The sequence below is a fragment of the Stegostoma tigrinum genome, chromosome 19 (genome assembly GCF_030684315.1).
Source record: "Stegostoma tigrinum isolate sSteTig4 chromosome 19, sSteTig4.hap1, whole genome shotgun sequence".
NCBI lineage: Eukaryota > Metazoa > Chordata > Chondrichthyes > Orectolobiformes > Stegostomatidae > Stegostoma > Stegostoma tigrinum.
In genome coordinates, this window is record NC_081372.1 from 35,795,368 (window position 1) to 35,920,695 (window position 125,328).

The window sequence follows — 125,328 nt, forward strand, 5'->3', positions numbered from 1 at the left end:
CGCTCAGGGGACTGGTGAATGGGTTGGGAACTCAGCAAATTAACATCCCGATTAAGTCTGGCCAGAAAGCTCATGGACAGCCTTCTTCCACTGTCAGGCCAGAAAACTCATGGACAGCCTTCTTCCACTGTCTGGCCAGAAAACTCATGGACTTCAGTGGGTAAATTAAGAGCATTTCTGTTACGACTCTAACTGAGTCTTGCCCTGTGTGACCACAAAGTTGTATTTTGTAACCTTAACAATATGTTGCAGTTTCAAGAAACTTTTTTTATATATGACAGCCCATGAACAGGAGCTATATCCAATAACGTTTAGCAATATCTGTTTCTAGTATTGCTGTCCACATTTTTTTTTCTCTATTCATTTATGGGAGGTGGGCTTCACTATCTGGCCAGCAGTTCTTGCACATCCCTAGTTGCCCTTGAGAAGGTGGTGGTGAGCTGCCTTTTTGAACTGCTGCAGTCCTCCTGTTGAGGGTTGACCCACAATGCTATTAGGGAGGGAATTCCAGGATTTTGACCCAGTGACAGTGAAGGAACGGCAATATATTTCCAAGTCAGGGTGCTGCTTGGCTTGGAGGGGAACTTGAAGGTGATGATCTTCCCATCTATTTGCTGCTCTTGTCCTTCTAGATCAATGTGTTCCATAGGTTTGGAAGGTGCTGTCTGAATCTTTGGTGAATTTCTGCAGTGCATCTTGTAGGTATTACATACTACTGCAACTGAGCATTGGTGATGGATGCTTAGGGATGTAGTGCCAATCAAGTGGACTGCTTTGACCTGGATGGTGTCAAGCTTCTTGAGTGTTGTTGGGGCTGCACTCATTCAGGCAAGTGAGGAGTAATCCATTACACACCTGACTTGTGCCTTGTAGATGGTGGACAGGCTTGGAGGAGTCAGGAGGTGAGTTGCTGGCTGCAGTATTCTTAGCTTCTGGCCTACTCCGGTAGCCACTGCAATTATGTGGTGAGTCCAGTTGAATTTCTGGTCAATGATAACACCCAGGATGTTGATAGTGTGGGATTCAGTGATGGCAACACCATTGAATGTCAAGGGATAGTGGTTAGATTGTCTCTCATTAGTGAGGGTCATGCATCTGTGTGGTATGAATGTCACTTGCCACTTCTCAGCCCTTGTCCAGATGTTGTTGCATTTGAACATGGACTGTTTCAGTAGCCGAGGAGGCACAAATGGTGCTAAACATTGTGTAATAATTGGCAAACATCCCCACTTTTGACCTTATAATGGAGGGAAGGTCATTGAAGCAGCAGCTGAAGATGGTCTAGGACACTACCTTGAGGAACTCCTCCAGTGATGTCCTAGAGCTGAGATGATTGACAGCCAGCAACCACGACAATCTTCCTATATGCCAGGTATGACTCCAACACCAGATACCCATTGATTCCAGTTTTGCTAGGATGCCTTGATGTCGCTCACCTCCCCTCTGGAATTCAGCTCTCTTGTCCATATTTGAACCAAGGTTGGAATGAGGTCAGGAGCTAATTGGCCCTGGTGGAACTCAAACTCTGTTTCTGAGCAGGTGCTGCTTGATAGCACTCTTGATGACACATGCCATCAATACTGATGATTAGGAGTAGACTGATAGGATGGTAGTTGGCCAGGTTGGCTTTTGTGTACTGGACATACCTGGACAATTTTCCGCATTGTCGGTTGGATACCAGTGTTGTAGCTGTACTGGAACAGCTTGTCTAGGAGAGTGGCAAGTTCTGGAACACAATTCATCAGTACTATTGCCGGCATGTTTTCGGGGCCTGTAGCCTTTGCAGTATCCAGTGTCTCCGACCGTTTCTTGATATCACGTGGAGTGAATCAAATTCACATGGCATTTTGGTTTTCAGATAGAGCAATGAAATTCTTATTGCAGTTTATGACCAGAGAAGAGAGACCATTTAGGCAGTATAGATGGTGAATTTCCAGATAAATTGGTAAAAGTACATAGAAAGAGTTGCCATTACAGAAACTCAGTTTAATTCAGTCACTGTGGTTGGAATACCAAATTGATAACTTCACCAGATCGCAAAAGCTGAAAAATATTTGTGTGGGCATGGGGTCAGCATTGTAATGCAGCGAATTATGGTAGTCAACTTTGGTGGAGTTAGATCCTGAATACAACTACGTGATAATTGACCAAATAATCTCTTTCAGTTATGATGCCTGATGGGTGACAGTTGTTGGTGACAATGAATTCTACCTTTGAAATGTTAATTATATTAATAATACCCATTGTTATTGTTTTCCAGAAGTAGAAGGTGTTTCTGTTAATTAATGACATCATTAACAAGTTCAGGAAACCACGATGTGAAAGCATTTTTTTTTCTCCTTATTCATTTACAAGATGTGGGCATCACTGGCTAGGCCAGCATTTATTGCCCATGAAATATGATCACTGTTTCAAAATAAAAGATTGTTGACTTAAGACAGACTATTGTTTTTCATTGTACAGGGTTATGAGTTAGTTCTGAAGACTTTGAATGTTTTATGGCAGTGATATATTCTTGAAAATTTATGGAGGATAGGTGAGAATGTAGAGGACTCGATCCGCCATGATCTTATTGAATAGTGGAGCAAGCACAAAGGGCTGAGTGGCCTATTCCTTTTCCTATTTCATACTTAATTAATTCATCATCTAATAAATTACAGATTCTGAGTGGGTTAATACTCCACCCAGCATTATGAGCCTCAGCATCATTCTGGATTTTACCTTGCAACATTATTCTTTATAATAGTTGCACAATTGTAATATTTTATTATCTCTGTCACCATTACTCTTCCAGTCTTACAGTCATGCAGCATGGAAACAGAGCCTTCTGTCCAACCAGTCCATGCTAATCATAATCCCAAACTAAACTAATCCTACCTGCCTGTGCTTAGCCCACATCTCTCTGAATATTTTTTATTCAAGTACATTTATTTAAATGTCTTTTAAACGTTGTAGCTGTACCCACATCCACCGCTTTCTCTGGAAGTTCATTCCACACCTGAACCACTCTCTTTGCAAAATAATTGCCCTTATGTCCTTATTAAATCTTTCTCATGTTAAAAAATATGTCCCCTACTCTTGAAATCCGTTACCCTAGGGAAAAGACACCTGTCATTCACCTTATCTATACCCCTCATTTTATGAATATCTATAAGGGCACTTCTCAACCTCCCATGCTCCAGTGAAAAGAGTCCCAGCCTTTAAAGTTCCTGAGAAGATTTGTAGCTCAGGTTGTGGATGAGGTTGTAGACTTGCTCGCTGAGCCGATGTGTTTTATTGCAGACATTTCGTCACCCTGTTAGGTAACATTGCGAGTGCACCTCCTGTGAAGCATTGGTGTTCTGGGAAATTATACACTCTTGGTTTTAGTTAAATGCAGAATTTACTCCAGGTGCGTCTGCAGCTATCATATTCCAATGGATTAACAAGGTTTGTTACAATTGTAACTTTTTTTTGTATTTTTGATTGCAATCTACAATGAGAAAAGAACTGTTTTAAAAGCCAAGGATGGTTATAGGACTACTTAACTGTTTCACCTGTCAGTCAATGTAAGTGTTTACACAGCTGTTGGCTCAAGCTGTGGAGGAAGCTGTTACAGATGAGCTGGAGCCAGGGTGCTGATACAAATGGAGATTTGCTTACCAATAAGTAACTAATTGATTTGCGAAATGGTAACCAGGACTACTTGATACCAACAGTATAGTGGGTTTAACAAGTAGACAAAAAGAATGGTTTGGGAGATTGTACCTGAAAATTTATCTGTTTGGCGAGAGCAACATTGTGTCCAAGTTCCTATACAATCATATTATTCATAAGAGATAGTGGGAACTGCAGATGTTGGAAAATCTGAGTCAACAAGGTGTAGAGCTGGAATGACACAGCAGGCCAAGCAGCATCAAAGGAGCAGGAAGGCTGACGTTTTGGGCCTAGACCTTTCTTCTGAAAAAGGGTCTAGGCCCGAAACGTCAGCTTGCCTGCTTCTCTGATGCTGCTTGGCCTGCTGTGTTCATCTAGCTCTACATATTAGTCATAAGCTTGATAAATCCCCAATGAATCAGTACCGTCAATGAGCATCATTGATGTGTGCTTGGTTCAAAATCTCAAGGCATTCAGGGTGAGTGATGTAAAGGTATGTGGAAGTAATTCTTCTGAGGCTGGAAACTACATGATAAACAGCATTTATTTCCTTGTCATAGTAATGTGAATGTGATTTATGTAGTGTAATTAATTTTTCTGAATTCCTTACAGCTTTATTAGTGACTCCAACCAGTTGACAGTCTTAATAGGGGTGCAAGTCAGGAGGCAGCCCCACAACAAAATAATTTTCCTCTAAAAAATCAACTGGTAATTCACAATCCTTGTAAATTACCACCACATCTCTACTTGCTCTTTTCTCTGAAAGTTCTCAAACTGTTGTATATTTCCTGATTGGTATCTATTTTCTGAAACAATCTGTCTTTAAATCCCTCCAATCAAGTTTCTGTCCCACCACAGTAACAAGACAGCTCTTAGGACAGTCACAATTTGTATCATATGTGACTGAAACACAGGTAAATGATCCCTTCTCCTCCTTCCCAAATTTGCTGCAGACTTTGACAGTTGATGACACCATCCTCCTCCAACACTGATCAGCTGCATGGGATTTCCCTCAGTGTTCACATTTCTATTTCTCAATCGTAGCCAGAAAATCACTTGTTTACAACGGTTTCACTTACTGCTCCTGTACCCTGATCTGCAGTGGCAGCCAAGCATCAGTACTTGGACTCCCTTCTGTTATACATCTACAGGCTGGTTCTGGCTCATGGCATCCAAAGATAGAGCAGTAGTTGTCGCATATAAGCTGATGACAGCGAGATCTACCAGACCACCAATTCCCTCCGCTCTTCCGCTATTGCTCTCCAGAATGAATTAATGGATGAGCAGAAATTGGGACTAATTAAACATTGAGAATATGGAAGTTGTAATTTCTAGGCCCCATGCCAATCCAGCTACTAATTCAATGTTTCTCCCTGACAACAGTATGGAGATTAAGCAAGTCTATGTAACTATATCTGGCCCTGAATGTGCTGCCAAGTACATTTCTTTTCCCATCGCAAAGACTTGATTTCCAACTTCCTATCATCTTATGAGTACGTCCTTTCTCAGTTCATTAGTTTCTGAAATTCACCTTCATGTCTTTGTTACTCTAAAGTTGACTACACTAATACAATCATAGCAAGGTGTCTTACGTTACACTCTTTGTAAAATTGTGGTCTTTAACTCTGCTACCTGTGTTAAGCAGGTCTTGATTTAAAATTCTCTGATTTTCAAATCCTTCCACGGTCTCATCCATCCCTACTTTCATAATATCCTCCAACTCCACAATCTTCGATAATGGTTCCACTGTGTTGAGTAGTCTTCACTTTCAGGCAACTAGAGATCTGGAATTCCCTGAGATAAGGTATGGAGTTGGATGAGCACAGCAGGCCAAACAGCATCAGAGGAGCAGGAAGGCTGACATTTCGGGCCGAGACCCTTCTTCAGAAATGGGGGAGAGGAAGGGGGTTCTGAAATAAATAGAGAGGGGGGGAGGCGGGTAGAAGATGGGTAGAGGAGAAGATAGGTGGAGAGGAGACAAACAGGTTAAAGAGGTGGGGATGGAGCCAGTGAAGGTGAGTGTAGGTGGTGAGTTAGGGAGGAGATAGGTCAGTCCAGGGAGGATGGACAGGTCAAGAGGGCAGGATGATGCTAGGAGGTAGGAGATGGGGGTGGGGCTTGAGATGGGAGGAGGGGATAGTTGGGAGGATGGACGGGTTAGGGAGGTGGGGACAAGCTGGGCTGGTTTTGGGATGTGGTAGGAGGAAGGGAGATTTTGAAGTTTGTGAAGTTCACATTGATACTATTGGGCTGCAGGGTTCTCAAGCGGAATATGGGGTGCTGTTCCTCAACCTTCGGGTGGCATTGAGAAGGCACTGCGGGAAGCCCAGGATGGACATGTTGTCTGAGGAATGAGAAGGGAAGTTGAAGTGGGTCACGACTGGGAGGTGCAGTTTTTTAGTGTGAACCGAGCGTGGGTGTTCTGCAAAGCGGTCCCCAAGTCGGTTTTCCCCAATGTAGAGGAGGTTGCAACAGAAACAGCGGATACAGTATACCACATTAGTAGATGTGCAGATGAACATCTGCTTGATGTGGAAAGTCTTCTTGTGGCTTAGGATAGGGGTGAGGGGGGAGGTGTAGGGGCAGGTGTAGCACTTCCTGTGGTTGCAGGGAAAAGTGCCAGCTGTGGTGGGGCTGGAGGGGAGTGGGGAGTGGACAAGGGAATCCTGGAGAGAGTGGTCCCTCTGGAAGGCAGATATGAGTGGGGAGGGAAAAATGTCTTTGGTGGAGGGGTCGGATTGCAGATGGCAGAAGTGTTGGAGGATGATGCGTTGGATCTGGAGGTTGGTGGGGTACGTGAGGATGAGGAGGTCCTGTTTTGGTTGTTATTGCGGGGAGGGGGTGTGAGGGATGAGTTGCGGGAAATGCAGGTGACACGGTCAAGGGCGTTCTCGACCACTGCGGGGTCAGTTGCGGTCTTGAAAAATGAGGACATCTGAGATGTCGGGGAGTGGAATACCTCATCCTGGGAGGCGAAGGAATTGGGAATAAGGGATGGCATTTTTGCAGGAAGGTGGGGGTAGGAGGTGTATTCTAGGTAATACCCACTTGTATTCCTCCCACATCTTACGTCCAACTACTTTTCTATGCTTCTTAAAAGCCATCTCTTTAGTCAAGCTTTTGTCATATCATCTATTATCTGTGGCTGGCTGTTAAATGTCATTTCTGGCGTTCGGGTGAAACATCTTAGAGCATTTTCATACACGAAAGGCACGCTATATAAGGTTATTCGCCTAGAAAAGGACATCTGCGTGCCTATCCCTGAAAATTACGTTTCTAGAAACTGGCCCCTGTCAGGAAAGAATAATACATGCGTTTGGATTCAATTTCGTGTCCTTCTCTGTTTCTATAGGGCAATGTCATTATTTCATTGACATAGAAGCCAAATGTTAAGCATTGCCCCACATAAAGATGGCGCCATTCATTATCGGGCTCGATGATGAAATATTTAATATTGAGGCTTTATTAATTATCATCCCTTTACTGCTTTTTGTTCCGGCCAAGCCCAAATCAAAACTCAATCGCAGAGTAAATATAAGCACGCACAGTATTAATCATGGCATGAGGACCAGTTTAGGATTACGCCTGGCTCTTGTTTTGCTCTTGTTATTTACGTGAAACAGTGAGGTAACTTCCGAGCATGATAGCAACAGTCAGGAATCGAAACTTGTAAACCCGGTTCCTGGTTTGTTCGCTTCTCAATGCAACCGAAACTATCGCCAAAGGAGTCAACTAATTCACACTGCAGATCCATCTGTAGAAGATGTATTGTTTTGTCTTTAAAGAGATTGGTTCAGCATCCGGTTGCTCATGAAGTTTCAGGAATCGACCGCGGTAGGTGACAATGCCGTCGCTTGTGTCTGACCAAGCCTTTCCTTATGATGAGAACAACAGGAAGTTTACAGAATTATTGTGCTTTATCCATCAAATTAAGATCAGCCTTATGACTTTGAGTTTAAATTATTCTTGTGCATTTAAACCTTAAATTTAAACACCTAAAACGCAAATGATTGTGATTGACGTTCTGCCATCGGTAATAGATGATGAATGTTGTGTACTGTTAGGTGTTGATTGACACGTCTGTGTATTGAAAGGTTTGAAAAATCACGTGAAATCTAGTCTTTCTGTTGTGTGACCTACATTGAAAGAAACTTGATCAGAATTCTTCGATCAGATTTCCCTTTGTTTAAGCAAGTTCTTTTTAAATCACCTGCTGCAACTCGCGTGTAATAACGTCTGGCATGTGACTAATATCGATTTCATTTTTGAGGCTTATGTGTTAGAAAAATAAAACGCACGTGGGCGGACCTTTCTTATCATAAGGATGATCGGTCTTCAGTGTAAGATTCTCAGCAAGGACTGATACCATCAGGTGATGATTTATCTTACCAAAACTGTTGCGACTCGAAAATAACCTTAGCAGTCAATAAAGATAGAATAATGATTCGCAGGGGGTTGTTACACATGGGAACACGATGTTCGGCTTGTTATGGGGTTGTACACGTCAACTTAGTTATGGAGCTGTCCTGGCGTAGCAACTTCTCTTTAAGGAAATGTTTTCTTTCCCTTAGTGGAAAACCCTCTAGAATGCTTAATCTGAATAATGTGTGTATATTCATATGAACCTGGAGAGGTCCTTCAACGATTAAACTTGTTCCGCCATTAATTTCAACCGCATTTATCCGCCCTTGTATTCTTTGATACCTTCCTTTAGGGTGGAAATGCAAATCACATTCTTAAAATTTCAGTGTACCTAACATCTTTTTGTCTATGGTGGTAGTGCTGATGGGGGTATCCATATGTTCACTGACTGAGAATGAGCAGGAGGCTTCCTGATTCCTGGTTCATATTTTGATTTGATCAGGGCTTCAACACCTGAAGAAAGGTGCTTCTGTATCTTCTGCTTCTTTTAAGTACCTTAGTTTGTGTACCTATCAACTTTCTCAACTCAGCTATGCAAACCAAATTTATCCAACTTATCCTTATAATTTAGTTTTTAAACTGTAATGTAATTCTGGTGAATTTGCGCAGTATTCTTTCTTAGACCATTGTATGTTTCATTGAGTCTGGTGCTCAAAACACGCTGGTGTTCTCCAGTGGTGTCTGTTGAAGGCTATATACGATTGAAACATTATTTCCTAACTTCTGAACTGCAATCCCCTTGAGATAAAGACCAATTTATCATAGACTTTTTCTATAATTTTGTACATTTCTATGTGCTTTTAATGATGGACTGCAAAGTGAATTTGCTTCTCCACAGTTTTACCTTCGAGAAATTAGTCTTGTTTGTCTTTGTTGCAAAGTTCTCATAATTCTCTATTATGAAATCTATTGACCACAGTTTTGCCTACTCATTGCTTCAGGTGCTACAATGTAAATTTCTACACAATTCTACACAATTTATCACATATCTTAATTTAGTGTAACTTTGAAATACAACTCTATTACTACATCAAGTTATCAATAAATGTGATGAAAAGTTAAAGCTCCATCTTTGGAAAATGTGATAAATGGCATTTTTTTCCAATCAAACTCAAACATTAAATTAATTCTCTCTTTTTTTCCACTTTCAAAAACAATCACTTGCCCATGCTAGAAGACTGTCTCCAAATTCATGCACACTGACTGCAGCAGTTAGGAGCAGTTTCTCCTTGTTTACTCTCCCTAAATTCTTACTCATTTTGCAGACATCCCTATCAAATTTCCTTTTGACCTATGCTGCCCTCATGAAAACAAACCCATGTTACCCACAAAGCTTTATCTCTCAACCTTATAACTATTACAGTGGATCTCTTCTGGATTCTCTGCAAAAGCTTTTACACTCTTCTTAAAATGTAATGCCCAGAAATGGACCCAATACTATATATAGCTGGGGCTAACTTAATGTGTAACATAGGGTTAATATAACTTGCTGGCTTTTGTACACTTCCTGTATTTAGACACTTCTTGATTCTTTGTTTTTTTTAAACTAATACCTTTACAGATTTGTGCATGGATACTCTCAGGTTTCTCCGTTCTAGCATTCCCTTTTGAAAATAGTGGCATTTAGCCCGCACTTACCCTGTTCACATTTGCTTTCAAAATGTGTCACTTTATACATTTTCCCAATTTTGTGTTATGTCTGAGGAATATCCTGCACTAGATAAAATACTGACTGTTGACACTAGACGTAAGAGTTTTGGGAACAACTTAATTTAATGAAGGGAACATTATGTAAGAGATGGAGACTGGTATGCATCCAGAATTTGTTCACTTATACAAAATAACAGAGAGCAAGTTGGCAGCTTGCCTTCCATTACTCACAAGTATTTGATGGAATAATAAAGTAGCTGAGATTTATCTCTGTTTTGTACTATTGCACAAAATTAAGATATACTATCAGTGGCTTTTCATAAATAATCACTAATGAGTATGATGGTCTACCTATGAAATTCCATGGCACTGGTCATGGGTTGTGTAAAACCCATTTCCATGTAGTATAGTATAGGCAAAGTGCCTCCACATCTACTATCTGTAGGCACATTCACATAGAAAAAGTGATTGCTTCCATAGCATTGCTTCCCCTTGGCAGTCCTGTACAATAGTCAAGATTCACCAGTGCAGACAGACCCACGTGCTTAGTGAATTGTTGTAGGTTCCTCTGTTCAAACAACATGAAGGGTTTAGGTAGAGTAAGGAAAAACTGTTCCTAACTGCTGCAATGTGCATGAATATGTATGTATAAATTGGAGGTTTTCTTATTTTTACCTGTAACAATTTGAAATATGTGGGTGCATTTGGGGGTCAGTTTTGGGTCACAACCTTTACATTGTTTTATTGCTGCTAATGCATCTAATAAATTTCTCTACAATAATTATACTTAGTATTTCATTAGCTGATGAATGTTTTGGTTTGGCCTGAGAATGTACTGTACAAATGTGTTTCATTGGATTCTTAGAGCGAGGTTTCTCGAATTGTAGGTTGTGACTCCCATTGAGGTCATGAGCTCAAAGGAAGCAGTAGTTTCCTTGGATGAGGTGTTAAGCCCTGCAACGTTTATAGTTTACTTAATAGATGTTTGAGAGCTTATTGCTGATGCACACATACACACAAAGATAGATTTTTAAAAATTGTAGCATAAACATTTCCGCCCAAGCTTAATCTCATTTATTCTTCCTTCCTGCACCACACCCCTGCCACTCAGCAGATGAAGCCAAGCCGACTGTTTCCTCCCCTCTGCCATTCAAGAACACTCAAACTTTGATTTCAGGGTCACTCAAACTTTTGGGCATTAAACTGACAAAATATTGGAAAGTACCATTCTATACCATGTTAAAGGTAATACAGTAATTTTTTTGTAATCGAATGATATGACTTGTGTTGTGTGTTAGTCATGTCAAGTAGCTGAATACGTAATATTCATTTCCTGATTTGAAATTGCTGTGTTCAATGTATTATAACGTATTGTTTTGAACATTGTTTGTTTATTTTGCCTTAACAATTTATCTTAACGAATCATCATTCACCAATGTGGTCTTAAATATGTTTTATCCAGAAATCTGTCTCACTGCTGACTGTAAATCTGCTGAATTCAAGTATTTTGCAGCATTATGTAGAATTGGAGTGCCAGTGCAGTCATGAATTTGACGAGCTGTTTCAATTTCATTTTTGTTAGCAATAGTGGTGCTATGTATGCACACATACTGTTGTGAAAATAGAGCCAGTGTAGCCTAGCTAATGGTATCTAACCTATGGAATGTTAGGCTGTTTCCTTGTGACCCAATTGTTATCCAGCTGTGCATGATGAAAGTCACTTAAGATATAATTAAAATGGACAAGTTGGATATGAAGAACCTGTCTCCATGCTGAACATCTGTATGATTCTAGAAATCATTCACATTCTTTTTGAATTCTAGTCCCCCTCCTTTACTTCTACCTATTTTGTTTTTATCTTGGTTTCTTCACCTCTCCATTTTGTGTCTCTAAATTCTCACACTTAATCTCTCCCCTCATTTCTGTCTATTACTCCATCTTCACTGATGCTCCCTTATCCTTCAATCCTACCCCCTCTTTCCAGTTCATTCACTTTGTTTTTGTTTCGTAAATTTTTAGATGTACATGTTTCATTTGTATATAATGCTTGTCTAATTTCTGTCTCTAAGCTGTAATTAGGAGTGAGGTAGGAGCTTGGATGATTATGAGAGTCTTGGCTGGGTGAAACTGTAGCAATGATCAATGTTCCAGACAGGCTGAAAGACCCTCCTGGCAACTACTGGCTGTAGCTGTAGCTACCGGCTGTTTGCAGAGGCATTTCCTACACCTTTTTCCCCCACAATGATACCCCACTGGCCACAAAAGACTTTTATGGAGAAGGAATGCCCATTGTAAGAACAGCCTCTCCCTCACTACCCAGGATATTTTGATGTTGTTTACAAGCTTTGAAGCATTTTCTGGGTCCTACTGTGAGAGCTCATTTAGCATTCACAACTGGAAAGTGAACTTACTCTGGGGATAATCACGTTGAGCAATTTTTTCCTTTGTTTCTCTCCCCGCTCTGGACTATAGACTTCTCCCCGCCCGTGGACACTATCACTTGGACCTGAAGGTGGATATGGAAGCCTGTGGGGGAAATTGTGCCCCATGTCGAGTGGTGAAAGGGAGAAAAATGTGACAAAGGAAAGAGAGGGAAGAAAGGAAAGAAAAACAAACCAGCTCTTTTGCATAAATTAATGGTAGTTTGGTCACACTCAATTTTAAGATGTTTATGGTTTCTGTACAGACAATCAGAATAGAATATATCCCCAGAAACCTGCCTCATTCATCAACTTCACAAACTAGATAAACCATCTGGTAAATACACTTCTCAACTAGCTAAGACAGAATGCATGACCAATAATGAATAAACTTCTAAAAAAACTTTGAAGTACTTAGCCATTATCTTATCAAATAACATAGCAGGCATAATGGGCTAATGATGGGCCAAATGGCCTACTTCTGCTCCTGATTTCTATGTTGTCATGCTCATATTACATTAGGCCTCACACATGCTCAATGTGTGTAAACTAGATTTTGTGATTTTGTAAGACTTCTTGACCCTTGAGAAGCCATGTAATAAATAAAGAAGTTCGCAAATCAACTGTCAGTCAACATTAGTTCATGTTTGAAACAAAAAATCACCCATTAATTTGTTCAGATTTCTGATTCTTAGGGGAGCGTCTCTTGATTTATGGCCTGATGGAGTTGGTATGTCTGTGGGCAGTATTTTACTGTGGCAATAGATGAAGATCAAGAAACAATTTCTACAAATTATTCAATGAGTTAACACTGCAACAATTTAGATGTCGTTGCTCAGGAGTCAATCAGAAGTGTTTCAGGCTTTTTTGGTTGCTGAAAGTAGCCGCATAATGTATATCCACATGCCATTGGAGGATCATATGCTTGTGCCATGGTGTGGTTAATGATGCGAACAGGCATTTTCTGAAAAATGGCAAAATATGTTATTTAAACAAAAGTTATCCAGAACTGTCATGTCAGCTCATGAGTAAAATATTGTTTGCATGAGACACTGATCAGTTGGATTTTTAGACCTTTGCACGGCCAGGAATGAAGTATGTGTGTGCAATTTCTTGCTGCTGGATTGGGCAGTATGTTTCTGGCTCCCTGCTGGTCCTGGCTATTTTCTTGTTGGCAGGATCAGGGTGGAGTAGTGATGCATATTACATGCAGATGACCAATTTTCCTAATTAAAAGTTTGTTGTAATGGAAGGTCTATCTATATATATATATAAAAAATTTAATTCGTGGAATTTGAAATGAATTATACACATAAGAGGTGTCGGTTACTTCTGTGAAGCATATTTAAATAGCCTTGCATTCTTTTGAGAATAGCAAAGTCAGAATCTTGGCAATCATCATAATCAGTCTTTTATTGTTTGGAGGTCATTGAAAAGTAAAGTCAGCATGTGTGTGTGTGTGAGAGATACTTATAATTTTTATCCGCTAGTTTTCTGTGCCTTTATCTCTGAGTGACATCTGTGCCACTTAGTTTAAGATTTACCTCCTTTGCATCTGCTGTGTAGTCTATTTGTAGTGGGTCATCTCCAAAACTTAGTCTCCCTTGTGTTTTCTGTTGTCTATTCCAAGGTCCAGAAAAAAGCTAACGGGGTGTAGCTGTGGTGTTCATCCAATAGATACCTTGCAAATGGTGGATATGAATATGGGACACAGTACATCACACAAAAGTTTGGGTTACTGTCACTGATAAATGGATAAAAGACCAGATGATGAAGTGCAATGTAAGTGAAGGCTGGATGCTACTCACCATTGAGTATGTGTGAGGCCTAATGTAATATGAGCATGACAACATACAAATCAGGAGCAGAAGTAGGCCATTTGGCCCATCGTTAGCCCATTAAGCCTGCTATACTATTTGATAAGATAATGGCGAAGCCACTTGCGGTCTCAGCTTCACTTTCTGTCTAAACCTGTACCCTTGGACCTCCTTGTCAATTAAGAATTTGTCTAACTCAGCCTCCACCTAATGATCATGAACTCTATAAGGAATTGTGCTTTTTTGGGATTCCAAAAATGACATGAGCACATGAAAGTTGTGTACAAGAGAAAGTACAATTTCCTTGTGGTCCTTACAGTGAGTACAGTGAGTACACTGACTTAAAACATGGTATGTGTTTGTATTGTATCTAAGTCATTCCTGATCTATCAAACAGTTACATGAAATGATATTGGATTGGGAAGACACAATAAAATCTTTCAAGTAAAGAAATTAATTTCAGCATGTCGTATCTCAATCTATATCTCTATCGAGAGATAAAGATCTGGCATGGGACATTTATGTCAGTGATTCAGACATTAGTTGGTTCTTATTAATGTCTCCATGCTCCAAGTGAAGTTACTAATCTAAGATGAGATTTTTAAATTGAATTAGTTTTTAAAATGTGTTCCTAATACTAACGGTTGTATTAAATCATTCATTACGATACCTAATTGTTGTCAAACTCCACTGTGCACATTGCTTGGTTATTAGAATGAATCAACAATAGTTTGTTATGAGATCCAACATCCCCCATGGTGAGAAATTATGTCACAGCAGCTACTGTGCTGTGCAGTAAAGATGATTTCTGTTGAAAAGAAAGTTTATGTTGTAAGCTGGTGCTCAAATTAGATGCTTTGGGGCCAATATAGGAAACAAACTGATAATTCGACAGATTGAGGCTTGCAAGATGTAATATCTCCGTTAGTCTCGGAAAAACGAGTAGGAACTGATAGCTAGCTGGGATTGGAAACAGGGTGTTGGGCATGCAGAATATCATTGGTGGAATCCTGAAGGAATGGTCTCCACTAGTGGTTGGGAGGAGATTTAAGACGGTGTAATGCTCAAAGAATAGGGTAGGAATGGCAGGTGTGAGGTTTCCTTATGAAGTCCAAAGGGACTCCTGGTATTCCTACCCTACAATGGAACTCGCAGAATACACTTTGCTTTCTGTGTTTAGACTGCTACATTTGTTGGGCTGCACACCCTCGTGCTACCAGATTGGCTGGTGAAGAATCCACAATGGCTTCCCATGAAGAAGGAACAAAAACAAAAGTTGCTGGAAAAGCTCAGCAGGTCTGGCAGGATCTGTGAAGAAAAAATCAGAGTTAGCATTTCTGTTGCAGTGATCCTACCTCAAATTCTGAGTTCCCAGTTTCGAGGAAGAGTCACTAGATCCGAAAAATTAACTCTGATTTTTTCTTCACAGAAGCCACTTAGTTGTAGCAATTGCTACAAAGTCTCGAAATGAAACTGGATGGATCACCTGGCAAAGACAATGGCTGAAACAGTCCTGTCGACCCTGCAAAGTCCTCCTCACTAACATATGGGGATGAGTGCAAAAATTGGGAGAGCTGCCTCACAGACTAGTCAAGCAACAAGCTGACATAGTTAACAAAGTATGAAGCTGGATGAAAACAGCAGGCCCAGCAGCATCTCAGGAGCACAAAAGCTGACGTTTCGGGCCTAGACCCTTCATCAGAGAGGGGGATGGGGTGAGGGTTCTGGAATAAATAGGGAGAGAGGGGGAGGCGGACCGAAGATGGAGAGAAAAGAAGATAGGCAGAGAGGAGAGTATAGGTGGGGAGGTAGGGAGGGGATAGGTCAGTCCAGGGAAGACAGACAGGTCAAGGAGGTGGGATGAGGTTAGTTGGTAGGAAATGGAGATGCGGCTTGGGGTGGGAGGAAGAACAGGTTAGGGAAGCAGAGACAGTCTGGACTGGTTTTGTGATGCAGTGGGGGGAGGGGACGAGCTGGGCTGGTTTTGTGATGCAGTGGGGGGAGGGGAAGCACTGGGCTGGTTTTGCAATGCAGTGGGGGAAGGGGAGATTTTGAAGCTTGTGAAGTCCACATTGATACCATTGGGCTGCAGGGTTCCCAAGCGGAATACGAGTTGCTGTTCCTGCAACCCTCGGGTGGCATCATTGTGGCACTGCTGGAGGCCCATGATGGACATGTCATCTGAGGAATGGGAGGGGGAGTTAAAATGGTTCGTGACTGGGAGGTGCAGTTGTTTTTTGCGAACCGAGCGGAGGTGTTCTGCAAAGCAGACCCCAAGTCTCTGCTTGGTTTCCCCAATGTAGAGGAAGCCACACGGGGTACAATGGATACAGTATACCACATTGGCAGATGTGCAGGTGAACCTCTGCTTAATATGGAAACTCATCTTGGTGCCTGGGATGGGGGTGAGGGAGGAGGTGTGGGGGCAAGTTTAGCACTCCCTGCGGTTGCAGGGGAAGGTGCCGGGTGTGGTGGGGTTGGAGGGGAGTGTGGTTCGGACAAGAGAGTCACGGAGAGAGTGGTCTCTCCGGAAGGCAGACAAGGGTGGGGGTGGAAAAATGTCTTGGGTAGTCGGGCCAGATTGTAGATGGCGGAAGTGTCGGAGGATGATGCGTTGTATCTGGAGGTTGGTGGTTTGGTGTGTGAGGACGAGGGGGATCCTATGGGGGCGGTTGTGGCGGGGGCAGGATGTGAGGGATATGTTGCGGGAAATGCGGCAGACGTGGTCAAGGGCGTTCTCGACCGCTGCGGGGGGAGAGTTGTGGTCCTTGAAGAACATGGACATCTGGGATGTGCGGGAGTGGAAAACCTGACATAGTCATACTCACAGAATCATACCTTACAGACCATGTACCAGACACCACCATTGCTATCCCTGGATATGTCTTGTCCCACTGGCAGGACAGATCCAGTGGAGGTGGTGGCACAGTGATATATAGTTGGGAGGATGTTGGTCTAGGAGTCCTCAACATTTACTCCGGACCCCATGAAGTCTCTTGAAGAAACATGGACAGGGAAACTTCCTACTGATCACCTCCCTCAGCTGATGAATCAGTATTCCTCCATGTTGACCAACACTTAGAGGAAGCACTGAGGATGGCAAGGGCACAAAATGTACTCTGGGTGGGGGACTTCAATACCCACTACCAAGAGTGGCTCGGCAGCAGTACTACTGATCGAGCTGGTCGGACCTAAATGCCGTAGCTATTAGACTGGATCTGCAGCTGGTAATGAGGGAACCAACAAGAGGGAAAAACATATTTGACCTCATCCTTACTAATCTGCCTGCTGCAGTTGCATCTGTCCATAACAGTATTGGTAAGTGTGACAACTGCACAGTCCTTGTGGAGACGAAGTCCCGCCTTCACATTGAGAATAACCTCCATCGTGTTGTGTGGCACTATCCCCGTGCTAAATGGGACAGACTTCACACAGACCTAGCAACTCAAGACGGGGCATCCATGAGGTGCTGTGGGCCATCAACAGCAGCGAAATTGTACTCCAGTGCAATCTGTAATCTCATGGCCCAGCATATCCCACACTGAACCATTACCGTCAAGCCAGGGGGTCAACTCTGGTTCAATGGAGAGTGCAGGAGGACATGCCAGGAGCAGCACCAGGCATACCTGAAGGTGAGCTATCAACCTGAAGAAGCCACCAACCAGGACTACTTGCATGCCAAACAGCAAAAGCAGCAAGTGATAGACAGAACTAAGTGATCCCACAACCAATGAGTCAGATCTAAGCTCTGCAGTCCTGCCAAATCCAGTTGTGAACAGTGGTAGACAATTAAGCAACTTGCTGGAGGAGGAGGCACCACAAATATTCCCATCCACAAGGATGTTAGAGCACAGCACATCAGTGCAAAAGATAAGGCTGAAGCATTCGCAGCTATCTTCAACCAGAAGTGCCAAGTGGATGATCCATCTCGGCCTCCTCCAGTGGTCCCCAGATACCAGTCATCAGTCAATTCGATTCACTCTATGTGATATCTAGAAACACTGGATACCGCAAAGGCTACAGGGCCTGGCAATGTTCCAGCAATAGTACTGAAGATGTGTGCTCCAGAACTTGCCGCTCCCCTAGCCAAGCTGTTCCAGTACAGTTACAACGCTGGTATCTACCCGACAATGTGAAAAATTGCTCAAGTATGTCCTGTACACACAAAACAGGACAAACCCAACCCGGCCAATTACTGCCCCACCAGTCTACTCTCAATTATCAGTAAAGTGATGGAAGATGTCATCAATAGTGCTATCAAACAGAACCTGCTCAGCGACACCAAGTTTGGGTTCTGCCAGGGCCACTCAGCTCCTGACCCTATTACAGCTTTGGTTTAAACATGGACAAAAGAGCTGAATTCCAGAGGTGAGGTGAGAGTGACAGCCCTTGATTTCAAGGCTAAATTCAACCGAGTGTGGCATCAAGGAGCCCCAGCAAAACTGGAATCAATGGGTGTCAAGGGGCAAACTCATCGGTCGTTGGATCCATACCTGACATATAGGAAGATGATTGTGGTTGTTGGCTGTCAATCATCGCAGCTCCAGGACATCTCTGCAGGCGTTCCTCAGGGTAGTGTCCTAGACCCAACCATGTTCAGCTGCTTCATCAATGACCTTCCTTCCATCATAGGGTCAGAGGTGGGGATGTTCGCCAATTATTGCATAATGTTCAGCACCATTTGTGACTCCTCAGACACTGATGCAGTCCATGTTCTCATCCAGCAAGGTCTGGACAATATCCAGGCTTGGGCTGACAAGTGGCAAGTAATATTTGTGCCACACAAATGCCACGCTATGACCCTCACCGATGAGAGATAATGTAACCACTGCCCCTTGACATTCAATGGTGTTACCATCAATGAATCCCCCACTGTCAACATCCTGGGGGCTACCATTGACTGGAAACTCAACTAGACTGACCACATTAAGACAGTGGCTACAAAAGCAGGCCAGAAGCTGGGAAAAATGCTGCTAGCAACTCAACTACTGACCCCTGAAAGCCTGTCTGCCATTGACAAGGCACAAGTCAGAAGCATGATGGAATACTCCCCACTTGCCTGGATGAGTGCAGCCCCAACAACTCTCAACAAGCTTGACATTATCCAGGACAAAGCAGCCTGCTTGATTGGCATTACATTGAGAAGCATTCACTCCCTCCACCACCGATGCTCAGTAGCAGCAATGTGAACTATCTATAAGATGCACTGCAAAAATTTGCCAAAGATCCTCAGACAGCACCTTCCACATCAGAGTTCATCTAGAAGTTCAAGGACCTCTGACATATGGGAGCCCAACCACCTCCAAGTTGCCCTCCAAGTCATACACCATCCTGATTTGGAAATATATCGTCATTCCTTCGCTATCGCTGGGTCAAAATCCTGGAATTCCCTCCTTAGTAGTCAACCCACAGCAGGAGGACTGCAGCAGTTCAAGAAGGCAGCTCCCATCACCTTCTCAAGGGCAACTCAGGATGGGAAAGAAATGCTGGCCATCCAGTGATGCCCATATCCAACAGATGAATAGAGAGTAATTTCACATCAATTTCAGTTGATTTCCCGACAATGGATTTGAGAAGAAAGCCATATATTAACTTTTTGCAAAAGCAAAATACTGCAGATGCTGGGAATCTGAAATAAAAACAGAGATTGCTGGATTTGCTCAGGAGATCATGCTGCATCTTTGAGCTGAGAGATAGGGTTGATGACCCTTCATCAGAAATTATCTTACAATTGTTCTAGCATGTGTCAATTTTAAAAGAAGATGAGATAGAATGCTGTTAAAAATAAAGAACAGACAAGTTTGAATATTTCAGTGTAAACTCCACCAATGATCGAGCAAGTGAAAACTATTACAGGTCACAAACTATGGACTGCAGTTGTTGCCAAGTAGTAGATAAAGAATTGTGAAATACACCAATACATTACATCAACAGTAAGAAATGAAAAACCCAAAGTGTATGCATGCGTGAACCAATTAGGAAATAATACATATTGAATATGTGTACCTACAGTAATATTGTGTTAGTTTTGTGATTGTCAAGTGAACTTTGATTTGTAGAAGGGTTACTGTGGAGAATACATCCATCAATACTGTTTGTAGTTAACTTCCATGCTTAGTATAAATTTTAAACCATGCAAGTTGACTCAGATTGATCAATGCGTTACACCGAGACATGGACCAGTGGATAGTTGTCATCTGTTTTATTGAATTAAAACTGATACAATGTGTGTACATACTCTTCCTGTCTATAAAAGAACAGGGCCATGTGTATTAATGTATGTAGCATCCAGTGCATGCATGTGCACCAAAATGTGAGCCCAACTCATGATTGTTTAGTCTAATCTGTTGCACACTTCACCCAAATGTTGCTCAATTGCAGAATCACATTTAATGTTGGACACTATGTTGCAAACTGGCAATGGCCCTGTCATTACTGATCAAGAGTGCACTTGCGAAACCAGTCAGCAGTATCCTCTCATGCAGTGTGAACATTGATTTTCCCATAAAAGTGGTATTCTTGCAAATTGTCCTGATGACTGCAAGACCAACAGCTTGAACAACAAATGCCTTTTTGCAACAATTGTTTTTATTATTCATTAATGGGAAGTGGCTATCAGTGTCTTAGCCGACATTTATTGTACATGCATAATTGTCCTGGAGAAAGTAGCAGTGAGCTGTTGCTGTCAGTCGTATGTAGGAGCAGCAAGAGTGCTGTTCGGGAGGGATTTCCATTCTTTTGACATGGTGACAGTGAGGGAACAACGAAATAGTTCCAATTCAGAAGTGAAGGTATTTCTTCTCTCTCAAAGTTATAAGTCTTTGTCATGCTTTTCCTCAAAAAACAGTGGGAAGTAGCGGTAGATAAATAGATGAAAAGCGCAGGGTTGAAAGGTTTTGGGGGCGGGCAGGAATGTAGTTTATTTAAATTGGCCGTGATGTGATTGAATAGTGGAATGGCCTTGCATGACTAAGTGGTGTACTTCTGCACCTAATTCATATATTTGTGTGTATTGTGAGGGAAGGGAGAAAATTTATAATAGCATGATGATTTAAAGAAGAGGATTAGATATGAGACAGCTTTGTCAGAATGAGTGCAGTGTGTCAATGAATGTGGTGCAGTGTATTGATATAGCTATTGTATAGTGCCTGTGATTGCAAGCACTGAAGTGTAGGTGCGAGGCTTGCAGCAGTGCTAAATGTCAGATGCTGAGTGGAACTGTGTGAATGTTATATCTGAGCCCTAATTGACAGCGATTGTTGGTATAAGAATGTGAAAATTGTTCAGCAGGACCTGAGGTTGCTGATGTAGTTGGTCATATATGAAATTTGAAAATACTTTCACTAACTTTGTTTATGTGAGAACTTTTTCTGGCTCTGCATCCACATCTTCAGGGCCTGTATCCTGGAGCTGACCTTCATGAATATCCTATTGCACCACCTTCTGAAAATTTGGAGGATTTTCTGGCTCCCTGTGGATATAGCCTGTCTCCCTCTTCGAACAGCCTCTGGTCTGGCTTGGAGAATCTTGGACCCTCATTTCTACGATGTTGTGCTATTGTTGAGAGTTTCATGGGGCAGAATCAGTTGCAGAATGACTTTTAGATTCTGCTACAGGAATAATATATTACCCTTTTAACAGATGCAGGCTGCTTCAAGCAATGCCAGCAAGCTTTATGTAGTGTAAGCCTCTTATGAGTTTGGACCACGTGCTGAGCCGTGCTGCCTCTCAACAGCATACTTAGAGATGGCTACACGATCCAATCATATTAGCTAGCAGACAGCACAAAATTGATGTAATGCTTCCATTGGAATCAGTGGGCAGGATTAATCTTGCATGTGACCAGTTTTAAGATGTTGTTGAAATTTGCCTCCACCTATTTGAACGGAAAAAAAAACCCAGATTAACTTATGAAAGGGGAAAATGGTGGAAGGAAAGTATGGTGGATGCTGAAATTCTAAAATGAAAGAAAAGGATATTGCTGGAAATTCTCAGCAATTCAGGCTGCATTTATTCAGAGAAAAACAGAGCTGATATTCTGAGTTGAATATGACTCTTCAGAACTGGCCAGAGCTGAGAAAAGATTAAATTGTGAACAGAACAGCTTTGAATATGTCTGTGCTGTTACAGAGAAACTTCATGTGTGTAGATCAGGGTACTGAGCATGAACCTTGGGACCTGGTGTGAAGAGCTGTCCAAGAAACATTGTGTCTCTAAGAGTTACCTGTAATTCTGAGTAGATTCAAGATGTGAAGGATGGAACTTCAGTTGGAATGCAGGCAGTATATTAGATTAGATTAGATTAGATTCCCTACAGTGTGGAAACAGGTCCTTTGGCCCAACAAGTCCACTCCGCCCCTTAAAGCATCCCACCCAGACCCATCCCCCTATAACCCACACGCCCCGGAATACTACGGGCAATTTAGCATGGCCAATCCACCTAGTCTGCACATCTTTGGACTGTGGGAGGAAACTGGAGCACCCGGAGGAAACCCACACAGGCATAGGGAGAATGTGCAAACTCCGCACAGACCTGAGGAAGGAGATTTGTAAATAATATATTGCTTAGTATAGTTACCTCTAATCTATTGAATAAAAATATAAGGTCCACTGCATTCTGCATTTTGAATTCAATGCCAGAGGTTATATGTTGTTGGTTTGCCCTGCTGCACAAAATCTGAGTTGTTTGCTCTGACCTTGTCCAAGAGCGGTATACTAAAATAAAAAGTACTTTGCCTTTCCAGCTTCAAATAATATCAGGATAAGTAAAAATTAGTATTGAGATATAACAAATAATTTAATGAATGAGGCTGGATCGTCAATTCAAAGGTAATAGTCGCGAGTCTAATAGTTTATTATATACCCTTGTCTACCCGTGGCTATTGAGTACCAATCCACATGATCAGGAAGGTTTCGGCTTCTCCTCCATGCTGAATAAGTTGGTAGTCATTGAGTTGGTATGGTTTATGGCAATGACCTTGGGCTGTGGGACATTCACTGGTGCTTTCATTACTGCACACGAGAAAATTGGACATTTGAAGCCTGCCACACACTAGGCTGGATTTTTCTTCAGATGAAGGAGTAACATTGGAATTGGACTTCTGATCCATTCCCATGTAATATTGCCCAGCAGAGCCATTCCCTGATCCAGGGTCATTTCTCATACAAAGCAAAGTCTCTGGATATTCCACGGCTAAGAAGGAGCTCACCACTAGTCCCACAGGAAATGCAATTGGACCATATTGCAGAATGAGAATGCAGTCGTATGTATTGTGACTGCTATGAAAGCCAGAACTGCAATACTGGTGGGCAAATTTTGGGAAAGAGATGACTACTGTAGATGTTCTTTCACTACTGAATGACCTTAGGGTCATTTTATTGCTGCCTCTCAAGTTCCATTAATTTCCCTACACTCGTCCACATAAGTGACCAGAGCATGCATTGATCGGGTGGGTTTGGGTGTGGAAATACATACAAAAATGGAAACTTGGAGCAGATATGAAGCCATGAGCCAGCTCTGCCATTTGATTGATTCATGGCTGACTTAATTATGCCACAACTGCACTTTCCTGTGCAATAGCTAAAGCCTTTGACTTCTTTTTAAGTCAAGAAGTTACCTAATTCAGCCTTAAAATTGTTGTGTGACCCTGCTGCCTGGGAAGAAAATGCCACAGCCTTGAAACCTGAGGTAAACATTTCTCCTAATCTCAGTCTTAACTTGGAGATTACTTATATTTGAACTGAAACCCCTAATTCTAGTCTTTCTGACAAGGGGAAACATCCTTTCAGCATTTATCCTGTCTGTTCTCCTCAGGATATTGTATGTTTCAATTAAATTACCTTTCATTCTTTTAAACTCCAATGAATACAGTCACAACCTTTCCTTATAAGATCACTCTTTCATCTCAGGAATGAGTTGAGTGAACATTCTCTGAACTGGTTCTAATGCTGTCAAATACTTTCACAAGTAAGGAGACCCAATTGTGCACTATGCTCATCAATATCCTATGGAAGCATACCAGTAACTTCACCACCTACAGCCAGTAGTAATTTTGAATCAGGTCAGAATCCATTTCTGAATGTAATGCATGTCCTGTAGTATGTTCTCTCTCTAACATTTAGTGTGCTTTCAATCAATGATCGATAACTTCATGTCATTGTAAAATTGTAAAAATACAAATATGATTTTAAAATGTTCTTCTAATATTTACAATCACTAGTATGATTTTAAAAGAAACACTTCCCTTGTTTCTTCTTGTTGTTGCAGGACTTGCACATACCTCGTTTAGAACCCAGGGACAGAAGTTTGACTATTCAGCAGACTGTTGGGAAATAAGCAGCACGTAGCCTTCTCAAGGGAGAATGAAAAGAGGGGAAGATCTATTCAAAGTGCTTGATTTGCAGCTACTTTGTTCTCAATGTTTCGATAAAATAAATGAAAGTACCATTGTCCTTAAAAATGTGAACCACAAATGCCAAAATCTCCAGCTTGTTGCTAGGAAACAACAGGACAAAAATGGCAGCTGGAGACTTATCCGCAGACGACCAGCTTTCATTAATCCTGTGCGCTATCAAGTGTGTTCCTTCTACAGGGAAGGCTCAGGTTGCAGGAGGATGCAGAATCGCTGCACGTTTGCCTGGAGTGAAGAAGAAGCCTGTGTGTGGAACTATGAAAGAAACAACCAAATTGAACGAAACAAACTGAAGAAGTTAGTGGCAGAAAGAACAAACAATGGGAGTCCATGTTCAGGCACAGCTAATAAACAACAAACTGTTGAGGAAGAAATTGTTAATGAATTTGAAGGACAGTTTGTTGAATTGTGTGCAATATGTTTTTACAGTGTCCCTCAGCAGATCGCCTATCAAAATATTCATCGATTTTGTACATTCACCTCTCAGCATGGATGGAGTCCGTTATTGGTGCATATCCTTGATGATAACAATGGCATGAAACAATACTATGAAATTAGACCAGTCACATCTCCAAATAACCTACAATGCTGCAAAAATGTTCTGCAGGGGCTATTATGTTATGGTTTTAACAATTGCAATTTTGCTCATAGTGAAGTTGAACTGATGGTATGGAAATCAGAGGTAGAACGAGGTTTGAAGCGTTCAACTTTGCTTCAATTATCTCAGCAACAAAACTGGAATGGAAAACCAGGAGCTGAAAGGGTGGCAGAAAGCAATGTTCACTTTTATTGTCGAGTCTGTCTCGTCACCTTTTCTTCACAGGATGGGTTTGAGAATCATTGTACGTCCGTAGAACATGCTCAGATGGTCTTGAAAGACACCACAGTTGTGTGGAACCACCGAAAGCCACCTCTTAAAGCCAAGAAATATCAGTTATGTTCAAGGTGATTTTAATTTTGGTTATTTACCATATTAACCCAGCAGAAAATAAATATTAATTATTTGAACAATATTCACTGTTTCTGGAATGTTGTTAGTGATTTATCCTCTTCAGAAAGAGTCATGTAATATTGAAAATTGTCCTGCAATGGGAAATAATAAAATTGAATCTGAAAATCTAGAAGATTTCACAATGGTGACCCACTGAAATTCCAACAGAAGAACAGCACAATCCCATAAAATGATAGAGATGGGGCAAAGACCCAATTGTGCCATTTACAGGAGATTTATCTCCTCCTTATTAGGAAAATGTTTTTAGTGGGTTTGGGCCAAGGGCAGAGGCACATTCCAAGTTCCCGCTTGGTTGGCTCACTTTTAATCCAGATATTCTTTGGATGCTGGTATATGGAATGAGCAAAGGTTGAGCAACCTCTGACAAAGTGGGCCATATCCACGGCATTGAGACAAATCTCTGAAAAAAGAGGTGCGTTTATCTCAAAGCTGGGGTGGTGTGTCTAAATGACCTTTTCCTCACGGGCTGGTAAGTGTAAAGTATTCTTGGCCAATGTACATCCTGAAGATCTTGTAATGTTTGGATGTGACTGCATGTTGTGAGGAATTTTAGGGCCTCATTTCATAATGTCAGTAACCAAAACTTGGTTTTGAGCTGATTAATTTACTTGATTTTTCAAAACATAGTGCTCATTCTAGCGCATTAATATCAAACACGACTTAGAATTATTTTGTAGTATAGCTCCTTAATAGATTCCTGACAAGTTTCCTTTTCTGTTTATTATGAATTTTTGCTTCTAAAATCAGTTCACAGTTTGAGAAAGCATTGCGCACAGACATTTCCCTGACCGTAAATTTGTTTATTTCTCTTTCCTGAGGTTGATTGCTTAATTTCCATGAGTTGCTTTAATTTTTGAGCATTTTAAGCAATAACATTTCACACACATGTAAATATCCGTAATTTCAGCATTGCCCCTCCTGTCTGTACATCCAACATTCCTTGATCAATAGAGTGAACAGATGACCTACTTTGAGCTGCAGGCAGAAGATTTGAGCCATGGGTAGAATGCAGTCAAAAAGAGATGATCTTCTCCTTTTCCATTCCTGTAGGGAAATTCTCCTGTTTTCAGAATCTCAATTTGTCGCGTTCACTTGAAACCAAGAACCTACTGCTGGATCAAGGCATTCCTAGATCAACTTGTTTTATTAGCAGGCAGACAAAGTGTCATTCCTAACAAAACCTCCTATTTTCTGAGGAAATGAAATACCCAGTGATTTAAATATGAAGCCAGTTCTGATGTTGCTGTTTACCAGTGCAAGGCATCTTGGGAATTTTCTCTGCCTTTGCTTGACTTAAAGAGTATGCTTGTTGCTTTATTTTAAAGGGTAGACATCTGTGAATTTGGGGAGAATTGTATCCATGCTCACTCTCACGAAGAACTTGAAGAATGGCTGATGCGGTCAGAGGTTGCTCAGAAACGGAAGCGATCAGCAAAACACCAGGGGCTGTTACCTTATCAGGACAGAATAATGGAGGAATACAGGAACTGTAGGAATGAAATACTGATTGTAAGATGTTTTCTTTCATCAATGGCCACTTGTGTCTCTTCTCAATGGTATTCAGTCTAATCTCATGCATTCAACTTTGTTTAATATAAGCCTGTCATTGCACTTGCTTTAATATTGTTTATTGATTTACAGATGTCAGAAAAAGTTGATGATGTTGCGATTTCATGTGATTTTGCCTTAAAAATAACCCATTATCAGAGAAGATCTAAACTGAAGTGGAACTTCCACATAGAATCACAGGTAGATATTTGCTTCTTTTTCAAATATTGTCATGTGTATATGAAATGAAAGATTCCCACACAGACTGGCCCAGCTAGACAATTTGAGATGCAACACTTTTATAGGATGCATGCATTACGTAGCAGTACTATGACTCAGTTTTGTTTACATCTTTTGCAATTAATAATACAATAGACTCTTAAGTGAGGGGAATGACATCTACATATCATGTTAAATAAACATTCTTTATTTGTTTGCAAAAATAACCATGAAAGTTATTTTAATTAACTACTGGGTAAACTTAAATGTTCACTTTTATCCGCATGCACAAGATTTAAGTATAAAACAATACAATGAATGTGATTACACTGGTTTGAACTTTTCCATTTCTCACACCTTTTTTGTTATGTCTAGGAAAGATTTGATGCCACTTTATTACACACAGTGCAATCAACATGCCAAATGTGTGTACATATATAAATTTTGACGTAAAACTTCATTTAGAAGGGTCTTATCAACAATAGGGCTTTATGATTGAACTTAGTTTAATGTGTGTGTGTAGTCCAACAATGTAGGGAGGTAGAAATGTAGCAAACAGGAGGAAAAGTACCAAGAAGTTATGATATTTATGAAAACTAGAAGGGTAAGTTTTATAGTGAAAATCATGCGCAGGATTTTCTCGGCAGATTTTTGGAGCCTGTTATCAGGCTCAAATGGACATCAGCGGTTTGACAACAGGAAGCAGTCATTTATCTGTCAGTGTCTCCATATTAGACAGTTGACAGGCAACCACTCAGCTCCTAATTTCATTACAGCCTTGCCTCAAAAATGGACAAAAGAGCTGATTTCCAGAGAAGAGGTGAGAGTGACAGCCCTTGACATCAAGGCAGCGCATGACTGAGTTTAGCATCAAGGTGCCCTGGCAAATCTAGAATCAATAGGAATCCAGGGGTAAACTCCCTGGTGGTTAGAGTCATACTGGACCCATAGGAAGATGGTTGTGGTTGTTTGAGTTCAGTCATCTCAGCTCCAGGACATCTCTGCAGGAGTTCCTCAGGGTAGTGTCCTAGGACCAACCATCTTCAGCTGCTTCATCAATGACCTTTCCTCCATCATAAGGTCAGAATTGGAGAAGTTCGCCAATGATTGCAAAATGTTCAGCACCATTCGTGACTCAGATACTGAAGCAGTCCATGTTCAAATGCAGCAAGATCTGGACAATATTTCAGGCTTGGGCTGATAAGTGGCAAGTAACATTCACGTCACATGTATGCCAGCTTATAGCCATCACCAATAAGAGACAATCTAACCACTGATCCTTTACGTTCAATGGTGTTACCATCACTGAATCCCCCACTGTCAACATCCTGGGGTTTATCATTGACCAGAAACACAACTAAACTCACCGCACAAACACATTGGCAACAACAGCAAGTCAGAGGCTTGGAATACAGCAGTGAGTAACATAGCTCCTGACTCCCCACACCCTGTCCACCATCTACAAGGCACAAGTCAAAAGTGTAATTGAATACTTTTCACTTGCCTGAATGAGTGCAGCCCTAACAGTGTTCAAAAACCATCCAGAACAAAGTGGCCCACTTGATTGGCACTACATCCACATGTATCCATACCCTCAACCACTGATGTTCAGTAGCAGCAGAGTGTACAACATACAAGGTGCACTGCAGAAATCCACCAAAGATATTCAGACAGCACATTCCAAACCTATGACCACAGCCAACTAGAAGGACAAGAGCAGCAGATAGATGGGAACACCACCATCTTAAAGTTCCCTTCCATGCCAGCCACTGTCCTGACTTGGAAATATATTGCTGTTCCTTCACTGTTGCTAGGCCAGAATTCTGGAATATCCTCCCTAAGGGCATTATGGGTCAACCCACTGCAGGTGGACTGCAGCGGTTCAAGAGGCAGCTCACCACCAGCACCTCAAGGGCAACTAGAGATGGGCAGTAAATACTGGCCAGCTAGTGATGCCCACACCACATAAATGAATAAATAAAAATGTTCTCAGTTTTGCTTTATTCATTCATAGGGTATAAGCGTCACTGGCTATGCTAGCATTGTTACCCAGTGGCGGTTAAGCGTCGTGTTGGCCTAGATTCACTTGCAAGCCAAATCAGGTGAGGATGGAAGATTTTCTTCCAGAAAGGGCATTTGTGAACTAGACGGGTTTGAAACAATAATTGATGGTTGTACTTTGGGCTGGCTTTTTATTACAGTTTTTATTGAATTTAAATCACCATCTGCCGTGGTGGGATTTGAATCCATGTCTCCAGAACATTCGACCGGAGTTCTAGATTACTAGTTCAGTGACATTACCATGATACCACTACCTGGAAGTCTATTGTCTTAAAATGTAAGTACCCACTCACAGTTAGTTACCTTTTACTGCAGCCTGGTGCTCCCTTGAAACCGGAAGGGCAGTGATTGATCTTGTAGAGTTAGGAGCCTGGATACTGCCTGAATTGGATGGGAATCTATCTACATGCCAGTTAAGGAGGTGCCTTGGTCACAGGTTCATGGAATGAGTAATGATTTTAGGGATGGATCTGGGATCTGGAACAGTTCTGACTTCTGTTCCCTGTTCCCAGGGTGAAAGTTCAGCCCTATAGAAAGAAGAAATTTCAGAATTAATAATCTCTCTATACCATAAATGTAAACTAAATTGTTGAAAAAGCAGACATACTTGTCACAGCTTTTTGTCTTGTACTCATGCATCAAACTGGCATGTGTCTCATTTCAAAGAGAACAACAAATGTACTGCATGAGAAAGAGTGCTGATTGGCTGGCAGATTGACTCTGATCATTCAAGGTGCTGCCATAGAGAATTGATTGGGGGACAATTGTCCTCCATACTATTGTTTAATTCGAAAAAGGCACAGTGCCTGGAAATGATCCTTTTCCCTGCAGATGAATAAATGTTGCTTCCAGGAAGCATAAGAGGGCCACCTTGCAAGCCATATTGATAATCTTAAGTTGCTTGTTGGTGTAATATCAGCGGCCTGTTTTTGAGACTAGAGTCAACTTGCCAACTTGTCAGAGATAATGGGAACTGCAGATGCTGGAGAATCCGAGATAAGAAAGTGTGGGGCTGAATGAACACAGCAGGCCAAGCAACACCCCAGGAGCGCAAAAGCTGATGTTTCGCGCCAAGATCCTTCATCAGAAAAGGGGGATGGGGTGAGGATTCTGAAATAAATAGGGAGAGAGGGGAGGCGGACTGAAGATGGATAGGAGAGAAGATAGGTGGAGAGGAGAACAGGTCAAGGGGGCGGGATGAGGTTAGTAGGTAGGAAGTGGAGATGCGGCTTGAGATGGGAGGAGGGGATAGTTGAGAGGAAGAACACGTTAGGGAGGCGGGGGCGAGCTGGGCTGGTTTTGGGATGCAGTGGGAGGAGGGGAGATTTTGAAGTTGGTGGGATCGAATTGTAGATGGCGGAAGTGTCGGAGGATGATGCGTTGTATCCGGAGGTTGGTGGGCTGGTATGGGAGGATGAGGGGGATTCTCTTTTGGTGGTTATTGCAGGGGCGGGGTGTGAGAGATGAGGTGCGGGAAATGCGGGAACACGGTCGAGGGCATTCCCGGCCACTGCAGGGGTGAAGTTGCAGTCCTTGAAGAATGAGGACTTCTGGGATGTATGGGAGTGAAATGCCTTGTCCTGGGAGCAGATGCGGCGGAGGCGAAGAAATTGGGAATAGGGGATGGAATTTTTGCAGGAAGGTGGGTGGGAGGAGGTGTATTTCAGGGAGCTGTGGGAGTCAGTGGGTTGAAATGGACATCAGTTTGTAGGTGGTGACCTGAGATGGAGACAGAGAAGCCCAGGAAGATGAGGGATGTGTTGGAGATGGCCCAGGTGAACTTAAGGTTGGGGTGGAAGGTGTTGGTGAAGTGGATGAATTGTTCGAGCTCCTCTTGGGAGCACGAGGTGGCGCCGATACAGTCATCAATCTAACGGAGGCACCTTTTACTCACACAATGTGAATTGTGCTTCCTTTGAAATTTATTCTATCTTAGATGATTGCAGTTGAAAAGTTTCAACAGTGTGTCTCCTTTTCAGCACTTGTGCTCTACATTAAATTGTACTCAGCAACTGTTTATAAACTGAATTTTTAAAATGACCTATAAGATATATTAGAATCTATTAGTTTAATCAAACCAAATTGGGAATCCTTGACTGATAAAATATGATACAACTAATGAAAAATAATATCCAGAAGATATTGAATTGGATCCAATCTGGTAGATTCCTCATATGAACTTTTTTAGTCACGCTACACTTTGGACTGTCACGAACATTGACATTTCTATTTGCATTGCAAACATGGGTGAGCACATAGGTCAAAGTCTGAAACATTGTGAAGTTCATTATCCTAATATTATAGCACCTAAGTGATGTGCGGGATTCATACAGAACCAAGCAAACAAACAGGATAAAATCGAGTGAAAGACTCCGACTGTTGTGAAACATAATCAGAAATTGCTGGAAAAACTCAGCATGTCTGGCAGCACCAGTAACCCTTCTTCAGAACTGGTTGTAACTAGGAAAAGGTTGGTATATATACAGAAGATAGGGTGGAGGGAGGGGCAAGGAGTATACAAGAGCTGGAGATGGAGCCCAGAGAGAGAGAGAAAAACAAGAATGGGTAAATGTCAGTTCAAGAGAATAAATGGCTGCTAATGGGGACTATTAGTGGCTGATACTAGGTGGTTCGTCGTAGCAGCTCATGTGATGACAAGGCCTGGTGTGAGAGTTTGGAGTAAGGACATGGGAGAATGTGCTCAGGCCCTAAAATTATTGAACTCGATATTGAGTCCAGAAGGCTGCAGGGTTCCAAAGGGGAAAATGAGTTGCATTCTTTCAGTTTGCGATGAGCTTTGCTGGAGGGCTGCAGTAAGCCTGAGAAAGAGATGTTGGTCAGGGAACCAGAAGCTCAGGGTCACTTTTGTGGACTGAACGTAGGCGTTCTGCAAAGCAATCATCCAGTCTGCGTTTCATCTCCCCAGTGTAAAGGAGGCTACTTGGTGAACAGTGAATACAGTGGACTAGATAGAGTGAAGTGCAGATAAATCACTGCTTCACCTGGAAGGTATGTCTGGGGCCTTGGATAGTGAGAAGGGAAGAAATAAATGGGCAGGTATTACACTACTGTAAATGCATGGGAAGGTGCTGTAGGGCTGTGGGAAGTGAACGAGGAGTGGACTAGGGTGTCCCAGAGGAAATGGTCCCCGCAGCAGGCTGACAAGAGAGGCGGGGGGTGGTGGAATATATATCTGGAGGTGGCCAAAATGTTGGCTGTTGATCCTCTAGATGTAAATACTGGTGGGATGGTAGGTGAAGACAAGGGGGAACCTACTGCTATTGTGGGTGGTAAGAGAGGGGGTGAAGACTGAAGTGCAGGAGATGGGTTGGCTATGGCTGAGGGCATTGTTAACCATAATGATAAGGAATCCTCAGTTGAGTGAGAAGGTGGATATTTCAGAGAACCATTCGTTGAAGTTGGCAACATCAGAACCAATGTGACAGAGACAGAGAACTGGGAGACTGGGATAGAGTCTTTATAGGAAGCAGAGTCTAAGGATATATAGTCAGGGTAACTGTGGGAGTCGGTGGGTTTGTAGTGGATATCAGAGGCCAGCCTATCCCCAGAAATGGAAATAGAAATGTTGAGGAACAAGAGAGAAGTCAGATCAAGATTCAGTGAAGGGGAGAGCGGGTGAAAATTGGAAATGAAATTGATACATTTTTCCAATCCTGGACAAGGGAGGGAAGCTGCATCGATGATGTGATTAGTGTACTGGAGAGAGATTTGTGAGTGGGAGTCCGTGTAGGACTGGAACAAGGAATGTTCTACATATTCGAAAAAGAAACAAGTATAACTGAGGTCTGTGGGAGAAGTTGTTCAAAATTAAGACGAGCTTGGCCAAGTGAAGATGGGTTGTGGTGGATGGGGATGGTTCAGGCCGTTTTCCAGGCAGAAGAAAGGGCCCTGAAACCATCCTGATGGGAGATGGATGTACAAACGGATTGCACATCCAGCTGAAACCCATGAACTGGAAATTCTGAAACTGTAAAGTGTCAGAGAAATCACAGATGTTAGTGGGAAGGGACTGGAGAAGTGAAGAAAAGGATGCACTCTTGTGCTCACTCCAGTTGCATCATTCAAGATCGTGAAATGGTTTTCACTTCAATCAGTGTAGTTAGGAATTATCACTGATCCAAGTGAAAATTGTTCTTGAAATTATGCTCGCTCTGAGACTGGGGCTTTTGTGGCGCAGTGGTCATGTTCCTGCTCCTGAAACAGAAGGCAGGTGTTCCAGTCCCACCTGGTCTGGAGGTGTATTGTAGTATGTCCGAACAGATTGATTTAAAAGATCAAAAACTGTGTAGTTCTTGTGGAGCAGTGGTAGAGTGTCTCTCGGATCCAGTTAGGGCAAAGATGAAGAGGAATTTTTTCCCTCAGAGGGGAGTGCATTTGTGGACATCTTTACCATAGAGGCTAGGTCATTAAGTATATTCAAGATCCTGATTTAACTCCCAAAGTGTGGAATAACATCTGGGAGCAGATTGATTAGGAAAGTACGTTGCTTTGAGAGTGTTCTATGTTGTTGAATTCCTGTTCCAGCACTACTGCATGTTAGCGAATGCAAAGTTAGCCATGAACCTAAACAACAGCAGAATGTTTTAAAATGTAATTTTGTTAATACAGCTGAAAATTTGTTTATAACTGATTTATACAAAAACAACTACGTAAAATCTAAATTAATATAGCTGAAAATTAGTTTGTAACAAAAAGCATTTTTCCACACCTGGATCTAAAAATGACTAAAAGTAACTTTTAAAAATATACATTTTCTACTTGTTTTGGGATATAGTAGTCAGTTTCTTAGTAATGTCTTTTTTTAAAAATCATGGTATTTCTTTCGGAGCATCGTATTAGTTTCCTAGCAACCAAAATCTCCAGTTTAATGTTTGGAGCATTTTTCAAGTTTTAAGAATATTTTGGGAACATTTTCAAAGATATGCAGGCAAGTGCGATCAGTGGACTCTCCCAGCGATGACTAGGAGAGTCCCCATTTTTTATTGTTGAAATTCATTCACAGAATTGTCCATTGTATTGATAGTATTCACAGGTGTATTGTATTCCTATGATGTTTTACGAAAGTAACCATCATCCAGGGAAAGTAAATGATGTAGATTCGCTATACTTGACAACTTAGGATAGGTTTGATCTACAGACAGATTGGTTGCAGTGATTCAAGGCTGTAGTTACAGAGAAACAGACAAGCTTACACTTGAATGCTGAAAATTGAAAACCCATTGTAGCTGTTAATCATGTTCTCACCCCTGTCTCCAGCTCATTATCACAGTCATGCTTGAAAGTGATGTCAGAAGAGGTGAAATGCCTAGCCAACATTTTTATTAAAAGGAAAATATTGCGGGACCTGGAAATCTGAAATAAAAGTAAAAAATGCTGGAGAGACTCAGCCGGTCTGACAACATCTATGGAGATAGATAGAGTCGATGTTTTGAGTCTGAAGAAGAATTATATCAGAATTCAAAATGATTTGTTAATCTTCAGCTCCACTTTCCTCTCTTTCTCAGTAATGCTTGATTCTCATAATGATTTAAAATCTGTGTGTCTCAACCTTGAATATACTGAATGACTCAGTCTCTACAGCCCTCTGTGGTAAAGAATTCCAGAGACTCACTACCCTCTGAGAGACAATGTTCCTCCTTATCTCTGTCCCAGTTGGATGGCTGCTTACTATAAGGTTTATCTTTTGGTCCTGGACTCTCTCGCAGGGAAAACAATCTCTCTGCATCTACCCTGTCAAGGACTGCAAAAACTGATCTGTTTCAATAAGGTCGCCAGTCATCTTTGAGCTCTCGATGAATCCAGGCTAAGCCTACAATCTCTCTTCATGAGAAATTCTCTCCATGCCTGGTATCAACCTAGAGAACTTCCTCTGCTTCCAATGGCAGTATATCGTTTCTTAGATAAGGGACCAAAACTGTTCTCAGTAATGTAGGTGTGGTCAAACTAGTGCTGGTACAGTTTTTGCGAGACTTCCCGGTCTTTGTATTCCATTCCCTTTAAACTATAGGGTCAACATTCCATTTACTTTCCCAATTACTTGCTGAACACAGGTACCACCTTTTCATGGTTTATACAAGTGCCAAACTTTCTCCATTTTTTTCTCCATTTAAAATGTATTCACCTCCTGTATTCTTCCTGCTAAAATGCACAGCCTCACATTTACCCACATTATATTTCATTTGCCAAATGTTTGCTGACTCACCAAACCTGTATCTCTCCCTCTACAGACTCTTTATGTTATCATTTGCCTTCCCACTTATTCTTGTGTCTCCTGCAAACTTGATGATATCAAGATATTTCTACATGGACAGGACTTTGCTTTCTACTTTGCTGAGAATAAGTCTTTGACTGGCAGTTTAATTTAGTACAGTTTTGATCATTGGGCCAGGTTTCTAACTCTGGAATTCCTCCTCCTAGATTTCTTGCCTCTCAATCTCTCTAACCTCCTCTAAAATTATCTGTAAAACTCTGAAATACTCTTTCAATTCTGTAACCTAGGATCCCTGTACGTAAGATGGCAGCAAAATGGCAACATTACAAACTTTTCACTGCACTCATTTGGGTGTATGTGACTACAAAGGCTATTCTATTCTATGGATGTAATATTCCACTCGTAGAGTGACAGGAATAGTGGTGAGCATGATGAGTTAATTGATAGAGAGTCTCAAAGTCAGTTTCCCACCATTGAGTTAAACATTAGCAATTAAGATCCAGGAATTATGTTTATCTTCCCAATTAACTTCTGCACAGTTAAGATGCTTGCTTCAGAAACTTGACTGTACATACTATTGTGTACCTTTTTGTCTTGACCTTCTGCCTCTTGTCTGGGTGGGTATTTAGTTTTGATGCCCCAAGCAAAACCTTCTCAGTACTCATGCAGTTGGCACGTCCAAGGTGCCCAATTGGAACTCAGTCGAAAAACAGCAATGAGCCAGCTTCTTCTTCACAGTAGCACTTCAGTGCAGAAGCTCAAGCAGGAGCTTTTGTCTCAGAGTGGCAACTCAATATACATGGGAAAAAGGCAGCCTGTGGCTGGGAGGGACATCTGAATGCAGGACTGAAGCAGCTGCAATGGGAAATGGTGAGGGTACATGTTGGTAAATGTCATGGTGCTGTATCAATGCCAGGCACGATACATGTGTCTACAGCTTACGTGACAAACTCACTGCAAGCACATGAAGACCATGGCAACATGTAGAGTGAAAGGGGAAGCATACTTAGTTGGCTAAGGATGGATAGAAGGTATAAAAGGGTGGAATCTGATAGGGCAGGGAAGAGCATTCAAGGGCCTTGAAGGAGACATCAAGGTAGTTCGTAGTCACTGTGGCCTTGAGCTGGGAGGGGCACAGGGCTCATAGAGGCAGTGACACCTTGCTAGTATGAGGCCTTAGTGGGTGAAATGGGGTCATTAATCATGACATAAAGGAGCTCAATTAAAAAGGGGCAGATAAAAGGTCACTGGGTAAACATGGATCGTGACGCAGTGGGACGACTGAAGAATGGAGGAGTTATCGTGGATCAAAGGGGTACCCACACCTCGTGAAAGTATAAAGCTGACCATTTCAATCCTAAAACTGTCCATGTCCAGATGCAGAAAGACCTAGTCAACATCCAGGTTTAGCCTGATAAATGGCACCTAATATTCATACCACACAAGTGTCAGGCAATGACCGCCTTCAACAAGAGAGAATCTAACCTGCATCTGTTGACATTCTTTCCACTTAGCTGCAGTCAGAATGGGATCATTCCAAGCCTCTGATTGGCTGAGGTGGATGTCCATCCCTACGAGCAAGTCCTGCCTCAGAGAGCTGCTGACCAATCCAATTACCAAAAGCTGTCTTATCTGAGCACTGCCACCAGGAGGTGCAGCAGTCTCTCAAGGAGACATTTGGCAATGGAGTACAGCCTGAAAGACTCCTGGTTAAAGGAAATGTTGGTGGGGTGGGGGTTGGTGCTGATGTGACAGGTCAGGATAAGGGACAATCTGGGAAGGTATTCATAATTTTTGGGAGGGGACTTTGATGAACAGGAAGTACACCTCCTCCCAGCCAGTCCACCAGACTGACAGGTCTTGCTTGGGTCCTGGGGAGACCTGGCAAAGGCCTCCACTGCCAAAAGTAAACACCCAATGACAGTGGAAGGAGGCCTCAAGTGGCTAGTAATTACTCCTGAAGGACCACAATTGGCCCATGTGCATATGCAGAGCTTGTCACCTCCCCTGCCCTGGGTAAAATACTGATGGAAGCAGGGTGTGGGGACAAGGTGGAGGGGCAGCTGATGAGCATGGCACCATTAGCATGCTACCCAATTTTATGCACTCCTCATGCTTGCCAACCTATTAGCAAGGGAAGCACCTTTTGATCATTTGTTCCTTTTTGTTGTATTGAGATGAAAGAGCATCAGTGCTGTTAAATAAAAACCTTTCCCATTGTTTGTCATTCATTTATTGTTATCTAACAGCCCCAAAGCAGGTTGAACACTGATAAATGTAGCAGTATATTTTCCTATCTTTGGTCTAGCAATGTGACAGTCTTAAGTTCAAAGGAGGTACTATATTTCAGAAACTGATCTTTTCTGTGAGATCTCTGAATGAAGCTGGTAATTTTTGTTGAACAGTAGCCTTGTCTGAATGACCTGAAATGTTATCTCGTAGGCTGTCCTTATTTTGTTCCTTATTCTCTGTTTTGCCCTTTATATGTTGGAAAAATGTTGATACACTTATGTCTGACTTGGATGAAGAATTTCACTAATTCTACCTTATTGTTGTATATAGAAACCATTGTTGTTTGTTGCACTGCTGAAGAGAGCCCCGGGTGCCGTGTTCTCATTAGAAGGAAAAGATTTACCAAAGAAGTGTTCTATTGCTGAAGGCATCAAATTCCGGTCATCAGAAACTTCGTATCATATTGGGGTCTCATTCGAAGCTGTGAACTTAGGAATTTATGACCAGTGGGTTATTTTTGATTTTGGAAGCCGTCCTGTCCTTGTCAGGAAGATTTACATCAGTGAAATGAACGATTTCCAAACTCCTGAAAACTCAAACAATGGCATCCAATTTGTTGATCTGGAGAGGTGGCACAGTGGCAATCGGAGAATTGTGCCTTGCATGGAGAGAACTGAGAATGAACTTCTGGTGATGCAGAAATACAAATCACCTGCTTTATCATTGGAATATAAAGTCAAAGATATGGCAAGCATTCAGATAACACGTGTGAATTACAGAGAAAGAATGCATAATTTTTTGTATCAAGAGGAAAAAGCTGAAGAAGATGTAGTTGCAAGGTAACATATCTGATGAGAAAAATTTTCAAGCAGTATCAACAAAAAAAATGTCTTGCTCAAGCCCAAAATCAGTAAGGAGAGAATTAGCCAATTTGGATCTAAATGGAGGAACAGTCAGCTCCTGAAGATGGTGGTGTTCTATAAGATGATAATGGCATCTATTTTATTAGCCTTTGCAAGCCCTGCAAGATTGTAGACTTTATCTGTTAGACTTACTTGAATATATGCTAGAGCAGCTCTAATGTTTCTGTTCTTTTCCAATTTAATCTATTTCTGACCATCGGATTTACATTTATTATTGGCTGGCACACCTTAATGTTTGTTCCAGTTAGTGTAGGAATTTGTTTACATCTCCCCCATATTGTAAAACACTTTGCATTCTATTTCTTCTGTCAGCAAGCACATCTGCTTTGCATATAAGATGAAGCCCATCTGATTAGTATGCATCTATCTCCTGTTCCAAAGGCTGTCTCATTGTCTGGGGAACTGAAACCCTAATTCAAAAAATAGAAATTGCTGGAGAAACTCAGCAGTTCTGTGGAGAGAAAGCAGAGTTAATGTTTCAGATTCAGAGACCTTTCTTCAGATTTTTGTTTTTGATTTCCAGCGTCTGCTGTTTTTTGCTTTATGAAGCCCTGATTCATCAGACCACAGCTATTCTGCTGAAATTCCATGTACCTCTCTTCAGTAGGGCGCTGCATGAGCACTTACTTAAGAAAGATAAGGTGCTAAACTTTTCAGACATGAGAAACTGTGGGTTTTGAAGTTTCTTCGGAGCTTCACGAATTTTCCCCTTTTAACTGATAGCTGACTACAGAACTCACCCAAAGCCTAATAAACTAGCTGCTCTGTTACTGTACTATTTCAGAATTTTATGGCCCAGCATGTAACAGACAGACATTTTGCCCTCCCATAAAAAGGGATATCTCCTCAGAGAGCCAGACAAGAGATAGACATTCCATGAACCAGGAGATCACCCTGCCAATCTCAATCAGGACCCAGTGCAGTTTTGGAAAGTCAAATAAACCATCGATGGGATATTATTGAATTCCAATGAGAAATTCAAGAAAGCAGCCTAGACTCCTGATAAATCAACACATTATTTGACAAAACAAATTGGATGGGGCTAGGGTGGAATGCCGCGGGAAGAAAGGTTCTGACATCATCCCCAAAACTGGGCCATTGCAGTAACTTCCAGCTAAGCCAGAATTCCACCGATAATGCCTTTCGCGATCACCACACTCCTTCCTCCACTACCAGTCACTACCCAATCCTTCTACTGATCTCTAACCCCTTCATCTACCAGCCATTGCCCGTCCCAGGACCTATCTGAGGCCACTTCTGATGACTAAGTGCCAAAAATTGATATCCTTTTCTCTGGCGAGCTGCCTGTGTATTCTAGGCAGATACCCGCAGCTCACCAGTTCAATTAAAAAAATTCCTGAGAGCTATAATTATTTTGTACACCCAGTTTAGAATAAAGCACTGTTTGCATTGCACATCTGTGCTAGATTGTATAAGTACTTATAGTAAACAGTAAAGACTAGTGCACTAATCATAATTCTCAAATTTCTCCCTGTTAGGCTTAGTCTAACAGCAACCGTTTTTATCACTGACATGTTGGAAGATGTATTTGAAGGATTAATGATTGCACATGACGGAGAATTATTTGCCATTTTCCCACCCCCTACTGCTTTAACTGATTCAAATGAAGGCTTCCTGTTCAAGAGGGCGGTTAGTACTGTGTTGTTAGCACCAAGTCCGTCTTCACACAATGTTGTTTATGAGGCTGCCATCATTCGTGAAGCTACCACTGAAAATCGCATTGTTCTGAAGCTGTCACTGCGTTGCCACACTGAGCTCGCTTTCCACAAAGGAAGCCATCACAATGTAGAGATTCAGTTCCAATTAGACCGGCTTCCTTTCGGCTTCAGGCACCAAGCTGTGGATAAACTTCCAAATGAGCAGATTATTTTTCCAGATATTGTCAACTGCTCCATTCCTCAGTTTACTGATCCTATTCTGACTGGAAACCAGAAGCAACGAGCTGCTGTTGCCTTCATAGCTGGAAAAACATCTGCGGGAAAGTCAGTGCCTCCTCTTCTAATTTATGGGCCATTTGGAACTGGAAAGACTTTTACCTTGGCAACAGCTGCTTTGGAAATAGTGAAGAAACCAAATACTAGATTACTGTTATGCACTGACACTAACAGGTGAGTAGTATTCAGTGTTTACTAAAGAACAATTTGGGAATTCTTTCATTAAGGAAACATTTCGCAACAGCAACTAAGAATTTTGAATTAACATCAGACTCAATATTCTCGGTAATTTTAAAGTCTCAGTTAGTGATATTTCATTCTTTAAAACTAAAAGGCAAACTCACCATAGTCCTACTCAGTCACTGGAGAAGGATGACTGGTGGTGAGTTTAACCTGAGTGTCACCATGCCTAAGGTGAGGGGTAATGGTGAGTAGGCAGGACCTTCATGGTGACCTCAGGCAATGTGGGAATTGAATCTGCACTATTGGCTTTGCAAACCAGCTGTTGAGCCAAATGGGCTAACAATACAGAGTAATTTTTGTATATGGATTGTAAATATGTAAAGGAGCTCGGTAAACTGAAGGGGTCCATTTTAGGGCTACCATCAGTAGGCAGCGGGGTTATCGGGAAATCTGAGATACTTGGCTAAACTGCATTACTTAGAGATTGATCAGTTAGTGCTTGCTTTTGAATCATTTGGTGTGGGGCAGCCCCGACACTGGGAAGTCTGCACCATCCCATAGCTGTGCAGGAACTGGTCCCATATTTACAGGGCAGCTGGCCCTCTATTAGTGTTGGGTATTTTCTTGCAGGATTTGTTTTTACCAATGCTGTCCAGGTTAAATCTCTAACAACTGAATTTCTCTTGTTCAAACACAAAATAATGCTTCATGATTAAGGAGTAAATTCCTCTGCTGTTAAACAAGATCATTTAGTGGTATCAACATGTTCAACTGAACTCTGAGATATCACAATCTAACCAACGCACCATCCTGGTGGATTCAGTAAGGGCTACAGCCTGTCCACTTGCTTTAGTACTGCCTCCTCCTGATCATGTGTGGCATGATATCCATCTGTTTTAGGCATCTTGAGCATGAGGATTAAGAAGAACTGGGTGGATGACTCCTACTTTGCTGCTTCCTTTCCCTTTCTTGAAGGCAGATTCTGAAATGTTTCGCTTTTAGAGACTCCAATCTGCCATGCACTTCAATTGTGCAAAGCCCCTTTAGATTTTGAACCAAATACTTCTGAATTTTTTGGCTGAGGCTCAACCCCCCAGAGTACCAGCTAAGGAGGTTCATTTTACTGACGCTTTATAGACAATAGACAATGGACAATAGGTGCAGGAGTAGGCCATTCAGCCCTTCGAGCCAGCACCACCATTCATTATGATCACGGCTGATCATCCACCATCAGTATCCTGTTCCTGCCTTTCCCCATAACCCTTGATGCGATTTTCTCCATGTAACATTCTAGTGCCCTGTGACCGAGTTGCCTGGAAGTCCAAAGTACTCACACAATTACTTCTGGAAGCCACATAAAAATTGCCAGACTTCATTGAAGTTTCTGAAGGCAGAGGAGAAATGTTGTGTTTCACTGAATTCAGGAGGCAGAATTAAGTCATGTTAAATTGCAGTAAAATTATTTTCAAATATGCAAGTCATCATATCAAGTACCTTGCTGCCATGAATGAGTGAGATTCCCATTTTGTTATTTTTCCCTTGCCGACTTAATTGGTTATGGAAATTTCCTGCTATAGCATACTGACATAGTGTCCTGTGCAATTCTCTGTCTATGCCTGCCATCTTGCCCATTCTAATATACCTCACAAAATCCAGCTGACATGAGAATTTCATTCTGTCGTCAGTTGATATATTATTGCACCTCTATCCCTAATTGTTAAGATGAGAATTCATGTGGTGCTAAAGCACTTCCTTCTACATTTATTTGTGAGAGAAGTCAATCAATTTCACAGCACAAAAAGTTGAGAACTGTTAGCTATTGCAAACTTATATTTTTAAACTTTAACGTAGAAATTATATAGGGCAGAAATTGATGATCTGTTTAGTAATCTCCACCAATTTTGAACTTGTGTCCATATTTAATGATTAAGTAGAATGATACTTCTAATTCTCGACTTTAAAACTATATCTTTCAATTGTCTTTTAAATCTTGTAAAAACACAAAACTGCATAACACCTGTCACTGCATTAACATCAATATAGCCCTTCACCAAGTAGATGTGTAAATTTAAAAGTATTTTAAGATCCTAAATAAACTGCTTCAGCCTAATTAATGAGTTCACTATTGTTTGACCTGTCATTTCAGTGCTGCAGATCTGTATGTCAAGGATTATTTTCATTTCCATGTGGATGCTGGAAATCTTCAAGGAAGACCACTTCGAATGAAATACGCGAAGCAAAACCCCATTCATACTGATCCCATCACAAAACAATATTGTTTAATTTTGAATAATTCATTTGTTTTGCCTGACAGAAGTACTTTGGAATCATACCGTATAGTCATCACCACTTGCATGGAGGCAAAATTGTTTTCTGAACTCAAATTGCCCGTTGGCTTTTTTACACACGTCCTGATTGATGAAGCAGCTCAGATGTTGGAATGTGATGCATTGATTCCCCTGGCCCTAGCTAGCAATGAAACACGAATCGTGCTTGCAGGAGATCACATGCAAATGACACCCAAACTTTTCTCCATCAAAAGTAGTGAGATGGCAGACTACACCTTGCTCAATCGTCTGTTCCAGTTTTATCAGAAGGAAAAACATGACAAAGCAGCTAAAAGCCGCATAATCTTCAGGGAAAACTATAGATCGGTGAAGGAGATCATTCACTTTGTGTCAACGCACTTTTATCCACTAAAGGCTGATACCATTCAAGCAAGTGGAAACATTCTACCTCATCCTCAGTTCTACCCTTTGATATTTTGCCATGTTCCTGGGATCAGCAGTTTCAACTCTTCCAAATTATCCTGGTATAATGAGACTGAAATTCTCCAAGTTGTTGACAATGTGGAGTCAGTTCTGAAGAACTGGCCTGTGGAATGGGGACAACTGGACCAAAGCTCAGTGTGTGTTGTGTCTTCTGAAGGATTTCAGGTAATGCATTTTAGGATATATACTGAACCGTTTAACAACTTGAAAATGACTAATTAGCTTTGAAAGAAGAGATTTTAGGAACAGATTTTTGTTTATTCCTAACTGCCCAAGGAACTATGACAACAGTTATATCTTTGTATGACAAACAGGACCAACTTCCTTGTGTGTAACTGTTGGTGAGGTGTACAGCACACTCTGTGCACTTATCTTAAACTACAAAATCAAGACCAATGTTTCTGGCCGGGAAAATATTGTAATAGACTCAAAAAATGATTTTTGCTGGACTTTGAACATGTCATGGAAAGAGAGATATTAGAATTGACCTTGACTTTAGGTTTGGTTCAGCGATGTTAAATATCCTTGAATCAAGAATAATAAAAATCAAAGACCGACCCCCAGCCTCCAACCTCATTGTTCCCGAACCCCGCACCGCCCGTTTCTATCTCCTTTCCAAAATCCACAAACCCACCTGTGCTGGTTGACCCATTGTCTCTGCCTGCTCCTGCCCCACTGAACTCATCTCCACCTATCTGGTCTCCATTTTCTCCCCCTTGGTCCAGGAACTCCCTATCTATGTCCGTGACACCACTCATGCCCTCCACCTCCTCCAGACTTCCAATTCCCCGGTTCCCAACACCTCATTTTCACCATGGATGTCCAGTCCCTATACACCTGCATTCCCCATGCAGATGGCCTAAGGCCCTCCACTTCTTCCTGTCCCGCAGGCCCGACCAGTCCCCCTCCACTGACACCATCATCCACCTCGCCGAACTCGCCCTCACCCTCACCCTCACCCTCACCAACTTCTCTTTCAATTCCTCCCACTTCCTACAGACAATGGGGTTGGCCATGGGTACCTGCATGGGCCCAAGCTACGCTTATGTGGAACAATCCCTTTTCTGCACCTAGACTGGCCCTAACCTCCACTTCTTCCTCCATTACATTCATGACTATATCAGCGCCGCCTCATGCTCCCAAGAGGAGCTCGAACAGTTCATCCACTTCACCAACACTTTCCACCCCGACCTCAAGTTCACCTGGACAATCCCCAACACATCCCTCACCTTCCTGGACATCACTGTCTCCATCTCAGGCAACCACCTGGAAACCAATATCCATTTCAAGCCCACCGACTCCCACAGCTACCTAGAATACACCTCCTCCCACCCACCATCCTGCAAAAATTCCATCCACTATTCCCAATTCCTTTGCCTCCACCGCATCTGCTCCCAGGATGAGGCATTCCACTCCCGTACATCTCAGATGCCTTCGTTCTTCAAGAACCGCAACTTCCCCCCCGCAGTAGTCGAGAACACCCTCGACCGTGTCTCCCGCATTTCCCACAACTCATCCCTCACATTCCGTCCCAGCAATAACTGCCAAAAGAGAATCCTCCTTGTCCTCACATACCACCCCACCATCCTTCGGATCCAATGCATCATCATTCGACACTTGCGCCATCTGCAATCCGACCCCACCACCAAAGACATTTTTCCATCCCCACCCTTGTCTGCCTTCCGGAGGGACCACTCTCTCCTTGACTCGCTTGTCTGCTCCACACTCCCCTCCAACCCAACCACACCCGGCACTTTCCCCTGCAACCGCAGGAAGTGCTACACTTGCCCCCATACCTCCTCCCTCACCCCCATCCCAGGCCCCAAGAAGACTTTCCACAGATGTTCACCTGCACATCTGCTAATGTGGTATACTGCATCCGCTGTACCTGTTGTGGCCTCCTGTACATTGGGGAAACCAAGCGGAGGCTTGGGGTCCGCTTTGCAGAGCACCTTCGCTTGATTTGCAATAAACAACTACACCTCCCAGTCACGAACCATTTCAACTCCCCCTCCCACTCCTTAGACGACATGTCCATCCTGGGCCTCCTGCAGTGCCACAATGATGCCACCCGAAGGTTGCAGGAACAGCAACTCATATTCTGCTTGGGAACCCTGCAGCCCAATGGTATCAATGTGGATTTCACAAGCTTCAAAATCTCCCCTCCCCCCACTGCATCCCAAAATCAGCCCAGCTCCTCCCCGCCTGCCTAACCTGTTCTTCCTCTCACCTATCCCCTCCTCCCACCTGAAGCCGCACCTCCATTTCCTACCTACTAACCTCATCCTGCCCTCTTGACCTGCCCGTCCTCCCTGGACTGACGTATCCCCTCCCTACCTCCCCATCTACACTCACCTCTACTGGCTTCATCCCCACCCCTTTAACTTGTCTGTCTCCTCTCCACCTATATTCTTCTCTATTCATCTTCAATCTGCCTCCTCCTCTCTCTCTATTTATTTCAGAACCCTCTCTCCCTCCCCCTTTTCTGATGAAGGGTCTGGGCCCAAAACGTCAGCTTTTGTGCTCCTAAGATGCTGCTGGCCTGCTGTGTTCATCCAGCTCCACAGTTTGTTATCTCGGATTCTCCAGCATCTGCAGTTCCCATTATCTCTGAAAACATTAATATTTACCCCAAATATTTCTGAGCCTTATATTCTGAGAAGAGTACATCTTCTGTCTTTTTCACAAAACCAAAGTAAGGCTTTTTCTGAGCCTTACTGCAGTGATCCCCATGGCCTGTTTCCAAACTCTGTGCAAATTAGTGCCATATAGTCCTACTTTTATGCTTATAAGATGAGTCTGCTTTGAACCAGCAGAAAAGACCTCCTGCAAGAACACTGTGAACTAATGGAAAAGAGATTCCAGCCCAGCTGAGCTGAATCCAGACCTGAGACCAGCAATGTAAAACCAGTTTGTGAATTCACTGTGCCCTTCAGTCTCAATGGCAATAACAATTACAAAAAGTAACCTTACCCACTACAAGCATAATTCTCTCTGATTATGTTATTGTTATTTTGGAAGATTGTGTGGCCCCGTAGCTCTCGGGAAATATACTTCTTTTCTGGTTTTATTTTATAATTCCAAGAATCCAGAAACTTGATAAATAAGCAAGTATTCCATCTGCCATAGTTTCAGGGACAACATAACTTAGAAAGGATCTGTTGTCTAAGGTAGAAATGAAATCTGCAGCAAGATCTTTTATCAGTTGTATTCATTTCCTTGTTGCTCTCTGTTATGACAGTTTCAGGTTCCAAGTCTAACTATGGCAAGTTCCTTCAAATTCTTCCAACTTTGTCCATGTTATTTTATTAGAATCTCAGCAATCAGCTTGTTTTGTCCTTTGTTTCTTGGAAATAAGTGTTTAATTTCTCATCTAGTTTTGGTTTACAATTGTAAAACATTTCTCTTATTGCAACCACTGTGAGCTGCATAAGATTATCCTGCAGTATGAACAAGTCTTTTAACTCAGTTATTATGCTGTTGTTCATTATTAAATAATTAAGTAATGATTTTGTTTTATTTCCTAACCATGAAGGTAATGAATACATTTGACGGAAGGCTCAGTCTTGTCTCTTAGTGTTTGATATTCAAACAGGTTGTTAGTTGGCTGCTGTGAGATTAGCATCCACCTGACCGTTAATTTGCTGCTTCCATAGCTAGCGAATTATACTGAAGTGGAATTGAAAACTCTCTGACTGAGAAGAGAAAATCTACATAGAGGCTGGAATTCAATGAGCTGGGGAGACTACAGAGAGCTTTAAAAATGATGAGTGGGACCTGGATGCACACGTCCCAACACTTTGCAATAGATCCCCTTTTTGCTAGTAAAGGAATGTGGTGTGAATCTGAAACACAAATCTACCTACTTCTGCCTTTGACTTTGAGTGAATCATACATAGGTGGAATCTCCCATGCAGTTGAAACATGTGGCTTTCTAGATGATACAGGCCACAGGATGACAAAAAGCCTTGTAAAGTTGCAATTAATTGAGAGATTAATATATCAAATAAGTGTCTTGAGATACATGTTTTAAAAACATTTTTTTTTTGCCTAATTGCTATTCCTTAGAAAGTAATAAACTCAAACAATCGAACATGTTAATCTAAATCAGACAGTCAAATGAACAAAAAATATTGTATTACAATGTATGTTAGGACCAAAGTTTTAAATTTGTGGAAGATAAATTTAAAACTTGTATCAGGACTATAACTAAAATGCACCTTCTCTTAGGCTAAAGTAGTGAGATAATGTGGGTTACGTTACACAAACTCTCACCACAGTTTCAATAGAGATAAATTTCAGTAGAGGACCCCTCGTTCTTTGTCAGTAACTTGATGTGTTGGTGCCAAGAAACAGTCTTTAAAAATCACCACTATTTTTTTAAAAATCGGTTGTATGTTGTGCAATGAGTTACTGCTCAGTGTTTCCTTCTCCATGTGACATTTTCCTTGTTTGAAAACTAACTTTGAAAATTATTCATGTATCTACAGTACATGCCTGAAATAAGGAACGCATGAGTTCCTTATTAGGAAGTTGAAGATGTACTTTTTGTGTTGCAAACTCAAATTTTCAGTTCATTTATTGATTACTTACTTATTATTGATTGCTTACTTTATTGAAGTCAAGGAACAAATAACATTAATTGCACATTTAACTTTTGTTTAATTTAGGTTCAGTGCATGAGGCACAAACTCAGGCAATGTGGATACTCATCAGTAACCGTAGAGAATGTTTTCAATATTCAAGGTAGGTGAATTTTTAACTGGTTGAACTATCTGAAAGTTTTTAACATGTTTTTCATGTTGATATTGCATTCGGGTATTCTCTCACCTGTTGAGAAACCACTCCCATTTCTATTGAGGTCAAAAACCCCTAGTATGTTTCTAAATAAGTTGTAACTATTTTAAACAATTGTAGAAGCCAGAGAATATGCACAAACAGCATGTTACTCCCTTTTAAGTTCATTGTCGGTTTAGGTCTATGTATATGGGTAAGAAAGCTCACATTTAAGAAAACAGTTTTGAAGATACTTGAAAGGCGTTCAAGATTTTAAAAAATCAAAATGCGATGTTCTCAGTCTCTGAAAATTTAAGAGTATTGCATGTCAAATTCTATATCATGTAGAATTCAAATTTAAAAGATTATAATTTTCCAACATTTATGCATTTATTAATTGGGAAAGACTGACAGCTGTAAGAATCTGCAGCAGAACCTTATAAAAGATTATATGATTGTGAATGTAGGAGGTCATTCATTTCAGCTGCAGGGCATCTCGACAGGACATCTCCAGGGTAGTGTCCTAACACTAACCATCTTCAGCTGCTTTATCAATGACATTCCCAACATCATAATGTCTGAAGTATGGAAATTTTCCAATAATTGCATAATGCTCATGACCATTCATGACTTCTCAGATACTACAGCAGCCCATTTTCAACTGCAACAATATCTGGACAATATCCAGGTTTGGGCTGACAAGTGGCAAGTAATAATTGCACCAAACAAATGCCAGGCAATGACCATCACCAAAAAATCTTACCACCTCCCCTTGACATTCAGTGGTGTTACCATCACTGAATCCCCAGTATCAACATCCTGGGGGTTGCTGTTGATCAGAAACATAACTTGATATGCCACACAAACACAGTGACTACAAAAGCAGGTCAGAAGTTAGGAAAACTGTGGCGCACGACTCGCCTTCTGACTCCTAATGCCTGTCTACCATCTACAAGGCAGAAATGCAAAGTATGATGGAATACAATTGCCAGAATTGGTGCAGCTTCAATAAAACTCAAAAAGCTTGACACCATCCAGGACAAAGCAGCCCACTTGATTGGCACCACGTCCATAAGTATCCACTCCCTCCACCAAGAATTTCTGCAGTGCAAAAATTCACTAAACATTCTTAGACACCATCTTCCAAATCCATGAACACTTCCATTTAAAAGGACAAGGGCAGCAGATAGATAGCAACACCATTACCTACAAGTTGCCCTTCAAGCCAGTTATCTTGACCTGGAAATATATTTCCTTTCTTTTGCTGTTGTGGGGATTCAGACTCTAAATTGTGTGAATTTACCCAGCATATGGACTGCAGTCTTTCAAAAAGGTAGATCACCACCACCTTCTCAAGGGTACCTCTGAATTGGCAATAAATGTTGGCCAGCCAACATGCCTATGTTTCAAGCAAGATGAAATTATAGCTTGATTTTTGTCATTTTTTTTGAAGAAAGATTGGGAGAGAGGTGGCAAGCAGCCTACTCAGAGCTAGTAAACAATTTTTGGGTTTTTTTTAAAAATTGGAGCAATAGAAGCAGCCTGGGTTAATGGGGTCAAGCTCTCACAGAACCAGGATTTTTAACTTTTCAGTAACAATTGCTAAAGCTGGATGTGGAAGCTATTTTCCGTTCCTCTGTTACAGCTAAAAGCTGGGAGTTCTCTTCTTGTGGCTAGAATTGCATGTGAGGACATCTATTTTACTGAATTTCTCTCTGCCAAAAGTATATTTATGTGATGTTGCTATATTGGAACAGTTGCTGTTTAGTGATTAAATAATCTATTATCCTGTTGTTTCCAATAGAGTTAAATTATTCTAATTTCTTATTTCTTTTATTGTAATTTAATTATAGTGTATGAACAAAGTGTATTTTGCTTCAAGCCTGGCAGTTCGACCAGTTTTGCACCAGTATTGCAATGCCTGGCACTTGCCTTTAAAAAGCGAAAATGGTAATGTCAGGGAAAGCTTCTTATTATTTTGAGGGGGTTTGGTCTGGTTCATAACATGTGGTAAATAATTTAAAAAATCAGATTTAAAGCATGTACCTGAAGCAAAGGTTGAAAAATACAGGTGGAACTTAGGGGGAGATATAAAAGAGCCAGACAGAGAAAGTTTTTAAAAAAGAAGTGATTTTTCTCCCAAGAGAATGTATGAAACCTTGCACAAGCAGAAGAGGTGGGACGTAGGGGAACTCAGCTACCTACTGGAGAGTTGGAGAGACATGTACTTCACCTCTTTTCGAGAAGGCTTGTGCAATGTGATTTTTAATGGAGACATTTGTGGGAACTTTCTGGCATCTTCCTGAATCCTACTACACATCTTAATAACAGGGTGTGTCAACACCCTAGCTAAGGAAAGAAACATTTGGATATACCAAGAAATACTGGCCTAGCCAGCTATGCCCTCATCCTGTGAATGAATACAAGAAGTATTTGATACACATTTACAGCAATTGTAACTTCACATTGGGTAATTTTTTTGTTCTTTCTCTTAACTAGGAAAACAGTTCAGAGTGATGATCATCTCTACAGTGCATACTTGTGAAAGCAGCATTTCTTCAAAGAGTGCTAGTTTGGAGTTTTTCAATCAGTCTCGGGTTTTGAACACTGCAATGACACGAGCCCAATCTCTTGTGATTGTTGTTGGTGATGCAGTGGCTCTTTGCTCAGTTGGAAAATGCAGCAAAATTTGGAAAAAGTACATTCAGGAGTCTATTGATAATCGAGGCATTTACCCAGAGGATCTCACAATGGGGCAGATTAAACAGGCTGTTATCGACACTGAGAAATGGGCTTGTAAGGAGGAAGATGAAAGTGACAATGATTCTTGTTGTTCAGAAAAGGATGTCGATCCAATACTACAAGAACTTTTGGATGAGAGCAAGAATGTTACATTAACAGTGACAGAAGAAGGACTGATGGATATAGTTGTAGCTGACGAAATAGAACCAGAGGAGAATATCAATAATCAAATTCCAACAGTAGCCACTCATGCCTTACAGAAGAAGAAAAACGTACAGTACACAGATTATCCGTTACATTTGCTCCAGAGGCTGCTATCAACTCAGCCTTCAAAATATAAGCGATGTGAGATAATCATGGAAAAATTTTACAAAGGCTATGCTGTCACCCTCGACGATCCTCAGTCTGTACACATTAAAATAAAAGGTCGCATTAACTGTGGGCAGTCATTCCCTGGTGATCAAGTTTTGGTTGAAATTCTGGACCAGGACTCAGGCCAAGTTGATAATACTAATCTAAGTGGAAAAGTGGTTGGAGTACTGAAGGCAGGCGATCTGCCAAGAATCTTCGTCTGCACAGTTGATGAATATGATCCACACGTAATGGTCCCTGTCAATAAATGTGTTACAAAAATCTACACACCACCAGTGGATAAAAAGTCTCGTAACAAAATCCCTATTCGCAAACGCAAAAAAGACAAAATTGTGACAACACAAACAATATGTCTTACTGAAGAAATAAGGAGGAATTATTTCTTTGTAGTTGAACTATTATGCTGGCGTAGCTGTTTTTACCTTCCACTGGGAATTGTAACTAAAATGCTTCCTGCAGCAGTAACAATGGATCAAGGAATGGAAATACTGAACTTGGAATATCAAGTTCATGACAGCTATCCAAAAGAAGTTTTCAAAGAGGTAGCAGAATGCAGCCAGATTAGGAATATTTTGAAGGGGAATCGAAAGGACTGTCAGAAGTATTTAACATTCACCGTGGATCATGAGAGTTCCAAGGATCTTGATGATGCTATCAGTGTGAGAGACTTAGGTGACAATTATGAAATAGGGATTCACATCGCAGATGTAGCAAGCTTTGTGCCAAAGGGTAGTTTCTTAGATAGTGAAGCATTGAAGCGTGGAGTTACTCATTATCCACCTGGTAGAGATCCAATTCATATGCTTCCACCAAAGCTCAGTCAAGAAGTCTTCAGCCTACTACCTGGAAAACCACGCAAGGTCATCTCTCTGTTTGTTGTTGTACAAAAGGGTACAGACAAAGTTGTTAAAGCGAACTTTTCACTTTCTGTTATTCAGTCAGATAGAAAACTTTCCTACGATGAAGCAGAATGTATCATCAACTGTTTCAGTGGAAGTGAGTTGAGATTTGACACTTTGGAAGATTCAGTTGCAACAGCCTTTCACTTCTCCAGAATTCATAGAAAATGTCGACTTCAAGATGATTGCTATTACGATCAGGCAGATGAAGACAAGCACCCAGGAAATCGAAAATCCCAGCAGATGATTGAAGAATTAATGATAATGATGAATAGCTTTGTTGCTGAATTCTTGACCAATAAGATGAAAACAATGTGTGTGACACCTTTGAGATGCCAGGGTTTTCCTGCACCTCAGGAGATGGCCAAGCTTGAAAATAAGCACAAAAACTTAATTTCCCTTTCTATTCATCTCTCCCACCATTTTGGCATCACACCAAATTTTCAGTCTCCACCTTGTGAGAAGTTTCAGATCTTGTCCTCTTTGTGGAACAGCCTGATAAAAGCAGCTGAGGACAATGACATTCACAAGTTGACAGATTTCATTGCAACAGATGATATCCACCCAAATCTTGCACCAGCCACGATGGAATTGAGAAAACTTATGCTCAGATCCTTCTTTGCTCGTTCCTGCTCAACATCTGTGTCAAGGCAAGGACATTATTCACTGCACCTTGAAGCCTATACTTGGGCCACTTCACCCATTCGCCGATATCTGGACATCATTATCCAACGTCTCCTTGCCATGACCCTCTGCAGGGAAGAAGATCTTCCATACAGCAAAAAAGAAATTGACAAATTATGTACTGATTTCAACAAAAAGAATAGGAAGGCTTCAAATTATGAAAAAAAGGCTCAATGCCTCTACTTTGCAACACAACTTAGAAGTCAAGTGGTACAAAAGCTGGTGTTCGCTGTTGATGTTGAACCATTAACCAGATACTTCAAGGTTATATTCCCTTTGAAAAATGATGCTCTATCAGAGCTCCACAATATAAATTACAGAACTCTGCAGCTGGTGGATCAACCTGCCTATAATGAGAGAACAAAATCAATAAAGTTGACATGGAGGAAAAGAATCTATTGCTTAGAAACAACAAGAAATTCTATTCTTCCACCTGCACTATTTGACAACCCACATGTCCATACTATTAATGCAAACACTTGGCAGCAATTTGTGCAAGCAGTCAGGTCGGAAAGATTTTCTGAAGTGGCTGCCCTTCTCCTAGAGAACAGTCAAGATGTCTTATTGAATGGTAAGCAAGGACATTTTGGCAAGATAGATGTAAGCAAGTGCCAGCTTTCTTCAGTTTCACATTATGTGCACATTTCTCTGGAGGTGAAAAATGGCGATGCATTGCAGTTGCAGCTGAGCACAGATATGAAGAATGGTTTTTTGGTGCCAGCTGTGCAGTTGTTGAGTATAACTCCGGTCTTTGAGATTTGTATTGAACATGCAGAAAATCCCGTTATGTGTTTCTCAGAATATGCCACCAGGTCACCTCAAAAGACCTATAGAAATGCAAAGGAATATCAAGAAATCTGGGGACCATTGTGTGCGATGGAATCTGCATCAAGTTCTGTATGTGAGAATGAAGTTATAGTCATCTATGATGTTAAAATAAGTTGGATGAAGGAGGATACCAATGGCGGGAAGCTGCAGGGCTCATTCTGCATTCCGAAAGAATTTTGTGAAAACTGGCACATTGAAAGTGCCCTGACTAATTGCTATCTGTGTATCCGGTGTCAAGGCCTGAAAAACAAACCAGAAAGGAACCTGACCAGAAATGATGAGCCTCTTCATCAAAGTTTTAAGGCCCTTCATGTATCAGAAAACTCCTCAGAGTTGAACATTGACCCTGACAGTTACATTTGGGTAGCACATGCCGTGACTGAAGAGTTTAAAAATGATGGTCCTAAACCTGAGAGAGAGACCCACATCAAGACCATCTTTTCTGTGCGCAAAACCACCATGGATACGATCCCAAATGAAATATTCCAGAAGGATACAATTTTTATTGTGGAAATAATTCCCAAACTACTTCCTGATCTGTAAGTACTATGGTTGTCAACCATGATAAAATGAATTTTTGTTTTGTCCAGTTTTGTGAAAGTTTGTAGGAGTGGAACATTTGGTTAGGGTTAGGGTTATTGGTTGACACAGTTGGCTAGACAAATGGTTTGCAATACAGAGATAATGGGAACTGCAGATGCTGGAGAATCCAAGACAACAAAATGTGAGGCTGGATGAACACAACAGGCCAAGCAGCATCTCAGGAGCACAAAAGCTGACGTTTCGGGCCTAGACCCTTCATCAGAGAGGGGGATGGGGTGAGGGTTCTGGAATAAAGAGGGAGAGAGGGGGAGGCGGACCGAAGATGGAAAGTAAAGAAGATAGGTGGAGAGAGTACAGGTGGAGAGGTAGGGAGGGGATAGGTCAGTCCAGGGAAGACGGACAGGTCAAGGAGGTGGGATGAGGTTAGTAGGTAGATGGGGGTGCGGCTTGGGGTGGGAGGATGGGATGGGTGAGAGAAAGAACAGGTTAGGGAGGCGGAGACAGGTTGGACTGGTTTTGGGATGCAGTGGGTGGAGTGGAGGAGCTGGGCTCGTTGTGTGGGGGGAGGGGACGAACTGGGCTGGTTTCGGGATGCAGTTGGGGAAGGGGAGATTTTGAAACTGGTAAAGTCCACATTGATACCATTAGGCTGCAGGGTTCCCAGGCGGAATATGAGTTGCTGTTCCTGCAACCTTCGGGTGGCATCATTGTGGCACTGCAGGAGGCCCATGATGGACATGTCATCTAAAGAATGGGAGGGGGAGTGGAAATGGTTTGCGACTGGGAGGTGCAGTAGTTTGTTGCGAACTGAGCGGAGGTGTTCTGCAAAGCGGTCTCCAAGCCTCCGCTTGGTTTCCCCAATGTAGAGGAAGCCACACCGGGTACAGTGGATGCAGTATACCACATTGGCAGATGTGCAGGTGAACCTCTGCTTAATGTGGAATGTCATCTTGGGGCCTGGGATAGGGGTGAGGGAGGAGGTGTGGGCGCAAGTGTAGCATTTCCTGCGGTTGCAGGGGAAGGTGCCGGGTGTGGTGGGGTTGGAGGGCAGTGTGGAGCGAACAAGGGAGCCACGGAGAGAGTGGTCTCTCCGGAAAGCAGACAGGGGTGGGGATGGAAAAATGTCTTGGGTGGTGGGGTCAGATTGTAGATGGCGGAAGTGTCGGAGGATGATGCGTTGTATCCGGAGGTTGGTGGGGTGGTGTGTGAGAACGAGGGGGATCCTCTTTGGGCGGTTGTGGCGGGGGCGGGGTGTGAGAGACGTGTTGCGGGAAATACGGGAGACGCGGTCGAGGGCGGTCTCGATCACTGTGGGGGGAAAGTTGCGGTCCTTGAAGAATTTGGACATCTGGGATGTGCGGGAGTGGAATGTCTTGTCGTGGGAGCAGATGCGGCGGAGGCGGAGGAATTGGGAATAGGGGATGGAATTTTTGCAGGAGGGTGGGTGGGAGGAGGTGTATTCTAGGTAGCTGTGGGAGTCGGTGGGCATGAAATGGACATCAGTTACAAGCTGGTTGCCTGAGATGGAGACTGAGAGGTCCAGGAAGGTGAGGTATGTGCTGGAGATGGCCCAGGTGAACTGAAGGTTGGGGTGGAAGGTGTTGGTGAAGTGGATGAACTGTTCGAGCTCCTCTGGAGAGCAAGAGGCAGCGCCGATACAGTCATCAATGTACCGGAGGAAGAGGTGGGGTTTGGGGCCTGTGTAGGTGCGGAAGAGGGACTGTTCCACGTAACCTACAAAGAGGCAGGCATAGCTGGGGCCCATGCAGGTGCCCATGGCCACCCCCTTAGTCTGTAGGAAGTGGGAGGAGTCGAAAGAGAAGTTGTTGAGGGTGAGGACGAGCTCGGCTAGGTGGATGAGGGTGTCGGAGGGGTCTGGTCGGGCCTGCGGGACAGGAAGAAGCAGAGGGCCTTGAGGCCATCTGCATGCGGAATGCAGGTGTATAGGGACTGGACGTCCATGGTGAAGATGAGGTGTTGGGGGCCAGGGAATTGGAAGTCCTGGAGGAGGTGAAGGGCGTGGGTGGTGTCACGGACGTAGGTGGGGAGTTCCTGGACTAAGGGGGAGAAAATGGAGTCCAGATAGGTGGAGATGAGTTCGGTGGGGCAGGAGCAGGCTGAGACGATTGGTCGACTGGGGCAGGCAGGTTTGTGGATTTTGGGAAGGAGATAGAAACGGGCCGTGCGGGGTTGGGGAACAATGAGGTTGGAGGCTGTGGGTGGGAGGTCCCCTGAGGTGATGAGGTCATGAATGGTGTTGGAGATGATGGTTTGGTGCTCCGGTGTGGGGTCATGATCGAGGGGGCGGTAGGAGGTAGTGTCGGAGAGTTGGCGTCTGGCCTCGGCGATGTAGAGGTCAGTGCGCCATACTACCACTGCGCCACCCTTGTCTGCGGGTTTGATGGTGAGGTTGGGGTTGGAGCGGAGGGAGCGGAGGGCTGCCCGTTCTGCAGGGGAGAGGTTGGAGTGGGTGAGAGGGGTGGAGAGGTTGAGGCGGTTAATGTCTCGACGGCAGTTGGAGATGAAGAGGTCGAGGGAGGGTAGGAGGCCTGGGGGTGGTGTCCAGGAGGAAGACTTGTGTTGGAAGCGGGTGAAGGGGTCAGTGGAAGGAGGGTTAGGTTCCCGGTTGAAGAAGTAGGCATGGAGGCGAAGACGGCGGAAAAACTGCAACGCATCATCCTCCGACACTTCCGCCATCTACAATCTGACCCCACCACCCAACGCATCATCCTCCGACACTTCCGCCATCTACAATGTTCGCTCCACACTGCCCTCCAACCCCACCACACCCGGCACCTTCCCCTGCAACCGCAGGAAATGCTACACTTGCGCCCACACCTCCCCCCTCACCCCTATCCCAGGCCCCAAGATGACATTCCACATTAAGCAGAGGTTCACCTGCACATCTGCCAATGTGGTATACTGCATCCACTGTACCCGGTGTGGCTTCCTCTACATTGGGGAAACCAAGCGGAGGCTTGGAGACCGCTTTGCAGAACACCTCCGCTCGGTTTGCAACAAACTACTGCACCTCCCAGTCGCAAACCATTTCCACTCCCCCTCGCATTCTTTAGATGACATGTCCATCATGGGCCTCCTGCAGTGCCACAATGATGCCACCCGAAGATTGCAGGAACAGCAACTCATATTCCGCCTGGGAACCCTGCAGCCTAATGGTATCAATGTGGACTTCACCAGTTTCAAAATCTCTCCTTCCCCAACTGCATCCCTAAACCAGCCCAGTTCGTCCCCTCCCCCCACACAACCAGCCCAGCTCCTCCACTCCACCCACTGCATCCCAAAACCAGTCCAACCTGTCTCCGCCTCCCTAACCTGTTCTTCCTCTCACCCATCCCATCCTCCCACCCCAAGCCGCACCCCCATCTACCTACTAACCTCATCCCACCTCCTTGACCTGTCCGTCTTCCCTGGACTGACCTATCCCCTTCCTACCTCCCCACCTATACTCTCTCCACCTATCTTCTTTTCTTTCCGTCTTCGGTCCGCCTCCCCCTCTCTCCCTCTTTATTCCAGAACCCTCACCCCATCCCCCTCTCTGATGAAGGGTCTAGGCCTGAAACGTCAGCTTTTGTGCTCCTGAGATGCTGCTTGGCCTGTTGTGTTCATCCAGCCTCACATTTTGTTGTCTTGGTTTGCAATACAGAGTGAATTTTGTTTATACATCCTCTACTGAGCTAAATGCATTGGTGGTGTTTGGAATTTAGTCCATCCCATATAATCAAAATGAATTGCACAACTGTGTCAACAATGCTCCAGAGCAAATTATTTAAAAGCCGTTGGCCATCTGTTCAGGGAGCAATTGCCAATCAAATTTATATATAACTATTCTTCAAGGCAGAGAACATTTTATCCATGAGATAATGTATAAAATCACGACAGTGGAAACAGGCCATTCAGCCGAATGAGTCCACACCAACTTCTGAAGAGCAGCTCAACCCTATCCCTGTAACGCTGCATTTCCCATGCCTAATTTATGGATATCCCTGAATAGTAAGGGGCAATTTAACATGACCAATCCACCTTAGCTGCACATCTTTGGACTGTGGGAGGAAACCTGAGCACCCAGAGGAAACCCACGCAAACTCTATACACAGTCACCCGAGGCTGGAATCAAACCCGGGTCCCTGGTACTGTGAGACAGCAGTGCTAACCACTGAGCCACCCCATGCAGCTCTCTAAGTAAGTGCTGTAATGTATTTGACCCTTTTCCATTTTATCGATGTTTGACAATTTAATGGTCTCTTCTCTATTTAGAGCAACGTCCTAGCTGCAAACGTTGCAATAAAACATGTTTAGCTTACCATGCAGCATTATATATTGATGTTTGAATTAATGAATCAAAAAGTTCTGCATTCCAAGACCGGAGCGCCTCATGTACTTTATACATCTGGGCTGGTATGAACCTCATTATCTTCGGAAACCACCTGATTCCATCAAAATTGTGCAAGGTTTAACATGTTCACACCCACAATCATACCAGTAAGAACTGGAATGCTGCATGTGTGCATCTAATTTACCCTTCTTTCTGGTCCTGGTATAAGTGGCTGGTGATGGGAATAGGGTGAATTTCCACATGTAGGACTAGTTGGTTTTCCCCACATCAGAATGGAAAATCCAACATATCACAGAACCACCTTGTCCCTTTTCCCTTAATACTGTACAAAAAGTGTACAGTTGTTCTGTGAAAATCTGATCTGTAAGTATTTCCTGACAACACTCACAATGTTTGTGTTGCAGCACCATTTTTTTATATAGAGACAGCTTTCCTGCTCCTCTGATACTGCTTGGCCTGCTGTGTTCATCCAGCTCCACACCTTGTTATCTCAGATTCTCCAGCATCTGCAGTTCCTACTATCTTTGAAACCGTTTTTTGTATCCTAGGTTTTCAGGGATGGAGATGATTTAATTTAGCAAATTTGTTTACAATTGTGCCTCCTGAGACATGGTTATCAATTCAGAACTCAGCACAGTTACAAGAAAGCACATGAATGAGCTGGGAGACTGCTTTTGTGGGCATTTATAGCACTTGATGTTTGAACTGTTCAGGACTATTGGAAAAGATGGATGTAGTGAGTTAGCAGAATTAGCCTTGTGTGGTGTTTGCGGCCAATTAACCCGAAGGACTAAGGGATTGTTATGGAATTGTTTGATTATGAGCAACAAGCTACTGTGTATGAGGAGGAGAGCGAAAGGAGAGGAGGTCAGGTGCAACTGGACAACCGATGTGGAAAGAGAATTTGATGAGTCGTGTTCACATTGATGAATTATTACAAGAATCGACACAGTATGGATCATGCAACAGTAGTCAGAGGGCACTTGCAATCTTGTAACACTTCTGTCCTTTTGATAGTTCCTTTCAAGATTGACGTGGTTTTAGCAATCTTTTTGGGATTCGAGTGGAATATTTTCTGATTATACCATTGAACCAAGGGGCTGTAGATCCATAAAAAGAATGTCCAGAGCTAGATTTTATACAAAGGCCTCCATATTTTCCATAGTATCATGTCTCACCCAGGAAAACATATGGCTTTGTATTGCACAGATGCTGGTACATTATCTGTTCTTCTGATTCATACTCCTGCTGTAATAGCCCTCAAAACGGTTGCTGATTTGGTCAGCAACAGCAACTTGCATTTGTATAGATGTTAGAAAATATCTGAAAGTGTTTCACGGGAGTGCGTTTTAACCTTATTCACATTCGGCCATGTGAGTATGAAGGCAGGTGATTAAAAGTTTGATCAGGGAGGTGTAAGGAGCATCTTGTGGAAAGAAAGGTAAGGAGGGGTTTTAGGAAAGAGTGCTAGGACTGGGAAGCTGAAAACTCACTATGAAACAAAAGCAGGAAGTGCAGAAATACACATGAGATTAGTTTGCATCTGAAAGGAGATAATGCCACAGTTAACTGTCCTCTTCAGACTTGTTATAACTGCTAGACTCACAATCCTTATAACTTCTGTTTGAAATTTTCAGACGCAAAGAACATGCTATTCAGAATCTTCCATATTCTTCACAGCTTGCACAGAACATAGCATTGGGTCGATCCATTCCTCTCAGAAGTAAGGGAAACATCAAATTTTATTGTATATTTATTTCAAATATAAGAATAGATTATGTTCATTGCTTCTATGATACATTTGAAGACGTTTCTTTAAGAGCTCTATTAATTTGTTCACAGCTGTACTGACATTACTACACTCAACTAACCATTCAACAGTAAATGCACACGTCAGAAAAGTGCAAGATTAGAAAAATGCTGCATTTTTCATGTGAAAGTTGCTGAATGCTGAACAGTCTTTCGTATTCATCTTACAGTGTAACTTGATCTTATGTGATCAATGGAAATTTGTTAGTCCCTGATATACTTGGGATAATATCCTTGTGGTTAGCTGAGATCAAGCTAATATTGACCATGCTGAGGTTACATTAGTGAGAGGATATTTCTTTTCTCCCCCCTGGAGCTTGAGGTTTGTTAGGAAAAAGATAAAATTGTATCATTCTTTGGGATACAGGACCCTTGGAGGCTCAATGGAATTTATTTCCACTCATTTGAAAACCAGGATGTTTCATCTCACTGTTTGAAAAGTCAACAAGAAAATTGCCAAGGTGTCAAAAATTTCACCAAAGTATCTAAAAATCAACTTCCGAGAGCTGAGTATACCAGGCTCCAGTTGTACACTAATATAGGGACCCTGTGTTTCAGACCTGACCCTGGAGGATCTGCATCCCAGGAAGCAAGTGGGTCTCTTTCTTATAGTCATTGTTGCTGGTCTCCTGTTATAGTGTTGAACTCTGTTAAGGTACTGCACCATTATCTTGAATAGTCTTGAACTATTTAACATTTTGGATCATTTATAAACATTTGGTGGTTACAATGTGTTTTCAGAGTCTTGGAGTCTGTTGGAGCAATTTTTTTAACTTATTCTGCATTTTTCAGTACTTATATTTGTAATTCGTTTGTGATTTTCTCATATCACTTTCTGATTCATTTGGTGACTGTGGCACTAAAAGCTATTATAAGTATTGTGAATACCTATTCGAAAGCCCACCAAAGGAAAGTTACTTTGATGTAGCTTGATCTCTGATCAGAATTTTGGGAGGCCTTTGGAAAATATAGCACCGTGCAGTTGCTGGGGAGCCAACAACACAGAACAAAATTTTAGAAAGGAGCAAATAATGAGGAGCTATTAAAGGATTTTGCTTCAGGTCCATGGTAGGCTCCAGACCTGGCCTCCCATCTGTGTCCCACAGTTTCAGGCTGAGTGTCACTTTGCCTGATTCAACCTGGTAAATTCGTTGTTGGGTTAATGGGCTGAAGAATTTCTGGCTCTCTCAATCATATCTCTTTCAGCTGTGATAGATTATGTTCACAGTGGATGAACAATGAAATGGGCAAATATTGTTGCAGGAACTAGAACCGGCCAAAATTGTGGTCCCTGCATTACGACCCTGAATACGTTAACCCACTGGAACTGCTCCTCTAAGGTCATAAACGCATCAATCAGATGGCAAATATTTGTTGATTCAAGTCAGCCAGTGCTTTGAGACTGGACTCTACAAATTCATAAATTTATGTTTTGTGCTGTTTGAATTAACAGACAGGTCATTTTCTGATCAACATGAAACACTTGTGCAGTATTTGAAGTACGCACTCTCAGAGATTTCACTGGTCAGAGAACTAGTAGGAAATCCCCGTTAAATACACTGGGGAGACTTAATGGAATCAATTGCTCTCAGGCACTAAATTTAACACTGTCGGCCTTTCCTATTATTAAGCGTCTCAGTGGTAAGAGTCCTGCTGGCCAATCAGAAGCTTACATCTGCTTGTTGGTGATGGTGCCAGCAGAAGCTGTTGCTTCTAGTGTCACAACAGGCATCACGAACCCAGGAAAACTAAGGGAACCATGCTGAAGATGTAAGGGTCATATGGAAGGAATGGAACTGGACCAAGTTGTAGAAGACAAGTACAGGGTGTTGACTTTGTGTGTTTGATCTGCTTCTGATCAACCTTATTTTCTATATCTGACTGATGTGGTTGTTTCTTCTATGGATATGAAGAGATTTTTGAAATGACCCCCTGCTTCATGCAAATGCCTTGCCAGTCCCCTTCAAAAGAAGTAAAAATGTATTTAATACAGGTATCAAGACTAAAAGATACATAAAAGGTTCAGAAGGGAGGTTAAAAAAGAACAAGTAAGGGAGGCAAAGAGCAATTATAGAAAGGACAGGCAGCCACCATAAAAACAGGCTTCCCAAAGTCTTCAATTAGCAAATCAATAGTAAAAGAGTGGCCATAGGAGGAATATGGCCAATTAGACAGCTAAAATTGGATTTACACGTGGAGGCAGGTGGCATGGCTGCAGTTTTAGTTAAATACTTTGCCCCCATCTTTACCAAAGGTGGAGATGCTACCCAGGCCATAGACACAGAGGAGGAAACTCTGTCACTAGATAAATTCGAAAAGTATTCGCTGAGGAAAAGTATTGGATAGACTGTTGGTGCTTAAAGTTAACAAGGCCCAGGGACTGAGATGCTGAAAAATGTTGAAGGAAGTGAGAGTGGAAATTGCGGAGGCACTGGCCATAATCTTTCAGTCTTCCCTAGGCATTCAAGAGGGCATTGGGTGGCTATTTGGTTAGAAATAATGTGCAAGGATATGGGAAAATAAATGGGAGATTGGCATTAGGTAATGTGTGGGCCAAAGGATGACTTCCTGCTTCTGTGATTCTGTGATGAAGAGAAATATTGATAATACATGGAGGAATACTTGCAATGTGTAATATTCTCTTTTGAGTGTGTTCCTAGACATTTACTTTTACTTTTATTAATATTTCTTCTCTCAACATTGACTAACCCATGACACTTTTAAACAGATAACCCTGAATCACCATTAACTGTATCGAACCAGACCAACTACTGCATTCCTGAATTCAAAGAACTCAATAGAAGCCAACTACAAGCAGTTCAAAAAGCTCTTGGAAGCTCTTTTGCTCTCATTCAAGGACCACCAGGTAAGAAAAGACTAGGCAGATGAAGAATAAAGAATGTAAATTTCCAAATATTTTGGACAAGAAACAAAAGTCGATGATCAGCAATGAATAGAACACGCTTTTATCCACAGAGGCTACATAAAATCGGCTGGAAATTGTGATGTAGAAACTGCTTGGCTGGTCCAATCATATTTTTAAATATGTTTATCCTTAACACAAATGATAGTCCTAGATTCGTGTGCCTGTACTGTTTGGTTGCACAGTTGTTAATTAGAGAGACAGTTCCCCAAAGTCACAATAATTATACACTTAACGTTCAAGAATGAAAAGTTTGGGTGATGCAGCAGAAATCTACTACTGTCTGTGGATTATGGTGTCGAGGAAAAATTAGAAAATAAAAATATATAGAAATCCCTATGTGTGGTTCAGGGAGGAGAAATGTTGTATTCACTATTCATGCTTTAATGGGTAGGTGGAGATTCACTTAGCAGTGGTATTAGCCGCAGTATTCGTGGCAGAAACAAGAATTTTTATACTATTACAGGCTACTATTTATTATGAAGAAAATACTTTTCATCTCAACAATAAAGATTTTGTTTTACTGGAAGCAAGAACTGAATGTGTATAACTGTGGTATCAAGAACAAAATGATCAAGTGTTGAGTGCTATGTACACATGATTTTATTCTGTTGTGTGATGTATTGAATAGTGACTGATGGGTTCATTATGTATTCATAATGTATATTAACACTAGTAACCTTACATTGTAGGAACAGGAAAAACGGTGGTTGGAGTTCACATCGTATATTGGTTTCATAAAATGAATTATGATTATGACAAAAAAATCTATTCATTGGGCAAGGAAGACAAACATAAAAGATGTATACTTTACTGTGGACCTTCAAACAAGTCTGTCAACGTTGTTGCTGGTAATGTTTCAGTCAAACTGTGATCTCTTGAATTGCCTTGTGTTTATACTCAGTCACCGACTCAGTTGGCTGAATTTACAGGGATGACAGAAGGCACTCCACCATAACTTAAAGTGAGAGGCAGCCCTGTTGTGACTATCGCTGGGACCCAGGGAGCCATATTCCTGGTGGTGGCCTATTGAGTGGCTGCTTGGGTTGTCACCCATTTAAAGTTGATAGCCAGTTTTTAAGAACTATTGGCCCAACCAGAGGAACAGCATGTCAACAGCTTCAGGAAAGCCATGACTAGTGATAGTTAAAGCTAAGGCTGTGACTGCAGGGTGAAAGTGCCTTGGGAGAGAAGCAAAGTTCAGATCACTGGGGCCATGTAGACATGTTCTATCAATTGAAATTTTGGGGAGAGGGTTGGATTACTGGGCATGTTCATAGTGCTCAGGATGTTGTTGCCAATGGGTGCTTGTTGCTGCTGGAGGTCCTCATCTGCAGAATTTCTCTGCGCAGGATCCACCCAATGTGACAAATTGCCTCCAGAGGTGATTTGGTATAAACTTGATCCTTATGTGCTGCAATTAGGCTCCAGTTAGGTGGTCCAACTGCGAAAACACATAGAATGTGAAGACTCTGAGTAAACTCTCTGATGCCTTCCCTGCCATTTGACAGTGTTCCAGCCTGTCAGTCACATTCTGTCATTGACTTGCACATGTGGTCATTCATTATTTTATTGAGACTAACTCAGATATTTGATTATAACTTGTGGACGTTCTGGAAATGCCATTGTTTAAACCATGTATGTTTTTGCATGTTGACACATACAGACATGAACAACCAGACTACACCCAGTATCTTGAGAGGTCTCTATCATAAACCACTAAAATTATATCAAAACTACCTTACTCTCAAGTAGAATATGTATGAAAAATACATATGTGCACAAAATCTAATATTGTTCTGCACTAAACAATTAGTTGCAGAATTCAACCAGTGTAAGAGGAGGTATCAGAATGTCTTTTATTCCACTGCCATCTGGTATTTCTATTTGTTGAACTAACTTTTATCATTGGTTTTATGTACTTCAGAAGAAGAGGGATATCAATAACATTTTTAAAATCTGTTCTTCACATTGTGTGACCGTGTCCAAGGATTCCACTTATGTATTCTTTGAAAGATCTCTTTATCGGCCTTCAGATGTGTTCCAGAAATGTACAGCATAAAGTATTGGTGCAATGTTTTCATTTCCTCTAACTTGTATGGGTGAAATGTGCTTTCGTAAAATTGTCAATGTAAAATAATTTCTATGTTTCACCTTATCACATCCTCAAGTTGATTAAAAGCATGGTAGAAAATTGGGTTATTTTTATGTAGAGTCAATACTGTTGCCTGGCATTTGTTGCAGTCAGCTGGATCCCACAAAGATAAATTGAATAAGTTCTAATTTTCTATGGTGTTGGTTGACATAGATGTGTTGGTTAGAATACTAAAAGATCCGCATCACTTCTTTGAAAGTGTAATGCAATCTTATACATTCACCTGAGCTGCCGGATGGAGCTTTGATAGCCAATTAATCTAAAAGACACTACCTCCAGCAGTATAGCTCCCTCTCCAAGCCACACTCATAGATCATAGAATCCCAGCAGTGTGGAAACAGGCCCTTTGGCCCAACAAATCCACACTGACCCTTGAAGCATCCCACTCAGACCCATCCCCCTACAACCAACCTATGCTACACATCCCCTGAGCACTACAGACCATTTAGCATGGCCAATCCACCTAACCTGCACATCTTTGGACTGTGGGAGGAAAACAATGCACCCAGAGGAAACCCACACAGACGCAGGGAGAATGTGCAAACTCTACAAAGACAGTCACCCGAGGCTGGAATTGAACCTGGGTCCCTGGCACTTTGAGGTAGCAGCGCTAACCACTGAGTCACTGTGCCGTTTTAAAGCAACAGCCTTGATTGAGTTCTAAACCTTCTGATTCCGAAAGAAAGCTAAGAGAAACTTCTTTCTGTTTTTTGGGTGGGCTCTGACGAAGAGCAGGAGAATTATTATTTCATATCTTGGCAAATATCTAACCCTCAATCAAGATGACAAATCATATTATCTGTTCATTGTTCATTACTACATTCATGATGAAAAAAGAATTTGGCAGACTATGGACATCGGTCTTGAAACAGAGACAACCAATGCAGAAGCTGGTGGTTTATGCTACTTAATGGTAATTGTGGTGTAAACATTCCTCAATAGGATTAGAGCTGAGATTGCATTTATTAACTTTAAGCTGGGAGCATACAGGCATTAAGCAGAGAGGACACTTATCAATGTGAACACTGTCTTGAATATGTTTCTAAAAATCTACTTTTCTACACCCATATCTACTTTGTAGAATACCTGTTGAAGCTGCATAAGTATCTGAAACCACTCCGTGTTTACAGTGAGCAGATGGAAATGGTGGATTTTCCGTATCCTGGGAGCCAATTGATGATCTCAAAGAAGTCAGTTAGGGAAGGAAAACCGAAACCTGACCTTAGGTGGCTATTTCTTTTGCAAATATATTAGTACTTAATTAGATGTTGTTTAATGGTGAGTTCTTTTTTTGTACAGTAACACAAATTGAAATTATAAGTAGACCCAGGCCTGTGGACTCCAGATCATCAGAGCTCAAATGTAACACACAATATATGCACCTGGACCCCAAAGAAGTCCTCACATACCAGAGATTTCAGACACTTGCAATTTACTGACCTGAAGTTACACAGGACATATTAGAGAGCAAAATCCTACAACTGTGGGTAACAATACAACTGATCTCCTTATTCGGTCATATTGACCTTGTAAGCACTCCAGTGGCCTTACCTTCATGAACCTCGTCTTCCGACTACTCCTCCTGACCACAGTAATCATGGACCAACTGACTACCTGCCTGACCAGCTCGAACTGCTCCCCAAAACCGGATTACCTCCCCAAACTAATCTGTCTAATCTTCGAGCCAGCTACAGTATACTTGGTCACCTGTCATCTAGCCATTGTACTAATCTACTGCCTTATCCGCTTGCCACCCTACTCACCTGCTATCCTTCCCAACTACTCAGCTGCCTGCCTAAAATCCTACACATCTACCACCCTACTTACCTGAAATCTAACCCATGTACCCCGTCCACCTACTAATCCAACCCATTCACTCATTCATCCACTCACTCATTCACTTACACGCAACCTGAACATTTAAACTTGCCTCACGACAACTATTGCCATAAATGGAACGTATCCAATCTTCCTTTTGATAGTCTGGCATTGTGATGAATTGCTTTGACTGGAGGTTCACTCTGCACTTCTGAAGAAGCTGTACCTATGAAGCCCAACCAGAAATATGGAGCAGTGTCCATGCACATGAAAGAGGGACAAACCTGGTGATGATTGCTACCAAGGGGCTTCTTGAGACTTCCCAAGGGCCTCTTTTTTTCATTTTCAATGTGAGGGAGGGCAATGGTACTTTATCATTTTCACTAACATCTTCATTTGGTGAGATGCAGCCACCTAAATAACAGTAATCTCTGTTTTTGTCGTGTGTGCACTCTTGGTTTATTTGGATTCGCAGGCAGAGTGGGAATAGTGAATTAATATCTTCAATATTTATCAAATCTCCACTAAACATAAGCCAGGGCACACAAGCAAAGCTCAAACTTTCCTAGACCACTATTTAAATTGGCACAACAAAATAGCCAAAATTTCCCAACAGAAGTTTTTGTTCAATTACGGGCACATACTTCGCAAAAAAAACACACACACATTCATTTTCATGGAATTCATTATCACTGATATCAAGTTTTATTGGCTCCCAGCCTTTGTTGATAGACTTGTCCCTCTGCCCTTTATGGTCACTCTGTTTATCCCCTGTTTGCTCCATTGCACCCATTAGCTTCTCCTCACTGCACTTTCTAGACACCCAGTTTACTGTACCTTGTGAACTGTCTGCACACCATCCCATGCCCTCAGCCTTCTTGCTCCACCCCTCCTTGTCCTCTTCTCGCAGACTTGCTCACTCCTGATCTAGTCCTGCAAACTCCTGCATACATTCTCCAATGGCTTTGTCCCACAGACCAGCTACCTTCCCTCCAATGCTCCACCTCCTGATCCTTCATGCTTGTTCACTGATGCTACCTCCCTCCTGCCCTTGTGCTGTGGTACTCACTGGTGAGCATGTCAGCAGAGACATCGGTGAGGAGGAGCCTGTTATCGGAGGAGCAGCTGATTGGGAAAAAGTCCTGAGTTCCATAAGTCAGCAACTTTTGTTTCTGATTGGTTGCTTCACATCAACTTTCACATGAGATTTGGCCATTTTTGGGGTCGATGGCATCTATGGCTTGATATATTTTGAACCCTGCAGAAGCTCCATGTCATGGAAGTATGATCAACACACCATGGTTCAGACTCCCATTGACATCTCTAAATAGGTAAGGGAGCACATTGAGCAGCCATCGATCCTTCACCACCAATCCACTTTATGGTTTCTGTTACAACACGGAGCCAATTTGTCATTGGGAAAATTTCTTACAGCCTGGAAAATGTAACTTAAGTGACTCTTGCTGTCCCTAGGCAAATTTCAGCAGCTGCACAGTGGGGTTGTCATTGAAATCTAATTCTGGCCTAATTCTGAGAAATATCCATACATGTGTCAGGGAGCCAGCCATTACATGTCTTTCCATATCTCCTTACACCCTTGCCTCCAGGGCTGTCTTGGTAGTCCTGGGAAAATTCTGCTCTAAAAGCCTCAAGCTTGACCAACTGATTGATATGCCAAGATTATGCTACTTCTTGTTGCACATGAATGCTGCAATTATAGCCACTGAGTGACAGTGGTAAATCATATAGTTTTCTTTTATATATTTTCAATTGTTGAGGCTTAATTCATTAATGTTGGTTATTTCAGTATTATAGCTGACTACATTAAAGTAGCACTGATAGAAATTTAAGGGAACGTTATTCCTGTTTGCAGCCAAGCTTGGTGCATAGTGAATATATTTAGTTTATTTTGCATTTATGTCTCTAGGTGCCATGAAAAGTAAGTAGAAAAATCTATGAATGGATTTTTCTGAAGTTATTGAGAAAATTATTGAGAGGGATCTTTTGCGTGCCCTGCAACTCTCCCCAACACCTGACTGCTCATGTGATCCCGGTGGTATCCCTGGCATTTTCCTTGGTGGCCAACCTCATTGAGGATGTAGGGAGAAGTGAGAGTGACAGTTTTGCTGGTCTCTAGGATGACACAATTGAGAAGGGAAGGAAATTGAGCTGAATGGTGCCAGTTAAATTATTGCTGCAGTTGATCATGAGCATAAGAAGTGAATAACGAAGGAAGAAAAATGACATAAACGGAGGAAGAGATTTGTGGCTACAACTCCAAGATAAAAATAACCATGATGAAAGGAAGAGCACCATTTCTATTGTGTGGAATGACCAAGGGCCCATTATATTTGGGTACTGCTGTGGAAGTAGAGAAGGGTATGTTGGGAACTAACCAAAGAGAAAAGATGTGCACTTTTGACAGAAGTGCCAAATGTACCAGCTGTAAATACTTAGTTAATCAGTTCTTGAATCTCACCAGATTGATCAAGGTATCCTGAATTGCCCTGGAGAAGGTGATGGGGAGCTGCTATCCCCTGTGCTGTCAGGGAGGATATTCCAGAATTTTGGTCCAGCAACAGTGATGGAGCCGCAATATGGAATGGTGTATGGCTCAAAGGGGAACTTAAAAACAGTTGTGTTCGTGTGTATCTGCTTCCCTTGTCCTTTGAAATGACACTGCTTTTAGCTTTGGAAGATGCTGTCTAAGGAATCTGTGTGAGTTGCATCTGTATATCTTGTTCCTGAAGCACACTGCTGCCACTGTGCTTTGGTGGTGAGGGACTAAAAGTTGAACATGCTGGGTGGACACAGTCTAGTGGGCTACTTTGTCCTGGCTGGTGTCAAGCTTCTTGAGTGTTGTTGGAGATGCATTCATTCAACCAAACAGAGAGTATTCCATTACGCTCCTGACCTGCTTCTTGTAGATGGAAGCAGTCTTTCAGGAGTCCAGAGGTGAGTTAATTGACATAGAATTCCTAGCCTCTGTGGCCGTGGTATTTGTACGGCTGATCCAGTTAATTTTTCATCAATGGTAATGCCTAGGCTGTTGATAGTGGAGGATTCTACTTCTAAATGCTGAACAATCCAACTCAAGAACCCTAAATTCACCCAAGACTTGAATATAACATTTAAACAACTTCATTATTGACAAATGCCTCCTTTCTGATTCTTCAATTGAATTATTCAATTCTATGATTTTCAACTTTCATCTTCACTTGAGTTAATACTTGCATGTAGGCGTTTCAATTAAAGGAACTATTTTATTGGCTTAAGATCAGTGTAGGTCTGTTGTTACAGAAATAACCCTTGTGTATCCAGTGCTTTATGTGTATGGGAACAGCCTTTGGCTGAAGTTAGAATTAATAATTAACTGTGGTGTATTTTTTGTTGCAGGCCAATAACACTACATTACAAAATACGACAACAATCTAATCCTTTTGCGCCGAGAATAAAGGCATATGATGAAAAAATTCAAGGTGGAACAATAGTGACAGAAGACGAAATAGTGGAGTAAGTCAGAAAAAATTCTACCTGTGTATTTTTCTTGCTTTTAGCTTATTGTATAATTTGTACAAGTAGCTTGTACTTGCTTTGAAATACATCCATCGAACCTTATTATTTAATCAGCAGCAGCGGGTACACATTATTGACGGTTGTCAAGGTGCCTGTCATTGATTGGCCAATACCCCTCAGCTCGCTGCCTATTCCCAAGTTATGTACTTTTTTTTAGAATAGGTGAAAAAACAGAGAATTGTGAGTGTTCATAATATTTGTGAGAACAGGAGCAAAGGATAATATTTGTGGAGGTTAACTGAAGCATGGGTATTAGAGGGCAATTGATTGATGGTGATTGTGAGTGTTGATGATTCAAGTGAAAGCATGAGGTGCCTGGAGAGAGGGTGGAGGGGGAAAGAGTGAATGATTAGAGCTGCAAGGTTATTCTGAGGAGTGCTGTGCAGTAGTATGCTGGAAAGTCAGGGTGGTCTAGCTACCTGAAGGTCTTAACTTCAGTCATCCTTCATACCTCATGGTGTCCTCAGTCCTTGGTGAAATGTTTCCAAGTTGAAGGGAGCACACTGCTGCTGCTTACACCTTATAAGCACATCTGTGTAATTGTGTGTTGTCCTTTTCCTCCCCACCTCAAGAAAGCTCAACTTACTGTAGCCCCTCCATTCCAAAGGCAGAACTGTCAGGTTGTGGGTGAGAGGCACGGCAAGCAGCTTTCCCAAGTCTCCTGACCAATCTGTGGTTCCTTAAAAGATAAATCCATGTGTTGGTGAGATATTGTAATTCATGGTCCCTTTAATTAGACATCCTTCCCTTGACAGAATGGTTATGCCATCTTTCTCCCCCACTGAACTGTTTGGGCACCTTTGAGTGGTGTACTGGTGCTGTAGCTGATTCAGAAACCAGGGTTAAGCTGCACCCATTAGCCAAGTGGATTCTGGACCTGAAAGTTTTTGAGATTCTGATCTTAACGAAGAAAACATGTCAACAAGTTGGCGTTGTGACACAAGTGAAATTTCTATACACAAATGCATGTAGCCTAAGAAATAAATCAAATGAACATAATACACAAATTGATGTCAAGGATTAGTATCCATTGTCAGAGACCTGGCTACAAGCTGGGCATGATTGGTAGCTAAACATTCCGAATTACAAGTTCCAGACAAAAGACAGCAAAATTGTAATGGAAGATGACAACATTTATATTTACAAAATCAAGAGATTTCAGTAGACGCAGTCAGGCATTAGAAATGGGATGGATTGAAATTTAGAGTGGGGTGGGGGAGTGTGGGATGGTGGGGTGGTAATGTAGAGCTACAGAGAACTAGCAGCTACCTGCCAAAAACCATGTGGTTACCCCAGGACATTTTATTGTCCACGGTGCAGAATTGATTTAATGAATATACTAAAGACAGTTACCGAACAGTTTGTTTTACATTGAATAATGGAGTCTTATGTTGGATTTAATGATGTGTAACATACCAGAATTTGACAGCAATTTGACAGCGAGGAAACAGACAGCCTGGGCAAGGTAACTGGGCAAAGTTATGGCAGTTGAAGTGCAATGAAGATTGAGGAAATATGTTTTACCTAATTGGAATGTTTTGTTGGAAGATCAGAAATCGTGGAGGAATGAAGGGAAATTGATTAAAAAATTAGCAAAAGATTGTGCACAATTACAAGAAGTAATTAAAATGGCTAATGGTATATTAGACTTTATCCAAGGAGCTTGAAAGTCAGGAAGTGAAGATTCCGTTTGCAGACCCCTGGTTAGTCTGTATCTGGACCACTGAATTTGCGAGGTGAAAGCCTAGTGGTATTATGATTGGACTGTTAACTCAGAGGCTCGGGTAATGTTCTGGGGACTTGGGTTCAAATCCATTTGACAGAATTTATTTTAAATAAAAATCTGGAATTAAGAGTCTAAAGATGACCATGAATCGATTGTCGATTGTCAGAAAACCCGATTTAGTTCACTAATGTCCTTTGGAGAGAGAAACTACCATCCTGACCTGATCTGCCCAACATGTGACTCAGAACCCAGAACAACGTGTTTAACTGCTCTCTACGCAATTATGGATGGGTAATAAGTGTTGACCTAACCAGTCACACCCTCGCCCTATGAATGAATAAAAGAAACAATTTAAGTGCTATTCATCAGAAGAGATATATTCGCAATGAAAGGGGAGTATTGTTTAAATTCACTAAAATGACACCAGGGATTAAAGGACATGCGTGAACTTGGTTTATGAGTTTAGACAGATGATTCAATCAAATCATTGAGAATGGAAAAAAAAAGTCACTACCTCTGACGAAAGCATCCAGAATGAATGTGCACAATCCTAAAATTAGAGCTAAAGTCCTCAAGTCAAAAATCGGGAAGCACTTTTTCCAATACAGGGTTGTGATCATCTGCAGCACTCCTGCCAATATCTGTGGAGATTGAGTCATTTAAAATGACCGAGCCTGAGATTCACAAGTGTTTGTTAGATAGAGGAATCACAAGCGTATAAGAGTGTGTGTCAAATAGATTTGAGGTGGAGATCAATTATGACGACTTAAATTACAGAGAAACCTATATTAGTTGTGTGAGCCTACCGTTGACATTTCCACCCCAGGACAGCTCTTCCTCCTGTAGCATAAATTCCCCTTTATTCCAGCAATTTCTAGCCACAAGCTTATTTGCATGCTGAAGTTGAGACTCCTGTGCTAAATGCACCGTCTAGACTCTGTCTAGGCTGGGAGTAGAATCAACTGTGTTAGACCTGTTGCCGAGACCTCCTCATGATTGTCTGCACTCTGACAGCAGTTGAATAGCCCACTTAATAACTAAATCCTGAGGATCCACGATCTGTCAGAATGTAACGGGAAATATCTTTACCCTGTCTTCAATCAGGGCAATACACAGTATAGGTGAAGTATTTTCCTGAGAACATTCCTGGGCTACTTGTCCAGATCAAATGGAAAACTGGCAGGACTGGACTGGAAGGCCTAGGTTAATTTTCAATAAGGAAAGGTAAGCCTTGTTGTGTTTAATTTTGTTTTATTTTGCTGCACTACTTTTTGTTATTTTCCAAGTATTTTTCTTTTGGTGTGTTCATGATGTGTGCCAGGAATGTTCACCAAGGGATAATAGGTGACAGTATGCCATCACTCTATCTCCCACTTTTGTTCGCTTTCACAGCAGTTTGTGGACATGGCAGACTTGCAGATCTGAAGCAGTAAACAGAGTTTTAAATCTAATTTCAGATTAATTTGCAATAATTTACAATGAAATCACTGCTTTTGAAAAAATGGTTAAAAGCTGTAATTTAATTACATTTGACCTAGGGAGCTGCAAGTTACTTGTGCTGCCCAGTCAATAGAATAAGATTTGGAGAATTCAAGACCCAGGATGACATGTGGGTTTTCAGTTGGATGGTGGTGTTTCTTCCTTACCTCTTCAATAAATTTCAGGTTTAATTTATCTTTTCTGTCTGCTGAGATTTGCTGCATCATGAGATTACTAAACTAATCATTAATTGACATAGATTAACCAGTGCATGACATTTTGTTCATTTTTGGCTAAATAGGCATGTGCTGATAGTTGATATGATGAATTGTAAAAAGCTTGGCACTGTCCTAACCTAAACCCTTCTTTTCGTCCACATCGTGTGTAGCTTAGTTGGTGCTTTCACTGAACATTTCACAAAGCACGCACCTGACTGGTGATAAAGAGCAGAATCTCACTGACATAACATTTTAAATATGTGGTTGGTGTAATTTTTTCATTGTTAATTTCCAGCAAGGGATTTTTTTTTTCCAGTGCCATTAAATGCCATCTTTTAAATTGTATGGCGCTTGGACTGGATATTTCCTCTGTGGTTCCTTAAAGATGGTACGACCACAATCAAAAGCTTCATATTATTGCAAAAGAGAGAGATAATGGGAACTGCAGATTCTGGAGAATCCGAGATAACAAAGTGTAGAGCTGGATGAACACAGCAGGCCAAGCAGCATCTCAGGACCACAAAAGCTGACGTTTCGGGCCTAGACCCTTCATCAGAAAAAAGACTTTTCAGTTCGTGTTTTATATTTTTAGTTAAGGTTTTGGGTCAGTTGGTGTGCTGTTTGATAGGGAACATCTCACCAGTGGGCAGTTATGTTTATCATTTAAATTCTGTAGCAGAAATGCTCATTCTTCTGCTATTCTTTGGCTATCCAAGCTATCGTTAAAATTCTAAATTGCTGCCAGAGATACCAATATTATTGTTGCTACATTATATTGGTGACAATACATTTGACTGAATTTGCAAAGGATCCCTCACTGTTATGCTATTTCTGAAATTTCTATAGGCCTTCTGCTGAGATTATGTCAAATGTTCAGGAGAGTTCTGTAATACTATGTTGTAAAGTTTACTTTTTGGTCTGACAGTTGGAATAATTTCCTAGGTACAAGAAATTGCTCAATGATGCACGCAAGTATGAACTAAATCGTCATGATGTTATCCTTTGTACGTGTGCCACTTCTTCCAGCAAAGCTCTGCAACAATTGAGTGTGCAACAAGTATTGGTGGATGAGAGTGCCATGTGCACTGAACCAGAACTGTTAATCCCTATTGTTGCGCATAAACAAGCAAAACAGGTAAAGTTAAATTCTTATCCTCTAAAGCATCTTTAGAAGTAGATTTCTGATCATCAGTTTTCATTTCTTACATCTAATTTATTTTTGAAACAAGGAGAATGAAATGCTGTGCCATCTCATGTTGGTGAGCCATGTTCTTCAGTGAACCATGACCGACTTTTCCAGATTATCTCTCCCTGAGGGAGTGTTTTGAAGAAATAACTGGGGTGGTAGAGAAGGAGCTGTCAAAAAACTACATACTTTCTCAAAAAATGCAATAAGTTTGACATGACCTACCTGTGAAATCCATGTTAGCCCTCACTAATTGGCTTAAATTTCTTCATTGACTTGCCTCTTATTCTTTTCTTTCCCAATCTGTACACGGGTAATTGAAGTCACATATGTTTCTCTTTTTACATGTCTCAGAAGCTTGTCCCAGCATTTGCTCCTCTATGTCGTCATTATTTGGATGCTGTAGTAAACACTTTACGACATGATGACAACTTTTATCGGTTCTCTATCTTTAATCATATGGATCCCAGTCTTTGAAGTCTCAAATATATTGTCTGTCTTTAGGTTTGTATTATAATCCTTGATCAGTTCAGCCAATCCTCCTATTGTCTTTTTAACTATCCCTACCCCTCCTGAATATATTGTATAGCCAGAAATGCTGAATTGCCATTCCTAACCCAGATCTCCATTATAACCATCAAGTTGTCTCATAATGTGGCAACTGGTGCATGTAACTTGGCAATTTTATTTGAATAATAGTACACATCCTTTTTTGCTGCTAAGTGCTCTTGAACTTCCTGCTGCTAAATTAGTTATTTTTCCCCATATCACATCATTAGTTAATCTTTGTGAGGATATTGATCTTGATGCTGTTCTAGTCATGCAAAGCTCTTTTTTTCCCAAATCTGATCTGAAATATGAAGCGTTATGCATTGCACCCTTTTCTAGGCATGTATTCATTAGCACTTTTGTTCATTTACCTACATGCCATCCTGGAAGTCCTTTGAGGCCTTGATCTCTCGTACTGTCCTTGCTCAATCGTACTCCTCACCTCACCACTGTTTCCCACGACATGTGCTGTTCGTCTCTCCTTTGATGAATGTCCTGCAATCATTCAATGATATCCTTTAGTTGATGCCGGGAAGACAACACTCTATTCAAGAGACCCCTTTGGAGCTGGAAAAATAATTATCCATTGCCTGTTGAATCCCCAATAACTATCCCTGAAAATTTTCTACGTTTTGCTTTACCCCCAACGTTCCACCATTTCTTACCCCTACTGTAACTAAACTTTAGTAGCTAATTTCTAACTAAATGTTTCATGATGCTGTGGCTTGCTTCTGACTATATTCCCCCAAAGTGATAATACTTAGTCTCATATTCAGCACTGAATTCAGATCCCCCAATCGTCAGTGGGAAATTGAGAAGCAAACTTGTAAGGAGGTCTCAGTTATCTGCAAGTATAACAAGGTGGTAATGGTAGGGGATTTTAACTTACCAAATATAGACTGGGATTTCCGTTGTTTTAAGGGCCTGGATGGAGAGGAATTCGTTAAGTGTGAACAAGAAAATTTTCTTATTCAGTTTGTGGATGTACCTATTAGAGAAGGAGCAAAACTTGACCTTCTTTTGGGAAATAAGGCAGGACAAATGACAGAGGTGTCAGGGGAGAACACTTTGGAGCCAGTGATCATAATTCTATTAATTTTAAAATAGTTATAGAAATGAATAGAATTGATCGAAAAGTTGAAGTTCTAAATTAGAGGAAGGTCAATTTTGACAGCATTACACAAGAACTTTCCAAAGTTGTTTGGTGGCAGATGTTTACAGGTAAAGGGATGGCTAGAAAGTGGGAAGCCTTCAAAAATGAGGTAATGAGAGTCCAGAGACAATATGCTCCTGTTTGGGTGAAAGATAAGGCTAGTAGGTGTGGGGAATGCTGGATGACTAGAGAAATTGAGGCTCTAGTCAAGAAAAAGAAGGTAGCATATGTCAAGCGTAGACAGCAGGTTAGAGAGCAAATCCCTCGAAGAGTATAAGGGCAGTAGGAGTATATTTAGAACTTGGGAGGGCAAAAAGGAGACATGAGATAATTTTGGCTAATTGAATCACAGAGAATCCACAGGAATTCTAAGAAGACATTACAGACAAAAGAGTTTCTAGGGGGATAATAGGGCCCCTTAAAGATCAAAAAGGCTGCCTCTGCATGGAACTGCAGGAGATAACTGACATACTAAACAGGTATTTTGCATCAGTATTCATTGTGGAGAAGGATATGGAAAGCTGGAGAACTTGGAGAAATAAATAGCGATATCTTGAAAAGTGTCCATATTATAGAGGGGAGGTGCTGGATGTCTTATAATGCATAAAGGTGGATAAATCTCTGGAACCTGATCAGGTGTATCCCAGAACATTGTGGGAAGTGAGGGAAGTGATTGCTGGGGTCCTTGCTGAGATATTTGCATCATCGATAGCCACAGGTGAGGTGCTGGAAGACTGGAGGTTGGCCAATGTGGTGCTATTATTTAAGAAAGGTTGGAAAGAAAAGCCAGGGAACTATAGACTGGCGAGCCTGACATCAATGGTGGGCAAATTGTTGGAGGGAATTCTGAGGGACAGGATTTGTATCTACTTTAGAAAGACAAGGACTGATGAGGGATAGTCAACATTGCTTTGTGCATGTGAAGTCGTGTCTCAATAACTTGATTGAGATTTTTAAAGAAATAACAAAGACAATTGATGAAGGCAGAGCAGTGGACATTGTCTATATGGACTTCAGTAAGGTTTTTGACAAGATTCTGCATGGTAGACTAGTTAACAAGGTTAGATCACACGGAATAGAGGGAGAACTAACCATTTGGATATAGACCCAGCTCAAATGCAGGAGGCAGTTGTGAAAGGTTACTTTTTTGACTAGAGGCCTATTACCAGTAGTATGCCACAAGCTTTGCTGCTGGGACCACTGCTTTTTGTCAATCATATAAATGATTTGGATTTGAATACAGGAGGGATGGTTAATAGGTTTACAGCTGACACCAAAATTGTTGGTATAGTGGAAAGCAAAGAAGGTTATCTCAGACCACAATGGGACCTTGATCAGGTGGGCCAATGGGCTGTGGAGTGGCAGATGGAGTTTAAATAAATGTGAGGTGCTGCATTTTGTGAGGGGCAAATCAGGGCAGGACTTATACACATAATGAGAAGGTCCTGGGAAGTGTTGCTGAACAGACACCTTGGAGTACAGATTTACAGTTTCTTCAAAGTGGAATTGCACTTAGATATGCTTGCCTTTATTGGTTGGTGCACTGAGTATAGGAGATGGTAGGTCATGTTGTGGCTGTTCAGTACATTGGTTAGTCCACATTTGGATTACTGCATTCAATTCTAGTCTCCCTGCTATAGGAAGGATGTTGTGAAACGTGAAACTGTTCAGAAAAGATCTACAAGGATGTTGCCCGGGTTGGAGGGTTTGAGCTATAGGGAGGGGCTGAATAGGCTGGCGCTATTTTCCCTGGAGCATTGGAGGCTGAGGAGTGACCTTAAAGAAGTTTATAAAATCGTGAGGGACATGGATAGGGTAAGTAGACAAGGTCTTTTCCCTAGGGTCGGGGAGTCCAGAGCTAGAGGGCATAGGTTTAAGGTGAGGGGAGAAAGATTTAAAAGGGACCTAAGGGACAACTTTTTCACGCAGAGGGTGGTGCATGTATGGAATGAGCTGCCAGGGAAAGAGGTGAAAGCTGGTACAGTTTTAACAGTTAAGAGGCATCTAGATTGTTCTATGAATGTTCTATGAATAGGATATGTCTGCAGGGATTGGGGCCAAATGTTGGCAAATGGAACTGGGTTAATTTAGGATATCTGGTTGGCATGGAAGGGTCTGCTTCCGTGCTGTACAATTCCCTGACTCTGTGAATCCATGAATGCCAAACTCCCAGATAATTACTGTAGTCCCTGCATTCCTTTTACAATATTACCTCCAGCACTGTGTTTACATTACACTTGTCTGTTCTTTTTTCTGCTAATATAATAGTTAAAACTAAGATTAGATAATAAAGGTAAACAGCCATCAAAATTTTATGTAACCTTGACATGCCTTATAAATTTATTTTCAGAGGTCCAGTGAAATGATTTGGTTTTCAGTCTACTGTTAAATACTGTTTCTTCAGAAAACATTCAATTCAGGTGGTTCTAATACCATGTAAATCACTACTGGAGAGGAGGAGTAATTCTTATTTCAGTGTTGTTATTGTGGTCAGAAGTTCTACTTTGTGATTGATGGACGATTCAAGAGAGTTGGTAGTACAGAGTAAAACATGATATGTGGAATAGATTTCCCTGTCGGTGAGCCTGAGTGTATTGGATCGCTGGGTTGCACCATATAAAAGAAGATTAGAAAGATTCACTCTGTAATACCTATGCAATAAACTGTTTTGACTATGAAAGAAATATTAGTTTACTTAAGTTTGATTTATTTGATTTGATACCATTTGTGTATAAAATTATGTTTTTACCTTCAGATTGTTCTTCTGGGTGACCATATGCAACTCCGGCCTATAATAACCAATGAGTTCTGCCGGCGTCTTGGCATGGAGACGTCACTTTTTGAGCGCTATGTTCAACAGACGGTAATGCTTAATGTACAGTATCGGATGGTAAGTATTAGTTGCCTGGATTCTGTAATGTTGAAAATGATAACTGTTTAATATTGAATATAATTTGTTGCAATCCTATGGAGATTAATAATCTCTAAGAACCAAACTTAACACTAAGCATGATAAAGAAATTGATGGACAGGTCTTCATTACTAAAATTTTCTTACTTAGGCTTGATTCTAAATCAACATAAATTAAAGGCAAATTATATTTTGTAGAAACTATAAATTTCATTTTAGATAGACCATGCAGAAATTAAAGGCATTTCAGTATTTTCTGGTGATTCCTTCAGAGTGTATAATATCAGTTCAACCTTGGAGTCCCATAAAGCTTTGATTCTCTCAAGTCGACTTTCAGGTCTTTTATTCATGGAGGAATTAGGCCCAACCATCAAACCAACCATCAGATTTACCATCTCTGAGTATAACATTCACCAAATGGCACACTGTTGCAGTGAATTTAAAACAACCACCTATTACTACAGTAACTGTGGACTTTATTCCAGCATATTTTGGGGACAAGCATCGTCTGGTTGCCCAGGATAGATTTCCCAGAAATTCAAAAGTTTCAGTACAGCGTATAATTGTCAATGTAATACAAGACCCCCTTATCTCAATCTCAGCATTGGGTCTGTTGGTTTCTATGGCAATTCAACCTTCAGTTTTGCCTTAACTCTGTAGTCTGTGTATCAATTCATTAGCAGTAAATTGTTACAACACATATTCTTAGCTAGCTTCGCACAGGAATGGAATAATATCCTTTCATTCCTATAGTATTGGCCACATTTTCTTTCGTGCTTTGAGAAGATTGATACATCTGTCTCTTCTGAGCTATTAGTATACATTTAAATACCAATCTTAATCAATTATCTCACTTCCATCCCTCCTGTGGGCCTCAGCCAGAAGTCTCTAAGCCAGGAAGCCACCACCTGGACACTGTACCCAATGAATATCCAGAGATCTTTCATGTCCTTGTGGGTGTTGCATCCCTAAGCTTTTATCTTGCACTTCTTTCAGCACAATCTGCATCCTGGGTTTCTTTTCAATGGTTACAGCCAAGCTCTTTAATGCAGCACCCCCTCTTGTTCTTTCACCACAGCGTTGGCAACCCTTTCAGCCAGCTGTTGCTCCTTCAATCAGAGGCTTTGGAAAGCAATTACAAAATGATTATCAATTGTATGATCACCAACACATGGGATGGTCCGTATCTAAGGATGGGTTTGTATATTAGGTCTTCCGTTCCACTGTTCTGCCACCTACTGGTGGTCTTGATATCCTCAATGTCTTTTTTAAAGATCCAATTCTTCTATCCCAGGTTGTAACTATTCAACAAGATTTGCCAACATCCTTGCAGATTCTCGGCAGATGCTCTATTAGAGGTGATACCTCATCATTGAGCAATTTGACACTTTCCTATTGGTCACTTGTATCTCCATGGAGTTTCTGCGCTATATGTTTATCAATTTCTTGCGACCAACCTGAGCACAGAATTCTGGTGTTAAAGCAGAATGTTAGTAGGGTATCTCACAGATTTTGGCTGTATAATTTAAAAGACCTTTCATTAGTCAAAGTATAAAAAGAACAAAGAACAGTACAGCACAGGAACAGGCCCTTTGGCCCACCAAGACTGCACCAACAAGTGATGCCTTTCTAAACTAAAGGCATTTTGCCTCTATACCATCTGTATCCCTTAATTCCCTGCCTATTCATGTAACTGTCAAGATACTTCTTGAATTTTGCTGCTGTATTCACTTCCAGATCCTCCTCTGTAGTACATTCCAGGTACTTACCACCTCTGTGTCAAAGAACCTGCCTCTCACATCATTTTTAAACATACTCCTTTTACGGTAAACCTACATCCCCTAGTAATTGACATTTCAACCTTCGGAAAATGTAGTTACACAGTATTCTTCTTCACAAACATAAGCAGTCCATTCTGGTTTATAGCTGGCATCAATTAATTGGTATAAGTTGGTATAATTGGCCTTGGACTTAGTTGTATTGACCCATATATGGTCTCAGAGTCACTGGAAACCCTGAGGGTACACTACTACACCATGGCAGGTGCTGCAGCCCTCCAATTTGGTTCCACCTGATCTATCTCATTCTGGGACTACATGTAATGGTACATCATTTCATGCAACATTATCAGATCCTTTAATTATCCTGACATAATCAACTTGATTAACACGACCAGGTTGGATAAATGGTATTATAGTACCATTGGTGCTGTGGTAGCACCAATCTCATCAAGGCTCAGGATGCAACTTTGCAGTGTATTTGGACAGGATGTATTCACACCTATCCCTGAATGGGGGGAGTCACCAATAGTTTCCTACTTCCTGTTTCTAGATTAACCATTGCTGCACAGCACCAGGGAGCCAAGTTTGATTTCACTTTTGGGTGACTGTCTGTGTGGAGTTTGCACATTCTCCCTCTGTCTATATGGGCATCTTCTGGGTGCTCTGGTTTCCTCCCATTTTCCAAAGATGTGCTGTTTAAGTGGATTACCAATTCATATCAATAAACAATCCATGACAGTATTGCCCTTCAAGTCCTAGTTCCCACATGAAAGAAAGTAAATGAGTCCATTCTGGCAAAATCTTAGCCGTGATGAAAATGTACTATGTACCACTCAGGGCTTTTGGAGTTGTCTCCTTTCTCTATTATATTTTGTTGCATGCACTGCCCAGGATGAAAGCAGGTGGTCTTACTGATGTACACAGTGGGCACTTCTCGTACTGCTGCAGTTACCAGGATAGTGTTGCGCTACACCTGCTATCATCAATCTGGTATTTCACCTGAAACAAAACAATTAAGAGATGTGCTTCTGGGGCATAGAGTCATAGAGAATGTACAGCACAGACACAGACCCTTTGGTTCAACTCTTCCATGCCAACTAGATATCCTAAATAAATCTGGTCCCATTTCCCAGCAATTGGCCCATATCCATCCAAACCATTCCTATTCATATACCGATCCAGATGCCTTTTAAATGTAGTAATTCTACCAGCCTCCAACATTTCCTCTGGCAGCTCATTCAGTATTGTGTGCAGTTTTGGGCCCCATATCTCAGGAAGGATGTACTAGCCCTGGAGCAGATCCAGAGGAAGTTCACGAGAATGGTCCCAGAAATGGAAAGCTTAACATATGAGGAATGTTTGAAGCCTCTGGGGCTATACTTATTGGAGTTTAGAAGGATGAGGGGGGATCTAATTGAAACTTTCAGAATACTGAATGGCCTGGACAAAATGGATGTTGGGAAGATGCTTCCATTGGCAAGAAAGTGTAGGACCCGAGGGCACAGCCTTGGAGTAAACAGAAGACCTTTTAGAATGGAGATAAGAAGAAACTTCTTCAGCCAGAGAGTGGTGAATCTATGGAATTCACTGCCACAGAAGGCTTTGGAGGCCAGGCCATTGAATACGTTTAAGGCTGAGATAGATAGATTCTTGATTATCAAGGGGATCAAGGGTTACAGGGTGAAAGGAGGAGAATGGCGTTGAGGAACTTATCAGCCATAATTGAATGTCAGAGCATACTTGATGGGCCAAATGGCCTAATTTCTGCTCTTATGTCTTATGGTCTTATGATCTTAATACATACACCACGGTTTGCTTGAAAATGTTGCCCCTTAGGTCCCTTTTAAATCTTTCCTCTCTCACTTTAAAGCTAAGCTCTCTAGTTTTTGTCTCCCCTATCCCAGGGAAAGGACCTTGTCTATTTACCCTGTCTGTGCCCCCCATGATTTTATAACCCTCTACAAGGTCACCCCTCAGTATCCAACACTCTGGGGAAAGTGGTTTCAGCCTATTCAGCCTCTTCCTATAGCTCAAACCCTCCACTCTTATCGGCAGAAACAGAATGTGAGTCATATAGCATGAGCTGAGACTATTGGGAGTGGTGTCACCCCATGACACTCTTTCCTTTTCCGGGAAGGAAAGTACCAAACTCATTGCTTTAAGATTTCCCCATTTACAATCTATCTGCAGAGGATATTCTTGTACCAAACCCTGAACTGACACACAGCTGTTGTTTTTGTGCTTAGCCCAAATAGACATTGATGTCACATAAAGGCACATTCCCTTCATGAAGGGCACTTTATATTGTTCTCTATGCAATTAGGATTAGGGGCTTCTTAGACTGTGACATCCAAATAGCTGAATTCCTGATCTCTGACTTTTACACTTCAACTACTCTTTGCTTTGGGAATCAATTCCAGCAGCATTTCCTTTTCTATCTGCTTTTTTGTTCTTTATCTTAGGTGATACCTTATGTTACTTTTTTCTCAATAGTAACTTGTTAAGTTAAGCTACACCTTTCCCATTTCAAAATCACACAACATTTAAACAACAGTGTTATTGGGCGGTCATGTTGTCGCCAATATTACATTTATTTTTCTTCAAAACAAACTTTTTTCTGTATTCACTGAAATTAAGAATTCATTTCAGTGTAATTTGCTGAATTTCACATGTTCACATGTTCATGTGTCTACGTGTTATATTGTTTCAGGAAACCTCATCAAACCTAAATGAACTTAATTTAGTTTGTTGGTTCCAATTTCTTGCAAAGATTGGATCAAATTCTTGAAGTTGCAGGGAATCTTTTAACAACCAAAAGCAAAAGACAGAAAAGATTCATTCTAATTGAAACAGAATGTGTTAATCCAGTGACATGAAATCTTAAGCTGCTAGTAGAAAGATTTAACTTCCCTTTGTTCGTTTCTCCAAATAAGCAGAGCAAAGCAATTCTGATCCACCTACTTGCATCAGTCTACATATCGAAAACATTAATTCATGAATAAGGAGGCAACTTTCATTTTTTTCAGCATAGAACTCTGTAATGGATTAATGTCAGTTTTCTCCAAAGCGTTGTCTTTTAGCTTCGCTCTCAAGCTGATTGTGGTCAAACATACTTCATTTTAAAATTTTGAGCCCACTGTATCTAAGTCAGACAATTTGTTTTCAATTTCTGAGCAACAGTATACAGATTTAAAATTAACTTTGAGAATTATATCAGGAACAAAATATTTAACTTTACAAGGTTTCTAAACCAAGGTGAATAAAACTCAGGATTAATCATAACCACTCCAAACATCCAGATTACACGATGAAATATTAAAGAAAAATTGTTTCAACATATGTGAACTTTGTGTGTGGATTAAAAATCCCTTTGTTTTAAGAATATTTTGGAGTCATAACTCTGGCCAGTAACTGTGGTTCCAGGACTCATACCTTCTCACAAGCTACACTATATAAAAACCAAAAGAACTGCAGTTGCTGTAAATCAGGAACAGAGTTAACGTTTCGGGACACCTGACGAAGGGTTACTGGGACGTGACCTGAAACGTAAACTCTGATTTTTTCTTCACAGGTGCTGCCAGACCTGCTGAGCTTCCAGCAACTTCTGTTTTTGTTCCAAAAGTTACACTACTTTTTGTTATTTTCAACCAAACCTCTAAAAGGCAGTAAGGTTATTTCCCAAGAATAACCTTAATCTAGTTCACCCAAATGAAATGAAGCTTGTATGCTTCCACATGCAATGCAATAGATTTATAATTTAACTTTCCAGAACATTAAACTGAGAAAGGGACACTCAATCACACCCATGTATCAGGATTGGAAGCCTCCTCACACTTACACACAATCTATGCAACACTCAATCAATTTAGCAACATTTTGCTTTAATTTTTTTTCTGAACTGTTAACTCTTCCTCCCAAATGAGAGGTGTAAAGGGATCTCCAAGTTCTCATTGACAAACCTCTCACATTTTCCTTACCTCTTGAGTGTTGGACCTTATTATACCCCCATCCCAGAAGGATCCTTCTCAAAATTCTGTTCATCTCAAACAAAATGTTTGCTTTTGAAAAAGTAAATCTCGTGTTTTGTCATGAACTCTTCTTTGATCAATGTATTATAATTATGCACCAAGACATATCGCACGCATTAGATACCAAGAGCTTTTATGTCCCCTCCGCACTCACTGTCCACCCCATATAAGAGAATGCACTGCAGAGAAAATTCTCCACTGGCTAGAGTCATAAAAAGTACAAAGGAAAGTGGTTGGAGGTTAATTATTTTAGCCTATTCCTTTCTACCCAGCATCTACAATGCACAAGTCATGTACATGAGAAAATAATTCTTACTTGCCTGGACTTTCTCTTTCACTTTTTATTTGTCTGAATGGGTGCAGCTCCAACAACTCTCATGAAACTAAACACCATCCAGGACAAAGCAGATCATTTGATCGGCATCCCATCCACCACCTTCAACCATTGACGCACAGTAACAGCAGTGTGTACCACCAAAAGGAGTCACATCATAAATCACTGATGTTCCTTGAACATGATCTATCAACTTATGATCTCTCCCATCTGGAGTGACAGGGTAGCAGGTGCATGGAAAGTCCCCACCACCTATGTATTCCCCTCTAAGCAACACACAGTGCTGAGATGGAACTGTATCATCATTCCTTTTTTGTCGCTGGATCAGAATCCTGAAAATCCCTCCCTAACAACGCAATGGCTATCCTTAAGCCCTTGGGAGTATAGCAGTTCAAGAGGGTCACTCATCATTTACTCTAAGGTAATTAGGAGTGGAGAGTAAATTATGACGAAACCAGATATGCTGACAGTCCATGAGTAAATTTTTAAAAAACTATCTTCGATAGCCACTCACTCTGTATCCAGCATGTGTAAACCTCAAGATGACTTTGAAATGGGAATAAAAATTGAACTTCCATTGAATTATCCATCTAGTTAGTACACCCTGGGGTCCAGGGTGTACTAGCGAGATGGATAGAGAACTGGCTGGGCAACTGGAGACAGAGAGTTGTAGTGGAAGGGAGTTTCTCAAAATGGAGAACTGTGACCAGTGGTGTTCCACAGGGATCCGTGTTGGGACCACTGTTGTTTGTGATATACATAAATGATCTGGAGGAAGGTATACATGGTCTGATTAGCAAGTTTGTAGATGACACTAAGATTGGTGAAATAGCAGATAGTGAAGGGGAATGTTGGAGAATGTAGCAGAATATAGACAGATTGGAGAGTTCAGTGGAGAAATGGTAGATGGAGTTCAATCCAGACAAATGCGAGGTGATGCATTTTGGAAGATCTAATTCAAGAGTGAACTATACAGTAAATGGAAAAGCCCTGGGGAAAATTGATGCACAAAGAGGTCTGGGTGTTCAGGTCCATTGTACGCTGAAGGTGGCAACACAGGTCGATAGAGTGGTCAAGAAGGCAAATGGCTTGCTTTCATTCATTGGTTAGGGTATTAAGTACAAGAGTTGGCAGGTTATGTTACAGTTGTATAGGACTTTGGTTCGACCACATTTGGAAGACTGCGTACAGTTCTGGTGGCCTCATTACCAAAAGGATGTGGATGCTTTGGAGAGGGTGCAGGGGAGGTTAACCAGGATGTTGTCTGGTATGGAGGGCACTAGCTATGAAGAGAGTTTGGGCAGATTAGGATTATTTACATTAGAAAGATGAGGTTGAGGGGGAACCTGATTGAGGTCTACAAAATCATGAGAGGTATAGACAGGGTGGATAGCAAGAAGCTTTATCCCAGAGTGGGAAACTTAATTACTAGGGGTCACAATTTCAAGGTGAGAGGGGAATAGTTTAAGGGAGATATGCGTGGAAAGTTCTTTACGCAGAGGGTGGTGGGTGCCTGGAACGCGTTGCCAGCAGAGGTGGTAGAGGCGGGCATAATAGTGTCATGTAAGATGTATCTAGACTGATACATAATGGGCAGGGAGCAGAGGGATACAGATCCTTGGAAAATAGGTGACAGGTTTAGAAAGAGGATCTGGATCAGCACAGGCTTGGAGGACCGAAGGGCCTGTTCCTGTGCTGTAATTTTCTTTGTTCTTTGTTCTAACAATCTGATGCATCTGTCATTTATAGACACTTCAAATTGTGTTATAACCAGGTGAGGAATGATGAAGTGAGTGTTTTGTACCTTTACCCCTCATTTGATAGGAAGAGATTTTTGCTTTAGAATTTAGAGAGGATGTACTTTGCCAATTCTGCATGTGGCCCAATATTTACATTTTAAAGCCATTAAGTATTTAATTGGGCAGGCTAAAGAACAAGATCGGTAGCTTGAAGCTATTTTCTCCTATAAGCTATTTGTATAATCATTCATATAATCATACACATCCATCTGGACCTGCAAATACTTATTTGGCCTCATTAAAAGACAAGTTGACAGGGGCATTACAGTCCACATGCGTAAAAACAAAGGAGTATACAATTTGAAATTCCTTGGCTTGTCTTGAAATAGTGGGTTCAATATTATGGCCACTTAGTTCACATATTGTGTTATTTGGAGCAAATTTCTACACTTAAGGTCCGAGTTTGTAGTCAGATTTATCTCCAGAAAAAAAAAATTGCAGAACTGGGCACGCCACATCCAAAGCAGAGAATCAGACATACTTTCTCAGGCTGGCTTCACTATAGCATTATCATCATTTGTTGTCCAGATTAATAAATACATTGATATACTGTGGTCATCTAAATATTCCAGAGATACTATTATTTGACACCTGCGGCAAATAGTGCTTCAAAGCATGTGATTGCATTGGAATGTCTCATCTCAGAAATATTTGAAAATTGTTCAGAGTGCTATAAATCAGCAGAATGCTCCCCAGGTTTAATTGCCTCTTTTCTTGAGTAATTTGCAGTAGTAGGTTCTCTGGCAGTCTTTCTTAAAATTAACAGGCGATTGACTGTATAGGATCTCTGCAAGTAAAATTAAACTTTTTTTTACAAAATATGTTCCCATAACAATTGAAAATAAAATCTTGTTTACTAAAGCCATTCAAAAATTGTAAATCCTCTCAAATGACCAAATCTGTTATTAAAAAAATCTAACACTTATCCATTTATCAAGTGAGAGACAGATGATCCTTTAATAACCTCATAAAATCATCAAACAAAATTTGAACATAGTCCCCTACAAGTTTAAGTATTTCAGATGTTTTTCCAACTCAGTCAAGCATGTTGGATAGCATGGGGGATTTTAGCTATGAAGAAAGGTTGAATCGACCAGGTTAATTTTCACTGGAATGCAGGAGGTTGAGGGGTGACTTGATAGAAGTTTATGAGATTGTGAATAACATGGATAGACTGAAAAGTATGAGTCTTTTTCCCAGGGTGAAGAGATCAATCACTAGGGGACACACATTCAAGAAGCAGGAGGGAGAGTTTAAAAGACATGTGCCGTAAAAGGCAAGTTTTTCACACAAAGGGTGGTGAGTGCCTAGAATGTATTGCCAGAGGAGGTGGTGGTAGCAGACACCATTGCAGCATTCAAGAAACACCTGGACGAATACATTAAATGGTAAAGGAATAGAGGGATACAGATCCTGTAAGTGAAGACCGTTTTCGTGTGGAAGGGCAAAATGTGTTGGTGTAGGCTTGGAGGGCTGAAGCGCCTGTTCCTATGCTTTATTGTTCTTTGTTCTTGGACCACAAAGGGTTATGAGTATCTCCTGGCAGTCTACCACGCAGAAACACTCAAAGGACCAGGTCAAAGCTATTAAATACACGCAGAGATAAGGTGCACAGTTTTTATTTCAACAGTAATCTGGGTTACCATGGTGATTTCAGTTTGAAAACAATTCACAGAGAATGGAATTTTACTTCAAATTCTCTTGAGTTTCACAACTTTAATTATGGTTTGGTGGGACTGAAAGTAACAAATTGTTTTCTTTGTTGCCAAACACACCAGCAGCTGGCACAATATCTGCTGAGCAGAGCCCACCCCCTCTTAATTCAGCAGTTACCAGTACCTGTTGGCTGTCCAATATCTCTTTAAACTCCAATATCCTGAGCTGACTCACAGTGATCTTCCTCCTTGTGTCGGCCTCTCAATTGTCATGTTTTTGTTTGTCATGACTGATGTTATATTTTTAATCTGTTGGTTTCTCTCTAGGAAGCAGCCCCTTCCCTTTTCAAATTACAGAATCCCTACTGTGCGGAAATACACCATTCGGCCCAGTGAGTCTGCACTGGCCCTCTAAAGAGCATCCCATCCGGACCCCACATTTACCATTGCTAATCTTTCTAGCCTACAAAGCCCCAGGATACTACAGACAATTTATCATGGCCAATCCATCTAACCTGCACATCTTTGGACTGTAGGGGGAAACCAGAATACCCAGAAGAAACCCACACAGACATGGGAAGAATGTGCAAACTCCATACAGACATTCACCCAAGTCTGGGATCGAACCCAGGTCCTTGGCAGTATGAGGCAGCAGTTGAAATCACTGAGCCCCTGTGCTGCCCATTTAACCCTGATAGTTCCCTCTCTATGACACGGTCTCTCCTCTTTTACCTCACATTGTTTATTAAATTAGTTTTAATTTCCATGAGAACAGTTAAAGTTATATCTTCTTCTTGAGCAAGGAACCCAAGGAAGCCCACAATTATGGCACCACAGCATCCTTTAATCATTGTACTCATGGATTTGTACTCTGGTCTAGATCTTAGAATTGTCTCATCAGTTTCGAGTTTCGAATGTGAACCTTCCTACTGAATTGGTGGTAAAATAAAAACACTCACCCTTCCTTTGATGTCAGTGTTCAACGCAGTGTCACCAACCAATCTTATGAAATCACCGCTCACAATACCAGATTGTTGTGGGGATTTTAAAATGGCAAGTTTAGAGTATTGTTATTATAGACTTTATTCATGCATATGCTCTGCACATGTTTCACCTGATTGTCCAGAACAGCTTCATCAGTTGGAACGTTTCAGTTAATAATCCTCAACTTAATACGGTGCCACCCCCTCTTATCTCAGTCTCAGCATTGGGTTTCTGCTGATCTCTATGGCAGCTTGATCTTCAGGTTTTCATTATCCCCTTGTTATCCAGCTGATGTTACTACTAGAGAAGTCAGATCCCAGGCTGAAAGCTGGCTTGATAGATCACTATGTTTTTTGGTTTGAATGTGGTTCTCTCTGCCTGAAACATAAGCATGCAACAATACAGATTTCTTTTTGGCAATGCTACAGATTTTTAGTTTGCAAAAAAAATGAAGATAAAATTGAATAAATTGAACTTTTTATATATAACACAATTTTAAAGACTTTGTATTTCACTGTGTGCTTCAATCTCATTAATCTCAATAGGACTCCTTTACAGTACACACACCAAAGAGAATTCCCTTCCCCATCACTTTGATCGGTTTTGACTGAACAAATGCTTCAATTTCCAGTCTAGAGAATCTGATTGCCTTTTCTTGAATCTTAATAAAGCTGAGTTTAGACTTTCTCAGCTTCAACTACGCCCTGAAGCATGTTAAAATAAACATTCATTCAGGAGCAACTTTAACATTCAGCTTCAACCATGGCTTCTATAAACTTGAAAGCTAAAAAGGTTTCTTCAAGATATGAGTGTTTCTTCTAAACCAAAGCAGAAAACAATTACAGATCCTTCTAACTGAAGCCTGATACATACCATTTACTCTGTTCACTCGTAAAACGCACCCAAAAACCCTATTACTTTGCAGGAAGTCTGTCTCTTTTACTGTGTTTTAAAATAAATCACTGCGCCAATAGAAGTATTTGTAAGTTAATTATTAAACTCCATAGGCACAGACCAAAGACATGTGCCACTTGTTCAAATTCTAAACTCTAAGGTGAATACATTAGTATGTTTATGAATTACACACTTTACATCACAATAGCAATGGATAATTTTTCCGACTAATATTCATCGTCAGTTTCCCACAGGAATGGAAACGTACCAGAATTCTGACAGTATTGGCTATATCTCCCATCATACCTCAAGAAAGTGCTCATAGTGATGTTTTCCCCTTGTTAGTCTGCATTTAAGTCTCATCTTAATCAATTATCACTTTTCACTGACCTTTCTGATCCCTCTTTATATTGCTTCTGGAATCATTACTTTCCAGCTATAGGACAACTTTACATCCCAATGTTCTTAATCTGCCAGCTTCATAGCCAGTGTCCTGTTCTCCTTCTGGAAAATAAATTGAATTTTAAGATCCCTGCCTTTCTCATCACTAGCTGAAATTTGATCCCTTAGCCTGGTAATTATTTTTCCTTCCTTATCAGCTTCCCTTTCCCTTGCCTCCTCAGTCATGAGCTGATTTCTCAGAAGCCTGATATCATCCAGGTTAGAATAGGGGTCTGAGTGAAATGGCTTATGGTGAGGTGTGTCTGGATCAGGTGACAAGTGTAGTGAGGCATTATCTCAATGTCAAGATCATCTTGTTTCATCTGTTATGCTTTTAAGAGACGGAATGGTGAAATTATCACTAGACAATGGAGAGAAGCTCATTGACAATTATTATTGATTATTACACACATTTTTAGTCCCAAATGTGCCTCTTTGATATTGACTCCCATCTTACCAACCTCGCCAAACCAGCTTGACATTAGGAAAGCTTGACAGGAAATCAGAGCGTATACCTAGCAGATTCAGCTCAGTGCTTGCTTTGAATGACCTCTATGTTAGAAACTGGGCAGCAACATCTCAAGGCACACTCCATGGGGAGTGGCCACATGCATCCCCCACATCCACAGACATTGATATCTGACTTATGGCAGCCCCTTACACCCTTATGATACATATCTGATTCACTTGCAGGATGCTTCTATCATTGTTGTTTGTCTACAACACAGACACTGCGCATTCAGGGACATGCATTCAGCTCAAGGATTTCACGAGGCTGCAACCCTGGGTTCTTCACTTAATATCACAGCAGCTAATCACTCTGAGCTTCCCTGGATGCTCTCAGCATCCTTGCCTTCAATTGCCTTTTTGAGCCTTTCCCCCTTAGCCAGAGATACCAGCCTCATAGTACTGATTATTTGCCTTGCCATTTAGCACAGACAGAAAGCCATAAAGCTTCTAAGTCAAGTCAATGGGATTAGCTTTCACCCAGGGGGTCCTGATACTGTAGTAAGGGGCAGCTTCCAGTATCAGTCCAGGAACATAGAAATGGTCAGTGAATCACTTGGGTGCTCAGAGTTAGGATTCTGTCTTCATAAATAGTGAGGAGCTGAGTTTCAGGCACCACACTACCTGCCTTGCCTCTTTCTGGCCTACTGTGGGCTGTTTCCTCCTGGATTGTGAGACAGGGACGTATTACAGGAGATGAAAGTGAGTGGCACAGCTGTTATTGTGGGTACAGGTGGGGAGGTGCCCTGAGCGAATGAGTAGGCATCACAGAGGGCATGCACTGCTACTGCTAGCAGAGGTTTAGGTGGGTAAGAGTATTTCATATCATCCCTACAGTGTGGAAACAGGCTTTTTGGCCCAGCAAGTCCACACTGACCCTCAGACCATGACACCCAGACCTGTGCTCTTATAATCCATCTAATCTACACATCCCTGAACACTATGGACAATTTAGCACGGCCTGTTCACCTAGCCTGCACATCTTTGGACTGTGGGAGGAAACCACAGCACCCAGAGGATACCCACACAGACATGGGGAGAAGGTGTGAACTCCACACAGACAGTCCAGAGGGTGAATGCAAACTGAGGTCCCTGTCACTGGAGGCAGCAGTGCTAACCACTGAGCCACCGTGCTGCCTTGAAGGAATGATGTTGCAGGCAATAATGAGAGTCACAGAGCATGAACTTTCATGGGAAATAGGTGCAGTAGCAGAGAGAGGGTGGGTGTGAGGTAGCAGAGAGAAGATGATGAAACTTCTGCTGACGGAGTGGAGAAGGTCATTCGCCTTCTTACAGTTCTAGGCATTCCCCCAAATGGCTGAGACTGCTTTAAACCTGGTAGCAACCTCGAGCCAGGCTGACATGGTCTTGTTTTTTGGGCTTCTGCGCAGTTGGATGGCAGAGGAATTTCTACATCAGTACCACCCCATCCAAAAGATCCTCCAAGTCCCTGCTGCACATTGGGTGAGAGTTCCGTCATCTGCCATTCCGACAACTGATATGAGGAAACGTAGGTCAGCTGAGAACTGAATCTGCCCGTCCTGATGCACAGTGGCCTTTTAAGGATGGCATGGGCGTGAAGCATGATAGGGAAATCTGAGATATCTGATGAGTGGTGAGATTTACTCTAGGAACGGCATTGTGTGGAAATTGAACATGAGTGACACCATAGGGGTGAGGTAAATTATTAATGAGATGAGTTTGGTAAGACAAGGCAAGAGAATGTACTAGGCCTCATGATGACAAACGGTCTCAAATTCTTAATGCAAGTCAGACTTAGCCGAAAAATAACATGTAGCTCACAGAACCAAGGGAAACAGCAGACAACAGCTTGCAAACTTAAATGACAAAAGGAATGATGGTGCAAGGCAAGTTGATCAATGAAAAGAAACAAAAGATGGATCCTGTGTACAATTGATGACAATAGAATGATCAAAAACACTGGCTGCCTGTAAAAAAACTGGAAGCAGTAGTTGTCATTATGTAGATCAGAAGCTGCTGTTTGGGGAAATGATTGAACGTGATGATTTTCCAAATTGAAAAATACCTGCCACAACATGATTGATGGCTACAGGTACACCTGGAGTTCTCCAACCACCCAATACTGTAGTATGTCATAGATCATGGCAGTTTAATGAAAATTTTATGCTTGGAAATTTGTGCATGACTATTTTCCTTAAAGGTAAATTCTCCTCTATTAAAACTAGAGAGAAAAATTTGAATCAAATATGAAAGAGGTAATTATCTCTAGCAGGAGTTGTGCCGTAAAGAACAGTTTGTATGTGATGTGACAGAAAATGTAGGCACAACATCCTTTTAGATTCTGCATTTTTTCAGTTAGTGATTTTTTTTCCTAAATATTCATACTTTATTTCTTGTTAAAAAAAACACTCCAGTGAGAGTTTTTATTAATTTTTCAGCACGAGGAAATTTGCCAGTTTCCTTCTCAGAAGTTTTATAAAGGGAAGCTGGAAACTGATCCTACGCTTGCATGTCGTTCCCCAAGTGTCTTCTATCATCGTGGAAAGATGAGCTGCCCGATAATCTTTGGGCATATCCTGGGAGATGAAATTAGTTTGATGGTTTCGACTGAGGAGGGAAATGAGAATTCCAGAGCAAACAGATTGGAGGCTGAAAAAGCTGTGAGTAGTTTTCGTTTTCTTCATTCTTTCACGGTATGTGGGCATCATGGACAACGTGAACATTTCTTGCCCATCTCTGATTGCCTTTGGACAGAGTTGCTTGTTCGGCCATTGCAGAGGGAAGTTAAGTCTCAACCACGTTGCTGTTGGTCTGGAGTCACCTGTATTCCAAACCCCCACACCCATAAATCCCAAAAGAGTCAGTCAAGGACGCATCTCTGTCAATTCTGCAACCATTCAGCTCTTCACAGCGTTAATTGGCTGCAAATGAGATGTCGGCCCCTCGCTCAGAAGGAAGTCCTGACTCTGAGACCAAATGTAGTAGGAACTGCAGATGCTGGAGAATCTGAGATAACAAGGTGTAGAGCTGGATGAACACAGCAGGCCAAGCAGCATCGTAGGAGCACAAAAGCTGACGTTTCGGGCCTAAACCCTTATCAAAATGTCAGCTTTCCTGCTCCTATGATGCTGCTTGGCCTGCTGTGTTCATCCAGCTCTACACCTTGTTATCTCGGAGACCAGATGGTTTGGCTGCTTATTGTTCCACCAGTGAGAAAAAAATACACTTGGGGTTTGGAATGCACTGCCTGGAAATGCAGTGGATGCAGGATCAATTGAGACATTTTAGGCGACATTGGACAACTATTTGAATAGAAATATTGCAGAGGTATGGAGGGAAAGCAGCAGATGGGAAGTAGGTAATGATGCTTACTTGAAGAGCCAGTGCTAGAGTAATGAGCTGAATGGCGAAGTAACATTTCAGTGATTCTGAGTCCCAAGAGTACTGTAGTCAGGACTACACGATTCTAAATGCCAAAGTTCAAGTCCAGGGAGGTAGGGATGGTCTCCAAACAGGGAGGTCCAACCTAGGAGTGAGTGCAAGGAAGATGGAGGTGGGATGTCAATGGAGAAATCAGGGGAGAGGAAGTGCATTAGGGGACAGATCATGTGGGAGTATTGGGGTTGCCTGATATAGAAAGGCCTTTCCTGCCCAAGGTGACTTTCTGAGCTTCAACGTGTTCCTGAGATCCTCCTGTCAACCTGAAAACTGAGGCCAAGTAGGTTACAATTCTTAAATAGTCACTAATTATTCACCTGGTTCAAGGCAGTGAAGCCTAATCTGGTGCTACCATAAAATGATGCACTGATGGGGATGGGTAGTGCATAGGCCATCCAGGGAATCTAATGAGCACGCTCCATGCCTGTAAACCCACCAGCGGGGATTTATAGTATTCAGTCCATGGTTCCGTGCGGACACTGCTTCTTTCAGTCTTTATTACATAGTGTTTCACAGGATACAGTCTTCTCTTCCTTTTGCTAAAGATTTTATCTGCTGTCCTAACAGGACTGGTTAGTTGTAACAGCTGGACACTAAAATTAAAATTTTATGTATGTCAGTGTTCTATACATAATGAGGAGTGCTTGAACTTGCAATAAAACTTCTTAAAAAGCTATCTTTTTCCAGCACAGAAAAGAAAGCATTACATAATTTCATAGAACATGGAACAGTACAGTACAGTACAGGCCCTTCAGCCCACGGTGTTGTGCCAACTTATTATCCTACTGAGATCAATCTATCCTGCATACCCTACATTTAACTATCCTCCTTGTGCCTATCCAAGATTCGCTTAAATGTCTCTAAAGTAACTGACTCCACTACCACTGCCGGCAGCGCATTCCACACGCCCACTGCTCTGTGCAAAGAACCTACCTCTGACATCTCTCCTATACCTTCCCCCAATCACCTTAAAATGATGCCTCCTCATAATAGTTATTTCCGCCCTGGGGAAGAGTCTCTAACTATCCAGTCGATCTTTGCCTCTCATCATCTTGTAAATCTCTATCAAGTCACCTCTCATCCTTCTTCACTATAGTGAAAAAAGCCCTAGCTCCCTCAACCTTTCCTCATAAGACCTGCCCTCCAGCCCAGGCAGCATCCTGATAATTCTCCTCCTCACCCTCTCTAAAGCTTACATATCTTTCCTGTAATGAGGTGACCAGAACTGAACACAATTTTCCAAGTGTGGTCTAACCAGAGCTTTATAGGGCTGCAGCATAACCTCACAGCATTTAAACTCAATGCCCCTGCCAATGAACACCAACACACCATACACCTTCTTTACAACCCTATCAACGTGGGTCATAACTTTGAGGGATCTATGGATGTAGACCCCAAGACCCCTCTGTTCCTCCACACTGCCAAGAATCCTGCCATTCACCCTGTATTTTGCATTCAAATTTGACCTTCCAAAATGAATCACTTACCACAATTTCTTTACCATCATGAGTACAGTTCTGCTGAATCTTTTGATAATATTAGTAATTCCTATCCTGCGTACCACATTGAAACTAGAGACTCAGCTAAAGCATGGAGGATTGCAGATCACGACCGTGTGCCAACATGGGCTCATGGAGAATGGAAAAAACATGTCAGTTGTTGACAAAATTACTAATCACATTGATTACTATCAGAGCATTTGAGAACAAACTTGTGAAAATTAAACATGAACATTATATATCAACAAATCCCTATCTGGTAAAAGATGTCATGTGGATTGAAGTCTTTTTCTGTCACCATGAGGCGTACTAATTGTGGTTAAAGACATATACTTTATACAAGAGCTGGATCTGGTGAAGAGAGAATAATCTGTGGTAAGTCGATCTCTGACTTGAAAGTTACACCTTCCTGTATTCACTGTCTCCGTTTTTCCATTTGATGTACAGGTGTTCATTGTGAAGCAGTTGACTTTCGCCAAAATCAAACCAAATGAGATTGCAGTTTTAACACCCTACAATGCCCAGGTGTTGGAGATAAACAAACTACTCAACACAAAAGGAATTACAGGAGTAAATGTGTGTACCATCATAAAAAGCCAAGGTACTCGTACATGTCAACTTCACCTCCTTTGTAAATTTTGATGGCAACTATGTTGCTTATTTCACAGAATACTTTTCCAGTGTGATGATGGGATATTTTAACCTGCCGGAGTGTGAACATAGGAACAGGAATGGGCCATTCAATGAAGTCATGGCTGATATATGGCTTAATTCCATGGCTTAACCTCCCTTTGGCTCATATCCCTTAATACCTTTGCTTAACAAAATTGTGTCTACCTCAGATTTAAAATTACAACCAGCATCAACTGTCGTTTGTGAAAGCGAATTTCAAACATCCACCACCCTTTGTGTGTAGACGTGATTCTTAACATCCCTCCTGTATGGTCTGGCCCTAATTGTCAGACTCTGCCCTCTCATCCCAGCGTAGAATTAGACAGAGGATCTTGGTAAACAAACCAAGTAGCTGCTGAAGCCTGCACTGCCATTCTGTTAGATTTTGGCAGCTCTGTAACTACCACGATCTTATTGAACTGCTAGGCAGGCTTGAAAAATCAAATGGCCTTATTCTGCTTGAGTCCTGTGAGCCTATGTTCCTACCATATTTACTCTCTTTCAACTCATATCTTTCAACACCAGAATTCCAATTGGAAAATCTTCCCAGCATCCGTATTCTTTTCAGTTTGAAATTTCTGTTATTTAATCCAAGCCAAGAACAAAATAGCCCCGATAAGAATCTCCGTCTACCCCCACACTTCTGAATGGGCTGGGGTTTCTTCCCCTGGAACATTGGAGGCTGAAGGATTACCTTATAGAAGTTCATAACATCATGAGATGCACGGCTAGGATGAATAGCCACGGTCTTTTTCCTAGGATGGGGAGTCCAAAACTAGAGGGCATGGGTTTAAGGTCAGAGGGGAAGATTTAAAAGGGACTTGAGGAACAATATTTTCACGTGGAGAGTGTGGGGAGCGAGCTGTTAGAGGTGGTTGGGGAGGCGGGTACAATTACTTTTTTTAGAAGGCATTTGGATGGGTACATGAATAAGAAGGGCTTAGAGGGATATGGGCCAAATGCTGGCAAATGGGACTAAATCAGTTCAGGATATCTGGTTGGCACAGGCGAGAAGGATCAAAGGGTCTGTTTCCATGCTGACTTTATGACTGAACATTCTTAACAAATTCACTTCAGAAAAATTGAACAAATGATGCCTTAAGTTATTTGGTGTTGGTGTAGACTTTGTACAGCACCTAAAAGCAAGTATTTACCAATTCTGGACAATAAGTTGTCTATTAATTAATCAGGAGGCAATGTTTCAATTGACAGTGCAGCCTACAACTATCAAGGTCACCATGCCCCTTATTTTTTAATGCACTACAAACATTGTAGTCTGTGGCACGTTACAGAAGTGACAAATCACTGTTTGCTGTGCAACACTGTGGCAGCAAGGTGAATGAGACTGTCACTGTCAGGAGAACATGCACCAGATTCCCATAGAATAAATCAGGAGGAAAGGACAGTAAACTTTGACTAGACTGTAGATTTTCCCATGGACTGAAGTATCAGAGTCTGCACAGTGTTTCCTGAATGCTTCCTTGATTGGAATTCTTTTCAACACCAATGAAAATCGCTCCCTTTTTAGGCAGTTTGGTTGCAAACACTAATGGTGCATCATGTAAATCTGTAACTAATTTCCAGACATCAATCATGGTTTGACTTATCTGCACCAGGCCTCTGTGTCACCATTATACCAACTTGGAGGTGCGGCCTGGATACCTGTTGACAAGGGATAATGCCTTCATGATTTTTTCTCAAGGACAAAGTTATAAGCCCAATGTGTGTACCCACTGAGAGCCATTCCACACCAGATATATAATTGAGCAGAATATTGGTTTACTGTCCGTGGCCATGATTTGTGACCAAATACTGCAGGCTGCAGAATTTATTAATACTGAAGGAGGAACCCTTGATGTGTGGTGACATGAAATGGAGGAGAAGAAGCAGGTGATGTGAAGACCCTGTGACAAGGCGTGAGGAGAGGACTCCAGGCTATAAAACCAGGGTAAAGAACAGCAAGAATTCAGAGGTGTATGGGACAGTGGGAGTAAGAGTGAGAGATCAAGCAAATCATTCCTGTCATCCAGAAATCAGTCTGCTAAAACTTCATTGCTCTCTCTTAATAGGAGGCCTTTTCAAATACTCGCAGGGTTTCTGCTGGGGCTTATGTAGGAAAATTGTTGGCTTTAGTTTGGACTATATTCACTCAAAAATGAAGGGAGATCTCATGCAAAATTTTAAATTCTAATAGGACTAAACAGGGTAAACGCAGGAAGGGTGTTCTCAATGACTGGGGAGTCCAAAACCAAGGATCACAATCTAAGGATACAGGAGAAGGCTGTTTAAGACTGAGATGAGAGGAAATTTCATCACCCAAGGATCAATGAGCCTGTAGAATTCACAGAACATGGTTGAGGCCAAAACATTAAATGGTTTTAGGGAGGAGATAAAATAACTGTTAGAGCTAATGGAATCAAAAAGTATGAGGTGAAAGTAAGAACAGGGCATGAAGTTCAATGATCAGACATGACCATATTGAAGAGCAGAGCAGGCTTGAAGGGCTGAATGGCCTGCTCCTGCACCTACCTTTTATGTTTCTATGTTTAAAAGCAGTGTCAGCACAAAGCAGAAAGTTTGTTAGTGAGTAAGTTGTTTTTCTCCACCTTAAAGCTGCATTGACAATTAATAGGAGTTCTGGTTTTCTTTTAATTTCTTACTTGGCTTAAAGTTAGGCTAAGAATATTTTAACTTGTTTAACTCTGAGGGTTGTGAACTTTTGGCATTCTCTAACACAGAGGCCTATGGACCCTCAATTTGAGGATGGTTAAGCAAGAGTTTGATAGGTTTCTGATTATCAGTGGGATACAGGACTTTTGGGATGGGATGGGTAAACGGTATTGAAGTGTTCAAGCAGACATGATCACATTGAGTGCTGGGACAAGCTCACACACTGAATGGCCTTCTCCCTTTCCCGTGATCCTTTGTCCCTAACTAATGGCAGGGGAGCTCAGGCCTATGTGTGGCAGCCTGCAGTATGTGGGAAATCTTAGATGCTCCTGTCAGTCTGGGTGACTACATACAGGAAGTGCCATGGGGTTGACAGCCTAAACACCAAATTTCAGAGTCTGAGTATTGGCTGGAAGCATTGCAATGTCTGTCTGTGAGTCTGAGAATCACATGGAGAGCATGTTTCAAGAAGGTGCAGTCAGAGAAGGAGTGGGCGACTACCAGTTAGCAGATGGTCACATAAGCCACAGAGTGCACCTGTGTTTTCTGTTTTGGAAAATGATGAGAGTTACAGTTTCTCTGGGGACTGCAGCCAGAGCCCAGCTGCACAAATGGAAGGACAAAAAGAGAAAAGGCAATACTGGTAGGAGACTTAAGACTGAAGGCTACAAACAGGCAGTTCTTCAGCCACAGACATGACTGATGGTGTGTTGCCTGCCTGTGACCTTGGTCAAGGATATCACTGAACCACTGCATAGCATTCTGAAGGGGAACAGCAAACAGTCCATTAAGTAGTTTACACTGAGACCACCAACAAAGGGGAAAATGTCTTGCAACAAGAATCTAGGCAATTAGGTAGCCGATTTAAGTGCAGGACCTCAAAGATTGTAATCTCTGGATTACTCCCAGAGTCATGTGTTAGTGTAGGATAGGTGGATACACAGTTGAATGCGTGGATGATGTGTTGATGCAAGAGGGTGGGTTCTGGATTCCTGGAACACTGGATCCATTTCTGGGGAAAGTGGGACCTGGACATATGTGTTGGACTGTACCTGAATATCCTTGCAAGTGTGGTATGGTGGTGAAAGCGTTGTCAGTACTGTTAGAGAGGTTTTAAACTACTTTGCCAGGAGGTGGGATACTGAGTAGAAGTACAATAGACAGTGACACACAGACACATGTAGAGTACAAACCAAGTCAATCTACGAATCTCTGAGCATATACAGTCAAGTTAAAACACAAGGGAACATGATCAGACTGCATGATATTTATTTAATACAAGGTGGCTTGCAACATAGGCAGATGACTTGGCGTGTTGATAAACACATGGGGTTGCGATATCATTGTTATCACAGAGATGTGGTTGAGGGAGGGTCAGAACTGGAAGATCATTATTCCACGATGTAGAATCTTCTGGTGAGACAACTGTGAGGTGTAAATGAGGAGGTCTTGTCACAAAATTGATCAAAGTGTCAAAAACTGCAATAAGGTGGGGATGATATCTTAGAAGGTTTCTCAAATGAGACCATGTGGGTAAATTCCAAAAGAAAAATGGGTATTCATGTTCCTGGGAGGGTACTGTAGAACCCCAAACAATCAAGGTGAGATAGAAAGATAGATATTTAGGCAAATCAAAAGAAGTGTAAAAGTTATAGATTTATGCTAGTACATAATTTCAATTTCCACCATATTATTTGGCCAGACAAAGAATAAAAGGTTTAGAGCAGCAGAATTCTTCACATGTATCCTGGAAAGCCTTTGAAGTAATATATTAGACAGGGGCAGTGCTGCACCTAATATAAGGGAATGAAGCCAGGCAAGGAATTGACGAGTCACTTGGGGAACATTTTGGTGATAATGACTCAGTAACATTTAAGGAAAAAGATAAATGATGGACAAAATGTAAAGGGTATGAATTGGGGGAAGGCCAATTTTAAAATGATAAAACAAGATCTGGCCAAAATGGACTGGAAACAACTACTTATAAGAAAAGTTATGTGTCAGCTGTACGGGTAACCCAGAAAGGAGATTGTGCAGAGACAACATGTTCCTGAAAAGGTTAAGAATGGGACCAACAAGTTCAGAAAATCCTAGTTGTCAAACAATGTGTGCAATTGAATAAGGGGAAAATAAGGAACTGTATAGCAGTTAGTGAGTGTTCAAGACAGCAAAATGCATGAGATTAACTTAAGAAAAAAGATCAGGAGAGTGAAAAGGAGGCACGGAAAATCAATGATGGAAAAAATAAAGGAAAATCCAACGATGTTTCTGAAGTGGATTAGGGACAAGGCAATAACGGGAGAAAGAGTAGAGCCTAAAGTAGCAATCTGAGCCTGGAGCCAGAAGATGTAGGTCAGGTTGTAAAGGAATACTTTGCCTGCAACAGTTAGTGTAGTTGTAATGCTGTAGGTATAGGAATCAGGGAGTGGGGCAGTTTTATAATTGAACAAGCTAGGATTGAGAGGGAGGGGGTTTTACCTGCCTTAAAAATCCCTAGATTTATTGAAGTGGATTGCAGGCTGCTGTGGGAGTCAAATGCAGAGACTGAAGAGGTACTGACGTCAATTTTGAAATCCTGTCAAATGATGGGGTCTCAGAGGAATGCAAAACAGCTAATATGGTACCATTGTTCAAGAGAGTATTCAAGGTAAACCGGGAAACTACAGGCTAGTGAGTCTTACATCAGTCATAGGAAAGTGAATCTATCCCTCAAAACAATTTCCACTTCGAGAGGCAAGAATTAATGAACCACGATTAGTCATATATCAGTGTGGCTTTTTCAGGAGACGCCATGTCTAATAAATTTGATTTAGTTATTCACGGTGGCGACTAGGTGTGTATATGTGGGTAGGAGAGTTCAGCATCATAGGTTTGTGTGTCAACTCCAACAAATCTTCAAAGTCTCATGTCAGACTTGAATAACAATTGAGTGATATAATTCAGAATCACTCATATGCCTTGAGGAGCTGTCTTGTTAGTTCCTTCATGATTTATCCCCAGTGGTTATGTTTGGAAGTTGGAAAACATGTGAACCTGCACAGATGACATTGGTCGGAGACTTTCAACAGCTGTATGCTCGGAGGGTACAGTTGAAGACTGCAGCATCTCAACATATTACAGTTTATCCCAGCTAGCTTGACACTAACAGGAGAACAAGCAGAGTGTGAAGTGAGGAATAGGCATACTATTATCACGAAAGGATAAGGGATAACTTACCATGGCACCAAGACCACCTTTCTGTAGCTGACTTTAGCATTCTTACACCCTTATAGTGCATGAGTGATATAACACTCTGAAATCTAGGCCTTGTGTTCCTTAAGTATTGTAGAGGCCTTTATGATCATAAGAAATAGGAAGAGGGCAAGGCCAATAAGCCTCTGAAGCCTGCTCAACTATTCAGTCAGATCGTGGCTGATCAGACATTTTCTGCCCTTTCCCTGTAGCCCTTGATTCCCCTATTGATCAAGAATCTTATATATCTCAGCCTCAACTATGCACGTGGACTCTGCTTCACAGAGCTATAGGAAAGACGTTATGAAACATTAAAGGGTTCAAAAAGATTAACAAGGATGTTGCCAGGTTTGGAGGATTTGAGCTATAGGTTTAGGCTGAATAGGCTGGGGCTATTTTCTCTGGAGCGTCAGAGGCTGAGGGGTGATCTTATAGAGGTTTACAAAATCATGAGGGGCATGGATAAGGTGAATAGCCAAGGTCTTTTCCCTGGAGTGAGTGGGTCCAAAACTAGAGGGCATAGGCTTAAAGTGAGAGGGGAAAAATTTAAAAGGGACGTAAGGGGCAAATTTTTCATGCAGTGGGTGGTGCGTGTATGGAATAGGCTGCCAAAGGAGGTGGTGGAGGCTGGTATAATTAAAACATTTAAAAGGCATCTGGACAGGTATACGCATAGGAAGGGTTTAAAGGGATATGGACCAAATGCTTGCAAATGGGACTATATTAAATTAAGACATCTGGATCGGCATGGATGAGTTGGACCGAAAGGTCTGTTTCTGTGCTGTACATCTCTGTAACTCTATTTCTGTGGCAAGGAGTTTCAAAGACTCTCAACCCTCTGAGAGAAGAAATTCCTCCTCATCCCAGTCTGAAATTGGCAAATTAAATCTTCAGTACTTACATCAAGGGAGAAGAAAGAATCGTGTTCAACTATTGCAGTGTGCAAAGCAGAGAATGTAGGAGAAGGTAGAAATGAGAAGGGAAGGGATGACGTGGTATGAAAAGAGCATGTGCACCTCCAGTATTGTCACCCATTACAGTCCATGGTAGTCATTTCTCGATTGAAATCTTCCTTCTTGCCTGCAGACAAATGTATCTCTGCTTTAGGTGATTCTGGCTGCCTTAAAGTGATAGAAGAGCTCAACTTGCTTCACCAACATCTCCAGAGCCATTGAGGAGCACTGGTTACACCAATTTCACATGGTCCCTAAGACCTCCAGGAGCAATCATGTGCAGTTTATGCTGTGTCCAGAGCTTGCCCATTTCAGGCGCAATTAAATTTCTTAGCTATACTTTTCAGATGAAGCAGGGAAAGCAAGAAAATATATTGAAGTATTGCAGTCTTCTTAGAAAGTTAAAACAGTAAAAGAAATGTCTAACCATAAACTGGTTCAAAAATTTTATTCAGTTACTGTCAGTCATTACAGTACCTCAGCAATGAAATAACAAGGATGGAAATATTCAAATAAACAATACATACCCTTGGACATAGTTTATTTTTAGGCTTTTACTTCAGATTAAGCATTGTTACTAAAGCAAGGTAAGGTTTTGGCTATTTGGTTTCAGAAATGCAAAATTTTGAACAACAGTATTTGAAACACAGGGAATGGGAAATAGCAGAAATAAAAAGGTATGGGAGGGTGAACAGAAAACCTGAAACTCAGTGATAGTTCTCACACCAAGTTTAACTGATTCTTTAATAAATAATTCATGCCATTTGATTTGGGCTTCCATCATTTCTGATGTTGTGCAAAACTTTTGTTTGGGTATGTTGGCAGTAAAGCAGTTCGGGTAAAATATACATACAGCTCCATCCATCAAAATGTATGTATGAAAAGCTCATCAATTTTTTTTCTCATGTTCTTTTAGGAAGTGAATGGCGCTATGTCATTCTTTCTGCAGTTCGATCACTTCCACAAAGAGAAATTGACAAACAACCTTCAAAAGCTTGGCTGAAGAAACATTTAGGTTTCATCACTGATCCAAACCAAGTGAATGTTGCACTTACAAGAGCAAAAGAAGGCCTTTGTATTTTGGGTGAGCAAAATCTCATATCTCAAAGATCGTCTTTGCAAAAGTGTTCGGCAAAGCGTTATTAGTGCTTCCCCCCGGGAAAAAAGGGCTTTAAAAGCGTCGACTCAATCACAAGCAAATGCAGGAATTGCAACCAAATTACAGGCCTGGACTTTGGCCCTGAGTTATTTACCACAAAAGATAGCACAGGTCTGTCACCTGTCATGAAGCTGCTATAAGCTTTTGTTAAGGTTAGATAGACTGAATAAACACATGGACAAATATAACTGGTTAGAGACATAGAAAGAACGTGGCTTTGCTAAAGTAAAGCCTTTCCTGACTAATCTAATAGTATGCTTTCAGATGTAACATTGGGACCTACTTATGAACAGGACTACATATCATATTGTATGATTATGTCTCATATGGCATCTTCAGTTTTCCAAAGTGAGGACAGGTGACATCAACTTTCCTGCTCCTCTGATGCTGCCTGGCCTGCTGTGTTCCTCCAGCTCCACACTGTGTTATCTCCGACTCCAGCATCTGCCGTTCTTGCTATCTCAAAGTCAAAAATGAGTTGTTTAACTGCTGGTTCACAAGAGTTATAGCAACTATGACCTTATGACTAATTCAATGTTCCTTCATACATATTAAAAAGCCAGTGCTTTTTCACTTACAGAGAGACTGGTCTATGTTGTCCTACCCTGCAACATCCTCCACTGTTCCTCAGTTGTTTTACTCATTGGTAGAACTTCCTAGTTTTAATGGGACAGTCTTTGCCTCATCCCATTAAAATTTGCTTTACCTAAATCCAAAGTTCAAGACTGCAGCCTTTGCGAATCTCTTACAAATGCTACCTGAAACTCAATCACCTTATGATCACTATTTGACAAATGCTCAAAAACAGCTAGGTCACGAATTAAATCAGACTCATTGCTCACTGCTGGATCCAGTATCCTTGTCACATCCAAGCCAGCTTGCCATAGGAAACTATCCCGGACGTGCTCTCAAAATTCACAATCTTTCTGGCAGTTGTTTGCCTGCCTTTTCCTGTCTATGTTGATTAAAATCCCCCATTAATACTAGTGTGTCTTTCCTACGTAAGTTGCTTAATTTCAGCATTTATACAATCTAGCATTTCTCAGCTGCTACCAGGTGGTCTACAAATGACACTTGTGATTTTAATTCCTTTCTGGTTCCTCAATTCTACCAATAAAGTTTCCACTGGGTGCGTTCTCCTCGTTACATCTTCCTCACCATAGAAAATAATTCTCTTTCTACTTGGTAATGCTACTGTATCTTCTCTGCATTTTCTCTACCCCACCTGTAAATCTCATAACCTAATATGTTTAGTTCCCAGTGCTGACCATCCTGCAGCCATGTCTCCACAATGGCTGCTATGTTACAGTTTCCAATCAAATCTGTGACTGCAGCTCATTTAATTTGTTCCTGACACTCTGTGCATTTGTATAAAGAACTCTAGTTTTGGCTGTACACTCTCTATCCTGTCCTTAACATAGAACATAGAACAATACAGCGCAGAACAGGCCCTTCGGCCCTCGATGTTGCGCCGACCTGTGAGCTAATCTAAGCCCATTCCCCAACACTATCCCATCATCATCCATATGCTTATCCAAGGACTGTTTAAATGACCCTAATGTGGCTGAGTTAACTACATTGGCAGGCAGGGCGTTTCACGCCCTTACCAGTCTCTGAGTAAAGAACCTGCCTCTGACATCTGTCTTATATTTATCACCCCTCAATTAGTAGCTATGCCCCCTTGTACAAGCTAATGTCATCATCCTCGGAAAAAGACTCTCACTGTCCTATCTAATCCTCTGATCATCTTGTATGTCTCTACTAAATCCCCTCTTAGCCTTCTTCTCTCCAATGAGAACAGACCCAAGTCCCTTGGCCTTTCTTCATAGGGCCTTCGCTCCAGACCAGGCAACATCCTGGTAAATCTCCTCTGCACCTTTTCCAATGCTTCCACATCCTTCCTATAATGGGGTGACCTTCAGCGCCTTTTTATTATTTCTCCCTCCTATCTTACTGAATGCTCTTTTTATAGTCCTGCCTCATTTATTAAACCGGCCCTACTTATGCATCCTATTAAACTGTACCTTCTCCTCACATCCTGACCTGCTACTCTGGCTCCCACCCCTCTTGCCAGAATATTGGTGTCCTTCAGGTTAGGTGCAACCTGTCCTTGTACAGGTCCCTCCTGCCCTGGAAGAGATCCTAACGAGTCAGATATTGAAATCCCTCCCAAATACACCCACTCTTTAGCCAAGCATTCAATTGTATTATCTTCCCATTTCTGGCCTAACTAGCTCATGGCACAAGCACTAGAATTACAAGGTCCTGCTTTTTGACTTTTTGCCTAACTCCCTAAATTCCTTTTGCAGGACCTTCTCACCCTTCTTGCCTATGTCATTAGTTTCAATATGGACCATGAACTCCAACTGCTTGCCCTCCCCTTTCGGAATGTACAGTGCATTCTCAGAGATATCCTTGACCCTGGCACCAGAGAGGCAACACACCATCCTGGAAAATAATAAAATGTGAGGCTGGATGAACACAGCAGGCCAAGCAGCATCTCAGCAGCACAAAAGCTGACGTTTCGGGCCTAGACCCTTCATCAGAGAGGGGGATGGGGGGAGGGGACTGGAATAAATAGGGAGAGAGGGGGAGGCGGACCGAAGATGGAGAGTAAAGAAGATAGGTGGAGAGAGTGTAGGTGGGGAGGTAGGGAGGGGATAGGTCAGTCCAGGGAAGACGGACAGGTCAAGGAGGTGGGATGAGGTTAGTAGGTAGCTGGGGGTGCGGCTTGGGGTGGGAGGAAGGGATGGGTGAGAGGAAGAACCGGTTAGGGAGGCAGAGACAGGTTGGACTGGTTTTGGGATGCAGTGGGTGGAGGGGAAGAGCTGGGCTGGTTGTGTGGTGCAGTGGGGGGAGGGGACGAACTGGGCTGGTTGAGGGATGCAGTAGGGGAAGGGGAGATTTTGAAACTGGTGAAGTCCACATTGATACCATATGGCTGCAGGGTTCCCAGGCGGAATATGAGTTGCTGTTCCTGCAACCTTCGGGTGGCTGTCCGTCTTCCCTGGACTGACCTATCCCCTCCCTACCTCCCCACCTACACTCTCTCCACCTATCTTCTTTACTCTCCATCTTCGGTCCGCCTGCCCCTCTCTCCCTATTTATTCCAGTCCCCTCCCCCCATCCCCCTCTCTGATGAAGGGTCTAGGCCCGAAACGTCAGCTTTTGTGCTCCTGAGATGCTGCTTGGCCTGCTGTGTTCATCCAGCCTCACATTTTATTATCTTGGAATCTCCAGCATCTGCAGTTCCCATTATCTCTGACACCATCCTGGAATTTTGCTTATGGCCACTGAAATGCCTATCTTTGTCCTGATTATAGCGCCCCCGAATGCTCAACTGCACTTTGACTCTCCCTGCTGTCCAACAGAGCCAGCTTTGTTGCTATCCCCTGACAAGCCATCCCCTTTTCTCAGAGGGGAATGGCCACAAGGGTCTTCACCTGTGACTGTTTGCCCCTCCTAGCAGACCCTCATTTATCGACCTCAACTTTGGTTGCAGCAATGTCCCTGAAACTCCTATCGATGACTTTTTATCTCACCTACATGCTCCTCAGTGGCTTCCAACATGTTTTCCAGCCAATCTGTGTTATCTGAGGGGAGCTGTAGCTGGACGTATTTCCTGCAGATGTAGTTGTTGGGGACTTTTGAACTATCCCTGATTTCCCGAAGCATCACGCCTCAAGAACAGCCATCTGTAACCCTCTGGTGACTGCTGGATTAAAAATAAATAAATAAGTAAATGAACAAATATTGCCTAGCTACTTAAATTACAGTCAATGCTTCCCAGACAAGAGGCTTACTAAATATATTATCCTCCAAACAACAGTACAAATAATACACCCTGCGCTACAGGTTTGGTCAGATTGTAGATGGCGGAAGTGTCGGCCACCCAAGACATTTTTCCATCCCCACCCTTGTCTGCTTTCCGGAGAGACCACTCTCTCCGTGACTCCCTTGTCCACTCCACACTCCCCTCCAACCCCACCACACCCGGCACCTTCCCCTGCAACCGCAGGAAATGCTACACTTGCCCCCACACCTCCTCCCTCACCCCTATCCCAGGCCCCAAGATGACTTTCCATATTAAGCAGAGGTTCACCTGCACATCTGCCAATGTGGTATACTGTATCCATTGTACCTGGTGTGGCTACCTCTACATTGGGGAAACCAAGCGGAGGCTTGGGGACCGCTTTGCAGAACACCTCCGCTCGGTTCGCAACAAACAACTGCACCTCCCAGTCGCGAACCATTTCAACTCCCCCTCCCATTCCTCAGACGACATGTCCATCCTGTGCTTCCTGCAGTGCCACAATGGTGCCACTCAAAGGTTGTGGGAACAGCAACTCATATTCCGCCTGGGAACCCTGCAGCCCAAGGGTATCACTGTGGACTTCACAAGCTTCAAAATTTCCCCTCCCCCCACTGCATCCCAAAACCAGCCCAGCCTGTCTCTGCCTCCCTAACCTGTTCTTCCTCTCACCCATCCCTTCCTCCCACCTCAAGCCACACCTCCATTTCCTACCTACTAACCTCATCCCACCTCCTTGACCTGTCCATCTTCCCTGGACTGACCTATCCCCTTCCTACCTCTTCCCTTATACTCTCCTCTCTGCCTATCTTGTTTTCTCTCCATCTTCGGTCCGCCTCCCCTTCTCTCCCTATTTATTCCAGTTCCCTCTCCCCATTTATTCCAGTTCCCTCTCCCCATCCCCCTCTCTGATGAAGGGTCTAGGCCCAAAACATCAGCTTTTGAGCTCCTGAGATGCTGCTTGGCCTGCTGTGTTCATCCAGCTCCACACTTTGTTATCTTGGATTCTCCAGCATCTGCAGTTTCCATTAACACTAGTCTGTCTAGTCTCTTACTTCATGTTGCACTGGAAAGGAATACATTCTTCGAAATAGAACAGATCAAAAATAGACCAGATCAAAAATAGAACCTCACATTTGCATTTTGCCAAAATGTAAATACTTTCTTGAATACTATACAAGCATATTTATGCTTGGAAGGAAATAAAATTCAGCCAGTCATCATCTGATTTCAGAAACCCAAACAACTTAATCAGAAGGCAAATACTGCCATCTAAAGGCAGAATCAGATTCTGCACAATTGAAGATGAAGCAGCAATAGCATCTGTGTTTGGTGTTGTGAGGCTGATGGTTCAGTCTAAGTCTGAGCTATGCCACTCACGGGGCAGTGCCCATAGGTGAATCCCAACTACTCACCTTAATGCAGATACACCTGTCTGCAAATTATTCTCTGATTTTCCTCCTCTTCCAGCAGGTAACACACAATTAACATCCTTCTGAGATTCAGTTTTGTGAGTCATTGTTGTAATAACCCTTAGAGTTTAGAGAAAAAAAAATTAGAATTCTTGGATTAAGATACCACTTTAAGTAGATACATATATGGGAAAGTATCCTAGTTTGTTGTGCTGCTGTGCATGTTCATGTGGGTGAGACAGTAACAGGGTGAAGAATGAGAAATAAAAAATGACACCAGCTACATGCTTGAGAGGAGAGTTCTAACATCCCTTTCCCTCCTGATCCAATCACACAACAATGTCTAAAATGTCCAATGCTTGTAAGGTGTTAAGAATTAAGGTTTAGTTTCTCCTTCCCACATGCATCTGTTAGCATGCTGTTCCTTTGACCATCAGAGAGAGAATATGTGCTGACAGCAGTCTCACTTGTCAGCTCCATGGAAATACCTGCCAGTTTAAGAAATTAAGCGGCAATCATCCAGCCTTCCCTCAGACTGAAGACAGGTTGGCAAGTGAAGATGTGCCAGCTGGAAGAAGTTGGCCAGTCATAAAATGGCAGGTCCTGATGACCATTTGTAATGTGGTGGTGGCAGCTGCTGAAATGCACCCACCTTAGGCCCAGGATTGGTGAGGGTAAAGGTTACTGAAGATGGCATAGGTAATACAGAGTGGGTGTCACAAGAAAGACTGTGTGAAGGTAAGGACTCGGGGTGCTTTCAATAACATACAATACACTATCCTGAAGCCAGGTCACCTGATCAGGCACCAAGTGTATTACTGGTACAAGGACCCAGGAAGTGTGCAATCAGTATTCTACATTGACCTTGTCTTGCCAAAATCAACATTAGCAGAGCAGTAGTGGCTTAAAGTAGTTTGTAGATAACTCCCTAAAAAAACCAATACTCAGGTGAAAGGCACCTTTTCCCATATGAAGTAAGATCTTGCAAAACGTGGTGCTGGTTGCTGCTTTTGAATATAACTGGTTTCAATGTGAACTGTGTACTCTCTGAACAGAGATAGCAAGAACTACAGATGCTGGAGAATCTGAGATAACAAGGTGTAGAGCTGGATGAACACAGCAGGCCAAGCAGCATCAGAGGAGCAGGAAAGCTGACATTTTAGGCCTAGATCCTTCTTCAGAAAAGATCTTCTGGAGAAGGGTCTAGTCCCGAAATGTCAGCCTTCCTGCTCCTCTGATGCTGCTTGGCCTGCTGTGTTCATCCAGTTCTACTCTCTCTGAAAAGTTTTATTTGCAATAAGGCCAGAGTGGCTCGATTGATTTAGGCATAGTTTCATTTCCATAAAGATTAATCCAGATTGTAGACAGCTGCATCCTGTCATCCCTTACTTCTAACCAGGTAATTTCTGGGCAGTCTAAAACTACTGTCCCGAGTTCACTGAGCTGCATCAGAATGGTTTTTCTTTAAAATGTGGTCCAAGTTTTGCTATCAGAAAAGGCGGGTTGCTGCTTCACTGCACTGGCGGCCCAGATGTTAGAACAGATACTTCTGGAAGGACAGGTTGCCTGATGTGTGTTGCTTGAGGGTTTCATGTTCCATAGGGCAAATACATCATAATAGTCTCAACACAAAGTTTGTTGGTAAAACGTGGGCATGCAAGTATATTTAGAAAGTAACCTAACTGATGCTGGAGTACTGAGTATTTCTCCATTTAGTTATATAAAGTATGAACACAGTTAGCTCTGCTAATTATTTTCTCATCTGTCTGAGCTCCCTCCCTCACTCAAGGACCATGGTCCCCAACATGTAGATTGCAATCAACTGCTTGGTCACAGAATCTCTGACAGCCAATTAATAAACAAAGTGCTGCTACTGTTATGAGTTTGGAGAAAATGCTAGAAAGGCAAACCATAGACAAAGTGAAATGGTTTGGAAATTTAATGTGTACACTTGAGTAAATTAGCATTAGAATTCAACAGGTGGTTTCATGAGTTAGGTGTAAATTGGATTGGAGAGAAACTGGAAATGCCAGTTATCTGGATGTTTTCTCAACAGAACCAACTGAGTCACCTGACTCTTCAGATGCTGGAACAAATCAGGAAGACATGGCCTCAGAGAAGTTCATTAGTGTTTGAATGAATAGAACAATTCTACTGCCTGCTTTATAATGTTTTACCATGGCTTTTATGTTTCTGTTAAATATTAATATACATGATGTTTTACAATTGACAAACTAATGTTTCGGTATTCTAACATCATTACACAATCAATAAAATTCTGAAACCTAGAACTTGGACCCAAGTATTCCAGATTTGAGAGGTTACAATGTACTGGATAATACTCAATAATTTAAATCAACATCTATCTTCTGTTTTTTCTAGGAAATGAATATTTACTGCGCTGTAGCAATCCCTGGAAGGATCTTCTGGCACATTACAGAACGAGGAATGCTTTGGTGAATGCTGATGATATTACTGTGAGAAAATAGTTTGGAAATTGCTGCCGAACATGAAGGAGGGAACTCAGGATTTTCCAGCTCTGCTGTTTTGTTTTAAAATGCTTGAAGAACATTCAAATTCGCTTTGGATTCCAAAGTCTAGACTTCTAATTAGCTTCGCTTTCATTTCATTGGATTCCCATATCACTATTGAAAATTATTCTTTGTTGAAACAATTTGCTAATTATTTAGTGCATGATTGTCTTTATGCAAATATTATGAAGTCAAAAAAAATTTAATGAATTTTAACATTTGATAATACATTGCACTCATTCTCTTAAATTGTGTATTATATATTCTCCAAATTCAAAATCTAAGAATTTTAAAATTTAGATGCTATAGAGAATATGGTATAGAATTGTAATAAAACACCTATTGTGATCTGAGTATTTTCTTCTTAAATTTTACAATGATAACTATGTTTGAAATAATTACCAACCTTGCTAGTTTTATAAAGTTTTTGGGATTGTCTAGATTTGCCACTGGATATTTGGAAAGAAAATATATTTTAATTATCTATTTTGAAAGTGGAATCCATGACTCATTTTACGCTCTGTAAATGGTATTATATTGCTCCCAACTTCGGGAGCCTTTATGTCATAAAATAAAGAACTGCAAATGTTGGAGATATGAAACAAAAATAGAATGTGCTGCAACAATTCAGCAGGTCTGGCAGCATCTGTGTAGAAAAAACAGAGTTAACATTTTGAGACCAGTGACCCGGGTCACTAGATTTGAAATGTTTAACTCTGTTTTTCTTTCCATAAGCTGTTATCTGGTGTAACAGCCTTTTGTGTGGCAGTTTGTCAAATGCCTTTTGCAAATCTAAATATACTGCATGCATTGGTTCCTATTTATCTGCATTGATACATCTGCATTTAGTAAATTTGTCAAACACAATTTCTCTTTATGTTGACTCTGCCTAATCATATTATAATCTTGCCCAAGTACAAACATAACTTAGAAAACTGGTTATTTGATCTGTAAGTAGAATGTTTCCATATAAAAAGTTGTTTTGTAATTAGTTGTGATTTTAAGATGTATACATTATTCTTCTGAAGGTCCTTCATGCATATTGTGTCTGGAGGCAGGAACCAGTCTTTTTAAAGTGCAATTTATATTTTTAAGAAATGAAAGTTGTCTTCTACTTAATGCAGTGACTTTTTCAAAAGAACTGAAAACTTAGATATTTGCTGCTAGAAAAGCTTATGGGTATTGCAGTTTAAGTTGCTGAAATCCTTTATCCGATTCCTTTAAGTTGCTTTCTTTCTCATTGAAGGCTTTCCATTCCTCATAGGCCATTCATCCTCACTGCTGCAAATTGTCAAGTAGGTTGATTTGGGAAAGCACATGTCATTCTAAAAATAGCCCATAAACTACCTATGGAGAAGCACATTGCCCCATGATCATATAATGAAAATGCCCAACTGGGAATTCACCAAACAAGAGACAAGCATGAGACTAAATGTTAGAACTTTCTTATTGGGAACAATTATCTCCATTACCTGTGCTGCTGAGAAATTAAAATTCGATATACTTTCTGACATGCATTTTATGGTAATTGCCAATAAGTATAATAAACCTAGAAATAGTTTCCAAAACTAATACACAAAAGTTTAATGTATTTAAAAGACTTTCCTCAAGCATCTTTGTGATGTTTTACTGACTTTTGTAATTTTGATTTCCTATTACTGGATCCAGGCTAGTGAAGGAGTAGAGTCTTTGCATAATTAATGCTGCTCTGTAAATCTTGTCAGCTAGGCAATCCTTGTGATGCTAGATGATGGAGTGTTGGGCTGTTTACAGTGTAATAATGAAGGAATATAAAGAGGTCATGAAACTCCCACCTGCCCTGGGGACCATTTCTTCATCCAAGTCCTGATTTTGAAATAGGTTAAACATCTTTACTTATTACTACATGTGCATTTTCTGGGTTCTGTTTGGATGCTCTCATGCCCATTCACAAACACAGAATTAAAACCCTCCGTATCCATGAAATCACAAGCTGCGAATTTGCTTATTTATACCAAAAAGAAAGTAACAACAAAAGTCAACATCTGCGGGCAATTTTTAACCTATTTTCAACAAGCAAACTTCATTATTCGGGGGGATTCTTCAGAACAGAACCCTCATGGATACGGAGAAATGACGTAGGTCTAATATTCCTTTGTTTTGTCAGCATTTCATTATAATCTTTTTAAAGTGTCAGCTGAGCCAGCATCACTAAACCAGGGTGCAGTGTTAACTTGATGGTAGTCCTCAATTAAAATTTAATCTTTTTAATTTTTTTCTGTCGTTACTTGGCTTAGTATGCAACACCTTTCAATAGCTGCATTAATTCAGTAAGTTATGTAAAAACATGGCTCATTTTACCATATTTCTTTTGTTGAATCACTTTATGTTGGAGGAGACCTGAGATGAGCATTTAGTTTATCGCAGATAATTTTTCTGGTACAGGATAGCTTCTGCCACCTTTTCACATTTTGAAGGTGTTAAATGAGTAGCTCTCTCTGATGAATGTCATTTCAAATAGAACCTTATGAAAAAATGCATTTTTAGCAATTTAGAAGCACAGCAGCTATGTGCTATTATAATAAATATAATAAACTGTGACCAAAAAGTGATCTTTACTTTGTTCTTTCTTTCTGCAATAATATAATGTTTTTTTTAAAAAAAACCACAAGAGTCAGGCATCTGTTTTGTGATTTATGGATTGATGTTATTTTGGAGCTGGTGTCTATATTTTTCTTAGTGAATTTGTTAAGTATTAGGAAGAAATTTCTACTGTGACTTTTATGTTGTTATATGTTTTGTGCAGAGACAGAAAAACTGTGCAAATCCTGGTGCAATGGGTACAACTGCATGACTTGTCTCTGAGACCTTAATCACCATATTACAATGTTTTTAATGTATCACTGTTTTATAGGGCTTCTCTTATGTCAAATTGAAGTTTTAATAGTAACAGAATCAAAACTTTTTTTAAAAACAGTGCTTGATCCATAGCACATTCTTGCTATGGAAAATGTTAACTTTGAGGGGTTTTTTTTACATTTAATAAAGAATAACTGTAAAGAAAGGTGAATTTCAATGTGTATTCTTTCAGACTTTGCACCCTCAGCCTCATCTGTAATGACTGTCTGCACTCATTTGTTTTTAATCTGAAACATTGAGTATTGCTGTAATTGACTCCATAGAGACATGGAAGATAGGAGCCATTTGACCCTTCAACCTTGCAGTCATTCACTGTTTTAATAATACTCTTGTTTTTATTCTACCTGCCAAGGTGAACAACTTTGCATTATTCCACTCAATCAGCCACTCACTTAACCTATCTGCATAAATTTGCATCCTTGTCCTGTCACTTTTACAATATACTTTCCTACTTATTTTTGTGTCAACTCCAATTTAAGACACCATGCCCTGATTCTTTCATCTAAGTCATTTATATAAACCGTGAAAGATTGGGGGCTCAGCACAAACCAGTATGGGACCCATTCATCACATCCTGCCAATCTGAAAAAGACCCATTTATGTTTACAGCCAGGCAGCTAGTCTTCTGTCTATACTGGTACATTACCTTTCACACCATCAGCTCCTACTTTGTGCAATAACCTTTTATGTGGAACCCTGGTAAATGCCTTCTGGAAATAAAAGCAAAGTACTTGCAAAGGTTCCTCTTTATCCACAGTAAATGTTACTTCTTCAAAGAATTCCAATAAACATGGTAGTTTTATGAAAAGGCAATGCTGACTCTTCCCAGTTAACTTGAGTATTTTTCCCAAGTGCCCAGTTGTAACCTCCTCAGTGACTGATTCTAAAATCTTTTTCCATAACAGACATCAAACTCACTGGTCTATAGTTTCCTACTTTCATCCTTCCTCTCTTCTTGAATGTACATTTTATATTTGCTACTTTACAGAATCTAATGAATTTTGTAAAATTAACACCAACACCTCTACTGCGTCATTAACCACATCTTTTAAGATGCCACGATGAAGTTCAATAGAACTTGGACAATTATCAACCCGTGGCTCTGTCAGTGCTGCTTTTCTCTCCAAATTCTTCTCTTCCTTCAACCTCCTGATTTATAGACATTCTGGTGTATTTTTTGTATGTTCTATAGTAAAGAGAGCAGCAAAATATTTATTCGTTACATGTGCTATTTCTTTCTCAACTCCCAGTAAATTCCCATTTTTGCCCTTCAGGTGGTCAACACTACTTACTCTTTTTCTTGGTGATAATGGGAACTGCAAATGCTGGAGAATCCAAGATAATAAAACGTGAGGCTGGATGAACACAGCAGGCCCAGCAGCATCTCAGGAGCACAAAAGCTGACGTTTCGGGCCGAGACCCTTCATCAACGAGGGGGATGGGGTGAGGGTTCTGGAATAAATAGGGAGAGAGGGGGAGGCGGACCGAAGATGGAGAGAAAAGAAGATAGGTGGAGAGGAGAGTATAGGTGGGGAGGTAAGGAGGGGATAAGTCAGTCCAGGGAAGACAGACAGATCAAGGAGGTGGGATGAGGTTAGTAGGTAGGAGATGGAGGTGCGGCTTGGGGTGGGAGGAAGGGATGGGTGAGAAGAAGAACAGGTTAGGGAGGCAGAGACAGGTTGGACTGGTTTTGGGATGCAGTGGGTGGAGGGGAAGAGCTGGGCTGGTTGTGTGGTGCAGTGGGGGGAGGGGATGAACTGGGCCGGAAGCTGATACCATTGGGCTGCAGGTTTCCCAAGCGGAATATGAGTTGCTGTTCCTGCAACCTTCGGGTGGCATCATTGTGGCACTACAGGAGGCCCATGATGGACATGTCATCTAAAGAATGCGAGGGGGAGTGGAAATGGTTTGCGACTGGGAGGTGCAGTTATTTATTGCGAACCGAGCGGAGGTGTTCTGCAAAGCGGTCCCCAAGCCTCCGCTTGGTTTCCCCAATGTAGAGGAAGCCACACCGGTTACAGTCGATGCAGTATACCACATTGGCAGATGTGCAGGTGAACCTCTGCTTAACGTGGAAAGTCATCTTGGGGCCTGGGATAGGGGTGAGGGAGGAGGTGTGGGGGCAAATGTAGCATTTCCTGCAGTTGCAGGGGAAGGTGCCGGGTGTGATGGGGTTGGAGGGCAGTGTGGAGCGAACAAGGGAGTCACGGAGAGAGTGGTCTCTCCAGAAAGCAGACAGGGGTGGGGATGGAAAAATGTCTTGGGTGGTGGGGTCGGATTGTAGATGGCGGAAGTGTTGGAGGATGATGTGTTGTATCCGGAGGTTGGTGGGGTGGTGTGTGAGAACGAGGGGGATCCTCTTTGGGCGGTTGTGGCGGGGGCAGTGTGTGAGGGATGTGTTGCGGGAAATGCGGGAGACGCGGTCAAGGGCGTTCTCGACCACTGTGGGGGGAAAGTTGCGGTCCATGAAGAACTTGGACATCTGGGATGTGCGGGAGTGGAATGCTTCATCATGGGAGCAGATGCGGCGGAGGCGGAGGAATTGGGAATAGGGGATGGAATTTTTGCAGGAGGGTAGGTGGGAGGAGGTGTATTCTAGGTAGCTGTGGGAGTCGGTGGGCTTGAAATGGACATCAGTTACAAGCTGGTTGCCTGAGATGGAGACTGAGAGATCTAGGAAGGTGAGGGATGTGCTGGAGGCGGCCCAGGTGAACTGAAGGTTGGGGTGGAAGGTGTTGGTGAAGTGGATGAACTGTTCGAGCTCCTCTGGGGAGCAAGAGGCAGCGCCGATACAGTCATCAATGTAACGGAGGAAGAGGTGGGGTTTGTGTAGGTGTGGAAGAGGGACTGGCCATGGGCACCCGCATGGGCCCCAGCTATGCCTGCCTCTTTGTAGGTTACGTGGAACAGTCCCTCTTCCGCACCTACACAGGCCCCAAACCCCACCTCTTTGGGGGTACATTGATGACTGTATCGGCGCTGCCTCTTGCTCCCCAGAGGAGCTCGAACAGTTCATCCACTTCACCAACACCTTCCACCCCAACCTTCAGTTCACCTGGGCCACCTCCAGCAACTATTTGCTGGGGTAGCTTACATTTGTCCCAATCTTATGGAAATTGAAATTGTGGAGTTGCTTTCAAACATCCCTCCCAACCCTATCCTCACCATCACTCCCAGCCTTTGAGAAATAAAAAGAGAAAGTTATTTTAATGGACGTGAGCCCAATTCTGTGATGCACTGTGGGCAGAAGTGCTTGTCATTGGGTATTCTGCAATTCCTGAACCGATGCCCTACTTAAAAGGTAATCATGCAAGTGCTGACAGTCTGGAGTTACCCTGCTCAGTTCAAGACATTTTGCCCTGAACATGGCATGCAAGGGGCAATTGGTGCCCACTTCATAGACAAGGACCTGGAAATACTGGTGAATGGTGTGGTGTAGTGAAGAGCTGACTTTCTTCCTCAGAAGCTGCAGGGAGATTCTGACACCAGACTCTGCCAGCTTAGTCTCGGGTTACTACCCAGGTCAGTGTGGTATCCATCCAGAGGAATAGCCAACAGTGCTGCAAGAAAATCAAAGACCTTTTCGGTTTTGCTAGGTAAAATGCCAATATCTCCTCCCAATTACCACATGCTCACTCTGTCTCTGCTACTGTGCCTGCCTCCCGCAGAGACTCTGACACTCTCATTGTTGCATGAAGTATTTCCCTCACTCACTTTTACCCAGCCCAATCCCCTCCCGCCCCAATGCTAACCCTACATCGTTGCTGCGCTGCTCCTCGTTCACTTGCAGCATGTCACCACCTTTCCCCCCGCCTACAACAATATTAACTACTGTGCGCGCCACTTCGACCTCACACAATATCTCTTTTTGTCTCATTCTAAAAGAAGGCAACTCAAAATAGGGCCAAAGCACTCTAGATGGTGGGAGGGTGCCTGATTTTAGGTTCCTCTGCCCCTACAAGGAGGTCTTGGAAATCACGAGTGAGGACTGTGGTGACAAGGAATCATCCATATCTTGCCGCTCAAGTAAGAATTGTTGTATTTTGCTGTGTAACTTTCCCATTATCTCTACTGTAAATGTGTTATTGACATGCTGCACCGTTTACCCTTATTTGCAATGCATTCTCTGTTTTGTCTCAAATCAAGTACCAAATTACTACAGTTGCCACTGTAGCACTACAAGACATTCACAGAACATAGAACAATACAGCACAGAACAGGCCCATTGGCCCTCGATGTTGCGCCAACCTGTGAACTAATCTAAGCCCCTTCCCCTACGCTATCCCATCATCATCCATATGCTTATCCAAGGACTGTTTAAATGCCCCTAGTGTGGCTGAGTTAACTACATTGGCAGGCAGGGCGTTTCACGCCCTTACCACTCTCTGAGTGAAGAACCCGCCTCTGACATCTGTCTTATATTTATCACCCCTCAATTTGTAGCTATGCCCCCTTGTACAAGCTGAAGTCATCATCCTTGGAAAAAGACTCTCACTGTCCACCCTATCTAATCCTCTGATCATCTTGTATGTCTCTACTAAATCCCATCTTAGCCTCCTTCTCTCCAAATTCCCATCACTATCTCTGAGGAAGAGAACACAGATATCCCAGAGGCTACATACCTCGCCAGTTCAGATATGACACCTTGCTGGGAGCACCAACTGAACACTTCACTGCCATGCCTCCACAGCTGGCCAAGGGAGAAAAACCCCGGCGTCTGGTATTCAGAGGACTGTGGAAGACTGGGCATCTGCTCAGGCTGAGAAAGGAGAGGACCCCAAGTTGTTGGTAATTTATGACTTCACTGAACTGGCCAAACATACGCAAAGACTCCAGGTAAGTTCATCAAAGGCACTGGGCAACTTGACTGCATCAACACATTGGAATCTTGCTGCCTCAGGGAGGTGAACATCTGGCTAGCCCCCATGGGCAAATTGGCAGCTGCCACGAAGAGCCAGGTCCAGCAGTGTGATATGTACACAAACCTGCACTCCATCACTGCAGCCATTGGTGTTCAATGACTTCACTCCAGGTGCTCCTTTCTCACAAGGACTAAGTGGTGTCAGTAAGCACCCAGCTAGAGGAAAAACATCGAACAGCCCCCACAGATATTTGTGTTGAGAATGCTCCAGAGGCAGCTGGGCCTTCCACCTCAACCCTGCCACCTTCAGCCGAGTAGGAGTTCATACTGAGGAGGGTGCACACACCTTCGGGCAAGGTGCACTCAGCATGTTGAGGCCTCAAGGCACAAATGTCACTTAAGTTGCCCAACCGAAAATCTGAGGCTAACAGAGTCCAGATTAGAGCTGGCTCCTTCACCCTAACGGCAGAGACCAGGACCGTACTAAGATATTATGGGAGGGAAAGAAAGAAGGTGACAACTTTCTGAAGGCACAGTAACATGGGTGACATGTCACTATAAATATTTCCTCACATTTATAAATATATGTTCATTTTCTTCATCAGTTGTGTTAGAAAATGTTTATCTAGCTGCATCTACAATGTCGAAGGTACAGAGCCTGTCCGTACTGTGCACATCATAATGTTTGATACAAGTGACTCCTGTTTGCAGACTATAGGTAACTGGCAGGTGATTCGTACTTTGGCAACTAAGGTCAATCTTTCCAAGTGTCAATATATTTCTAGTGCACTAAAGCCATTAGAGGGACTGATTCATAACGTTGGATGATATGGTTAAGAGTGCTGGGGGTAGGAAATTGGACTCGAGACAGTAGATTAATGCCAAAGGTTTACACATCATGTCCTAATTGTGTTTCAGTTTTAATGTGGGTTATCTATGTAATGTTGTAACCCTTTGAATGGTCTCAGTTTTTCAAAACTAAAGGCACCTCTCACCGAATGAAACACTAACCCTGTTCCCTCTGGGCATGGTCCCAGCCATATTCAGCTCCATAGAACTCTATGTTTTCTTTCAGGAAGGAAGCGATGAATTGAGTCTCATTGGATCTAAAAGACTGACCGTGACCCACTTTCTGACTATAAAGATATGGACCACTTACCCCTAGCCACTTTCCCCAAGCAGCTGACTGACCATTTCTAATCGCCTGTTCTGTTATTGGAGGCTGCCCTTGACTTACTGCATTAGGAGCCCCTCCATGAACGGTGTCTCCCTGGAACTGAATAAGATGTACTCTCCTAAGACTTTTGAGACATGGCTGTTTGCTTAAAGCACATGCAGTAGCACATGCAGTACATTTCCTGTGTGAATTGCTGGCACATGATGCAGAAGTAACACAGACAGAGTACAGTGTTGTACAACAGTATGTCCAACACTTTAACTGATGACTGCCAAAAACCATAACAATTTGCATGGGTTTGTATCTGCGCTAGGCAGATTAAGGTAGAATACTGTGAGCCTTGAGCTGAAGCTAAAGAGGCAAAGTGCCCAAAAGCAAGACAGACCATGGCATGCTGTCAACATTAAAACAGACACAGAGCGAGCAAGCACTAAGAGAGTGAATGAGGATGCCTTGGATTCTCCCTAGCCGAAGCCATGAGCTCGGTCCCTGCGTGTAAAGTACCCTGGCAGCAGTTTTGCAATGTAAGATTGTGGTGTGCTCCAAAATGTAGCATTGAAGTGCAGAAGCATGCTGTAAGTAGATAGGAGTTGTACAATGATGATGCAATGAGGCCGGTACATGTTGGATATCAGAATCTGTGCTGGGTTTGCAGGTGGCCATCTTGGAGTGTGCCCTGAAATGTTGATGTCAGATTTCTGAGATAGAGGTCCCAAGGTGTAAACAGGGCAATGGTATTGGCAGCTAACTGCTCTGGTTTTCATGTTGGGGCCTCTTGGCATTTAATTTCTATCTGGCAGATAGCAGAACAGGAAACTACATATTAACGAGCTGAGTTTAATTAATACTGATGTTGAAAATGTGTGAGAATCCATGTTAATATGCCTCTTGCTGTTCATTAACAAGAATTTCATGGTGACATCCACCATCTTTTGAAAATGGGACTTCTGATCGCTGTGCAGAGAAGGGCCTCACTATACATTTCTCCCAATTTCCCCAAGTTTCTCATCATAGCTGGCATCATTCAGGGGCTGGGAACATTCCACTGGCAGTCTTAGCTAATTTAGGATTCTAAGTCTTTATTATAAAGGACAGCTAGTTTTATTTAGCAACTCCTCAGTTTTAGTGAGTTTAAATGTTAAAAAATGACATTAATGATAAAGAACAAGAAATTGTTTGTACAGTGTTAAATTCAGTGCAAAAGTATGTCAGATGTAGAAAAAAATTGACGTCAACGTTGTCATGGCAGCCTTCTTTGATACAAAAATAAAATCAATTAATCTTATTGATTGAAGCCATTTAGAGGCAATTTCTACCCTCAGATCTTTAGGAAATCTTTCAGCCATCTTGGAAAATAAAGATTTTCATTCATCTTAAGATGACATATTGATAAAGGAAATCTGAACTTTACACTAACAACAGTGTTTGGAACAGCAGAAATTTTAACAGCTTTCAATTTTATTGCTGTGATAATAACTTTTACAACAACAAAGATTCAACTACTTTAATCAACAAGGAATACAACAGTTCAACAAAATATGCATTGTGCAAGGAGATCCTTATAGTGATTGTCCAATTCAAGAAAATGACCAACAACCTTGAGTGTCTATCAGTCAATGCAATTACATTCACTTGTATTAAACTTTCTGTGAGAGAAATATGAAAGCAGACCTGAACTTTCAACCAGCTTCAGCACTGGATACCAAATCTAATGACAGACCAGGTTAGTACACTTCTCTAATAGATGAGAAGAACATCAGATCTTGTCTTACATCAGCGACAGATCAATGAGAAACAAATTATGTTTGATAAGATCATAACAGCTTTCAATCAATGTTTCACTTGAACAAAAAAAAAGACACTGGTGAGATCATTGCTTCAATAGCAGATACTAACTCCCAAAAGAGGCTGCAGATAATAATCTATTAATAACCTATGTGTACAATTTGAACTATGAAACTATAAAAACTTGCAATAAGAATTTATTTGCAATAGAATCATCATTGAGCTTTTAGATTAATCAGCTAATCGCAAGAGATCTAAATCTCAAATGAGCAGTCAAAACAGCAGCAAATACAAAGCTTTGAAGATTGTTCAAAAAAACAGTTGAGACAGCAGAAACAACCTATAAAGAGCATTATGTACTTAAAGCATAAAAGAGCATTCAGCTAGAGCAGACAGACTTATACATTTGAAAGGTATAGTGCATGCGACAGTGTTGCATGAATTCCTAAATAGTTTAATCCTGCAGTGTCTTGTCACAGGTGTGACTCCAACATCAGCTTATTCTAACACTGGTTTAACTCTAGGAAAAAAGATCACTGCTCAAAATGTTCTACAGTCTTAAGAACACACCAAGCTGAAGAATGGTCACTGGACTCAAAATATAATGCTACTTTCTCTCCACAGCTGCTGCCA

The 125,328-nt window shown here is 41.8% G+C and overlaps 1 protein-coding gene across 3 annotated transcripts; it reads left to right on the top strand.

Annotated features, from left to right (window-relative positions):
- Positions 1-7,135: 7,135 nt before the first annotated feature.
- On the top strand, positions 7,136-116,975 carry helz2a (helicase with zinc finger 2a). 3 transcript variants are annotated; one of them, XM_048550288.2, is made up of 21 exons: positions 7,136-7,470; positions 10,823-10,953; positions 24,213-25,302; positions 26,695-26,878; positions 27,011-27,118; positions 37,992-38,500; positions 40,084-40,713; positions 42,869-43,658; positions 48,164-48,239; positions 50,769-54,333; positions 60,329-60,414; positions 63,229-63,366; positions 64,116-64,274; positions 66,660-66,804; positions 70,793-70,909; positions 75,338-75,530; positions 80,039-80,173; positions 95,037-95,258; positions 97,983-98,136; positions 105,978-106,145; positions 113,826-116,975. In XM_048550288.2, exons 3-21 carry the CDS (start codon positions 24,308-24,310, stop codon positions 113,930-113,932), a joined length of 8,481 nt encoding a protein of 2,826 aa, XP_048406245.2. In that variant the 5' UTR covers positions 7,136-7,470; positions 10,823-10,953; positions 24,213-24,307; the 3' UTR covers positions 113,933-116,975. The 3 variants fall into 3 exon arrangements, with proteins under 3 accessions (XP_048406245.2, XP_048406244.2, XP_048406246.2); XM_048550287.2 differs by lacking the exon at positions 10,823-10,953; XM_048550289.2 differs by lacking the exons at positions 7,136-7,470; positions 10,823-10,953 and having other exon boundaries at positions 25,189-25,302; positions 26,700-26,878.
- The last annotated feature ends 8,353 nt before the right edge of the window (positions 116,976-125,328 follow it).

Excerpts from the sequence above, each read along its gene's own strand:
- helz2a (XM_048550288.2), top strand. The coding sequence starts at position 24,308 with ATGAAAAGAGGGGAAGATCTATTCAAAGTGCTTGATTTGCAGCTACTT. Across the intron at positions 40,714-42,868 it reads TTATGCACTGACACTAACAG|TGCTGCAGATCTGTATGTCA; the intron begins GTGAGTAGTATT and ends CTGTCATTTCAG. Across the intron at positions 98,137-105,977 it reads TACCATCATAAAAAGCCAAG|GAAGTGAATGGCGCTATGTC; the intron begins GTACTCGTACAT and ends ATGTTCTTTTAG.